Source organism: Trachypithecus francoisi, unplaced genomic scaffold (assembly GCF_009764315.1).
Source record: "Trachypithecus francoisi isolate TF-2019V2 unplaced genomic scaffold, Tfra_2.0 Lachesis_group18, whole genome shotgun sequence".
Taxonomy (NCBI): Eukaryota; Metazoa; Chordata; class Mammalia; order Primates; family Cercopithecidae; genus Trachypithecus; species Trachypithecus francoisi.
In genome coordinates, this window is record NW_022681463.1 from 43,774,461 (window position 1) to 43,918,639 (window position 144,179).

Consider the following 144,179-nt stretch of genomic DNA (forward strand, 5'->3'; position numbering starts at 1 on the left):
AACAGGGACAATTTGACTTCTTCTTTTCCTAACGGAATACCCTTGATTTATTTCTCTTGCCTGATTTCCCTAGCCAGAACTTCCAACACTATGTTGAATAGGAGTGGTGAGAGAGGGCATCCCTGTCTTGTGCCAGATTTCAAAGGAAATTTTTCCAGTTTTTGCCCATTCAGTATGATATTAGCTGTGGGTTTGTCATAAATGGCTCTTATTATTTTGAGATACGTTCCATCAATACCGAATTTATTGAGCGTTTTTAGCATGAAGGGCTGTTGAATTTTGTCAAAGGCCTTTTCTGCATCTATTGAGATAATCATGTGGTTCTTGTCTTTGGTTCTGTTTATATGCTGGATTACGTTTATTGATTTGTGAATGTTTAACCAGCCCTGCATCCCAGGGATGAAGCCCACTTCATCACGGTGGATAAGCTTTTTGATGTGCTGCTGAATCCGGTTTGCCAGTATTTTATTGAGGATTTTTGCATCGATGTTCATCAGGGATATTGGTCTAAAATTCTCTTTTTTTGTTGTATCTCTGCCAGGCTTTGGTATCAGGATGATGTTGGCCCCATAAAATGAGTTAGGGAGGATTCCCTCTTTTTCTGTTGTTTGGAATAGTTTCAGAAGGAATGGTACCAGCTCCTCCTTATACCTCTGGTAGAATTCAGCTATGAATCCATCTGGTCCTGGACTTTTTTTGGTTGGTAGGCTATTAATTATTGCCTCAATTTCAGAGCCTGCTATTGGTCTATTCAGGGATTCAACTTCTTCCTGGTTTAGTCTTGGAAGAGTGTAAGTGTCCAGGAAATTATCCATTTCTCTAGATTTTCTAGTTGATTTTGTAGAGGGTTTTATAGTATTCTCTGATGGTAGTTTGTATTTCTGTGGGGTCGGTGGTGATATCCCCTTTACCATTTTTTATTGCTACTATTTCATTCTTCTCTCTTTTCTTCTTTATTAGTCTTGCTAGTGGTCTGTCAATTTTGTTGATCTTTTCAAAAAACCAACTCCTGGATTCATAGATTTTTTGGAGGGTTTTTGTGTCTTTATTTCCTTCAGTTCTGCTCTGATCTTAGTTTTTTCTTGCCTTCTGCTAGCTTTTGAATGTATTTGCTCTTGCTTCTCTAGTTATTTTAGTTGTGATGTTAGAGTGTCCATTTTAGATCTTTCCAGCTTTCTCTTGTGGGCATTTAGTGCTATAAATTTCCTCTACACACTGCTTTAATGTGTCCAGAGATTCTGGTATGTTGTATCTTTGTTCTCATTGTTTCAAAGAACATCTTTATTTCTGCCTTCATTGTATGTACCCAGTAGTCATTCAGGAGCAGGTTGTTCCGTTTCCATGTAGTTGAGTGGTTTTGATTGAGTTTCTTAGTCCTGAGTTCTAGTTGATTGCACTGTGGTCTGAGAGACAGTTTGTTATAATTTCTGTTCTTGTACATTTGCTGAGGAGTGCTTTACTTCCAATTATGTGGTCAATTTGGATAAGTGTGATGTGGTGCTGAGAAGAATGTATATTCTGTTGATTTGGGGTGGAGAGTTTGTAGATGTCTATTAGGTCTGCTTGCCGCAGAGATGAGTTCAATTCCTGGATATCTTGTTAACTTTCTATCTCGTTGATCTGTCTAATGTTGACAGTGAGTGTTGAAGTCTCCATTATTATTTTATGGGAGTCTAAGTCTCCTTGTAAGTCTCTAAGGACTTGCTTTATGAATCTGGGTTCTCCTGTATTGGGTGCATATATATTTAGGATAGTTAGCTCTTCCTGTTGAATTGATCCCTTTACCATTATGTAATGGCCTTCTTTGTCTCTTTGATCTTTGATGGTTTAAAGTCTGTTTGATCAGAGACTAGGATGCAACCCCTGCTTTTTTTTGTTCTCCATTTGCTTGGTAGATCTTCCTCCATCCCTTTATTTTGAGCCTATGTATGTCTCTGCATGTGAGATGGGTCTCTGAATACAGCAGACTGATGGGTCTTGACTCTTTATCAAGTTGCCAGTCTGTGTCTTTTAATTGGACTTTTAGTCCATATACATTTAAGGTTAATATTGTTATGTGTGAACTTGATCCTGCCATTATGATATTAACTGGTTATTTTGCTCATTAGTTGATGCAGTTTCTTCCTAGCCTCGATGATCTTACATTTTGGCATGTTTTTGCAATGGCTGATACTGGTTGTTCCTTTCCATGTTTAGTGCTTCCTTCATGGTCTCTTGTAAGGCAGGCCTGATGGTGACAAAATCTCTAAGCATTTGCTTATCTGTAAAGGATTTTATTTCTCCTTCACTGATGAAACTTAGTTTGGCTGGATATGAAATTCTGGGTTGAAAATTCTTTTCTTTAAGAATGTTGAATATTGGCCCCCACTCTCTTCTGGCTTGGAGAGTTTCTGCTGAGAGATCTGCTGTTAGTCTGATGGCTTCCCTTGTGGGTAACCCGACCTTTCTCTCTGGCTGCCCTTAAGGTTTTTCCTTATTTCAACTTTGGTGAATCTGGCAATTATATGTCTTGGAGTTGCTCTTCTCGAGGAGTATCTTTGTGGCATTCTCTGTATTCCTGAATTTGAATGTTGGCCTGCCCTACTAGGTTGGGGAAGTTCTCCTGGATGATATCCTGAAGAGTGTTTTCCAACTTGGTTCCATTTTCCCCCTCACTTTCAGGCACCCCAATCAGACGTAGATTGGTCTTTTACATAATCCCATACTTCTTGCAGGCTTTGCTCATTTCTTTTTCTTCTTTTCTCTTTTGGTTTCTCTTCTCACTTCATTTCATTCATTTGATCCTCAATCGCTGATACTCTTTCTTCCAGTTGACCGAGTCACTTACTGAAGCTTGTGCATTTGTCACGTATTTCTCGTCTCATGGTTTTCATCTCTGTCATTTTGTTTATGACCTTCTCTGCATTAATTATTCTAGCTATCAATTCTTCCACTCTTTTTTCAAGATTTTTAGTTTCTTTGCGCTGGGTACATAATTCCTCCTTTAGCTCTGAGAAGTTTGATGGACTGAAGCCTTCTTCTCTCATCTCGTCAAAGTCATTCTCTGTCCAGCTTTGATCCTTTGCTGGCGATGAGCTGCGCTCCTTTGCAGGGGGAGATGCGCTCTTATTTTTTAAATTTCCAGCTTTTCTGCCCTGCTTTTTCCCCATCTTTGTGGTTTTATCTGTTCTTGGTCTTTGATGATGGTGATGTACTGATGGGGTTTTGGTGTAGGTGTCCTTCCTCTTGATAGTTTTCCTTCTAACAGTCAGGACCCTCAGCTGTAGGTCTGTTGGAGATTGCTTGTGGTCCACTCCCACCCTGTTTGCCTGGGTATCAGCAGCAGAGGCTGCAGAAGATAGAATATTGCTGAACAGCGAGTGTACCTGCCTGATTTTTACTTTGGAAGCTTCCTTAGGGGGTGTCTCCACTGTGTGAGGTGTGGGGTGTCAGTCTGCCCCTAGTGGGGGATGTCTCCCAGTTAGGCTACTCAGGGGTCAGGGACCACTTGAGCAGGCAGTCTGTCCCTTCTCAGATCTCAACCTCCATGTTGGGAGATCCACTGCTCTCTTCAAAGCTGTCAGACAGAGTCGTTTGCATCTGTAGAGGTTTCTGCTGCTTTTTGTTGTTGTTGTTGTTGTTGTTTAGCTGTGCCCTGTCCCCAGAGGTGGAGTCTACAGAGACAGGCAGGCTTCCTTGATCTGCTGTGAGCTCCACCCAGTTCGAGCTTCCCAGCGGCTTTGTTTACCTACTTAAGCCTCAGCAATGGTGGGCGCCCCTCCCCCAGCCTCGCTGCTGTCTTGCGGTTAGATCACACACTGCTGTGCTAGCAATGAGGGAGGCTCCGTGGGCATGGGACCCTCCTGGCCAGGTGTGGGATATAATCTACTGATGTGCCTGTTTGCTTAAAGCGCAGTATTGGGGTGGGAGTTACCCAATTTTCCAGGTGTTGTGTGTCTCAGTTCCCCTGGCTAGGAAAAGGGATTCCCTTCCCCCTTGCATTTCCCAGGTGAGGCGATGCCTTGCCCTGCTTCAGCTCTCGCTCGTCAGGCTGCAGCGGCTGACCAGCACCGATTATCTGGCACTCCCTAGTGAGATGACCCCAGTACCTCAGTTGAAAATGCAGAAATCACTGGTCTTCTGTGTCGCTCACGCTGGGAGTTGGAGACTGGAGCTGTTCCTATTTGGCCATCTTGCTCTGCCCCTTAAGGATTTTAAAAGTCTAATGCAGATAACTTAGATCTCAGATATTTTTTTCTTTGTGGTGGAGCTGTAAGTAATTTTATGTTAGTGATCAAATACCAGAGAGTGAGGGAAGTCTTCCTTCTTCCTGTCCAGGCCCCACCTTATATTTACTGTGGGGTGATTTTCAGAGGGAATGTTCATATTTGTCCATTTATCTCTCACTTTGTGTATATGCAGTTTTTTAAAATAGAGTGCTTCATTTTGTCCCTTCATTTAGAATCTATTTTAAACAAATTATATACTTTTACAGATGCATTCTGAACTTGTTTCAACTCACAGAGATGATACTTGTTTGTTTCTGTGAAACTTCAAATCACATTGTTTGTGATTTGTCATTGAACAGCTACATGTAGACATATGAAAAGGTGGGAGAAATGTATCACCAGAAAAACTGGCTTTCTCATCATTCACAACTAACCTGTGAATGAGGTGCTACAAAGTTTCAAACTTCATGCTGAAGTCAATGAAGTAGTATTAATGATAAAATTTGAGGTTATTGAATCAGTCTTGATGGCAGTGTTATATAAGGAAGACAGAGATATATGTGTTATTTTTGAAACTTTATATTACTTTGTCCTTGTCTTATGACTCAGGGACATAACAACAACAAAGATTTCTTGTCTTATCTGAGAAAATTATTCATATCAGTATTATTTTCCAGCATACATGATACTGAGCTAACTATTGGAGGAATGAAGACATAGAGCATATAAAATTCCATAACCAATCTGGAAAGACAGTTTAAATGTATTATTGGGTAATTCCTCATGATGTCGAAGATAATGTCTTCCATGAATGTATTATCTATGTGGTCATAAATACCTGATGAGACTTAGCTGGGTATGACTGACTAGGATATATCCTGGGTAGCAGATATAAGAAGTTTATTAATTTAACAGACAGGGAGCTATCTTGGCTAAATTTCCTTTTTTTGTTATTATTGACATTGGATTTCAAGGTTCTGAATTTTTTTCCCTCGATTCCCTTTTCAACAGTAGAGATATTTTAAAACAACAATGACCCTTAGTCAGTCTGGAATTTGCTACAGTTAATTTCATTTATTTAAATTGGTCTTGAGGACATCTTTGAAGATTGAACATCATGAAACATGCAAAGAATCATGAAAAATGTTGGTGGAACTTCATAGTTGAGAAGTAGCTTCCATGGTGTTTCTCCTCAGCTGATAGATTAGGAAATGAGATTTTTAAAAAGATAATATAAAGAGGTATATGTTTTTTGACTTTATTTTTGAACAGTAGCCATCAAAAGGGAGTGCTTTTTGATTATCTAAAAAATAATTCAATTCCAAAATAACCCATTAACAATGGATGTGAGGACTAAAGAAGGGACAAGCAAGTAACAAAATCTTTACTGATAAAAGTCGCAATGGAAAATCTTAGAGGTGATTTTGATGATTTTTTCTTAAAAACACCTCTCTTGGATTCCATGACTTCTGCAGTAGACTCTCACATACTTCCTGAAAGAGATCTCCCATCATAATGTCCTAATGTGATAAGTTTAATTACTCTAGATTTTTAAAATCAGCATTTCATAGAAACGTGGAGTTGAAATGGACCTTAGAGATAATATTGTCCAGAGTGCAAAATCATTTGTGTTCTTCTTTTTCCTGGCAATGATTCCAATTAACTTCATATGTATTATTTTTCAACTCTTTGAAAGTTTTGCTACCATAATTAGAAAGGAATTCAAGGTAGAATCGCCAGTGGTTCAATCCCTTACTATGTGCTACTACATGCCTTTTTTTTTTTTTTTTTTTTTTTTTTTTTGAAACGGAGTCTCTCTCTGTCCCCCAGCCTGGAGTGCAGTGGTGCGATCTCAGCTCACTGCAAGATCCGCCTCCCAGGTTTACGCCATTCTCCTGCCTCAGCCTCCCAAGTAGCTGTAGCTGGGACTACAAGCACCTGGCCATCACGCCCAGTTAATTTTTTGTATTTTTAGGAGAGACGGGATTTCACCATGTTAGCCGGGATGGTCTCCTGACCTTGTGAATCGCCCGCCTCGGCCTTCCAAAGTGCTGAGATTTATAGGCGTGAGCCACTGCACCCAGCTGTCTTTTTTTAAAGTATTATTTTATTCAATCTAGCTCATGTGTATGTTGGTAAATTCAAGAAATATAGTCTATTAAGCATTACTTTGTAGTAAGCATAATCTTGTGTTGCATAATAAGCAGCTGTTGGTTTCTGTACCAGAATAGAAGCAACAACTTGTTCTCGCTAGATTCTATGCTTTCTTCAGACCTAATTACTATCCATACACCAATTCTCTCAGCCTTACCCTGGGCTCTCCAGGCATCTTGTGATTTCTTAACCTACCAGGCAAAAATTCTGTCCAGCCAGGATACTTTGTTACACCTTTAATGCTGTGTGAGATATTTTGGAGCTTCTGTTTTAAACACTGTATTAATGATTTAGTAATTGTTAAATGACTTTTCCAATAAAATTTGAAGTCAGTGATTTAAGACTTTTATTTTTATCTTGGTGGCACTATCCAGGTCTGTTACAGGTCAGAAACCAACTGACTGTTGCAGTACTTTTGAATAAAATAAGGAAGGAAGAGTTGGTAGTGGAAGAATTTTTACTTCAAAAATATGTTTTAATGGGGAAAAAAATCACAATCTTTGTCAGCCTTGCCTTTAACATTTACCACAAATATATATTGACCATACTAATTTTAGCCTAATTCTAAGGCTAAAGAAATGATTTTTAATATTGCTATTTCCCAGAGCAAAATTTATTGAAATTAATAAACATTAGTAATGAAGGGTCAGGAATGGTGGCTCATACCTGTAATCCCAATACTTTGAGATGCCAAGGTCAGAGGATCGCTTGAGATCTTATCTTTCTAGTCTGAACACACTTGACAATTAGCTGTTCAGAGTTCTAAGTTGAGCCTGCTTTTAAATTGTGTGTGGAAGGCGTAACTGGAAAACTGAATATGTAAAAGCAAGAGCACGGTGAAACCCCGTCTCTACTAAAAAATACAAAAAACTAGCTGGGTGAGGTGGCGGGTGCCTGTAGTCCCAGCCACTTGGGAGGCTGAGGCAGGAGAATGGTGTGAACCTGGGAGGCGGAGCTTGCAGTGAGCTGAGATCCGGCCACTGCACTCCAGCCTGGGCGACAGAGCGAGACTCCGTCTCAAAAAAAAAAAAAAAAAGAAATTAAATTCAGGCTGCTCATAAGTCTAGCTTATTTTGTTCCTAAAGATGCCTTATGTGTTGTTGCAGAAGGTAACCATTGTATTGCCTTGGTTCTATTCCACATGGAAAGTATTTTGCCTAAAGGTCTTGTCTGGAAGTAACAGCTGGTATCATGCAACTGATTTTGGCACATATCAACCAATTTGATTTATGCTTCTAAGGCACATTAGTTTTCTACTGGGAAGTGACCAGGTAAGTGTTCAGCAAGAATACTTATGGAGAGCAGTATGATAGTGTGTATATATATATATATATATAATATAGCTATGCTGAAAAGAACTAACGTAACAGGCCTGTTATCCTTAGAAAGACCTGTTTACAAGGTTGGTCCTTGCTGGCACCCAGAAACTTGAATTTCGGGAGAATTTAATACAGGGGTTCACTGTACCTAAATGGTTTGTGCAAACAATATGACTTATGTTCAGGCCAGGAGCCGTGGGTCATGCCTGTAATTCTAGCACTTTGGGAGGCTGAGGCAGGCAGATTGTTTGAGGTCAGGAGTTTGAGACCAGCCTGGCCAACATGGTGAAACCCCATCTCTACTGAAAATACAAAAGAAAAACAAAATTAGCTGGGAGTGGTGGCAGGCACCTATAGTCCCAACTATTCAGGAGATTGAGGCACGAGAATTGCTTGAACCTGAGAGGCAGAGGTTGCAGTGAGGCAAGATTGCATCACTGCACTCCAGCCTGGGTGACACAGCAAGACTCCATCTCAGAAACAAAACAAAACAAAGCAAAACCCAATATGGCTTATGTTCAATACCTGCTTTCCTTCTGGAAGTCTGCAATTTTGGTACATGCTAGGCATGTGATCACCCCCCACACAGAACCCTGGACCTGAGTCTCAAATTAGCTTCCCTGGGAGGCAGTGCTTCACAAGTGTTGTCACAACTTGTCCCTGGTGGAGTTAAATAGATCCCATGCCACTGTGCTGGAAGAAGACTCTTGGAAGCTTGCGTCTGGTTTCCTCTGGTCTTTAACCAAAGTGCTCTTTCCATTACTGATTTTGCTTTGTCCTTTCAGTGTAATAAATCACAGCTGTGAGTCTGATTATATGTTGAGTCATGTTAGTCCTCCTAGTAAGATTAAATCTTGGAGGTGGCTTTGGTGACCCTCATGCACTAACGATAATTACACTGGCTAAACTGTACCACATTTACTCTGTTCTAGGCACTGTTCTAAGAACATTATATACATGAACTCATTCATTCCTCACTCCAACCTCATGATGTGGATACTATTGTTAACATACCCATTTTAATTATAAAGAAACCAAGGCACAGAGAAATACCTTGCCTATCTATGGTAAGTTACAGATCCAAAATAATAAAACTATCAGCAACTATACAAAAATCTGGAGGCAGAGAGCTCAAATCAGTAAGCCATAGGCTTTAAGTTTTGCCTAATTTAGCTCAGTATCTGGCTAATGATGGGCAGCTTAAATATAAATTTTATTTTTTTAATTAAAAGTGAGCAAATAAATAATGTGATTAGATTTATCTATGCAGTTACTACTATGAGAACTCCAGGTTGTTACTCTCGACAGTGATTTCTTTTTATCTTTCAATATTTGATGGTAAGTGGTTTTTTTTTCTACTACACAGCCCATACACCTATGGTTTTTCCCTTGTACAAAATGATAGTTTCCTTCTTAGATTGCCCTATTAGGGCAATAATAAGAGAAAAGAAAGCCTGGAAATGTAATTTAAACGATTTTGATTGATTCATCTCTTTTCTATACTATTGTCTCCATTATCTCTTTTCTATGTCATTATTTAAATTAAGAATTTTATTTAATATTTATCCCTGAATTAAAGCAATAGTTTTGTCCAAACAAAATTATTCGCATCTGCTGGATCTAAAATTCCCACCCTTATCCATGTCACTTTATTCTTGATGTAATTCCGTTTTTCTACCTGTAATTTTAAGAGGGTGGGCAAGGGAAGAAGGCAAATTTGAGTAGATTTGTATAAATGGTGAATCAACTGACAATTTATTCTTAGATCACTAAGTCCAGATGTCCAGAAACCAGCTCTCTGTTAAAATGTTCTTAGAGAATGCACATATATAGAATGAAAACTCTCCAAAAAATGAGAGTGAAAGTATTATGAGGAAAAGGATATTACAGAGTCTCCCAGTATCTCCCCTCAAGGTACTTACAAATTACACAGTGAAAAATAAGAACTTTTTAGTTGTGGGATGTGGCAGATAACCCTTTAAGTAATCATGTTAATGTCGCTAGTAGGGAGACAAAAAGACTTTATACATCTTTTGCTATGATGCTATGAACAGGACACAATATCACTTTGATGATATTCTTGCCAGAAACGCAAAACTTGAACTTCCTCGGGAGTGTGCATCAGGCAGACCCAAAGTGGGGGACACTCTACAAGATAGCAACATGCTTCAAAAATGCTAAAATATTAAAGACATGAACAACAAATAATTTCTGATAGACTGCTCTAGACCCAAAGAGACTAAATAGCTATGACGATTATATGAAGTATATGATCTTGGGCTAGACCCTAATCTGAGAAATGAAAAATAAATGCTATGTAGTTCATTAGTGGGGCAACTGGTAAAATCAGAATGAGATTGGTATATTATAAATCATATTGTATCTATATTAGCTTCATTATTTTGATAATTGTGCTGTAGTTATAGTCTTAATTTTAGGAAATAGGCACAGAAATATTTAGGGCCAAAAAGTATCTGCAACTTGCTCTGAAGTGTTGTTAAAGCTAATGTATTGCAGGGGTGCTGAGTGAGAGACAGACAGAGAGAGAACAAGGCCAACTTGTCAATATGCTAACATTTGGGAATTACGGGTGAAGGCTGTGCAGTTATTCTTCGCACTACTTTTGCAGCTTTCTGTTATTCTGAGATTAATTCAAATGTATACTTTAAATAAACAAGATCAGAGTTGGAAGGGGCTCTAGAGTTAGAGGAAAACTCTGAAGCTGAAGAAAAAAATATACAAAACATCATTTACACTCTTAAATCACTTTCTCCATCAGCCAGGCTACTCATAGTTACTGAGTGCCTGTTCTGAGCCAGGCATTCTTCTGTGTGCTTGACGTATACATGTGTGAACAGAACGACAAATATCCCAGCTCTGTTGATATGTATATTATTCCCGTGGGAGAAGATAGGCAAAAATAAAATCAAAATTTTATAGTGTATTTAAACGGGAAAATAAATATAAAGAAAAATAAAAAATAGATTAAGACAAGTGAGCTCAAGTGCGCAGGGAGAAGGCTGTGGTTATTGTTGTAATGGCTGCCCATCTGGTCAACCCTTTGACCTGCTCCTTAGGTAAACTCTCTGCATTTCAATGAGAGACTCTATTCAGTTGAGACACTGTCAATGAGACAGCGTGACAGTACCTTTGCTGTGCTGTAACCACAGCCACCCAGGCAGCAGGATGACTCACCTAGGTTTGGCTGGAGGCTTGTTCCCTTTCCACAAAAACCAATTTTTACTTTTGTGGAAAATATGACCCATAGCAACAAATACAGCATTATTTCTCTGACACTAACAAGTACTGAGATTTGGTAAAAAGTTACACAGGTGAGCAAAATTTCCAGTTATTTTCCAAGATCTTTTGAGAGAAATATCCCAGAGTTTTATACTTCGATTACTTCACTGTCCTATTCTCAAACCTTCTACTCCTGCAGCCAGTCTGTCTTACATTTGGGACAACTTGACCTTCTGAACAGGAAATGTCCACCTCCAGGTCCCGTGACTTCTTAACTTCCCAGGAAAGAAGCCCCAATTTGGTTGTTCAGCTGACCCAGCTTCAAGTCAAACTTGTTGCCTTTTTTGTTTGTTTTGTTTTGTTTTGTTTTGTTTTGTTTTGTTTTTGTTTTTGAGGCAGAGTCTCACTCTGTCGCCCGGACTGGAGTGCAGTGGCCAGATCTCAGCTCACTGCAAGCTCCGCCTCCCGGGTTTACGCCATTCTCCTGCCTCAGCCTCCCGAGTAGCTGGGACTACAGGCGCCCGCCACCTCGCCCGGCTCGTTTTTGTATTTTTAGTAGAGATGGGGTTTCACCGTGTTAGCCACACCCCAGTTTTAGTTTAGAGTGTTTGCTCTATTCTTAGACCTTGTACCAAATTTCCTCCCACCCAGCCTTACTCAAGGCAGTGGAGGCCTCTCTGTGCCTGGTGTACTCAGCAGATATTTCTCCCCTTGAAGGGCAGGTTGACTTAATAGTAGCAAGAAATGCTATTTACTACATGTTTAGTATGTGCCAGGCAGGTATTCAGTTATTTCTTCTCTGATGTGGGTGCCTGATTATCATTGTTTTGTGCATGAAAAACACAAGGAAGGGAGTCCTAGAGGGGGTGAGTTGGCCAAGCTGCTGTTGCGTTGGGCTTGAAATCCGGCAGTCTGCTCCAGAATTGGAGCATGTCCTTTGTGCTGACTTCAGCGTCCCTGGATTTCCATGTGCTACTCCTTCCAGTTTGTCTTTTTCTGTGCCCAATTGCTGCTTCACTCACCCCTTGCTAGATTTGCACAGATGTCTACCTACGATTGCTCTTCATTCTCTTTTGAAACTGCTATTTGATGGTAGAGCTTTCTCCTGGAGCCTGTTCCCTAGCACTTTATACACCCCAGATTCTCCTGGATGTCTTCAATTTAACTTCTAAAAGACAGTATAATAAAGTACATCTTCTTAGAACCAATGTCTACTCTCTACCACCTTATCTAAAGCTCTATGAACTAAGCAAGTTAGTCAATCTTTTTATTTCAAAAGTAGTAGCTGATACTCTCTCATCAAGGTGGAGTAAAACTAATAAATGTAAGATAGTATACATGATAGCTTTCATGTGGCTCCAGGATGTTGTTGAAGTTTAATCTCTGTTACATTGTATGTGGGTTTTTTTTTTTAAATCACTGCTTGCTGCTTAGAAAATTGCATTTATATATTTGTAATACTTAGGTCTGTAATGGAATTATGTTGCATATTACTCTATGGATCTTAAGGGGACACCTTTTTTCCCCTTATGCTCATAATGATTTTGTGGGCAATTTAAAAAATTTAAGATGGCTTAAAGAACCAAAGTTGCTCCCAAGCCAGCTTTCCCCACCAGCACACCAGCAGGATGCCAAGAAATTGCATCAGGAGTGACTCACTTCAGGGAAATTGTTCTCAACACCAGAAGGATACACAGTTTTCCAAGAGGGCATTTAACCATTTCTGTTGAGGTAGGGCACAGTGTGATTCCTCTGGATATTCCAGTGTACTCCTCAACTGAATGTGAGCAGATATTTCTTGCCTTGAGGGAATTTAGCAAAATCTGAATGAGAGTGGGTACAATTTGAAAAGCCCTTGAGTTACTCTGATGTCCCCCATACATCCCTGCACATACTCCAGGGATGGAGTTCACCCTGACCAGCTGAAAAATCATTGCACATTATATGTATATAGAACAGCAGTTAAATTTTTTTTTTCACTCCTACCATCTACATGATAAATGAGCATCCAAATTATGTCAGCCTAATGTTGAAAAGATTATAGGAGTTATATGTGGTTCTCTTTTAAATTCATGTCTTTGATATCTTGGTATTCTAATAATGTATTCTCTTTCCTAAAACCATTTTACAATCAACTTATAATTAATTTTCCAAAAAAGATTTCATCATTTTACAGAGTTTTTTACTTTATTACCTGTAGAGCAACCAATAAGATTATATGAAGATACCAAAATCTATATGGTCTTGTCACATAATGGAGTAACATATTTATCTTCCATTTTAAATGCCATATAAATATTCAGATTTTATGCATATATATTATATATATTAAAAACTCAACTGGCTTACATATATAACACATATATAAACGATATTTCAGTGTGTTTGAAAATACATGGCACTGTACTTGGCATGAAGTAAATATCAAATAAATATTTTTTCTTTTCTCTGTAAATGGAATTAGAGAAGGGTAATTGAGAATATTATATGTGTGGTTCTGTTCTACTGATTCAAGAAGAGAATTGAAGGGTGTGAATATCTTTATTAGGTCTTCAGAATGCTAGGTGCACAAAGGTGATGATGATGAAGGAGGAAGCAAGATGAAATAAGGCTGTGAAAAGTCAAGGAGAACCCCCAATAATGCGTGTATGGAAGAATAGTTAACTTCAGGCCACACTGACATTTCAGAATGATCTTGGCTCTCTCCTTTCACTGAAACCTAGGACAAATGAAAGAAACTCATATTTACTGAGCACCCTCTACATGCCAGCCTTTGTTAGATACTTTTCTTAGCTTATTTCTTTGAACCCCCATAAGAATCCTATGAAGACGGCATTAGTAGCCCTGTCTGGCAGAAAAGTGAGGTTGAGAGAGATTGGGAAACATTCAAACATAGTGTTGAAATTTCCTATGTGGTGTGTCTACTTTAAAAGCCCAAAGTCCCTGCTCAGTCTATTGTGCTAATGCAGGGTGGGGTTTGCGGGGGAGCTCTTGCGGGGGGAATGATTTCCAGATGAAACTGTTCCACCTCAGATCATCAGACATTAGAGTCCCATACGGATTAGCCACCTAGATCCCTCCCATGCCCAGTTCACAATAGGGATCACACTGATAAGACAGGAGGCGGAGCTCAGGCGGTCATGCTAGCTGGGCCCTGCTCACCTCCTGCTGTGCGACCCAGTTCCTAACAGGCCTTGGACCAGTCATGGTCCTCCCTGTGGGGGACTCGGGGGTTCTAATGCACCTCACTGAGCATGTGCTGCTTCAGCAGAGATGGGGCGGTAAGAGCACACCCCATTTAGCCCAAGTCTCTGACCAAATACATGGCACAGCCTGAAGGCGGAGCGCTTTACCCCCGACCTAGTTAGCTTTTTCTCCAAATTCATGATATACCCTGTAAGCAAATACATGCACAAGCATAAATATAGCAACTGTCTCCAGTTCTAGCCTTATAAGTTTTGGTAATCTTTTCTGTTGCCCAACCCCTGAGAAACCCCTGTGTGAGTCAGCAGCATCAGGTTTGGTCTATCACAAACCTCCTGCCCCCATCCCTCCTTTGATTTGACTAAAAGACCTCACCATACACAGTTCTGACCCTGTGCTCTGGAAGGCATGGTATCTGGCCAGCTGTCCACAGTGGCATTGTCCTACAACAGTTTAAGTAAAGTTCTTTCTGACTTCTCTGTTCATACTATGTTGACCTTCTTTTGCAGATGGTCATGACATTTTCTTTTTATGGCTAGGTACATGCAGAGTTGCTGACAGGCTTTCCAATTTGTCATCTATTTCTAAAGACTGTGATGATTTCTTGTTTGAAAATTTTTGGCCGGGCGCGGTGGCTCAAGCCTGTAATCCCAGCACTTTGGGAGGCTGAGACGGGCGGATCACGAGGTCAGGAGATCGAGACCATCCTGGCTAACACGGTGAAACCCCGTCTCTACTAAAAAAATACAAAAAACTAGCCGGGCGCGGTGGCGGGCGCCTGTAGTCCCAGCTACTCTGGAGGCTGAGGCAGGAGAATGGCGTGAACCCGGGAGGCGGAGCTTGCAGTGAGCTGAGATCCGGCCACTGCACTCCAGCCTGGGCGACAGAGCGAGACTCCGTCTCAAAAAAAAAAAAAAAAAAAAAAAAAAAAAAAAAAAAAAGAAAATTTTTGAAATTTACCGTTGAACCGTTCCTAAACAGGATAACTACGAATTCTATAGTTATTTGAGCATGAATGTGAAAAGGTAAGAAAACAGTAATTACTAAACAAATGACTTAAATGATTGGCAACTATGCCAGTGTGTATTGCTGTGCACAAATAACTGAAATATATGTGCATCAAGGTATTAGCTTTTTGTTGTTGTAACAAATTACCACAATTGTAGTGATTTGAAATAACACAAATTTATTATCTTACAATTCTAGACATCAGAAGTGTAAAATTAGGTTGGCAGGCTGTGTTCCTTCTAGAGGCTCTGGGGACAATTTGTTTCCTTCCTGGCCTTTTCCAGCTTCTAAAGGTTGCCAGCATTCCTTGGCTCATGGCCCTGCATGACTTCAATGTTACTTCTGTTGTCACATCACCCTCTATGACTTTGGCCTCCCTGTCCCCGTCTTATAAGGACCCTTGTGATTACATTGGACATGGCCAGGTCATCAGGTATAACTTCCTCATCTCAAGATCCTTACCTTAATCACAACTGCAAAGTCCCTTTGCCGCATAAGGTAACATATTGGCAGGTTCCAAGGATTTCAACGTGGATATCTTTGGGAAGACAGTATTCCACTGAAAACAGAGTGAAGGAAAAAAAAAGTTTGGAGTGTGAAATTAGTGTAGAGATGATTAAAGACAGAAGCTGAATGTGCAGGCTCCATGTACACCCAACAGTAATATCACTATAGGCCAGTGATAGAAATGCATTATTACTGAAATATGAATGGGAAAATATAAGATTAGATTGTGCTGGCTCAAGTTTGATTAGATAGCCTAATTAAAACTCCCATCATGAGCATCTTTGATAAATTTCATGGCAATAACTGAACTTGAAATGTCTGAGATGTGACTTATGTATCATTATTATAAGCTAAAATATGTACATACATATATCACACTCACCTATACACACATGAATATACATAAATATATATGCATATAAACATAAAATTAATGTATTTATGCATATACGTGTATGTATGCATTAGGAATACTCAAAATAGAAATGAAACTTCAAAGATTTCCTGAATTGTCTCCATCAAAAAATATAATCGGTGCTGTTTGCCCTGTGATGCAAACACTATCTCCTGCTGTTTTTGAAAAACAAAGGAGCTGCAGTGTTAGAAGTGTTCCAGCCTAGCCTGTCTACCTGCAGGTCTCACATATTCACTGCACATGATTTACCAGCAGGTTGTTTAGTGAGTGCACATGTAACCTAGTGGACAAGACAATGCAATGTCATCAGAAACACTGAGCATTTGAAAATGTTTCAGTGGTCTAGTATTTATTGTAGAAGTCACTGGACATATACGCCTGAAAACTTTCAGTTCATATTTATGTGGTTATGACTAATAAGGGAGGGAAAGGGAAAATAAGTGTGCCATTTAAAAAAGAATATAGCATATAAATACCTAAGACAAGGATTTCATAACAAAAGGGCAAGCTAACCTTACTAAATGCTGATTATCCAGTATATAATAGAAAAGGAAATAAAACGTTTTTATAAAATGTATCAAATCCTAAGAGTGCTGTTAAACTCATTAAAGAAAAAATGAAGTTAGAGAAACTGGTCTTATTTTTTTTCACTCCCAGTGGAGTTCATTTCTACTTCAACAACTAAGCCAAGGTCACATTTAACTCACTTCAATTTCACCCAGTGCACAAGCTAATGTCAATGGTACAGCTGCCATGCAGAGCTAAAGACTGATGGTTAGACAAAGCCATTTACACAAGGCTGGGTCTTTCATCTTCTCTCAGCCAGTGACATAAGAAAGCACTGAGGTTATTCTCAACTAGAGACGAAAACTGGCGTATTAGAAAGAATGTTATTCTCCTTAGCTGTCACACAAAGGATCTGAAGAAATGTAGAAATGTTTTTTTTTTCCTCCCCCCTCCCTCTGGTCATCTGGGGAGATCACAAAGTGACTCTAATAGCCTTCACTCTGAAATTTTCACATGGTTTAAGTGATTGCCAAGTCTGATATTTTCCATTTACACTTCATTGCCATCAGAAAAAGAAAAAAAAATCAATATACCTACCTACTCAACTGTGTCACAGGATGAGCTTATAAAAGAAGACATCAGTCTTTTTAGGGCATGAAAAATATACTTATTCAAATATATCTTATTTAAAATGACATAAATTGCAGTGGTTAGTCAAGATTCGATTTCCTCTAAAATATAAGATTTAAAATATTCCTTGACTTGCCAGCAATCAGAATCCTTCAAATTGTTGATATATACAGATGTACTTGTTTTCTGATGTAAGTCATTCTGACTGTATTTTATTTTAGTGCATTAGTGACTACCTTTATTAATTTCACAGGAACTAAAGCATCTCATTTTATGAGACCACACAAGGTAGTCAATTTTTTTTCCTTCTCAGGAAATAATTCTATTTTGAACCTTACTTTTCTATTGTATGGCTTTTTGCACTTTTATCTTTATGTCTTAGAAAAAATGAGGATGTTTCTTTATATTATTCTAATAATATTGTACATTAAGATTCTATTCTGTCTTAACTTGTTTTAACTATTAAACTTCTTTATGCAGAAAAGGTGTAATGAGTTCGGTGTAACATTTCAAGTGCTTTTGTTAAAATCAGAGGTAATTTTAACTGTCAAAGGAACATCCATGTCAGGTTGGTCTTTCAATTAAAAGAAGTCTTATGTCAAATTTGAGTGCAATGACTGTGTGTTATATACGTCTCTATGTTGCGGATATTTAGAAATCTTCCATTTCAGGAGCGTCTCTTTTGAAATATGGTGAAAGAGGGGGACTCTTGGTAGCTGTGCCCTAGATTTCCTGAGTGAATCACTCCTCGAGTGTCTTTCTCCCAGACACCTCACTGCGTGTGTATAGCATCACTGTAGCAGGAAACTGAGAGGGCCAATACAGTGCTTTCAAATTTAGACATACTATTCAAATTCACCTGTCAAGGAGCTCTGAAACAGTGATGGAATCTTCACCTTCCTACTGTAGTGCCAACTGATAGGTCTGCAGAGTTTTGTATTTGTTTGTCTCTGCTTTCTGGCCCCTACCTGCAAGATGAGGATAGTGCATGCCAACCAAAAAACAGAGAAAAAGGAGGAGGAGGAAGAAGAGAATAAAAAAGCAAAATTCAGTGTCTGGGGTCACTCTTGGACTCAGTTCCCCATGTGCAAGGCAACACACTAACAATTTGAGTTACTGGGCCGTCCCCCACAGTTACAAGTATTTCAAGGTCAATTTATCAATTTAACAGCTTCATCTTCTTAATCACTAAACTTCTGTCTCTTTGAGCTTGTGCTGAAAGACTGTGGCTGCTAATTAAAATGGAGCTTTACTAGCAAGTACACAAATTAGATCCTGTCAGTAAGTTTATTCTAACTATTGGTCATTTCTAAATGCCTTTTTAATCCCCTAATTTTTACATTAAAATTCAAAAGCCTAACAATCTTAATCACCCCTACATCAAATTCATCATTAAGAACAGGAAGCCAGATGGTATAATTTTGATTTACCGGACTTCAGCGTGAATTAATGTACTGAGTGCCGATAATGAATACATCAAACCTGATATTGCAGAAACCTATGAATCTGGCATGTTAAATTAATAACACACTCTGCACAATGAAAGCATGTAAGCTCATATAAAACTGAGGAGTAATGGGCCCTTTTATTTTAAATGGTCTTTATTAGTCTTCCGTTTTGACTCTTAAGAAAAAGAGGAGCATTTTGTTTAGTAGTATACTTGTTCATTGTACAACTATTTTTCCTCAATGTAATACAACATGAGCAAAATCAGGATGATTAATAACAAAGCTGGTATTGAAAAATTTGCTTGAAGATTCCTCAGAACAGCTACTAGCTCTGCATTTATTTTGGGAATTGTACATATTACAGAGAGTTGGGAAATTTCTTGAAAACATTACGTATGTAAAGTGTTATGTTACTGTTTTCTTATACTGGACCAATTGTTCATAATATATACACCTAGGAATCCCTGTTATATAGTAAGCATTTTTAAAGCAGGTATATGCTACTTTATTCCTTATTGTTTCATTATCTCTAAAGATGTACTGTTTTATACCTATAAATTAAACAGAATCCATAGCCAATTGTGCAAGTCACATGTGCAAAAGAATACTAATAATAAACCACGAAAAAGAGTTTCTCACTGTATAGAAAATGTTGACACCTGAAGTAAATTGAAGCTTTGTTTCGTGATAATGCTTATAAATGCTTCTGCTAATTTATTTACATGTTTTTGTTAAATATATTTTTATTTTTATGATTTGTAGAGAATACTAACTGTTGTTAAAAATTACCAGGATTAAAAGGTAAAATATCTTTGTCAATTAAGTGAAAAAGTCTGGAAAGTAAAATTAGGACCTAAAACATGTATATTTTTAAGCAACTTAGAGTTTGTACAAAATAGTGTCATCCAGGCAAGCGAGAAGTACGGATTATTTCCATCTGAATTTTCCAAAACGCAGGATTTATTAAATCAAATTGTGACTGTTCTTTGAGAATGCTCGGGAGTTTTTCTTTCATAGGAGCAGCAGGATTACAAACCGATACGAGCCTGAAAATGGCCCTGTGTAATATACTTTGTAAATGAAGTCTTTTAAACGCTTGAAGTGGTTTTACCTTGTATTCCTAATACATATCAATAGGAAGATCCAGGAATGTGGAGGGGAGCAATCTTTGCTTTTGACTCAACACTATCTATAATAGTATTTGAAGAAGGTGAAAATGCCTATTTTACTTTTAAAGTGGTGATAGGTGACCAAACGCTGCAGGTTAACAACATGAGCTGCCTCTCAGTTGCACAGACCTTCGTTTTTCACTGCTGGGTAGGTGTGCCAAATATTTCAGCAGTCTGCCTCTGAAATGAAAGCAGTGCCACAAATAGGATAATGTTCAAAAAAACGGTACAAACCTTACACTAAGTGCTATTTTCTAGATAACATTGCTCATTGGTTCCATCCATACTCACACTTGCAAGACAGTATAGAGGATAATTTGTATCTCTTAGAGACACAGTGCTAAGATTTATTACAGAAAAGAGAAGGGATGTATTAGGGTTTTATCTTAAGGGTAGGGAAAATAAAAGCACTTTTGGGGCTTCTGGTATTTGTTTTTGTGACTTACCCTTCAAAAATTGTGCGTTTTAATAAAGATTAGGCTTTTAAGAAGTACACCTTTAAACCTTACATCAATTTGAATGGAATAAGTTGGTTATTTCTGGCTGAAAATTTTTCTTACTCTTAAATCTCTTTAACTGAAGCTCATTTGACAAACCTATTATAAAATGAATAAATGCAGCACTGTGTGATTTGTCCACTGTCAACATGTTAACACACTTTATTTGAAGGTAGATTGATGGAGGGTGGCTGAAGGAGTTTACCCTCCTGAGTTAAAGAATAGAAAACCCTTTTTTCTTAGTTTTTTTTTCTTCGAAGTTCACAAGAGTAGATATACAATTATCCTCGACTTGCTGATGCAAAGGAACAGAGCATTTAGTTTCTTGTCACTGTCTCTGAAATTCCTAAAGGTACAATTAGCATTTCATTTGACATAATGTTGAAAGGTTCATAGATTGATCTTCCCTAAAATGCAGCAAGAATTTTTTGAAATGCAAATTTTGACATTTATTAACTTTTATTCCAGATCTGTTTATAGACTGTAAAACTGTGCATACATTTAACTCGAAGAAGCTAAAAGGACAATGTTTAGGTGGATACTCTGTGTTATAATAAAAGTCTATTTTATTGTTTCAACAATGAAATTTTTATTATCAGAGATTTATGATATCAGCACAGCAGTTTTTACTGCATGATTCACAGTGTTTTTATAGATGTATATTCAACAAAACAAGGAGAGAAATTGTACTGCAGTACTCTCTCTCAGGAGTGCATTTCCCCATTGAAATAATGTCAGCAGTTTTCCACCTTCAAAGCCCTATGTTTTCAAATCAATTAACAATTCTAATTGTGCAGGAACAGTTGTTCACTTAGCTTGGCAAATGGGACAGGAAACATTATTTCCTTTCTTTGCCTAAAATGAAGACTTTAATCTTCTGAACCATATTTAACATATAAAAAAACACACAGCTGAAAAGTTCGACAGTTTGAAACTCAGTTTGCTGGGGCCTTCTGCCTTTCTCCATGGCCTACATTAATTTTCCTCGTCTTCCTCAAACCTTGCAGGAAGCCTGGAGTCATCAACAGTTTTCCATGTGTGGGTGGACAAACTATCTTCAGATTCATTTAGACTTTTCGTTAATCAGATATTTATCTGGCCAGGCAGTTGTAAGAGTTATTACTTCTCTGAGGTAGCAAACCAAACATTGGTTCTGACCTAAGTTGCGACAGGCAGTGCAGATCCGTATCGGCAAGTTAGAAACAGCTGACGCGGCAGTGTGGGGAGCCAGGTCTGCTGTTTCACTTAAAGTTCTAATGTCATTTCCACTTAAAAAAATTTTTATTGGGATTAAAGTGCAGCTTGTATGATATTGAACAATGTGGTTCATAAAACAAGGAACACATGCAATCTTATAAGACATTATTAAATATGTGCAGTTTAACCTTTTCTTTTTTTAACCAATGTATATTTGAGTTATAGCTCATAGTGTCTGTCCATATTTATAAAATGGATAAATGCTATGATTCAAGGAGATATTTAGTACTTCAGCATTAGTGAAAAAATGTTCTTTATTCTGTTTTCAATAGCTTCTGAGATTATTCAAATACATACTTTTAGAAAGATGGCTTGTATTCTAGAATGATTAAAAGTCTCCAACAAAATCAAGACTTCTTGATTCACTTCCGCACGAATTTTAATTTACTGTAGTCGCGTGGATGAATCTTAGTGTGGAAGCCCTATGGCTCATTATTCCATTTGAATCTTGCTAATTTCAAAGTACACAGATTTCTATTTTTATCTAGTAAGGATCCCAAAATTTCTTGATCATATTTTCTTAAGCATGCCATTGCAGGTAAACATTCAGGTTATTCCATTCCCCCAGATAAAAGTTAAAATATACTCTCTTGAAGATCAAATTTGCAGGAAAATGGTGCATAAATCAGGCCACCTGTGTGTAGACTTTGTTCTCTCAATGGAACTGCTGTGGCTGATTGAAAAGTAGGGATGCATTCTCTGGCTGATCTGGTTTAACAAGGAAGTGCAAAATCACATTTTGTTCAGGTGGATTTCAAATGCTTCTGAATGTAGTTCAAGATCGTCAGTAAAAGTCTCTTGGGTCAATGAGTAGTAGCAAGTTCTGTGACAGCGTAACAGATAATATAGGACATCTCCACGCATATTTTCTCTTAAACAACAAAAATAACAGGAAAAGAAATTATGTGCAGATGTATTATCTTTCCAAAGTGATGTAAATGAAAGAAACTTGGTATTTTAAGCATGTTTATGTGTTTGAAAGGGTATATATTTTTGTGTAGTCACATACTTACATAATGTGGTCACAGCTCCAGCACCTTTAAAATCTTATTCAAACGTCACTCACTCCGTGACTGAAGATTTCCCTTATCTCTGCCAAGTGAGAATGAATGATCTCTCCTCCTATCTGTATCCACATAGCGCTTTTAACAAATCACCCTAATGGTACTTACCATTTTCAACTTCAAATTATGGCTGTTTTTTATAGTATGCCATATTCCGTGGTGAGCTTTTTGAAGGGGTCAGAATATATTTTACACAAATATGTGCTTTTCATTGCACTAGGTGTTGTGTACAGAGTGAGCTGCACAATTAAGTATTAAACGAGTGCAGAAATGGGAATACAGCGCTCGTGTACAGCAGGGTTTCTCAGCCTTAGCATTATTGACACTGGAGGTCGGATAATTCTTTGCTATGGAGGCTGTCTGTGCATTACAGGATTTTAGCAGGATCCTTGGCTTCTACAACGAGATGCCAGTGCGACACCTACTCCACGTCATATCAACAAAAAAAGTCTCTAGACATTGCCAAATATCCTCTGGGGGAAACAAAGTCATCGTTTCCTCCTTCCCACATTGAGAGCCACTGATACACACACACATACACACATACCTCCCAAATACAGAAGGAAAGGCCAATATAATGTTTCTCAAGGAAGCTATAAATTATCAACACAATGTATGAAATATTTAGTCCTATCAAATCATCTCATTGGTTGTACTCACAAATCCTCATAGCTGCATCTTTCTCTCCCTCCAGCCCACTCCACCATCTTCATAGGTTCTCACTAACACTTCTTATTAATTTGCTAAGGTCCACACTAAAATACATCCTCATTATATTTGGGTTCTGTGAGAATTATGCCTACACTAACTTCCCCACGTGTGATTTTGAGACTACCGTCTTAAGAGTAAAATAAGTTTGGCTTGGCTAGGTGTTCTATCATCACTGTTGTACCAAGGTACATACTTCAGTGAGGAATCAGAATTTGTGTAGCTTCCATGGAGTTTTATTTGCATTATCTACATGTTCGTGATTTAGACCTGAGTATGTCCATATTTGAGAGTATTTTTAATACTGAGTAGAGTGTTAAAGAAAGAGGAAATGTAATAATGTAGAGATTTCAACAAAGGAAATTTATCTGGGGAAAACAATTAAGGCAGAAAAATCAGGAGGAAGGGAGAATGAGAGAATGTCTCATCAATAAAAATTAGTCATGCTTTGTGTGGCCTCCTTTTTTCTCAGTTTCTCTCTAGCTTGAGCCAGATGCTTTAATCATTTTATCTTAGCCTACCTACCAAACCAAAATCTTTGCCTTACTTGCTTCTTTATAATTTTTAGTCCCATCATCATTGATATTATTTTACTATAATATTTTAAATTATCATACCATGCCTATAGAAAGAAATCATATATTTTGAAATAATAAAAGAAATAAAAAATGACAATTTCAGGAATAGTTGTAAGAAGAAGAAATGTAACAAAAATCTTACATAGTCATTCAAAATTATTTATTTATACATTTATTTATTATTATTCTTTAACCAGAAAAAGAGATGCAGAGATGTTAAAGCTGGCATATGTAGTCAATAACAATATAGTCAGACAAACTACATTAGCCCTAAAATAGGGACAATTTAATGGCAGAGAATGAGGCAGTAAGGTATATCTAACAGAGATTAGCAACAAAATGCACCCCAATAAACTTACTTACTGGAGATGAAGCACAAAATTGCTTCAAGCTTTCTTGTAGGTAATGTGAAGAGGAAACCATTATGTGTAAGATTCAGTGTCTTTTAGATGAAAAACCACACCATTGTTTAGGACAGGCACAATTATGTTTTATCCTGAGATCAGAGAAACACTTTTCCTTTGGGAAAATCATAGTGAACTAGTTATAACAACAAAGAACTAAACTAATTTCACACTTTTAAACAACCGAGTAAACGGGAAAACACTTTGAATTATGTATTTTAAATATTCTCCCAAAAGCAGAATACAAACTTAACTAGAAAAAAAAGATTTCCCTGTCACTAAGCTATAGGAAAGATTTGTCACATGAATGCTCCAAGAAGAGACTTTGGGTTACATGATGTGCAAACTCTTCCACTAGCTTTTTCAAAAGATATAGAATGGCTCTCCAAAAAGATGAATGACTATTCTTCAAGAATGACCTTTTGTAAAAGCTGAGGGCATAAAATTAAATCATAATTCAGTGAAGGCATTTTTCCAGAAAATAAGATAATATAATCCAGGTATATTACTTTCAGATGCCCTCACCTAGGTCAGTAACAGCATTTAGAGAACTTTGGAGGAATAGAAACTTAACATCCTTTAGATCAATGGTCCTCAAATCTTTTCTGTCCCAACCAGTGGTAAATTAGGCAAAGCATTAGGAGAAAGAGGTGAATAGAGTAGAGAAACCTGGAAAGATATTGTTTTACCTTCTGCATACATATAAATTCTGTTATTCTGAACAGTTTCATTTTTTATTTAGACTATTAAAAGTATTTTAATTTTGAACTAATGTCAGTGGAGACTGCAATATTTCCAATGTTTTGAGCATTTAATGGCCTCAGTAAACCTGAAGAATAGGATTTTCTTCTATCAGCAATGTAAGTATTGAAGACAGGATTCTCAACCTGGGAGTTAGGGCTAGTGTGATCTGGGGTGATAGAATGACAAGGGGCGAGGTTGAGAGGAATGGAGTCATCCTGAATATCCAATTTCTAGCAATCACTGTAGAATTTGCAAAAGCACTCAAGATGATTCTCCAGTGCTTTACTATGCTCCCACCCTCCCCAGCCACTTTATAGACACTGCTTTCCTCTCAAAAATCAACACTTCCACTGTGTTTTTGGTAAATGGTAATTTGACCATGACAATGGTCAAATTAAAACTGAATTCGCTCATCAGGGCCTGATGTGCCCATCTTCTGAGCTATTGATAAAATAAAGGTGCACATCTCTTACATACCAACTGTACAAGTAGCAAATTAGATAATGCTTTGAAAATTCAGGAATTTCACAGGTATCCTTGCTCAGGTAACGGGAAGTTTGCTGTAGGTGGTGTAGCAGTGTATGTCTGGAAAGGGCTCATAATTTTTCTCAAAGAACATCTTTATTCTGAAGTAGATACTTGCAATGAACTAATACCCCCAAATTCTATGCCATTAAATCACAGATACATTTTAGACACCTCAGTCACAAAAGGAACAACAGTCAGAAGTGATTTTGAGCAACACCTCATTCTAATTGATTTGCCAACATGAATCAATTGCCAAATTCACTTTTGCATGGTGAACTGGGACTCTATTGTAAGTGTCCAGAACCTAGGATTTTAAAATGCATGAACCTCGCTAGAATCTTTTTTTCAATAGGAATATAGTGTGTTCCTATTTATTGTTATTTCTTTTATCCTACACTGAATAAGCCAGGACTTTCAAATCAGAAAAAAAAAAAAAAAGCTGCCTTAGATTATATACTGTGAGAGGATGTACAGGTTTTATGATTCTTGTCACTATAAAGAAAGCCTGATTTCCCCAACACCCTTATGCATGAATTCATGTTTGCATATGTCATTGAAGATCTCCATATTGTTTTTAGGGTCTCTCGATTTGCACTCAATACTTGAAGGTCAGAATTAATGCTGAGTTTCAACAATGTTAATAGAGCTATTATCATTTCTATATTATGGCTACATTAAATTATCCCATATATTAATGAATACTAATTACTGTTAAAGAAAATATTTGACAAAAATAAAGGAATTAAATAATTTATTTTATATTCACAGTTTGTATCTTTTTTTGTTACAATGTGTATAAAAACTGGAAAGGAAAGACTGACAAAAATCTCTGTGGGGACAGGAAATAACAGAAGAAGAACTTGTGAATTCAGTTTGTTTTGAGAGAGGGTCCATATCTTCTGTTTCAGTCTCAGTTCCCTGTTTTTGCTCCATTTAGCTATGTTGCTACATTTTTCCTCTACTCTGTTTCTGGTGTTTCTTTCCCCAATTTGAGGGGAAGCCCCTGGTTTTCCAGTACCCATTCTGCTCCTGATTTTCAATAGGGTGTCTCATCTGCTTACACGTCTGAATGAGTTAACCTTGGTCTGTTCCTCCCAGATCAGTGAGAGTCCCTTAATCTCTTCTTCCTTCTATCCCTCCTTCCTTCCTTCCTTCTTTCCTTCCTTCCTTCCCTCTTTCCTTCTTCCCTTCCTTCCTTCCTTCCCTCCCTCCTTCCTTCCTTCCCTCCTTTCTTCTTTCCTTCCCTCCTTCCTTCTTTCCTTCCTTCCTTCCTTCCTTCCTTCCTTCCTTCCCTCCTTCCTTCCCTCCCTCCTTCCTTCCTTCCCTCCTTCCTTCCCTCCCTCCCTCCTTCCTTCTTTCCTTCCTTCCTTCTTCCTTCCCTCCTTCCTTCCTCCCTCCCTCCCTTCCTCCCTCCCTCCCTCCCTGCCTCCCTCCCCCCTCCCTCCCTCCCTCCTTCCTTCCTTCCTTCCTTCCTTCCTTTGTTCCTTCCCTCCTTCCTTCACTCCCTCCTTCCTTCCTTCCCTCCCTCCTTCCTTCTTCCTTCCTTCCTTCCCTCCTTCCTTCCCTCCCTCCTTCCTCCTTCCCTCCCTCCCTCCTTCTTTCCTTCCTTCCTTCCTTCCTTCCTTCCTTCCTTCTTTCCTCCCCTCCCTCCCTCCCTCCCCCCTCCCTCCCTCCTTCCTTCCTTCCTTCCTTCTTTCCTTCCTTCTTTTTTCAGGGTCTTACTCTGTTGCCCAGGCTAGATTGCAGTGACATGATGAGGCTAATTGTAGCCTCAACCTCCTGGACTCAAGCGATCCTCCCACCTCAGCCCTCGGAATAGCAGGGACTGTAGGTGCATGCCTCCAAACCCAGCTAATTTTCATATCATTTTTTTGTAGAGATGGGGTTTCAGCATGTTGGCCAGGCTGGTCTTGAACTCCTGAGTTCAAGCTATCTACCCACCTTGGCTACATCATGATATTTGCATATTTAACAACAAGGCATTTATAGTATTTATTTATTTATTTTTGTCTTATGTTTTTGACACTGTCTTCAACTGCCACCCCTTCAGGTCCAAGATTGCATTATTTTAAATATCACATAATACTAGGATTACAGAAGGCAGATAGCACTTACTGAATAGTTGCCACATAACAGATACTGTGCTATGAAATTTTCTCTTCAGACTGAGTTGAGACAAACTGGGAGTGAGAGCATAGACTTTGGCAAAATGCATGAGCTCATGACCCTCCTATGTATATCTGTATGCAACTAAGTACACAAGGACAAGGGGACTTTTATATTTTGGCTGAAGACAGAAGGACAGAGTTAGTAGAAAGATGGGAAGCGAGAAGGAGGAAATGGATAATGTGTGAGGAAGGTCTGGCATCTGTCCTGTGCTAGCTGGCGAAACTGGTTTTGTGGGTCAGAGAAGAGATGGTTTAGAACCAGTAAGTGAAGAAGTCATGTTTATGGGAGAAGTTTCGATCTTGGCAAGGAACAAAAGCCTGTTTCAGAGGCACACATAACAAAGTATGGGCCCAAACTGGGAAGAAAACAGTTTACTTCCCGACTCTTTCACAAACCATAGTGCAGCTTGGAAGATCAGTGAAGCCTTTAGCTGAGGAGGGTCGAGTCTGGGAGTCCTCTCAGGGAGAGAAGGAGGAGGAAGTGACGACATGGCTCCATGGCAAAAACATGACATGAGACAGACGTGGGGTTGGCCCTCAGAAAATAAGCTGAGAGGAAAGTGAGGGGAGACCAGCCCAGGCAGGTGGGCTCCAGTGGCCATAAACATATCATATTACCTCTTTTATTTCAGGAAGGAATAGGATCAGGAGACATATGCATTACATCATCCAATTATTTAACAAGAATTTTAAGAATAGGGCTATTATCCTCATTTTCAGAGAAGAAAGTAAGTGTTTAGGCAGATTAAGCACTTATTTTAACTGCGTGACATTTCTCAAAGTCACGCAGTTAACCAACAGTGGTCCTGGGATTCGAACCCAGCCTTGGTGGCTCCCCATACAGTCATTCCTTGTGACCGCCCCACATTGCTACCTGACTGCTTGGTACTAGTTTTATGATTGGTTGTATGTTCCAGGTGGGAGTTAACCAGAATGAAACATTTCTAACAGCTCGGGTTATCATTTATTTATTTATTTACTGAAAGGCATGAAATTGTGGGAAGTCAGGCACACCTGAGCTCAAATCCCAGCTTTGAATGGGCTTTGAAGTCAGACGTACCTGAGCTCAGATCCCAGCATTTTTACTGATGAACTCTCAGCCCTTGGGAAGGTTGCTTTTCCTTCCTGACCCTTGGTTTCCTTTTCCGTACAGAGGAATGTTAACATGTTTTTTGGATATCACTGTAAGGCTTAAATGAGTTAACGAATACACATCTCATATTACAAATGCCTGGTACCTAGTAGATTCTAAATGACAACTGTTTTTGTTATTGGCGGTTCCTACAGTTTTGACTGAACTCCTTGCATCCAGAAGAGAAACCATGTGGAACGTGTCAGTACAGAATACCAACAGACACGTGTTTAATGCTATCAGTTCACACATCATCATGCATCTTCCCTATCACGTCTTTTTCTCTTTTTTGTTCATTTCCATATAGAAAATAACATATGGGAATTGTTTTGGCTCCTACTGGTAGGAACCAAATCGTATCTTCTTTTTCTGTAAAAGGAAAGGCATGGTATTGACATATATCTTTTATCTTTGGCAAGCATCCACACTACATGTTTATCAACTTTTAAGAGTTCTTTCTTAAAGCATCTCACTCTCTGCCTAGAAAGTGTGTTTCTTTCACTTGAAAGAACATCAAAGAGGCGTTCCTGTATACAATTTACTGAGCTTTTTCTTAACTATGGATTGTCATGAGACCATATGGCCGTAAATGATGTAGTTTTTCATGAAAAAATGGTTTTAAATCAAAAATGAAACCTGCTAAAAAGAATTTGCATACGTGATGAAAAATAAAGGCAATAAAATGTTTAATCTGGCTGTGAGAAATGTACTGGGATTTCATAAGCAGCCCTTATATAATAAGGAAATGCATTTTCATGATGACTGTTGCTTTACCAGTGTTATGGAAAGTTGGCCTCTTTAGATAGTAATACAGAAAACTGGGGCATAAATGGTGTTCACCTTAAGATTCAAACCAATCTGGCATATCTGAAATATTGGTGAAATTAATATTATCTCATTTGTTTCAACAAGGAATAGGGTCAGGTGACATATAGATTACATCATTTAATTCTTTCAAAATCATTTTGAGAATGGAGTTTTTAAAAATTATGTTGATAGATTTGGTGATACAGGTGCAGTTCTGTTACATGGATATATTATATATTGTATAGTGGTAAAGTCTGGGTCCTTAGTGTACTCATCACCCAAATAGTGTACATGGGGTCCAATGGATAATTTCTCATCCCTCATCTCCTACCATTCTCCCACCTTTTGGAAATAAGGTTATTATCCTCATTTGCAGGTAAGTAAATAAATGCTTAAACAGAGTTCATGTAAATGAGGGACATACTTGGAAAATACTTAGACCAAGCTTATCCAACCCACAGATTGCAGGCTGCATTTGACCCAGGACGGCTTTGAATGTGGCCCAAAACAAATTCATAAACTTTCATAAAACACTATGAGATTTTTTTGCATTTTTTTTTTTAGCTCATCAGTTATTGTTAGTGTTAGTGTATTTTACAGGTGACCCAAGACAATTCATTTTCTTCCAGTATGGCCCAGGGAAGCCAAAGATTGGACCTAGACTAAAGGAAGAAATGGGGCAGTGGAATCAGGTTAGGAAAGGAGAAAGGAGAAAGTCTGATTACAACACTGTACACTTCATGAAAGACTAGGAAGCTACATCTGAAATCTAAGAGCAAGTAAACACCTAAGGAAGAGTTTGAGTAAAATCTTTCTGAGAAATTAAAAGTGAAAGTACCCAGCAAGATCTAAGGCCATCTTGATCCAGATGTAACAGATAGTCTTGCTACCAGCATGAGCAACATAGGGGTGCTTTGAGAAAGCATCAGCTGAGAAAGGAGATGTCACCCACTAGAAAGAAGAGGAAGAGGAAAACGACCACCACTATCTAATAGTGGGAAGTAAAAATCACATTAAACATTCCCTAAGGACTCAGAAGTATTTGGGAAGAGGTTGAAGAAGTCCCTAAGGAATTGATGTGGTAGAGAAAGAAAGAAATCATGATGACTTTAGTTTTACCACAAATGAGTATCACAAGTTACACACTGAATTTCATCCTACTTAAATAAGCTAATGAGTCATGCCACAAGATGCAATTCATAGTTGTGCATTTTCTTTAATGGGTGCAAGCAGATTAACACATATCTAAAGTTAATTTTGCCATTGTTCATTTTGAATTAGTATTGAGAGGCAACACTGAGACACTATGAAAAGGAAAAGGTAGAATACAATGTGGGAACATAGCAATAGGCACGGACAAAGATTTCATGATGAAAACGCCAAAAGCAATAACAACAAAAGCAAAAACTGACAAATGGGATCTAATTAAACTAAAGAACTTCTGTACAGTAAAAGAAAGAATCTTTAGAGTGGACAGACAGCTTACAGAATGGGAGAAAATTTTTGCAATCTATCCATCTGACAAAGGCCTAATATCCAGAGTTTACAAGGAACTTAAACAAATTTACAAGAATAAAACAACCCCATTAAAAAGTGGGCAAATGACATGAATAGACACTTCTCAAAAGAAGACATTCATGTGGCCAAGAAACATGAAAAAAGGTCACTATCACTGATCATTAGAGAAATGCAAGTCAAAACCACAGTGAGATACCATCTCATGCCAGTCAGAATGGCGATTATTAAAACATCAAGAAGCAACAGATGCTGGCAAGGTTGCAGAGTGTAAATTAGTTCACCCATTATGGAAGACAGTGTGGTGATTCCTCAAACAGAAACGGAAACATCATTTGACCCAGCAATCTTATTACTGGATATATACCCAAAGGAATATAAATCATTCTACTATAAAGATACATGCATGCATACATTCGTTGCAGCACTGTTCACAATACCCAAGACATGGAATGAACCCAAATGCCTGTCAGTGATAGGCTGGATAAATATGGTACATATACACTATGAAGTACAATGCAGCTATAAAAGGGAACAAGATCATATCCTTTGTAGGGACATGGATGGAACTGGAAGCTGTTATCCTCAGCAAAGTACAGCAGGAACAGGAAACCAAATGTCACATGTTCTCACTTATAAGTAGGAGCTGAACTATGAGAACACATGGACACCTGGTGGTAACAACACACACTGGGGCCCACGGCAGGTAATAGCAGTAGGAAGAGCATCAGGAAGAATAGCTAATGGATGCTGAGCTTAATACCTGGGTGATGGGTTGATCTGTGTAGCAAACCACCATGGCACATATTTACCTATGTAACAAGCCTACACATCCTGTACATGTACCCTAGAACTTAAAATCAAAGAGGAAGAATACAAAAATGTGGCAATTGTTACCTAAGTTGGAAAGAAGCTTATTTTTTCACATTACTGAATTAATTGGATAACATTTGCTCCTTGCAGTGAGATTCATTCTGTGTCATTCAAGAGGCCATTCAATAGATGCCACCAGGATTGTACGTAATTCCATCAAAACATGCACACTGGGCTGGCTCCATGCTGGAAAATTCTTCAGAATGCAGCCATCCTGGAATAGATTCGAGGCACGTGGGTCAACCACACAGAATCTCAAAGAAGATGAATTATTCCTGAGTCAGTTTCCTAAGCTTCACGGTCCGCATTTAAAAGAAATGGTTAGAATACTGCATCCTTCCCCTACATCTTGAAAACAATAGTTTATTTGTGCCAAATGTTTATTTCCTTAAATTTGTTATCGTTTTGTAGCCCTCTAGATTTAAGACATATCAAGACATGAAAAATTACATAAAGCAATCCTCTGCCTCAGTCTCTCGAGTACCTGGGAATTCAGGCACGTACCACTGAGCTCCTCTTTTTTTGGTTGTAATAACATTATTACTTTAGAATAATTTTATATTTACAGAACAGTTGCAAAAATAGTACAGAGCATTCCCATATATCCTCACCCAATTTCTCCTAATATTAACATCTTTCATGATCATAGTGCTCTTGTCAAAACCAAGGAGCCAACATTGTTGTGTTACTATTAACTAAACCTGACTTTTTATTAGAATTTCACTAGTTTTTTTCCTAATCTCCTTTTTTGTCTGTTCCAGGATTCCATGTAGAATACCACCTGACATTTAATCACTATATCTACTTAGCTTCCTCTTAACTGTACAATTTCTTGGACTTTTCTTGTCAATAACCCTGAAGTTGTATTGTAACCCGCTAGTTTGACGTGAGGTTCAATAATATTCCAGCAAGAGAACAATATTAGATTATAATCTTTGTTATATTTTTCTGAACTATGGTGAGTCCTGACAGAGTCAGTCCTTGTCTCACTCCCAGGCTTCCTGAACCAATCAACTCTTTGGCCCACCCTCAGTGACTTTGTAACAATGGCCCCCAGAAATCTAGCATCATGAGCTCCCTATGACTTCAGCATCAGTAACAGCCTTTTATTCAAAAACACAAGAAAGAACACAACCTGTGAGTCAAAGCAGAATTGTTGAGGATACTTATGGAGACAAATTACGTCTTTCAAAGACTGCTCAAATCCTGCACATGTTAAGCTTTAAAAGATTTGTTTACCACCAGAGTAATGAAGTAGAAAGCACTAGGTTTGGTATTCAGAAACTCTCAGTGCATTTTCCACTTACAATCTGTATGGTTTAAATCCCAGCACTTAACCTCAATAATTCCATGTATACCAATCTGTTATTATAACTCTCTAATGTGATGATATATGTAAAGAATTTTTGTGACATCTGTAGCCTGATATACAAGTTATTTTTGTTGGTCATCATTACTCCTATCGTGGTTTAAAGCACTTATGAACTCAAAAGATTTCATGCATGTAGTAATTTTCTACTTCAAATTTATTTTCTTAGTTAAGTCCTATTTTAGAATAGCTGTGAAAAGTATTTTGGTCTTCATAATAAAATATTGACAGCCTACTGCTGCTATTCAGTGCTTACAACATACCAAGTACTTATTTCACATTTGCAGCAACCCTATGACATGGTTAATGACATGATTTCCATTTTAAATAAAGAGAAACTGAGATCCAGAAAGGTTTATAAAACTTACTCAAGGTTACACAGCAAGTAAGTAGAGGAACCAAGAAATGAACTCAGCCTGGCATTAAACTACCCATGTGGGCAGAACCCTTGTAGCCTAATCATCTCTTAAAGGCCCCACCTCCCAATGCTATTACATTAGCAATTAAATTTCAACATGAGTTTTGGAGGGAACACTATTAAAACATAGGAGGGGATTATGATTAACACAACCTATTTCATTTGGTTACTGTGAAGATTAAATGAGATACAATGTGTGGTGTGGGGCAGGAACTGAAGCTTTAGCATTACTCTGTGTAGTACCTAATACAGTTAGGAAGCCAGGTTGCCTGGGATTGTCTCCTGGCTTTGTTGTTACTGTTGTGTGACCTGGGGCAAGTTTCTTAACTCTCTGTACCTGTCTCCTCATCAGTAAAATGGACATCATTTTACTATAAAAATTGAATAAGCTAATATTTGTACAGTGCTGACAATAGTGCCTGACACATAGGTTTGTTACGAGCCGATTACACGAGTCAGTGAACACAAGAAGCACTCACAAAGTGTTAGCCACTGTTGTTATTGCCTAGAACTGGAGCCTAATGCTTCTGGCATTGCTTGAGCAAGAAATGAACAATGAACCTTGAGGCTGGTCCTAGACCTATCAGGAAACCAGGTTTTTGCCTCAGGCCTGCCAGCAGAGGTCATCGACCAGAGAGATTAGTTATTACCTCCGGGTGTTGTTGACCCTTGTTCAAAATAAGAAAGAATGTATTCAAAGAAAGAGGAAGCAATTTACCACAAACCTCCAAAAGCTTCATTTTAATTTTAAGAGAGCTTTCCTGAGCTTGGGAAAGAAGTCTGACTACTTCTGCCACAGATCTTTATTCACCTGTTTGCATTACTTTATATCCGTTCCGTTGCCATAACAAGAGGAGCCACTCATTATTAAAGTATAATTACATTACCCAGTCACAAATACTGCAGTTTTACATAGGTACAAAAATTGCATTTATTTACAACTGGGGCTTGAATAAATCAGACAAAAGTGAGATAACTTTTTTCCCAACATATTCACATATAATTACCAACTAAAGAAGCCCTTTCAATCTATTTCCTCTATTTTTACCTAGCATGTAGAGTAATTATTGTCTGGGATATTGTGATGTACTGAACCATATAAAAATAATTCTTCAAAGAAAACCTCCACAAACCATTGAGCAAAATGAACAGGACTCTTGCCACAAACAGAGACTGACAAGCCAATCTTCGGCATTTTCACACAATGTTGAAAATCAGTCTGAACTGGCAGCTGTAAAGTTCCTAGATTCACACTTGACAGAATAATTCAGTTCTGATACTTGTGACTGATAATAGGCAAAAGATGTGCAACAGACAATAGCTCTACAGAAGAGAATAAAGTTTTGTTCAAGATCTGATAAAATATAAATATTTTATGTAAAGTTTCTCAACAGGTTAATGCACATAGAATTCCATTACCATAATGGAATGCCTTTTCTTTTTTTTTTTCTTTTTTTTTTTCTTTTTTTTTTTGAGATGGAGTCTGGCTCTGTTGCCACGCTGGAGTGCAGTGGTGCAATCTTGGCTCACTGCAACCTCCGTGTCCCAGGTTCAAGTGATTCTCCTGCCTCAACCTTCCAAGTAGTTGGGACTATAGGTGTGTGCCACCATGCCCAGATAATTTTTGTATTTTTAGTAGAGATGAGGTTTCACCATGTTGGCCAGGATGGTCTTGATCTCTTGACCTCATGATCTGCCCACCTCGGCCTCCCAAAGTGCTGGGATTACAGGTGTGAGCCACAGTGCCTGGCCCAGCACCAGCATTTTACTTCCCTTTGAATGGATAAGGGAACTCTCTGCTCCAAATTGGTAGGTGCCATGTTACAGCTCTATCCTATACCCAGATACCACAAAGACTGGCACACTAATATTTTCATTTAGGAAAATGTTTAATTTTGCAGGAGTAAATGAAGACATGAAGTTGTGAATAGTTAGCATTGATTCAATTATAAATAAAATTACTTATAAAATTATTCACAGAAAACAAGTCTTTCAAACTAGGACATGTTATTGGAAGGAGGAAACATTTCGCCACTACATGTCTTAAATATTAGGTAGACTCTCTGGGCTGTCTAAGGTTACCCGGTATATGCCATTTGGCTTTATTGCTCCTCAGTGATTCCAAGGTGACCAGCTCATCAGGAGCTCACAAAAGAGAGCTGGGGGCTCCCCACATCTACCAGGGTTCTGATGGGGACCCCAGAGTTCCACTGTGATCACTCCTTGATGTGACATTCTTTGGGCAATTACTTGCTCAAACTCTTTATTTGTTTGTGCTTGTTAATGTATTCAACTCAATCCAGCAAACATTTATTGAGCATTATTATCAGGCTCTGGGGGACATAAAGATAAATAAGCCTTGATTTTTATATTCACGGAGCAGATAATCGTGCGGATTATTTTATAAACGCTATTCTGTTGAAATGTGTGCTTTTGTTGTTTTGTCTTGTTTTCCTCACCAACTAGGGTGTAGCCTCCTTGAAAGCGAAGGTCTTTCCTTAATTATTCTTGTGTTCAATACTTGTGGAGTTTCTAGGCAGGAAGTTATCATGACTACAGGAGAAAAATCCAGTTTGCTGCAAGCAAGTATGCTTTCTGTCATGACCATAGTCTACCCCCATGTCTACCTACTGACAGGAAATCAGGGCATCCCCAGCCCAAGGTGGGGAAGAAAAAGGAAGAAAGAGCCTTGAGAAAAAGAAAAAAAAGCATCGTATTCCCTAATGTCCAGCAAAGGTACCTTGAATTAACTTTTTATCTTCTTTGTTTTTTTTTTTTTTTTTTTTTTGAGGCAGAGTCTCGCTCTGTCGCCCAGACTGGAGTGCAGTGGCGCAATCTCGGCTCACTGCATGCAAGCTCCGCCTCCCGGGTTCACGCCATTCTCCTGCCTCAGCCTCCCGAGTAGCTGGGACTACAGGCGCCCGCCATCTCGCCCGGCTAGTTTTTTGTATTTTTAGTAGAGACGGGGTTTCACCATGTTAGCCAGGATGGTCTCGATCTCCTGACCTCGTGATCCGCCCGTCTCGGCCTCCCAAAGTGCTGGGATTACAGGCTTGAGCCACCGCGCCCGGCCTATCTTCTTTGTTAAAATAAAAGGCATGAGTGTTTAAAGTTTTCTATTCCTATTTTTGTTTTTGCAACAGTTTGTCTCATGGGACATGCCATGAGTACCAGTTGACAGCAACAACAACAACAGTACTTATATGCTGGGTACTATTCTAAGAACCCTACAAATATTAACGTGTTTAATCCAAATAGATCTATGACATAAGTTCTTATTTAGGAACTGAGCGAACTGAGGCACACAGAGATTAAGTTATTTGCCCAAAGTCACACAGTCTTCTGAGGAAGAGTATCGTCAGGACTTGGGACTTCATCCTCTGGCAGTAAACTTATCACAACCGAGAAAGATAAAAAGAAATGTAAAGCAAAGTCAATTTCAATGCATGCAAACGTCTTCTGCAAACCCTCCCTCCAGGTCTTTCTTACAGGAATACACACTTGAATAACTCGATTCCACTTTCAATATCAAGTGCACTTTCTCAAGACATAGGTCCCCAGAGAACTGTAAGTTTCCCCTGTGTAGCCTCTGACACTACAATAACTCTGTTTGTCGGTGTGATTTTGGGATTAATACACATTAGCATGCTGGGTGGTAAACTTCATGAAGACAAGGCCTGTGTGTCACTCATGCTACCACAGTGCCTGGGCCACAGGAGAGGCTCCATGATCTTTTTGTTGAACAAAAACAAATGAATCCTCATTTAGAAATGTGTGAACTGAGGCCTAGAGATGTGAAAAATAACTCGCTCAAGCTTAGACAACTCCAACAAGATAGACTAAAGAAGGCTTTGTACTTTGCTTTTCGCAATTTTGAAACCCACTTTCCATTCCATACCACATTTTACACTATCCATCCATTAATGAGAATATTTATTTCCTGAATGGAGTCACTGCAGTATTTACAGAATGCAAATGATATATATGTGAGATACTGGGACATAAGTTGAAGGATCTTTTGCCTTATTGAAGTTTGCAGAAACATTTGTATTTAGTAAATAGCCTTTTTTTTTTTTTTTTTTTTTTTACCATACCACATTGCAGTTCCAGGAGTTTTGAAAATGCTCCCAGTCAAATACCTCAGGCTGCAGATTTATTTAAATGCGGTGGAGTTCTCTTATTCTTTTTAACATTTTTTTTTTTTTTTTTAGTTTATAACAGTATCTTTCACCTAGTAGGGATGTAATACAGTTTTGAGAAATGAAATTGAAAAGACTACCTTTGAAGCAAAGACTTCTTTAGGTTTAAGATATTGTTGATGAAAAAAATTGTAATACTGACACTTGAGGTTGATTGCTCAGTCTACTTTTTCATTTTATGGGAACCATTTTTATATCTGAAAATGATATTCCTAATAAGGACATAGCAAAAAACAGCACCAGGCTTTCTATTAATGGCTTAGGAATAATTTAAATAGAAGTCAGCACAGTATTACATTGTTAAGCTTTATTCAAGAATTATAGGAAATATGTTATTAGGTTCACTTAAAGTCTAAGCTGAAGAATTCTCCCCTGGAAGACACTTCTTGATTAGACCTGAATTGTTTTTCTATGTCACCACAAAGACAATGCAAATGCTGATTAAAGCAATTAAAACTTTCCTTTGTTTGCAGAAAGAGATGTACCCAGATATGGCTTTTTGTTTGTAGACATCTTAATAAGCACTAGCAGACTGAAATGAAATCTGTCATCAGTTATATTTTTCTCTTAGACAAACTGTCTACTTCACATACATATTAAGCAAGATTTGTTACCAAAGCTTCCTTATACTTCTATTTGTTGTTGTAAAATGGTAAATGTAGAAATAACACTAGATCTATCAATTTGATAATATAATGCAATACATCTGGCAGCTGAACAGGAAAAAAATGTAATGACATATTTGGCATAGTGAATGGTTTTTATTATGGGATTTTTTTCTTTCTTTCTTTTTAGCACAATTGTGCCATTTGTTGTAGACTAATGTCAAAGAATCAAAAGTATTATTGGGGATGGGGAATTTAGCTTTTGTACAACATAAATTGACTGCCATGTAAATACAAACAGTCTTATTGCTTGTTAAATATTTATTTACTGAAATGATTTGAACAGGAAAGCTTGCTGAAGGGAACCATGTCTGTTTTTAACTATATATTGCTGAATTCTTTTATGAACTTGGCTTTTCTTCTGCCTCGTATTTACAGTTTTACATTAATTCTACTGCAGAATATTATAAAATGTAAGAGCAAAATTTCTAGAATGTGTGGAAATCAATTCCAAAAAGCTAGGGTAACTAAAATTTTATTTGCTTTAATGGGAATGTAAAGCCACTATTTTAATGAAATTAACATTTTAGTAGCACAAAGGGACATCATTGATTCATTCATTCCCTCGTATGTTCATCAGACTTTTCCTGACCACTGTGTGTCAGGCATTGGGCTTGCTTCTGGGGGCATAAATGTGAATGAGCCACAAGAAGCCCAGCCTTGCTAGAGAGACAGATACATATTAGGTGTTGGGTATTATACTAGAGAAGCTTGCTGTGTGTGCCCATAATGCAAAATCAAAGCAAATCAAGGTAAGGCACTAGAAAAAACTGTCACTAACTTTAATTCCATTTATTGGAAATAAATAAAAGATAATTAGTATGAAGTAATCTATTACAATACTAGAGCTCTTATGGCCTTTAGAATGTTAAATTGTGTTATTCAGAAAGTATCATAGGGCTGCTTGCAAGGAGATAAGTTTGAGATTTGAACTGCAAACAGGAAAGAGTCTTCCTTGCAAATAGGCTTTGAATCACCCACTCCAGTTTTCCCTAGGCCTGGGAGCATGCTGGTGGAGTAGAAAGAATCCAGCTACCAATAGAGAGATGGCAAACACTGAGTACAGAAAGGCATAGAAAGCAACATATTGCACAATCATTAGCAGAATGAAAAGGCAAAGATTAAGAACTATGTGACTGCAAGTTAGGCTGTAATGCTAGAAGTGGACATCTCAGTGCAGACAAACCTGGGAGGGAGTAGAATCAGTGGGGACCAAGAAGACAATCCAGTCACTGCATTGAACAATTCCCTTAGACATACCAAAAAGGGCTATCATTTCCCTTCATGAGAAGAAATCAAAGGTGATTATCAGGGCTCAACATGTATCTTTCTTAGTCTGATGAATATAATAAGGTAGAACAATGATATGATAATTTCAGAATATGGGTGGATTTGTTTGGTGTCTTCCTAAAATCACAAAGAACATAAACCATGAAATCCCAGACACCTGGAGATTAGTTGATCTCCATGTTGTTTTGGAGGCCAGATTTATGTGCCAGTTGTGAGAAATATCAGAGAAATGATCAGTACAGAATTCTGTAAAGGACTTATTTCTGTTAGTGTGCCATATGATTCATGTTTCATAGCAGAAAATGAATGAGGATATAAAATGTATCTGATTTATTTAATCCATATAAGTACTCATTCTGGAAAACTCTATTTCCTACACAAATTTTATGATTTTAAACGAACATAAACACACCATGGTTTTTTGGGTGCCCCATGTAGACTCAGCCCAAGTTTCACTTCTCCTAATGGTGCAATGGTTGAGCAGAAAGAGAACAAGATGGAACAAGAGGTTTGCATCACACCTGTCCCATGGTTGCTGATTTGTGGAGAAGGTACTTGGTATCCCTCAACCTCAGGGTTATCATCTGCAAATTAAAGCAAATAAAACTAATATTTACCTCAAAGTTTGTAGTCAGTAGTCAATAAAAATAACACTATTATTAGTTTTTGTATACATTTTTAAGATAACTGGTTAAATAATATAAAATCAGCCGAAAAAACACTTTGAAAGCTGAAATGTGCCTTGTAACACACTCTGAGTTGCTACTAGTAAATGTTAATTCTACAGAAAAATTAGGTAACTACACTGAATTTCACAGTGTACACACAGTGTAAAGCTAGGGATAATAGAGTTATACATTAGATGAAATTATACATGCAAACATCTAGGAGAGTCTCTGAACTTATAGATCCTCTGAAATGTAAATGAATCTAAATTGAATATAAAATTTATTGAATAGTTAATAAAAACATATCTCATGTCTAAACTCACCTCACCCTTTGAGCATCCAGGTTATTGTGCATTGACAAATATCTTTTGGTTTTCTATTGAAATAAAAACAGAAAAAGAAAACTTTTAGGAAAAACAAACTCAATATGCATTAGAGAAACAGCTGTATGTAACTTATGATCAATATAATTAAAATACCAAACAAATACTGAAAATTATAATGAATATGTGATAAATGTCTAAATGGACCAAAGCAAGTTACAAAATTGTATGTATTAACTGAGCTCAGTTTCGGGAGGGTCTGTTAACAAGTATATGTGTGTTTATGTGTTAAAAAACATGAAAGGATATACATCAGTATATTAATAGAGGTTATTTCTGAGAGATTAATTTTTTTCAACTATTTATGTTATCTAAAACTTTTACAATAACTTGTCCTAGATTAATAATTTTTAAAAGGCTTTTTGTATTTTTAGAAAAATTTTTGTGATAAACTGTCTAAACAGTTTTCTGAAAACAAATTGTTAATGTAAACATTCTTATCTGATTACCATCAATAGTTATATAAGCAACTAATGAAATTATAATTTGAAACTGTAGAATAAATCCTTTGGTTTAATTTTAAGTAACTTGTTTCAAAGATGTTTTTGAAATAAATGGTTTTAAGTGTTTTAATTGTCAAGTCCGCCAATATCCACAGATTCTAGAAAGGTTTAGCATATTTAAAGATTAACTGCTTAGCCTTGCTAGACAAATAGCATTCAGAATTGAAGTGTATTATTTTTTCCCTGATTTGATCACAGACCTAATTTGGTAAGGAGGTCAGTACTTGGCACATTTGAGCAAATATCAAAATGGTATTGGATATTTATAGAACTAAATTAGATGTTAAACAAATGGAAATTATAATTTAGAGAAAGATAAAGACAGGATATTTATAGCTCATTGAGTACAATAAGAATCTTTTACTTTTTACTGGAAAGTGATTTTTTTAAAATAGTCATTTGAAAAATAAACCACTTAAAATATCTAATAAATTATTTTTACCCGAATTGTGGAGATTTTAAGTTAACTTTGTGAATATTACTGAAATACTATTCTGAGTTTTCTTCACCATAGGGAAAATTTGATCAGAATGTCATTGAAGTGATGTTGAGTCAGTGAACACTGAGGTTGAATTGCTCTGGCGCAACTTCTGACCCTAGAGCTTCATGCAACCTTCCAAAGAAAGTTCTTAGATTTGCCATAGTTTCCATTGTATCCTGCTGTAGTCTCCAAAGGAATCTAAACCTCTAAGCAGGAGTACCCGCCACTAACTTATTCTCTAGAATCAGGATAGATCCCACATTGTAAGGACATTGATCTTGAACAATTTCAATTCTCTGTGCTTTCATTTCAACATGGCGCCCAAATGTTAGCCAACTGACTCACTTGGTGTCCAGCAGTGTTCCAGAGCTAGATAATGATAGACACACTACAAAATGTATAATATTCTCTTTTTTGGAAAACTTAGGAGATTTCAAAATTAATTTAGACTACAGACAATATTTATTGTGTGTGGTGATTTTGGATCTCAGTCTCTGAGTAAGATGTGACTCTGCTAATAGAGCAAACTCTTCAAAGCTCTGAGTTTCTCTTAAGCAAATTCTGTTGAACCCAGCAAATTTGCTCAACAATGAGTATTTTATCTCCAGTATATGAAACTTTTGAGTTTCTTCTATTGATAATAGAGAGACATGGAAGAGTCTCTCTATTAATAATAGAGAGTACTAGGAAGAGTAAAAGAAGAACAGTAAGTCCCACTGCAAAGTAGATGGTTAAAGATTTTGCATTAGGACATATAAAGAAAACTAAAGGAACCTAAAATACTGGGCCTTTTAATATTTTCCGGCAGGCCGGGCGCGGTGGCTCAAGCCTGTAATCCCAGCACTTTGGGAGGCCGAGACGGGCGGATCACAAGGTCAGGAGATCGAGACCATCCTGGCCAACACAGTGAAACCCCATCTCTACTAAAAATACAAAAAACTAGCCGGGCGAGATGGCGGGCGCCTGTAGTCCCAGCTACTCGGGAGGCTGAGGCAGGAGAATGGCGTGAACCCAGGAGGCGGAGCTTGCAATGAGCTGAGATCCGGCCACTGCACTCCAGCCTGGGCGACAGAGCAAGACTCCGCCTCAAAAAAAAAAAAAAAAAAATTTTCCTGCAGCTGAACTGTTTGCGAAAGGGGCTTGAGCTGTTAGGGGAGTCTCTTTAGAGCGAGAATTTGAGAAATATCTTTCAGCATGTCAGGAAAGTTAAACAGAGATTACCCAAAGCTTTGTTAAATCTCAAGCATCCAAATTACTTTGCATTTCTGGGATTTGGAGGCTGCAGTCAACACTTCTGAATCTTAAAACTAGGAATGCATTAATGTTTGGTTTGGAGACCAGAGTAGAAAAAAAAAAAAAAATCTGTGAGAATGCAACTTCATGAAATAAAGCAAAATAATTTATAAGCATTTTATTTAAACTTCTGGGAAGGCAGAAGCTAGACTATTTCTCAGGAGCAAGAGATGAAATATATAGTAGTCTCTAATGTTATTTTATTTGTATAAACATTTTAGTGTTTGTGCAAACATTTACAAAGACTTTCATAGAGTCACTCTCAGTCACAGTGCAATAACATTTTCTTGATCCCAGAAGTATTGGAATCACAAATGATCCTACCCTAAGGGTTTTCAGAAACAAACCTGGGTGTTAGACAGTGTCTCCTGCATCTAACGCAGGAAGCAGGACTTTTCGTATGTGAATAAAGGAAGAGAGTAATAGTTAATGAGTCATAAGGAATGATCAGACGCTTATGCTGGCTCACCATTGCAGCTATGGAAATGTCAAGTCAAGGTCATTTGGGTTTTCAGGGTTTTTCTTCAGGTCTACCAAACTTGTCCTCATAGCTATTGAAGCCTCTCATTGTGTTTATTCTTGAACTTCCAAAGCTTTGTAACCTAGCTGCTCTCTACTGGTCCTATGCTGGAACTGAACTTCTTGCTGTTCTCAAACTAGTTAGTGTCTTTGAACTTCACTGAAGTCTCTTTTATAGACTGGTAACTGTAAGATTCTCCCCAGGGCCTGAAAGCTTAAGGGGATGAGTAACTCCTCCCTTCTCAGGCCCAGCCCCAAGGCACAAGGCCGCTTTCCTCAGCAGTGTACGCTAGCAAGATAGCAGAAGCGGGAAGAGAGCTGACTGGAAGACACGTACCCATAAGATCCAGAAAGAGGCCATCCGGGTACAACGTAGCAGTTACATCAGACCAGGACACTTCCTGTTTACAGGAGACTATAAAATCTTTGCCCCATCCTCACTTGCTGCTGACGCCGTTTTAGGCCTCAGCCGGCCTACACCCAGGTGCTCATTAAAACAGCATGTTGGTGTTGTCTGTTGGCGCGCGCTCGGGGTTCGAACCAATACAAGAACCTTACAGTAACATCCCCTAGAACAAATCAACAATCTTTCTGGCACCCAGCATTCATTTCTGTTTGCTCTGATTTGCCATTGGTGGTTCAGAGTGTCATGGTTGTTTGTAAACTGCTTCCTCCATCTCTTCCAACTTCGAACCTCATATTCTAGGAAAACGTCCAGAGCAGCTAGAGTCCTAGCACAATATCTTTTGCTAAAAAAAAAAAAAAAAAAAAAAAAATACAATGCAAATCCTCCTCCTGGTGGAACTGGCTTCTGAGAATGACAAATTTAACTTTTCTATAGCACATGGTTTCCAAGAATAATAATCATAATAACCTCTTAAAAAAGTTTTATAATATACCTTTCCCCACACATGACTATTATAGGCAGAAATTTTACATAATTTAAAAATTTCCCTGATTCAATATTCACTTTTTTTCTTTTGTATGAAAGTCTTGGAGGACATTGAATTTAACAGGAAAATGAAAAAAGAAAACCAACAAATGTATTGATGTTATTATTTAGCTTCTCCCATCGATTTTTTTTTCATTTTTTTCCACAGTAGTTCTTTTTCTTTCGATTGTGAACGTTAATTGAATAAATGGTCCATTAGACTTGAAGTCAGACAATTTTGTAACATACCTACCTCTTATATAATATTGAGACTGTGACACAAACACCAAATTGACTGAGAAAGGAAGACAGAATCATCGTATTTCATATAGTAGTTGGTGTTACCAATTAATAGAGATAATCCAAAGAGTCAAGATTTGAAGAAAAAAGACTTTAAAATTACATTAAAACAAATCCTTAGTTAGAATTGTTAGAAATACCATTTTTCCCCTGGGCCAATCCTCCAGGTTCAATTCAATGCTGGAACTATCCTTAATTGGCTGGAGTTTGTTCCAAAATCTGAACGATAATTATTATTCTTTCTCCTGAGAAAGAATATGACAAACAGTAAGCTATCTCTACCCTCCCAAAGATATCAGGTGGATAGTAGTGGTCAAATCACTTGTTCCTACAGGGTGACACGTGGTGGAATGATAGGTGTTGCTGAACTGAACTTGGGTTCACCCACCTGGCACAGCAAAACCAAACACTGACATCAGGATTGCAGCAAGAGAAAGTGAAGCATTTATTGTGGGGCACCAAGCAAAGAAAATCAGACAGCTAATACTTAGGACCTGAACTCTCTCATGGCTTACAGGTAGGGGTTTTGAAAGGCCAGGAGGCAGAGGTTGCAGTCAAAGTCATAAATCAATACCTACAGACTATCCATTGGTTTGACCTAAAAAGGCAAGACATCTCAGAGTAGGAGTCCACAGGTCATAGATGAGTTCAAAGATTTTCTTATTTGCAATTGGTTAAGGAGGGAAAGTTTTGTCTAAAAATTTGGGGTCAGATGAAAAGCACCTTAGCTCTGGCTCATGGGTGTGACCTCCTCCAGGCCCCTCAGGAAGAAATTTAGAACAAAGAATAGTGGTCAGAGTTCAGTCCTTAGTTTTCCCTTGTTAATGCAAACTAAATATGGCCTGAGAAGTACTCCATACATCTATATATAAGTACGGAGAAGGACTCCTTACTTCTATATTTGAGTCCTTGTGAATCAACTGCAACCTAGCTTAACAGGCAGACAAGATTGAAAACTTAGTAATGTGAGCCTGTAACAAGTGCTGAGACTTGGGCCAATCCTGGCGGCCTCATTTCAACCACTCATGTACTGCTGAGTGTTCAAACTGTGTTCAAATAAGGCAAAGGCTGAGCTATAACCAGTCCAGCTGTTCTGTACCTCACTTCTCATTTCTGTAGGTCATTTCCCTGTTTTTGTCTATAAATCTTCTTCCACCACGTGGCCGCACTGGAGTCTCTGTAAATCTGCTGTGATTCTAGGGGCTGCCCAATTCGCAAATCATCCATTGCTCAATTAAACTCCTTTAAATTTAATTTGGCTGAAGTTTTTCTTTTATCCCCCTTATCTGAGGTCCACATGCCAGCAGGTCCGTTAGTTGGGGACATGGGTTTCTGAAAAACAACTCAGGGACATATGCTAAGATGTTATCTTTAGTTTCTATAGCGAAACTAAACTTCCCATGATTCTAACTTCCTTGGCCATTGTTTCATGCTACCATTACCTTCTTGCTTATCAAGTAACTAATTTACTTTTCAGAGCTAGCTAGGTGCCTGGAATTTCCCTTGAAAGGATTCAATATTTTCCTTTATTTTCATGCTTGAGGGGTGGGGCTTAGGATCTCCTAGGGAGCTCCGAGCAATGCAGCATTCTGAGCTGGGCTCTCCTCTTTTGGCTCACTGTTAGCCATATGTCTTGGAGTTGATGGCATCCAATAGGGCTCTCACTAGCGACTCTCAGCATTGGCTGCAGTCTGTGTTTTTCTGGTCAACCATCTCAGGAAAATGGTATTTGGATCATTTCTGATAACCTTCTGTTCTGCCATATATCTGGTCACACCCTTTGCAGCTGGACATCATAACTCATCCAGGACGGTGCAAGATGGTTCATAAAATCTGTGCACTAAAATGTCTTGATGATGTAATGTTATTCTGTTCTTTCAAGGAATGACTCTTTCAAGGATTTTATTCAGATCCCCTAGAGCTGTGTTAGGGAAGCAAACGCTGTAAGAGCACATACATCACCTTCCTAGCCAGTCCTCTTTGCCTGTTCTGGGGCAGGTCTGAAATCTCCTGTACCTCTCCTTTCATTTAGGCTCCATTTTCAGTCCTTAGGTGCATCTTCTGGGGAGCTACTGCCATCTCATATTACTTCAGTCTAGCAGTTTCCAATCACAGGTGTTTAGGCTCCTTGGCAACTTCTACCAGTACCACTTAATTTGTCCTCCTATAGAGCCTGGAAGTACCTAGGCAAATCAAGTCTCTAGAATAGCTGAGGCTATTTCAGCCTCCTCCAAGGTAAATGTGTCAAGCTAAGCTGACTAAAGATCCTGCCTTTCCTAATCTAGATAACAGCAAACACATGGTGATGGTAAGAAGCAAGTTCTGAAGAAAATAAAGTTGCTTTTGGTTGCTATTTTTGTGTAAAGAAAGATAAAGACACCTGTGCCTTAGAGGTCTGAGCCAAGCTTTCCCAGCACAAGTGTAGACAAGATAGAGCAAGAAGGAATGGAGCTTTACCGTATAACCTCCCTCCCTCCCACTGCTGCACTCCCAGTGTGATAGGCAGGTTTATCTTCAGTTCGAACATTGGCATTTGTGAATCTCTCAATTAGATTCCTCTCTTATTAATGCTTGATTGAGGGACTGCTGCATGCATAGGAGAAGGAACATAGTATCTTAAAGTGGAGGAAGAGGGGATGAAGAATGAATATTGCTTTTCTATTTATGAATTTCTTTATTTGCAGGTAGGCAGACTTTGCTGTGAATGAAGAGAAGAATTATGTCTGTGCTTTGGCTCCTTTACTAAAAGTGACGTTTTCCTATTTTTTAATAGTTTTCCTAATTTTCAGATAAAGTATTTTATATTTTTACAGTCTTGACACTGTATCATGTTGAGCTTCAATGAAGGGCACCACTGCCTGGGAAAAACCAAATCCAAATTATAGTACTGTTTCCTCTTTTGAAAAGTGGGAGCATGATAATCACATATCAAAAGGTCACTGTAAGGGATAAATGAAATGACATACATGACAACAGTCAATGTAATGCTGGGCACACAGTGACAGTAAAAATTAGAACTTCCTCTGAATGTTGTTTCTTTAGTCTGCTACCTTCTAAAAGGCAAAGGTTTACATTTTTCTTATAGCACTGATGTAGTATGCAAAGAGCATGTGCTAAAATGTTTACAAGCCTGAAAGATGGACAGCACATCTGTACACACATTATACTAAAGCATGAAAGGATGAAGGGCTAGTTTCATTATATCTCCTCTAAATAATCCAAAATTCTTTCTTTTTTTTTCCGAGTGTGTGTAAGAATTCCCACTATTATTATCTTTCTCTTTGCTTTTCATTTTCCTGTCTCTTCCCCAGGGCAAGTGACTCAGCTAGAACTCTCACACAAGTTAAAAATACACTGACTCAGAACTATTGGTGACAACATTTCTACCTCATATAGCTAGATACTACTCAGGGAATCCCTAAACCCCAAGGAAATTTCTTGATTAAGGAGTAAACGTGAGAGATGTGTACAAACAATTACTCCAAGTCAATATGTTTATGGTGGGTAGGAGTCTGGATACTTTGTGCTGAGTCACAGACCTCAGGGAATGAAAGAGAAAATGAAAAACAAGGTGACAAGATTATGATCATGGTAATTCTTGTAAACTGAATTTTTAAAATATTTGCAGACAGTTTAGAATCAGCTAACAGGAAATCTATCTAGGTCGTCCTTTATCTTCTTTCATTGTAGTGGCCAATATACAATGTGGCAAAACCAATAAATTTATGTATGACCATGCATATCTGGACATAGCGTGTACATGTGGAAAAATTGAACAGTTTCTGTCAGGTCGCTAGCCACTCCAGTATAGTTTTAACCTTTTCAAAAAGGGTAAAGGAAATGTGGTACATATACACCATGGAATATTATGCAACCATAAAAAAGAATGAGATCATGTCCTTTGCAGAGACATGGATGGAGCTGGAGGCCATTATTCTTTGCAAACTAACACAGGAACGGAAAACCAAATACATGTCCTCACTTATAAGCGGAGCTTAGAGAGAGAACATATGGACACGTAGAAAGGAACAACGGACACACTGGATGTCTATTGTCGGGTAGAGGGTGGGAGGAGGAGAGGACCAGGAAAAATAACTAAGGGGTACTAGGATTAATACCTGGGTAATGAAATAATCTGTACAACAAACCCCCGTGACACAAGTTTACCTATGTAACAAACCTACACGTGTAACTCTGAACTGAAAAGTAAAAAAGATAGGGAGCTTAGGTGTTCAGAAATATACAAACATATCACCACAGTAGACTTTTAGTATGTGTAAAAACTAAGGCATTGATTCCAATGTATGTTCTCTGTGCCTGAACCTGATAGAAGATTTGTTGCACAATCTCTGTCAAGAGTTTCATGAGGTCTTTTCAACAGATGGCCAAGCGCTTTGTCCTCTTTTCTAAATGTATACCATTCTTGTGAATTTATTTAACTATTACTAAGTTGGGCTATAGGGACATTTTGGGGTAAATCTGGCCCTAGCACTGTATTTGATAAAAGATCAACTTTGTAATGTTGTAGTTATTTTCTAGCATGAATTTTCTCTGAGGTGTTTTTCATGGTTTGTTCAACCTGAGCAGCTAACCTCAGGGAGCAGGACCCATCATGGATAATAACTACTGCAATTTAGCTTCAAACAACTGCTGTGATAAAATCATAACACTAATTGGCTAAGGAATTTAGACTCCAATGTAAAAGTGTGGTTGGGATTTTGTGGGTATACATCACACTGAAAGACAGAAGAGATCCATTCTGGCTGGGAACTTAATAAAGAAATAGGTGACCAATACAGGACCCAGCCCAGCTGTTGTTATTCTTTTGATTTCTTAATTCAGCTGCTGGCAGATACTCCAGTGAGCCACTATTGTTTGTATTTAGGTAGGATTATTATAACTGGCTTTCTTTCCATGAAGGAGAAATAATTCTCCTCTCATAGACCCAGCAAGCACCACTGGCCTTGGTCCCATCTCTCCTTTTGTCTCTCCCTTTGAGAAACAGGTCTAGACCTGGTTTTTTAAAAACAGTTCACTTACAAATGAAACAAATGTGGCAGGTTTATTAGATAAGACCAAATATCATGTCTCCGTGAAGGGAAATATTTTAGATGGCTATCACCTTACTAGATGAAGTGTTGCAGTCCAGTTTTAGGATGGTGACCTGGCAGATAAAAGGAGCATCTCTTTTATTGACTATTTCTTTCTACAGTAGTATACGTTTTCAACTTTGAATTTTACATTAATCATATTTTCCTTTTATTACATTCCTCCCTAGCCTTAGAGTAATTCGTATTTATTTAAATCATAAAAATCTTGTGGTTAGTAAAATATAAAGAGCAAGTTATAATTGAAATTCCTTTTATTCTTATTGGTGAGTATACTGAATAGCAAACTCTAAAATGTGTGGTTTGTGAATAAGAGTATCGGTTTCTCTTAGGAACAAGTTATTGAATACTGATACATCCTCCTTGGCTCAATACTGCCTCCAAAACATAAAGGCATAAAATGCAACATCAGGGAGAAATAAAAGAAAAAGATGAAGATAAATTTTACATATATATATATATATATATATATACACACAGAGAGAAGTTACATATGTGTGTGTGTGAGTGTGTGTTTGTGTGTGCGCACAGCAATATTCTTTAAGGTTTCTAGAAGTCTGACCTCTGATTTGTGAATCAAAGAATTAGGTTGAATATCTGAGATAAATTTAAATGCTGCATGTCAGTGCTACAAAACCCTTTAGTAAATGTATAACAGATCAACAGCTTCTAAATCTGCTGTTGAGAGAGGAAGTTCAAATTTGTTGAACCCTCGTTATTATAGGCTTGAAAGGCTTCTCGTGCAGAAGCAAGATCTGCATGATTATGCTGCCAAGCACGAGTTGAGTTGGGCTGACTGCTGTTCCCTGGAAGCCTAATTGACAATTTTGTTGCCCTTCTCTGACTATTTAAGAAGAGTTGTGAGGTCAGTGGCAATGATACTTCTCTGAGTCATAAATGCCATCCAGCAGGACATTTTTTTTTTTAACCTGTTCGTTTAGAAGGCTCCAGTGTCAAATATTTAAAAATAAAATGTTTTACAGGAGAAGAGGCATCTGACAACACAGCTGACCCACATTTCAGAAGGAAAATGAGAAATACAAGGGTCAGATCCCAGCCAGTGGGAACACAATGCTCATTTACGCTGTAAATGAAGTAGTGAAATCGCCCACTGGAACAAGCAATTTTCATAACCAGTATACTTCAGTAAAATGAATTTTATCCTACCCTGTGACCTCCTCAAGTTCCCAAACCAAAAGTTTTCAGGGTGCATGAGACTGGCAAAAAAAACAAAACAAAACAAAAAAAACACACACCCAGTCACCTCTGTAAGTTGCAAATTAAGTATCCAAATACCAATTCTCCAAAAATTAACCCAAATAATATACTGTCATTAGTACTCAGGAGAATTTATTTGTTCATTGATCATTTATTTTCATAATTTTCTTTTTCCATAAGTTTGGACATCCTCACATCAAAGTTTCTAAACAGAAGTATTAAAGCTAGCAGATTAAACACAAACATCGGCATCAAGGTTAAAAGCATAATAACCTATCAGTTGCTGGATATATTTCAGACATTTGTTTTTGTTTTCTGATATATAAGAAAGTGTAATTCATTTTTTGTTTCACTTGACAGTTAAGGATTTGGATAATATTGAGACGATGAGAGGAGTTTTGATACTTCCTTGTGAAGTGTAAAGAAATAGCTATTTGAAAAGCTATTGTTTTCCATAAGTCTTGTGATTTTTTCTTCAGTTTTTGTGGGTACATAGTAGGATTTTTCCATTTGAGGAATGTCTTATCCAAAATATAGAGCTCACAACATTTTTATTAATCTCTCACCTTTTTCTAATTCTAAAAATGAGAGAAAATAGATATATTTATATAAACAAAAATAGTTTTCCTTAAGTTGTTTGCATGTATCTTAAAGCAAATATATCCTGAAAAATATGTTTTGAAATTATATAGTTATGAATCACATAAGATCCCTGTGAAAGCCTGATGCAGATAATGAAGTTTGATTGTAATTTCAATTCTAAATAAAAATAAAAACCATCTTAAATCTTGTAATTCATAAATTTAATTAAAGAGGACATAAAATTGACTAGACCTAGCCCAAGTTTTCTGGATCCCTGTGACGAATGTAGCTTACTTAAAACATAACACCTTTCATAAATGGCATGAGCTACGACTAGATCATTTAGAACAATACAGGATGGATATCATCACATTACAGAAGATATACTTTTTTTCCAGTATAATACAGATTCACTGTTATGCCACAGCTTAATCTCAATGACATATTTTCTAGGATTATCTTTGTAAAGGCCTTATTTTGTACTTCAACAGTGGTGGATCAAATTCTTTAAATGATAATAAAACTGAGAGTCATAAAAGGGATGGTCAATAAGTTACAGTTTTTTCTTTCATCTCCCAATTCTGGTTTTTCATTCTGACAGCATTTCCCCAAGTATACTTCTGTGAGTACTAAAAGAAAATGTAGTTGATATGCGATCTTAATTTTTCAGAGGTAGTTTGTGGCTGTATTTTTGTTTCTCTATAAGCACGTGAATGCTACATGATTAACAAGAGTAAATAATAAGTTTATTTTTAATTTATTTTTTATAGTCTCATAAGAACCTCAACTTATTTCAGAATTTATACCTACGGCACGTATTAGCTAAAACTAAAAAATATATAGTCTATACACATTATTTTATTGTTTAAATGGTCCTCATTCATGTTTCATTTCAATAATATTTCCCCAGCTTGTAAAGCTTATGTTACATTGAGCTCCTCTTTAAATTCACAATGCATAAAACTGCCAGGTGGCCTAATAACAGAGTGCATTAACAGATTGAACTATAAATCAGATGGTTGTGTTCACGTACTGTTAAAAATACCACCAATTTCTTTCAGATTATAGTTTGTACACTTATTCCACAGAGTGATCACAAATGCGTTGGGAAATTTAAAATGAAGAAAGAGATCGTATATCCCAATCTAAAAAATAATATTTTCCTCATTTTCACTTTATCAGCATTTTTATCAACCTTGTATCATTGTTGTGAAATAAAATAAAATAATAAATAAAATCCCCATGAAACACTGCCTAGCCAAAAACCATTACTATTATTACTACTAGTATTTAAACCTATTAAATCTATATTAAAATCATTATTTTTGATTAATGATTTAATATTATGGTAAATAGTTATTCATCTCAACATTTATTGAAAACATACAGAGTCATGACTGTCATATAAAGTAGTGAAAATTGGGCATATTTATAGAAATTGCATATCTCCAGGATGCTTAAATAATTTGAAAAATGAGATAATCTATATTTTTTTCCAAGAGGGTGGGATTTTTGTAAAGCATTTAAATTTAAGCACAAATGTTTCTAGCAACCTGGACTTTTCATACCTGGAAAAAAGAACAAAAACCAACTATAGCACAATGCAGTACACGAGTAAGGAAACTGCAAACCGAGAACTCAACTTACTTATTGTTGGTTGTGCAGTTCAGTGGCAACAGAAATAGAGCAAGAGCCTTGTCAGCACATTAATAATAACTCCCCTTTGCATAGTGCATAAGAGTTTACAGAGTGCATGTATAGACTTCATCTACCTTATAGCAATAAGTGGGAAGAGTTACACAGAGACCCAGTTTTCTACATTTTGGTACAAAGCTCTATGTGCTGTCTCACTCCCCCAGTCTAGTGCTCGTTCTATTATTTTATGGTATTTCCATGTCTCATGAGTGTTTTCATGTTAACAGAATATATTATATGAACCAACAGAAGCAAACAGAATTAATTTCATGTAGCAAGTTGAAATACATTTAGCACAATTAAAAACATATATAAACTACATGTAGATTGGTAAAATCAATAATATTACAACCCTATGTGCAAGTCATAAACTAAAAATTCAAAAGCAGAATGAAGACTGATTAAGAAAGCTTTCATGATTTGTTGACTTTTTAAAACAAGTGTTGATTTATCAGCAAAATAAATCTAAGGAGGCTGAGCGTAGTGGCTCACGCCTGTAATCCTAACACTTTGGGAGGCCGAGGCAGGTGGATTGTGAGGTCAAGAGATCGAGACCTTTCTGGCCAACATGGTGAAACCTGTCTCTATTAAAAATACAAAAATTAGCTGAGCATGGTGGTGCACGCCTGTAATCCCAGTTACTCAGGAGGCTGAGGCAGGAGAATTGCTTGAACCCAGGAGGTGGAGGTTGCAGTGAGACGAGATCATGCTACAGCACTCCAACCTGGTGACAAAGTTAGACTCAGTCTTAAAAAATAAAAATAAACATAAAAAATAAAAAAATAAAAATCCAAGGAACAGCTTCATGTGAAGGAATGGTAGGTCAACACAAAGAAGTATACAAGCTGCAATGATAATGTTTAAGTCATTAGAGAAATCATGATGAGATAAGTTAGCATTTTAGCAGTGAGCAGAGTCTAACATGAGACTTTTGAAAGTATTCATATGCCTATGATGCTGAAGACCAGCACACATATACAATTTTGGTGAAGCAACAAACTGTTGCTCACGTTACATATCTTCCCCATATTTGTGGAGCACCTAATATGGATGCAGTCTGATACTAGTAGCAGGAAGAAGAAGGAGTCAGAGGGTCTCCCACCAGCAGTTAAATGCTCTCACTCAAAAATGACTCAAGTCACCTCTACCTATAACGTAATGGCTGGAAGTAACAAGTCATACTCAACCACAAAGGGAATGGGGAATTATAATGCCCCCATAAGCCTGAAAAGGAGGAAACCAGGGGCAAACATTAGAAGATTCAACTATGGACATTATTAAAATGTAATTTACCTCTTCTAATAATACCGTCTGTTGACTCTTTTAGACAGTTTTCAGGGCTGATCATTACCAAATATTGAATATATTACTGTCTGCAGAGCATTATGTTTGACACTCTGAGGGAAGGGAAGGTGGGAAAAAGATTCTTACTCTAGCATTCGTACTCTATAGTAGGGCTTCTCAACCTTGACATTATTGACATTTGAGGCTGGGTAAGTCTTGTTTGTGGGGTCTGCTCTAAGTGTTGAAGGATATTTTATAGCATCCCCCTTTCTATTCACTATATGCCAGCAGCAGTCCTGATTTGCCTCCCTGCAAATTTTGACAATCAACAATTTCTTCAGACATTGCTAATGTCTGAAGGGAAAAGTTGTTGTTGCATGCTTTATAGAGATGTGAATTCAAAGTGCTCCAGGGAAAACATTAGATGTTCAAAAAATCACACTCTGGTAATTTGAAAGGGGAGGGATTAATTTTTATTGGGAGAACCCGAGGGAGCCTTTTGGAGAGGGTGAATTTGGCTGAAGACGTAAGAAAGAATATGTTTTCTGACATGATGAAAGGAAGTAGGCCTAGATGGTAAAAGAGTTGGAGCAAAATCTCAGAAGTGCAATAAAGTAGAATGAGTTCAGAGAGTAATCAGAGATGTAATGGAGAGAGTTAGTCTGAAATTGCCTTTGGTTATAGATAGGTCAAGAAATGAAAAATGTACACAGAGATAATACACATAATTATATCTGGCTTTTTCTTACATTTCTTAAAGAACCAACTTAAATTTTAATTTCTATTTATGGATAGAGTAGGGAGCAATTGGAGATGGTTCAAAGAAGATACCCACACAACGATTAAAAAGCTAGAAAATAAAATCTGCAAGTTTATGTTTTGAGGAAGGGAGGTATCATAAGAAACAAATAGTATGGAAAATTTTGAGATATGTCTTCCATTGATGTGTCTCCCCCATACCTCTCTGTGTGTCAGAGACAATGGAACTCACCAAACCTTCCATCTATTCCCCTATGTGTTACCCCTAGCAGCTTAGAGGGGTATGTCTTCTGAACAATAGGTTGTGGGGAAGTGATGGACCAAAGCATAAGGAGCCAGTCTGTGACCCCACAGCTAGATCTTCCCATGCTTAAGCAACCTAGAAAACCAAATGCTCCAGATAGTGTAGTGAATGATAAGGTTGCCTCAGTTATCCTGGATCTCTGAGTAATCGCGTAGAGCAGAGTCTCCAGGCAGCTCACATTGTACATTTATTATCCTTTGAATGATAAATCTATTTTCAGTGTATGTAGCCTTTGACACTTGGGACATCGTCTTTTTGCCACAGCATTAATTAGCTCCTTTTGACTAATATGAAATATTGTATAGAGTTCTGTCCAGCACTGAGATGAAAATAAGTACAAATAGAAGATAAACTATAAAGTGGGAGAGCTAATAAAATCACCAATTATATAAAAATCATAAATTCAGTTTTTCAAAGTATGATCTTGGGCAAGAGTGAAGTATTAGAAAAGATAATCCTTGAGATCCTCTTTTGCACTAAGATTCTGAGAATGGCTCTAATTTTTCTTTCTAAGTTTTTTTTTTCTATGACTCACCCATATGAACTACCTTCTCCAACCAAATAACTTTTCAGAGTTCCCCTACCTCTAAATCTATTCATACCTTCTTTCACTCTAAAAATCTCTACTCTTTATTTCTACTTTTCCAATTTCTATCTACCTCTCAAGGCTTAGTTAAACCCAACCACTCTCACATGAGATCTTGTAGACCCTGACTTGATGTCTGAATTTATTAGTCTTAGAATAATCTTTTAGTGTTTATAAGAATCTTTTATTTCTGGCTTAGTCTATATTTATTTTCATTTCCATGTCATCTCAAGAAATGCATTAAAAAATTCCTGAGAGCTGAATGTCCATTTTCTTACATTCCTACTGCTCACAACAGTGGACAACATGTTTTGCACATAGTAAATACTTAATAAAGATGTGACGATCGTTACCCGCCCTATGGGTTTAACCTTTAGCTGTCCAATTTACATTTTACTATTTAAATTAAGTGTATTCATTTTCATTTGTAACTACATAGCTAACGTCATATCTAACGTTATATCTAACATCAAAGGGCAGGTCAGAAAGATCTTCAATAGAAAACTTTCCATGTCACCACTTAGATGCAGAGAGAGTTGAAACACATGTAATGTTGACAATGTATCTGTAAGATATTTGTTTTCTCTTTATGTCAGAACTCACCCTCTTCAAAGAAATTTATTATTTATTTATTTGAGACGGAGTCTCGCTCTCTCACCCAGGCTGGAGTGCAGTGGCGCGATCTCGGTTCACTGCAAGCTCCGCCTCCCGGGTTCACGCCATTCTCCTGCCTCAGCCTCCTGAGTAGCTGCGACTACAGGCACCCGCCACCACACCCAGCTAATTTTTTTTTTATTTTTAGTAGAGACGGGGTTTCACCATGTTAGCTAGGATGGTCTCCATCTCCTGACCTCGTAATCCACCCGCCTCGGCCTCCCAAAGTGCTGGGATTACAGGGGTGAGCCACCGTGCCCAGCCTTTATTTTTATTTTTAATACGTGTGTGACCACCCTTATATTCTTTGTAGTCACTGTTAGAATGTATTAAGAAAAACGTTAACAAGAAAAAGACACACAAAGGGCAGATCAAAGATTCATAGAGAAGCTGAAACATCCAGTTCTAAGCAAAAACTAGGGTAGACAAGAAAGGACCCCAGAGGAAGAACAATGTAGTTACTGTGTGATCAATATATCTTGTGATGTATCACAGAATAATTAAAACTCTGTGCCAACCAACAAAACAATTATACCAGGCCAAACCACTGTTCTCTCTGCTTCCAAACAAAGGAGTTTTCAGAAGCTAAAAGATATTTGCCCACCCACCCCTGGCAGCCTAGGTAACAGGGAGAGAAAAGTCAGAACATGTTAAAAGAAGAAATATATTTACAATGTATTTGCTCTAACTCTGCAAGTGTCTATCAGGTTTAGTTAGGTTAATTTTTACCACACAGTCTTTATTTGTACTGACTTTACTGACACATATGTGAGTACATTCCTACCAGTAAAGTCTAGGTCTCACTAAACACAACAGTATAGGCATATTCATCCTTCAGTTGCTTTTTGTCTAAAAATGCAAATCAGTGAACAGAAACATTTTTCATGAATATTTTTATTAGTTTTTTTCAAGTTCAGTTAATGTTAATCTTGAGGCAACACATTTTTAGATTTTTTTATTAGTGTCAGAAGTTGTTACATATCTGAGTCTGTCTAACTGTGGGCATCTGAGTCTGTATTCTATTTCTCGTATCCACCAAAAAGATAAAAAGATAGCAGCATATAGAGTACTATGAAAATGACATACCACTCTAACTTAATAGTTTTAACAAGTCAGGTGTTCACAAATGCCACTGTATAGATGATCTAGAAATAAATTATCTTCCAATAAAATAGATTTTTTAAAATGTAGTAATAGTTCAAATTTTTTCATATGAATTACTCCTTTATCTGAATCTACTTCTGAGGGTAAGTAGAATATGAGAGAAAGAATCACTGGAGAAAAATATATTATTTCAAACTTTTGAAATCTCATAGAAACTGTATTTTCAAGCATGAAATTAAATGTGAGGTTCTTACTGCATTGAAAGTCCAGATTTTATGTTTATTTTCTGGGAAATAAGGTCAAATCCACCATTAAAACTATGTCAAAGTATGATATAGTGGCAAGCTCTTTGAATTTAAAAAGTAGAACAAGAGAATTCTTGTCCTGTATGTGCTACTTCATGGCTATGGATAATTTCTTTGAATGTAGTTTCTCAGCTTTCTTGTCTTTGTGACTTTTCTTGAAAGCATAAAGGTTAAATAAAATTCAAAACAAAACAAAAATAAGATACCAGTCTTCATTACTGGATTTTAAATAATAGTGGCATGAAAACAGTACTGTTCCCATTGCCTCTGGGTAATAACCCCAAAACAGTAAGGACAATGAGAAACAGAAAGGAAAAAAAAAAAAAAAAAAAACAACCCTCAATATTTAGCACAAGTAGACCTTTGTAACCTGAGCCACCGTGTATATGGAATGGCTGCCCAGTAAAGAAAGGGTCAAACAGAAGTGCAGCCACATGCTAAGAAATGATGCCCATGGCTGCAGATCTTGGACAAATACAACAGGCACAGTTCTTCAAAATAGCAGCCTGTTCTGAGAGGGAAAAATGACATTGTGTTATTTGGAAAAATAGGAAATGGGTCTTGAGCTGGTCCTACTTGCTTCCCAAGACTCAGTCTGGTATTAAGGTTAAACAAAGGGATGGATCTAATAGAAGAACCACACAGAGTTATCCTTTGTTGGTAGGAAGCTGTCTGAGACAGGCCAGAGTCAAGAGGCTTGATATTGTAGTTAACAGTATAGCTATTGAACTTGATTGGTTAGGAGAAGAAAAAGCAAAAGGAACTTGTTCACATGCACAATCCTATGTCATTAGGAGAAGTGCTGAAGTATTTGGAGCATGGCCCTGACTACCCTCAATCTCCAACACAAACTTCATTTGACATAATGTGTTGAGAAAAAACACATCTCACTCAAAGCTGAATGATGTTGTAAGGAAATAATACAAAATCTAATCAATGATCGGGGGAAAAGATGAAAAGGAATGGGGGAAAAAAGGCAGTTAAAGAACACCCTTCAGAAATACTTGCCATGGAACATAGAAAAATTATGATTAAACTATATGACACACAGCCAACAAGAATATGAAAAATGCTCCACATCACTAATCATCAGAGAAATGCAAATCAAAATCAGACTGAAATGCCATCTTATACTAGTCAAAATCGCTATTGTTAAAAAGCCAAAAAATAACAGATTCTGGTGAGGTTGCGAAGAAAAGGGATCACTTATCACTGTGGATGAGAATATAAATTAGTTCTGCCATTGTGGAAAGCAGTTGGGAGGTTTCTCAAAAAACTTAGAACTACCGTTCAACCCAGCAGTCCCATGACTGAGTATATACCCAAAGAAGTATAGATCGTCCTACCATCACAGCACTAATCATGTTGGCAAAAACATGGGATCGACCTAAAGGGCCATCAGTGGTGGACTGAATAAGAAAAATGTGATATACATATACACCATGGAATACAGGCAGCCATAAAAAAGAATGAAATTATGTCTTTTGCAGCAACACTGGTGGAGCTCAAGGCTCTTTCCTTTATAAATTACCCAGTTTTGGGAAGTTCTTTAGAGAAGTGTGAAAAAGGACAAATACAGGGCCATTGAGGATTTTTCTAGAAAACCAAATTCTCTTCACCACAATGTTTTGAAAGGAAAAGCAACATTGATTCCTCACCAGTGCCTCTTTGTGACAGGACGCACACATGAGTTGAGAGTTCTCTCTGTACCTGTATCTGTTTTTGGTTTAGTAGTCAAGTTTTGTGAGCTCAACACCAGAGACCAAAGTTTTAGGTCTGGTACTGCCATTGACTTTAAACAAGTTGCATTATTTTTCAGAATCTTGATTATCCTTTTCCTAAAATGGGGATGCTAATGGAGCTATCAATTTTGTAAGATTAAGAAATTTGTCAAATGTAAAAGTGTTTCAAATTCTTCATATTTACATTAAGATTTATTTTTTTTCAATTCTGAGAGGGCATTTTACAATTGTTTGAAATTTTCTGAATTGTCTTATCTGAGGAATTAAGAAAATTTTCCTGTCAAAACTTGGTTAATTTCATATAATTTTTGCTTTTGTTTTACCATAAGTTGGTGGGGCTATAATACAGGAAAGTTCCAAATTGTAAGCAGGACGTGCAAAGGGCCGTGCTTTCCTGCATTTGTCCAAATGAGAAGTAGTTTTCACAGTCTGAGCACAACTTTATCTTTTTTAAAGCAAATGTAATCAAATGTATCATTAACAGTATGAAGTTACTGAGGCTTTTGGAATATTGAGGTAATGCTGAACAGCTAGAGAAAACACAGAATCTATGAAATTTAAGGTAAGATGAGGTTAACAAATCAGGAACTTGAAAAGTCACCTTGATAAACATTATGTTTATGGCTGCAGGATGTTGATTTATGGTAATCACTATTCTAATCAGTCTATGCTCTTAAACAGAATTGCCAAAAAAGAAAAAAAAAGAAAAAAGAAAAAACTACATTGCAGTTTCCCTGAGATGACTTTAATTGCAAAATTGTACCTATTTTCTACTATTTCATGAAATGTGGATTTCGTTGAGAAATTTTTTAAGTATAATTTAAAATATTAGAAACAATGGAAGATAGGCAAAACCCTTAAATATAAAAGTAGAAAGAAATCTATTCAAATTAAATAGCAGAGAAGAAACAAATCTGGCTTTGGGCTGAGTTTATATTTCAATTTGAAGCCATGAACCACAAAAAATAGCAATGTTTCATATGATGGCCTTTTGATCTGTGTGTTTTTTTTTTTTTTTTTTGGTTACTTTTCACCTAATATAGTTTTGATGTTTAGCCCTCAGTATGGGTATTTATTCAGCTTCATTTAATTTCTTATTATGTCTAGCTTTCTTGTCAATAGTGCATTTGGAGAGCAGATTTTTCAGGATTGTGTGCAATAGCCTCCCTATTGCTGATGTCTGGGCAGAAGTTGGGATATTTGTGTCAGATTGTCCCTATTGATCCATGTTTGTTTCTTTTCTGAACTAAGCATCAGAGGCATCTATGCTTTTATTTATTAACTCTCTCTCCTCAGTCATGATGGCATGGGGTGGTAAGTCAAATGACAGAATTAATCTTGAGCTCCTAAAATCTGATAACCAATAATAAGCCTTCTATTATCAGGTGAGATACAACCAGAAGATGATTTTAAAATCTCTGTTGCAGTGGAGCTAAACTCCCAAGAGTTCTAGCTATACTTTTGTAACCTTCAGTAGTTTCTGTGTTTTTGACCTTACTGAACAGCTGTTAAATGAATTATTCCTTCATGCTTGGCAGTTTTGTTTTGTGACTATCTTAAAATTCCCCGTAAACAGAGATATAGTGATCTGCATGAGCCTATTTCGGGAGAGTGAAGTCTGACTTTTTATTGCAGACATAGTATTTTATTGTATTGTCCTAGCTTCTGTTATCATCCACCTTTCTAAAAAGATTGTAAATGGAATGCTATGCTGCTGTCTGTCATAAAATTATAACTTTCTATACTTCCAAAAATATGCAGGTGTCTATGCATAGATTTTGCTCTTGTAATGGAATAATGTTTATTTCAACTCAAGTATTAGACTATATATTTATCATCCTCAGTTTTGAGCACTAAAGACGGAGATGGTTCAGTACAATAGTACCTTATCAGATTGTAGAGAGATAAGTGGAATAGAGACGAACTGAGGAATATAGGAATAGAAATAATTTTAAAATTATTATATATGAGAAAGAGCTCTAAACTGGTAATATGATAGAAGCTTCTGGAATTCTGGTTGTAGCTATTACCAGTAACGATCAGGATGTGCTACTATTTCAAGAAAGTGTAAGATGTAAGAATAAAGTCTTGGTCAATAATTTATTTGCCCTTGGTGTCCCCTCAAATGGAAGACCTTTTAAGAACCCGGAAAACTACTGAATTTAAATTCTTAGAAGTCATTTATTTTACCCCAGTGTTCATGCAGACAGTACATGACACCTCACTGATAGATAATGTCTAGTCTTCTGGGTCTCCGAAGAAGAGGTTTCTTCAGCCAAATACCTGGTGTCAACACAAAACAACCCTCCCTGCCAGGGTTCCTTTTTTTACCCAGACCTCATGGCTCAAACTTACCTGAATTTGGACACCATTGCTTTACACATAAAACATTCCATATACTTGAAGATTGTTAAATTATCTCTGACTTCTCATTTAGAAGAGAAATAATTCTTGTTCTTTTAGCTTTCCCTCAAAGGTATTAGCCTTCAAATCTTTTATCACTTTCATTGCTCTGCTTTGGAACCTGTCCAAGTATTTCACAGGCCTCTGAAGTTTTGGAAGTTAGGACTAGAAGCTATGTTCTGACAAGTGAGAGGATGACCTCAAGTATAGCATAATATACATTTTACACATTCCTGGAGCATTGCGTTTGCCCTTGTAAACTACAAGTGATGCAAAGCAAATCATCTGTTATTCCATATGACCCTTCGTTCATCCCTAATTTTCCCAAAATGTAGCAGACAGGCATTTCCTGTCTTAGAGCTATGTGTCATATTTAATCTTCCCTCCAAAAATGTGGGAGTAGACAGCAAAACATCCACAGTTACCAAGAGAGGAGTAGCTGTAGTCTATTCATAGATACATGGCAAAGATGGTCAAATGAGAAACAAATATAAAGCAAGCCAGGTAAAGTCTGCTTGTAGTATGAATTGAAAGAAGGATGAGACAAAAGCATGACATCAAAGTGGTTTTCATTATTGCTGTTAGTAATAATGTCAGCATAATTTTTAAGGGTCTGATGCAATGATCCATTGCATGCTGTGAGATGGTGTCATAAGTGTCCAGCATGGAGTGCTGTGGTGAGTTCTGAACTGGGGAGGCTGACAGACTCCATTCTGTCTACTAAAAGTAAATTTGTTGAAAATGTGGCTTGGGAAGTATAGGTTGGATCTAAATAAAAGTTAACTTATTTGCGCTAAAGGACAAGGGTGCGTCACAACATTTTTGTTCATTTGTTTCAGTGATTTTTGACTAATCTGTGTTTTCTACGTTGCTGAAGAGGCAAGTTCTTCTCCACTTCTCCAGGCATCTCTCAGCATCCTTACTCACATCCATTATTGCTAGCCATTATGAATCCCTTTATTTCCTTGGATGCAACATGTGTGTTTCCCTCTGTTCCATCTGGAATGCCAGTCCCTCTGTTTGGGCCATTCTTCCCCTTTCTTCCTCATTTAGCTTCCACTCACATTTCAGTATTAGGTCAGTGTCAGTTCTCAGATACCTTCTCTGAACCTCCTACCTTTGTCCAAGGACCCCTCTTATGTGCTCCAATATCACCTATACCTTCATCCAAAAACATACCGTGATGTATATTAGAGTAGCTTGTGGAAATATTCCTCAATAGGTTGTAAGAGACTTGTGAAGGCAAGATCACCTTTTTCATTTTGTTTTTTGCAGCATGTCCACGACTTAGCATAGTTCTTGGTACAAAGGAAAGTTCAATACCTTTGTCAAATAAATAACTGCTGGCATCAGCATCCTCTCATTAAACTACAAATATAATTGGGTTATCTTTTATCTTAAAAACTTTGATTATTCTTCATTGACTACAGGATGAAGCACAACATTTTTACAAAGCATTCTTTTGTCCTTCATGATGTATCCACAACCTAACTTTTAAGATTTTTCTCTGTAAGTGTTGTGCCCCAGTGTTCTCTCTATACTACAATATGCACTTCTGTTACATCAGCCAACTTGATTCTTACCTTATATATCAACACATATTCTACTCAGCCTCACATACTTTTGATCTAACATTTTACTCCAGCCTTTATTGAAGCAACCATTTGTGCTAAGATGTACTCTGATATCAAACCTCCACTGCACAGTATGTTTCTTATCTCCCACCCAGGGCTTCTCTGCCAACAGCACTTGAAATACTGGCAGGAATCTGCTCAGCCATTCTACACCTGCTAGAACCTTCAAGCACAAATGAATTAACACATCTGGGGAAATCTTTGACCCCCTGGAAGCAGAGCCAGAAAATAGACTCCTGTTCCATGTCCTGAGCAGATGACTCTAAAATACAGTTGACATGCTCCTCTGAGGGTTTCTCAGGAGATTAAGTCCCAGTTTCACAGTGGCAACTAGCTCAGGGAGATATCTTTGTTTCATTTTTAAATCTGTATAGATTTATGGGGTATAAACACAGTTTTGTTACATGCATAGATTGCATAGTGGTAAAGTTGAGGCTTTTACGGTATCCATCACCCAAACAGTGTACATCGTACCCATTAAGTTCTTTCTCATCATCTAAGGAATATAACTTTGGATTGGTGTTTCCTGTTTCCTGCTGTTACACTTCATTGTCTTCCCCTCCTGTTCCATGTGATTCCCTTGCAAATAAACTATCTGCAGGCAAATCCTTAACTAATCTGGGGAAAACCCAGAGTTAAACCATCTTAATATGCCATGTCTACCTTTACACTTATTGTTCCCTCTACCTGGAATTCTTAGCCAGCCCACCGGGAGCCCTCCTCTTTCGATGATCTATTCATCATTCAAACTCTAACATAAATGGCATTTCCTACAGGTCCAGATTTAACTACTCAATCTTCTGGATTCTGATTGCATTTTGTATGCATTTCTTTTATATCCATCATTGTAATCAAACATTACAAAGCTATAAGGATATGAAAAGTGCATATATTCAGCCATTTAACTTATTTATACAATATTTCATGACAAATGCTTACATGCAGAGACATTTGAAAAGGATCTAAGTAAGTGAAATTTTCTATTATTGATATTCAGGATTATATTCTATATTTAATAAACTCTATTTGTAAATTTCCTTTGATCAGGTTGAATTTATATGGAGTACCCATTCTACATTGATCAATTATTCTACATTGATTATTCGGTAGGTAGTTTCTTTTAGGGTTCATTTTGTACTTGGTAGTATATAAGCTTTTTTATTCCCTTGGGCTGAAGGAAGTATGGGATTCCAGAGGCGTTTGTGGGACCTCAGTAGCCTTAAGGGAGAGTTGGGACAAGGATTGACAGAGTCAGTGACAGAGAAAGCAGGGCCCCAAGTGCTGGTTTCTGCCCACTAGTTATAGGTTAAGGGGTTATCTTCATGTCACTTGGCAACAGTCAGGTCATATTGTACAGGTTTCCCAAGTGACCGTGTGTGACGGAGAGTCACAAGGAAGATACCTATATTCTCACCTATTCTGCAACTCTCTGGCACTCTGATGAAACAGGACAGAATGAAAACATAAACCACAAGGTCTGGCAGAAGAAAAGCAATGTTTGACAATCTGGAGCCTTCTCCAAGTTCTCAAGGGCTGCTCTGTATGGGTAGAGGAAACACTTCAATTTCCATAATGACTCTTTTTGGGACACTACCAATGCCCAGTTTGGAAAGGTCCAGAGAAGCTCTGGGTACATAGTTAATGGACCCAGAGGCCCTAACATGGTGGCAGGAGAAGGAGAAATTAAAAGTATGTTTTTCACAAATTTCCTAACTATATAACAATTTATAAAGATCATGTGTTGTTTTCTAAACTGAATATGAAAACTTTGTTTTGGCTTAGAACTACAAGTGTTACTTTTAACCTTAAAATGTTAATGTATGATGATTCCTTCCAGGCATATATTATGAGAATATGGATGTGTCGGTCTTTTACTGCCTCTGTTAATTGGTGCTTTTTAACTTCTCATGTAAAACCACTTGTGAGGCTACATTTAATGTAGAAAACCTGCATGACTCCTTAAATTATGAAAATCTTATTCCTCAAAAGTCAATAATCTCAGGGTCCTATGAATTTATTATAAATATTAAGCTTTGAATCATGTAAGTGGATCCTAACTGATGGGATTTGTATCCAGTCTCCCTCTCACAACATATTAGAACTACCAGTGATCCTCTGGGATAAGCCTCAGTGGATGAAAGGGGCTTCCTGGAGATGTCTTCCTTGTGGGTCGATGCCCCAGTGGAGTGTGAGTATTCTCCAGCTAGTCAGCCTCTTCTACTAAAATGGCACTCCTAGTTTAATAGAGGATCTCTTAATCACTCATCAGTATCTTTGTTAACCAGGTGTTTTTGTGAACCATATTACTTTAGATTAGAAACATGGGTCTTAGAGATAATATAATATTATATTAATTATCTGGGATTGTCAGTTACTCACTATTTCTACTATAAATTACATTTTTGGTAAGATAATTTGAGATCTGTGAATATTTAAATTACTTAAAATGAGAAAGAATACTTTAACAATTTTTTCATTTAATTGGCATTTTTTTAAGATGACAAGATGTTGATGTTGATTTTTACAGAATGATAATATATTGGAAATTCCAGGTTGGGAGTAAATGTATATCTTAAGTTTTTTTTTATGTAAGAGCTATAAAATGATTCTTTCCATAGTCCCAACACTTACTGAAATATAGTATCCAGCTCCAACTTAAAAGGCATCTGGGCCTAGGAGGGGAAAAATCGTTTCATGGGCCATACTAAGGGCCCCTCTACTGTATGCAGCCTCTTGGTGCTCTTCATCCCAGTCACTCTAGCTGTGGCTTAAAGAGGCCAAGGTACAGCTTGGGCCATTGCTTCAGAGAGTGCAAGTCCCAAGCCTTGGCAGCTTCCATGTGGTGTTCGTCCTGTGAGTGTGCAGAAGACAAGAACTGAGGTTTGGAAACTTCTGCCTAGATTTCAGAGGATGTATGGGAATGCCTGGATGTCCAGGCAGAGGTGTGCTGCAGGAGTGGAGCCCTCATGGAGAACTTCTGCTAGGGCAGTGCAGAAGGGAAATGTGGGGTTGGAGCCCCCACATAGAGTCCCCCACTGGGACACTGTGTAGTGGAGCTGTGAGAAGAGGACCACCATTCTCCAGACCCCAGAACGATAGATCCACTGACTGCCTGCACTGTGTGTGTGCCTGGAATAGCTGCAGACACTCAACACCAGCATTGAAAGCAGCCAGGGCGGGGGGGCTGTACTCTGCAAAGCCACAGGGGTAGAGCTGCTCAAGACCGTGGAAGCCCACTTCTTGCAACAGTATCACCTGGATGTGAGACATGAAGTCAAAGGAGATCATTTTGGAGCTTTAAGATTTAATGACTGCCCTGTTGGATTTTGGATTTGCATGGGGCTTGTAGCCCCTGTTTTGGCCAATTTCTCCCATTTGAAATGGGAACATTTATCCAACGCCTGTATCCATATTGTATCTTGGAAGGAACTAACTTGCTTTTGATTTTACAGGCTCATAGGCAGAAGGGAATTGCATTGTCTCAGATGAGCCTGGACTTTGGACTTTTGGGTTAATACTGAAATGAATTAAGGCTTTGGGGGCACTGTTGGAAAGGCATGATTATGTTTTGAAATGTGGGGACATGAAATTTGGGAGAGGCCAGAGACAGAATGATATGGTTTGGCTCTGTGTCTCTACCTGAATCTCATTTTGAATTGTAATCCCCACATGTCTAGGGAGAGGACATGAAATTTGGGAGAGGCCGGGGCAGAATGATATGGTTTGGCTCTGTGTCCCTACCCAAATCTCATTTTGAATTGTAATCCCCATGTGTCTAGGGAGAGACCTGGAGAGAGGTGATTGGATCGTGGGGGTGGTTTCCCCCATGCTGTTCTCATGATAGTGAGTGAGTTCTCACAAGATCTGACGGTTTTATAAGGGACTCCTTCCTCTTCACTCCTCACTCTTTTCTCTCCTGCCACTATGTGAAGAAGGTCCTTGCTTCCCCTTAACCTTCTGCCATGTTTGTAAGTTTCCTGAGGCGTCCCAAGACATATGGAACTGTGAGTCAATTAAACCTCTTTCCTTTATAATTTTTTTTTTCTTATAAAAGGCATCTGTGGACATTAGGGTTCTTAATGAAGTGTCAGTAATTGAATGAAGCAGTGTAAGTTAAAATAGTTGATACAAGTTTGCCTACATAAATAAAAAATCAGAGACAGCGAGGCTGATTGACTTTTTACTACAGAGAAGAGAATTATCTGCTGCAGACTGTTAAAGGTATGGCCACATCTCTTTGCAGTCTAGTCTCCAAAAAGGATGTGGTGAAAAGACAGGCTGACAGCCTTGGAATTCCTCAGAAGTCCTTATCCAGGAATGAGCATTAGAAGTGTCAATGAACTTTTTCAAGGCAATGCTACATTGGGAACCAATTCTGACCTACTTCATTGGGATTGCTATGTGTGGCAGGAGAGCTGATGGATATCTTTAGAATGCTCTTGACTCACTTGGATGAGACCACTTGGTTAAGAATCATTACCCTAAGGCTGTGCTTCTCAAACTTTACTAGGCAAAAGATTTATCTGGAAAGTTTCTTTGAAGTGTGTCTCCTCTAAATTGACATTGAGCATCCCTAATCCGAAAATCCAAAATCCTAAATTCTCCAGAAACTGAAACTTTTTAGCACCTACATAATTTAATTTCAGATATTCAGATTAGGGATGCTTAATATCAGCAAGTATTTCCAACTCTGAAAAAAAAATCTACAATCCAAAACACTGCTGGTCTCAAAAATGTGGGATAAAGAATACTCAACCAAACTGCATTCTGATTCATAAAAATGATATTGATCCCAGGAAGCTAAATATTAATAAACACTTGAGTAGATTCTAAGATAAGTGCTCTAAGGACACACTTAGAGGAACAAGGTTTTCCCCCTCTCTGGGGAGCGATTTAAAATGGCGTCCTGTGAGCATATTACCTACCACATTCATCTTTAAAAGTCCTCTGTGCCTTAACTGCAACCTAATGATTGCACCGAAAAGTTACTTGTTTTCAATTCGGTGGACAGTTTTTTTTATTTTGTATTTTTGTTGATATAGTTATACTTGTTTTGGGGGGCACATGTAATATTTGATACATGTATATTATGTGTGATGATCAATTCAGAGTAATTGTGATATTCATCACCTCAAACATTTATCTTTTCTTTGTGTTGGGAGCATTCCAATTCTTCTAGCTATTTTGAAATATACAATAAGTTATTTTACACTACAATTTCCTTACCCTATTATTGAAAAACAGAATTTATTCCTTCCTAGATACATTTTTATACCTATTAAGTAACTATATGTATACCTATTAACTAACTACATAACTCACTATATTTTTATACCTATTAAGTGACTTCTCAACAGACATTAAAAAAATTTCTTTCTCTACCTTTTTTAAAACAATTTTTATCAAGGAACTTAAGGATCCAAAGAATTCTACAATATTTGTTAGAGAGAGAGACAAAGCACCTATTCCCCCATCTCCATTTTCTTCACCTCAAAGGCAACAATTTTCATTGTTTTTAGCTGGTTATTTTGCATCCACAACAGTGTCACTAAATAATATTTTTCATTTCTGTTAGCTTTCAGTTTTAGTCATTGACTTTCTTTTATCTTTCACTTTCTCTTCGCATGTATAACGTTCCAACCCTCTCTCCCCCCATTCTCCCAATACCGTCATGTCATGATTTAGATTAGATAAATATTCTTGCATAGTTTTTTCTCTGGATCTGTTACTTATTTTTAGTTTGCTTCATTCTGTATGTATTCATCATTAATTTCACCAAACTCTTTACCTGCTGCCTGAATTTTTCTCAATTCTTCAGATGCCTCTGGTACATTATCTACTTTTTCTTGTTGGAGACATCTCTGCAGGACATCTATGATCTGCTCTGGTCTGGATGAACTGGTCACTATATTGCCAGGCCATTGTCATCCTAGGATCCCCGTCCCCCGCTTGTCTCTTTACCTCTGTCCAGTGTTGACGTTCTTGCATCCTGAATGTCTTCCTCCCTTCTTATTTTACTCTCCCATTTTTGACAGATATATCACAGCTTCCTGCATAAAAGCTACAAAGAAGGTTGATATTTTGGGAATATGAATGTCTGAAAACGCCTTTATTCTACCCTAAAAGTACTCCTTCACTGTCGGTTATGGAGCTATCAGACATATCTCATCCATGAGTCTTTTGATATTTCGTGGTACAAATTGAGTTTTGTTTTGTGTGTTTGGTGTTGGTTTTTCTCAACAGCATTGGACACTGCTTTCCGTATTTGCCTCCCTAAAATATTCTCTTCGTTCTGTTTCCAGGACAGCAGTCTTCCTCAGTTTTTCTTTTTTTCTGGCAGCTCATTTTCAGTCATCCTTAAAAGCTCATCATTCTCTACTTACAACTCCGGCAGGGTCCATTTTGGGCCTTCTTTTATTATTCTTTAAGTTCTTCCATGTCAACATTCTACTGTCCCTTTTGTTCAAGTACTACTACTCATTGACCATTTCTAAAGGTATCCATTAGTTCTGTCCTCTGAGCATCTGTGTAACTCTCAAGTTGCTCTCACCCCATAGATATTGCAAATGTTCCAGAATTTCTGAATTTTTCAAGCCTGGGTCGTAAAACTTTTCCTTTTCTTAGTTTTCAATTGCTTTTTATCTGAATAAATAGCATAGTACACTGTTTACACAATTGCTTAAGGCAGGACAGAAGTGGGAGTCATTGTTAGCACCTCCCTCTTCCTGAAGGTACCCCTCCATGCTGCATCTATCACTAATTCCTACTGGTTTTCCACCAAAATCTCTCTCACATTGTCCATTCTTTCCATCTGCATTACCCACTCCTGATCATCTCTCTCACAGACGGAGATATCAGCTGACCAAATTGTCCTCTCACTTCCATTTGTGTGCCTACACTCAAAGAATACTTAACATCATATTCATGAATATCTGCATGTGATTTACTCCACTGTCCTCCGAATTCTTGAGAACAATGAGTAAAAATGGTTCAATAGTCTTTCTGGTGTTATACAAAGAAATTATGTTCCCAGGTGACTTGCAGGCTCCTCAAGCCAGAACTATATGAATAGAATCCCTTGGCTAAAAGAGAATAATAATTAGGCCAAGTGCAGTGGCTCACACCTGTAATCCCAGCACTTTGAGAGGTCAAGATGGGAGTGTAACTTGAGCCCAGGCATTCAAGATCAACCTGGGCAACATAGTAAGACCCCATCTCATTAAAAAAATAAAAAGGAAAATAATAATTAAAACTCTGTCTTAAGGAAATCATAAATGATTGAGAGGAAGGATACCCCAATTACCCTAATTTGATCATTGCACATTGTATACCTGTATCAAAACATCACACGTAAGCCACTGATATATGCGTTATGTACCCATAATAATGAAAAATAAATAAAATTATTTTAAACATTAATAGAAACTATTATAACAAGATGTCACAAACTGGCCAGCGTAAAGCAACAGCAATTCATTCTGACACAACTCTGAAGGCCGGGCTTCTGCCATCAGTGTGCCAACAGGACCACACTCCTTTTGGAGGCTCCGGGGGGAAACACATCCTTGTGTTTCCAGCTTCTGGTGGCTATGGCATGGTTGTGTCTGCATCATTCCAATCTCTGCTGCATCTTCTTATGACCTTCTCCTCTGTGTCTGGGTCTTCTCCTTTTCAGTCTCTTATAAGGATATTTGTTATTGGATTTATGTCCCACCCAGACAATACAGAATGATTCCATCTTGAAATTCTTAACTTAGTGATATCTACAAAGACTCTTTTTCTAAATAAGGAAAAGAGACACATTTGCTGGTTCTGGTGGACATGTCTTTTGGGGGCCATCCTTCAACTCGCCACACAAGTCAAGAGGATGTTGCCTGAGTGATGAGATTCTAAACCCTTAGTTCTCAACGGGGGGTGCTCTGAGAGATAATGAATGCTGGGAAAAGTCTGTTGTCCATCAGAATCTGTTGAAGGATGGGTGCGAGAAGGGAGAGAAGAGGTGAGCGTGTGTGTTTTTGGATTAGGATCCTTAAGTAATTCTGTCTTACTTCCTCCGGAATGAGAACCTTTGCCTTGCATAATGAGCCCCTAAAATATCTTATTTTCATTCATTTGTACAATTTGCTACAAACGACTTGCTTCTGAGGGATCCTGGAAGCAGAGCTCACTTTCAAAAGTTTTTAAGGTAATTCTTACACATAGAAAAAAATGTCTAATGTGAAAGAAGCTTGTCCACTTTTTCTACGCACTGTAGAACTCTAAACCTCAAAAGGACTACAAATTACACAAAGGTTGTTATCATAGAATACAAAGGTAGTTACATTAAAGAATACAAAGCTATTGTGTGAAAGCCAGGGAAAATAGCCATAAGTTGTTTGGGGAAGATTCAGTTGAACTGTAAGAAAGAAGTTAGTTCTCAGTAAATGTTTGTTGAATTTGAATTGAATTGTTAGTGAAAGAGGTTCAATCTATAAATGATTTCCTTTAAATCAAGGTGGGCTTTCATCTGGCCAGTGTGGCAAAATTGTGATCTTGCCTAAAAGCTAATAAGGAAAGAGACTAATGCTGGGCTAAGTCCATTGACAGATGGCATCAACTTCACATCACTTAGATGATTAATAGAAGTTCAGAACTCGGGTCTCAACTGCAGAACCACTGAATCAGAATCTGCATTTTAAAAAGATCCCCCAGGTATTTCATATATCCGTTAAAGTTTGAGATGCACCGGACTAAGCTAATTTCATTACTTCTGCTTTTGTGAATAAGTGGAGCAGGTTTTAAATGGGCCACTTCTGTAGGTCGTATGGATGCCTGGCTTGTTGAAAGCATGCTCCTTGATTAGGGGCGTTAACATTAATTAATTCTCCAGGTTGGCCCAAGATGGTCCTTCCAGGTTTTTGCACTGTCAACAGCTGCTAGAAGGAATGTTGCACCAGGCAATGAGAGACTTTCAAAAGGGAGGAGTGACGTTTTCTCCTTGGTGGAGAGTTTCATCAATTAGGAAACAGGATCCCATTCTTCCTCAGAAATGGTAATATTGGTGCCTTAGTGAAATTCCTTTTCATCTCTTGTGAGCTGTAATACAATTCTAAGTAACTTGGCCCCCATCCCAGTGTCTCTACAGTTTTTCTGAGTGCAGGCTGCCAGATACTATGACCTACAAAACCACATCACCTCTTCCTTTTAAAAATGGTTTTAGAATATAACAAAAGCCCACTCTTCCTCAGAAGGATGGCAGTGGTAGAAAGTTGTAGGATTCAGTATAGAATGACTGCTCAAACCAGCCTGGCTGAACTTGTTTTGCTTAAGAGCTAATCAAATCTGTATCATCGTACAAACTTTTATGCTTGCTTGGCCTTGTTTTAGAAACAATACCTTCTAGCTGTTGGGACTACATCCAATATTACACAACACAGAGGTGAACCTTTTAGAAAATATTGCTCAGTATGAACATGAACAGTAGAATTAGGCTTCCAACACTAAGCATTTTCATCCTGAAGAATTGCTCAATAATTTTTCTCTAGTAGTCATACTTTTAATTAAAACATTTTAATCAGTGTATGCTTAGAGACAGAGGTAAAGAGCAATTCTAAACAAATCCATAGCAGTGAAGAGGTGACAGAGGGATTCAAGGATGTTGCTTCATTGTTGCTGAGATAGAAAACCCTGCAGAAGTGAAAAGTTTGCAAAGAAAAGTTTGAAATTTTCTCTGAAGGCTTTACTTAGTAAGAAAATAGGAATAGAGTTTTGCATTGCCATTTACTTTTTTTGATGTTTCTGAAAGGAAATAACTTTTTAGAAAATGAGTAAGCATTACTGAGGAACTAGTAATTTTATTTTATGCCATTTCTAGAAATACTAGAAATAAATTATGCTCACAAAACATATTTTAGCCCTCTGGTTATCTGATTATTAAATTACAAAAAGGATGTATTTTAAAAATAATTTTATTACTATATATTTTATCTTTAAACATATCTACATATATTAAAATGGAGCCCAGAATCCGGGCTTAGAGGAAACAAATTGATTAAGAGCTCAGACTTCATTTTCAGATAAATATGGTTTGCATTCTCACTGAACTATTTTATAGCTGTGTTACCTTGGACACATTACCTAACCACTCTGTGCTTCACTGATCTCATTTAAAAGACAGAGAGAGAAAGAAATGCTTTCTTATGCTTACTTAATGGGGCTATTTTATACATGAAATGACAAAAATGTATAGAATGTGCTTGGTAGAGCAGCACTTACTAAGTGACCAATATTACCTAATTACTACTATTTTCATCACCCACAATACTTAAATGATATAAAATACTTAAATGATATACAGCCTTTTAAGTATACAAAGGAGTTAATTAACAATTATATTTTAATAAGTGCTATATTCTAGTTTCAGATGAAGAAGCTATATAATAAAATAATTTAGTAATTTCTTTCAAACCTATGCAAAAAATATTTTCCATTAAGAAAAAAACAGAAATGCTACATTAAAAATTAAACAAAAGAGACTTTAAGCCAAAATAAAACTCAGTAATTTATATTCTTTGTGTTTATATTTAACTTAACTCAAGAATTTTATTTTAAAAATGAGATACTCCATAAATTAACACAAAATACAATTATTATATTTTGAACACTTTCTATGTGCCAGACACAGAACAGATTGGCTCATTTAGTCTTCACAGTGACCCTATGAAATAAGTACTCATTTTACAGATAAGGAGACTGAGGCATAAGAAAATTATATAATCTACCTAAGGTCTCACAGCTAATAGGGAATGGGATAGTTTTCCAAGCCAAGCAACCTGTCCCTAGAGTCTGTCCTTAACCACCAGGCTGTGTCACTTGACTAACACCTAAAGATTAACAAGCAAAAATTCTTATTGGTCAATCAGTGAATATCACAATTGACTAAACCCAAATATGTATTTCCTGACACTCAATGATCTAAGGTTGATGTATTTGCTAAAATTAAATAAAATATGCCTATTCCTAGTTAACACATGTGAAGTTTTCTTACCCCTTCCCCCTCTTTATCTGACTTGAGTTTTGGTTATAGTACTCACCTCTCCCCCCAGCAATCCTACTTTCAGCATCCTACTGCTTTAGTAGCATTTGTCAGTTCCAAACTTTGGGTGTTAGTTGGTGATGCTCCATTATTCAGGAACTACGGCATGGGTTGACACCCACTCTCCGCCCAACACTCTGCCCTGGCTCCCCAGTCCAGCTTTTGAGTTGCCTCCTAAGATGTTGTGAGTTGAATTATGTCCCCCAAAAAGACATGCTGAAGTCCTAGCCCCAGCACCTCAGAATATGACCTTATGTGAAAATAGTGTTGTTGGAGATGTAATTAGTTAAGATGAGGACATAATGGAGAAGACTGGGCCCCTACTCCAATATGACTAGTGTCTTTATACGAAGAGGGGAACTTGGATGCAGACACAGAGATACGCAGGAAGAATGCTATGTGATAACAGAGGCAGAGATTGCAGTGAATCAGCTGCAAGACAAGGAATGCCACAGATTAACAGCCACTACCAGAAGCTAGGAACGGACAAGGGAGGATTCTGCTCAGAGTCTCTGAAGGAGTATGCCCTGCTGACAACTTGATTTTGGACTTCTAGTCTTCAGAACTGTGAGAGAATACATTACTGTTGGTCTAGGCCACCCAGTGTGTGGTACTTTGTTAGGACAGCCCAAGGAAATTAATATAAATGCCCACCAAGCTTTTGATGCTTTCACCTTTGTAGCCCTCCCACGCCAAACCCCAATATCTCATTCCTTTGAATCTGGGATCTCAGAATTTCCCAAACTGAAAATCAGCTAATTTGAGACTGAACATGAGAAGGATAAAAGGCAATCTAAACATGATACTTGCTATCTTGCCAGGTAATGTAGCTTCTTTTGAACAACTCCTTTTGGTGAGAAAGTTTATTCATGTGTCGCTTTATTTAATGAATCAACTCTGTTGTCAAGAACTTCGGACTGTTAGGAGAGAGGGCAGTGGCAGAGGGAGGCAAGGAAGGAAGTGTCTGAAAGCTGATAGGGTTGCTGCTAGTTCTTGATCATGATTCCTCTAGCATTATCCCTGAAAGTTCACATGATCTCTTCACAGTGTTCTTTCCTGGCCCTCATTGTGACTAAGTACAAGGATCTTGGTATGAGTCTGCAATGTCTTATATAGTTGTAGGGCCTGGTTCACAGTCTTTCTCTCCACTTCTTCCTCCAACAGCATCTTCTCTATAGACAAAATATTCAACATCTGGGCCTCGCTTTCCCTTCATCTCATTAACTTGAGCCCCCTCACTTCTACTCCATAGTAGGAGTTGCTGGCCAGACCCATAGTCTTGACTTCATCATAATTCACAATCATTTCAAAGATATTAAATTTCAAAATAGCCTCTCCTCTGAATTCTCCAAATACTTTATTTATTTTTTAAAATGCTATGCTTTCCTGACTGCTAGTCTTCCACCTATGTCCTAGAATCTTGGAGATCATCCTCCTCCTCTGCATCCTTGCTTTCCTTCCCATTACTGACTCGTGCCCAGTCCTCCCAAGAAGCTTCCATCTTTATCCATGGGGCCCTTGCGCAGCCCTTGCTCCCTTAACTTTATACTGGCCCCTGCCTGTTTGACAACACTATTTTTCTGCCCCAGCTTTCAGGCAGTTGATTGTTTCTGCAGAAATTTAATCTATTATTTTCTACATAAACTTATGATTGTTCAACTAAAACTGGGTCTTCACACCCAGCGTTCCTTTATATCATGACTTGATTCCCAGTCATGCTCCCTATAGTAACCAAACAAAAATTTCTAGGATTGTGCTTGAAACCACAAAAGACAAGAGCACTTTGCCCCATATATGGCCTTGTATACCTGATGATTTGATTTGAGCATCCTCAGTTTCCATATTTTTTAATGTTAAACACTTGTTTTCTATTATATACTTGTGCCTTAAATACATGCTGATTTGCTCACAGAGTGAAATGGGCTCTGCAAAAGTATGGATCCTTGTATTTTAATCCAGAGTTGTTTTGATAAACCCAGAAACAATGACACTGAAATAAAGATGGCTCAATGAATAGTACTAAGAAATTAATTTTAAACATAATTTTTACCAAATTGCTCTTAAAAGTCTTGAGGGAAAATAAGGAAGAGAAAGAAAGGGCAAGGTAATCCTGCATTATGGTTCTTCAGATTCTCCTGATGCAGTTATACCCAGGACAGTTTGAACATCTTCTGGCAGGAACCCACCACATAGGCGGACACAGATTAAGAAATTAAAATTTGGGTTGCATAGGCACTCATATGTGACTTGGCACATCTTTTCTAAAACCCGCCTCCTTGGTAATTAAAAGAGCAGTGTTTATTTATCTTCTATTTATTTGTCTTAATACAATACTGTTTTACAGAACTGGCAGCCAAAGACAGCACCTGGAATCTTACCTCATTTTCCCTGGGATCCCAGCCTCCACAGCTGTTCTAAAATTTTTCTTAAAGTAAAAAGCATTGGATAGTTCTCCCAGTGCTTTTTAAAAATCACTAAATTCTCTCTCTTTCTCTCTCTCTTTTTCCACACACACACACACACACACACACACACAAACACACACCCACCCACCCACACACCCCAGGCTGAGAATGCTGAGAGTTGGTATGCTGATGAGAAAACAAAACACTGGTTTTCTTTTTTTGTATTTCAAATATTTTGAAAACAGGAAGTAAAAATTATATAATGTCCAAAGTAACAGAACAGGACCAATGGGGAAAGAAGAGAAAATTTGAGAAAGAGCCAATTATTAATTATAGAATAAAGTATATCATCACTAAAATTAAAAACTCATAAAATTTCAACAGCACATAAATTGTGAGACATTTTGTATACTGGTGAAAAATACACCTAATTTTATTGGCCATGAAAATTATTTCTTCCAAGAATAGTTACTTAGAAAATGTTTCTGTCTTTTTAAAATGCCTCGCCTGGTATAAAACTACTTTCTTAATTCTTAATCTAGGCATTTCAGAAGGATATTTTGTCATTATGAGGCCAGGCGTGAAAAATCCTAAGTCTGTTTAAGCCATTTTATAAAGCCAAATATATACCTTAAGCCTAAACATCTTTTGCTTTTAAGATATATTTTTACATTGATTTTGTTATTATCTACTTCATGTATGAATTGAATATTTGTTGGATTGTTAAATAATAGTAGTTATCACTGATTAAGTATTTACTTATACCAGGCTCTCTGTGAAGTATATTACATGCATTGATCATCTAATACCCCAAGACTTTGAGGAAGTGTAATTAGCTTCTCCTTTAGCAGATGAAGAAACTGAGCCCCAGGCTAAATTTCCAAAAGTACGTAGCCAGCAAGTTCTGAGATTTGAACCAATGTAGTTTATATTTAGATCCATACTCTCAATGGTAACATGCTCCATGTGTACAAACAGAGAATCAAACAATGAGTTTGGATTCAATAACAAATTCTCAGCATTGTCTACATGAGAGCAAGCAACTGATTTAACTAGGATTTTTCCGCAGTTGAATTGGTAGCTTTTTTTTTTTTTTTTTTAACTAACAGGATCTTATATCAGCAATAGTTTCTCTATTTCTAAATAATCTCTCTTTTTGTTTTCTTTTTTAAAATGCTGTTTTAGAACAATCACCAACTTAATTTTTAAATTCTTTCCAGAATTCTTTGACATGCTTTGAGTTCTAAAATATATATATATACACATACGCACACACACACACACACACACACACACACACACATATGTCTAAAGGTTAAACCAACGTCTGACTTGGGCTAGAACTTGAAGATGTAGAATTGCAGTTTTGAGCCTCTTAGCTCTGTAAATAATTGTTTTTTTGACCTGCTTTTATTAGTCTACTGGTTTTGACAGTATACTGCTGAGAGGGCAGAATCTGAGAGAAACTTAGCTCTGAATCATCAATGAAGATCTTTGATTGCTATCGGATTCCCCTAGTGCAGGTAGGTCTATCTTCAGGTTAATTTTAAGTCTTTACCTTCGTGCTGACTTTTCAAAATGGTCTACAATTTACATGTCTTTTGTGTTTATGTGAATGCTTCCAGAGTACAGTCATCAGCATCCTGAACTTCCTAAATGCCTGTTGCAAGAAATTTTATGACTCCTACAACCTCTTAGGTGAAAAAGTTTTTGGAAAGATAAAAAATTCAGCCAAATTCAGCTTCCAGGTTTCCCATTTCACCTGAAGTTTGTCTTTCTTTGGAAGTGGTTTGAATAATAGTTTATCTTACACTGTGGACTAAGGCTTAGATAACTAGTACAAAATCTACCTTATACCTGTTAGAGGATGATTGTCAACAGGCCAGTATGTACTGGCTAAATAAATTAATATAGGAAAACCCTGATGCTTGACAATATAGTGTGGCAAATATACATAGTATATATATATACACACACACAGACTATATATATAGTATATATACAAATACAATATAGTATATATAGTATATATACTATATGATATATTATATATAGTATATCCATATACTATATGGATATACTATATATTATATGGGATTATACTATATATAGTATATCTATATACTATTGTTAGATCATAACCAAAGTTATAATCTAACAATACTTCTCCTTATGATCAAGCATCTGTTATGTACAATCATTTTCTGTGAAACAGAAGAATTCACATGTCATGTTTGCTGAAACTTGATGTATACAGGAAAAAGGAAGAAGACAGAGAACCTTTACTTATAAAAATAGATATACAAAATTTATATATACTATATAGATTTTATGTATACTATATAAATTTATATATATACTATATAAATATATACAAATTTATATATGCTATATATAGTATATATATAAATATAGGATATATAGTATATATATTTTACTAAGGTCTGATAGTCACTAAAAACTGAATTATGTTTTAATAGAGCTATAATATAGTAGTATTTGGTGACTTATTTTAAAATAATGTAACTAAAAATTATCTTTAGTCTTTACAATATAATAATGATACTTCAAGACAAATGCTTTAATTTTTCTACAAATGTAAAGTAATACTCGCCTGGATGTTTGCTATTTTTGGCTGACGTAATATTTCTCATTTATCAATAAAATATTTTCCCATAAAATGTCATCATCTATGTCACATATACCCTTATGCTTAGAAAGAGTAATTAGTAGTTAAATGAAAACAAGTGACTCATAAGAAAGAAGATTAAGATTAAGAAAAAATTCCCTCAGAGAGAGTTTTAGGAAACATGGAAAGATTTTTAAGTCTAACATATTAATGTACTTGCCTTAGTTTAGGCTTAACCGTACCATACATTTTTGATAATGAGACATCCTTGCTGCAACATAGAAAGAAGAGAGTGAGGCTGGGTGGAGAGAAGAAGATGGAAGAGAAATAATTTACGTACAAAATGTAGAGAAATTTCATAGTAGAATTGGTTGTGTCCCAAAAATAACACCATTTGGAAAATTACATAAAAGGAAGCATAGCTTTTTCTAAGACATCTATTATGACAGTAACAAAGAACTGGCTTTCTTATGTTTAAATAATTTTATTTTTTTCTCTAGTATATATTTGTATCATTTTCTTGGGCTGTCATATCAAAGTACCACAGAAATTAATTTCAACAACAGAAATTAATTTTCCCACAATTCTGGAGGCTAGAAGCCTGACATAGATAAAGGGTTGGCAGGGCTGGTTTCTCCTGAGACCTCTCTTCTAGGCTGGACAAGGCTATCTTTGGCCTATGCTTCCCTCTGTGTCCTGATCTCCTCCTCTTACAGGGACACCAGCCATATCAGATTAGGGCCCACCTTAATTACTCCTATTTAACTGTAATTACTACTTTAAAGACCTTATCTTCAAATACAGTCACATTCAGAAGTACTGGAGTTACAACTTCATCATATAAATTTTGGGGATCATGGTTCAGTCCGTATTTAGATGTTTACATTAATTTTGTATGTCTATTTTTATATGTAAAGGTTCTCTGTCTTCCTCCTTTTTCCTGTATATCTCAAGTTTCAGCAAATATGACATGTGAATTCTTCTGTTTCACAGAAAATGATCATACATAACAGATGCTTGATCATAAGGATAAATATTTGTTAGATTTTAACTTCGGTTATATATTGGCTATCAAACATATTCTCCCTGATTTATTTTAAATATTTAATTTTTTTATGTGTTTAAACCAAATGTTCTACTCATTAAGGCCAGCCAGTCACCTGTATTTCAGGATGTTGGTAGTAGCTAGGTTTTGTGTCCTAAAACAAGGTGCTTAATAAATTCCTACTGAGTCATTTAAATAAAATTATAACAAATACCTTCCAATTGTAAAAACAACTTCAATATATTAAAAAATTAAGTAAAATGGTTATTTATTTGACGTGTGTGTGTGTGCATGTATGTGTATCTTTGTGTGACTATGAGAAGGTGTTTGGATTGTTAGATTCTCAGTGAAAAGTTAATTAGCATCTTTTTATATTATTTTAAAATTAATTTTATGTGTATTTTTTAAATATTGATTTTTGAACAAGTTTATTTTTCATATATTAAGAATGAAATTATGACATATGATAGAAAACTTTTTAAACCGTATATAATAATTTAGAAAAAAAAAACTTCAGTGCCATTCTTCTAAACATTTGCTGTTTTCTCTAATGTAACATTCGAACATTTTACTCAATGCTACATTCAAACAACTTAAACTCCAAAAAATAATTTAAAAGCTATGTTGACCCCATTGCACATTTTACACATTCTAAAGAGATAGCCTATTGCTTCCAGAAAACCCTAAGAAATTTCTGCACAAATCTTGCTATCCAAAATACCTCTTCTTTTCTGATTAATTTTAGCGCTTCCATTAGAAAAAGTGTTTATAAAACATTAATGGGCAATTTAACTTCAGTTTCCAGTGAGAGATTTCTGCTGCATCAGATCTTATATTTGCAACTATACAGTATTCCCTCTCTCAATACTTGCACTTATTTCCCAGTAGGTCTCACCATCTGCTATTGATGCCTGTCTAAAGTAGGCAATTCTTCCTCAAGCAATTCTTGTTCAAATATTACTCTTCAATACTACCACTTTCCCAGGTTACAAATTGTTCTCGTATATTTGTACCCCAAAGTGAAATTTGCAGATAACTATCTTCAAGGGTGTTTAATGACCAAGTGCCTTTTAATCTATTGAACCCAAAAGCAAAAAGGAAGAGTATCAGAAGTTTCAAAACTCAAAAGAAGAAAGCTGCCCAGCATTTTACATATCGTACTCAGGTTTTTCCTAAACAACTCCCCGCCATATTTTTTTTTCATAAAATCCTTAAGGAATTTGTATTGTTTCTATGCAAATGTATGCAATTAGATTTTTGTTAGTAACAGTGCTATATTGAATTGAAAAATATCTGATTTTCATTTACCCTTAAATTATACTATATATTTTGAAGTTCCCAATATGGAATATGTAGCTCATATATATTTCTCATTTTAATAACATGGGATTTTTCAGGTGATCTTTATTTTTGTAGATGCAGAAAAGGAACACCTACCATTTCACGGACCACAAGAAAGGCTATAAGAAGTTTAACTGATAACCTGTGGATATTTACACAGACAATGTGACAGATACCCAACTATATAAAGAAAAATATAATTCTGTTTCATTATATGTAGAAAGCAAGTATGCATACACAGATGTGTATTTGCAGGCATAGTGTGAGAATCCATATAAATGTACATTATTATTTTCAGGATAAAAACTTGAACAAATGTATCAAACTTCGCCAATTGATATAACCAAATACATACTTCATAAAGGATAAATTTTCCCTACTTAGTTCTATTTGTGTTTTTATAAAAACACACAGGTAAACATTAATACAAGTGTTAGAAAAGTATACCTTTCATTACTTAGAGAAAATAAAGAAAACAGTACATATTGTCTAAGAAATATTAAAATAGTATAGAAACACAGAATAAAGCATTACATATTATAAAAAATATAAAATGATATATTAATTATGATAAGTAAAAATTTGCAAAATTGTTTTATTAAAAGGAATCATTGGACTTCTGTTTCTGGGAAGATGAAGTCAATGTGCTTTTCCTATTCCTCTTCTAAGCACAACTAAAAACTCTGGAAATTATATGTAGAATAATTTTTTTAAATTTTTTATTATTTACTTATGTATTTATTTGTCTTTTGAGATGGAATCTCATTCTGTCACCCAGGCTGGAGTGCAGTGGTGCAATCTCAGCTCACTGCAGCCTTCACTTCCCGGGTTCAAGTGATTCTCTTGTCTTAGACTCCCAAGTATTTGGGACTACAGGCACACACCACCACATCCAGCTAATTTTTGTATTTTTAGTAGAGATGGGGTTTCACCATGTTGGTCAGGTTGTTCTCGAACTCCTGACCTCAAGTGAGTCACTGCCTTGACCTCCCAAAGTGTTGGGATTATAGGTGTGAGCCACTGTACCCGGTTTGTAGAACAAGTTTAAAGAGACTCTGAAATACAGTAAGAAGGCGGAATGGCTAGGAATAACATAGTGATTAGATTTCTGGGTTTTGTTTCTGCTCATATAATCCAAGTTTGGAGAAGACCACTAATCCAGGAAAAAAGGTGAATGTAGATCTTTTTTTGGAAACAAACAAACACAGTAAAACCCAGTTAATGTCTGCTTTTCCTAGCTAAAGTATAAGGCAAGGGGCAGTCTAGAAAGAAAACATTTTATTGGTAACTTCTCTGCCAGCTAAACACCATAGAGAAAACTGTGGCCAACTCACACCAATACCAGCAAAGGTCAAGTGAAAAGTCTAGACTTTCACACTCAGGAGGTAGTAATGAGGCACTCTGATACCTGAGCCAGAGTAGTATAGGAGAAGACCAAGTCAGCTTTCGGGAACTTCATTTCTGCCAACTGGGAATGAGGCCCCAGTGATGGTGTTCGTAGAGACTACATGTGGATCTTGAAGAGCCATCCCCATGTAACAGTAACCAGAGAGCCCTCTCCTCCCTGGGTGTCATATAGGAGGATGCCTACTGGAGAGTAAGAACTCTCATTGTCATCCAGTGGTATGAAGTCATATCCACTAATGTCAGTAAAGATCACATGGAAGCTGTAACTCACACATAAAACAATAATGAGGGGGCTTCCCACTTGGATGTCAGTGGAGGGTGAGAAACCTATACCTCTACTTCCACCTGGCTGTAAAAATGTAGCACCTTATCCTTTCCTTGCCAGAGGAGTAACAGAAAGTCAAGATAAGATCCAGAGACTCATAATATAGTATCAAAATGCTCAGGTTTCAGGAGAAGATCATGTATCATACAAAGAAACCAGGAAGTCTCAAACTGAGTAAAAAGACAATAGATGCCAATAACGAGATGATAGAAATTTCGAGTTATCTGACAAAGATTTTTACATAGCCAAGGTAAATATGAATCAACAATCAACTGCAAGCATTTGAAAAAATATAAAGCTTGAACAAAGAAATAGAAAGTCTATGCTAAGAGAGAGATCCAAACGGTTTAATGGATGGCCTTAAGAGCAGAATGAAGGTAACAGTGAAAAGAAATTGGTGAACTGGAAGGTTAATCAGTAGATATCACCCAATCTTAACAAGAGAGAAAAAAAAATAGACTGAAAAAAAATTGAACAGTGACTCAGAAATCTGTGGGACTCTAATAAAAGATATGACCTTTATATCTTTAGAATTTCATAGGAGAAAAAAAGCACAGGACTGAAAAAAATACTCAAAAGAAAAAAAATAGTGGCTAAAAACTTCCCAAATTTGACAAAAGCCATAAAGCTACATATTTAAGATACTGAATGAACCCAAAACAAGATAAACTTAAAGAAATTCACATCAAGAAACAGCTTAATGAAACTTTTGAAAAACCCAAAATAAAGAAAAACATCTCAAAAGCACCAGGAGAAAAGAGATACTTTATCTAAGGAAGAAAAACAATTGGAATGACAGCAAATTTCTCATTCAAACCCATGGAGGCCAGAAGAAAGTGGCACAACATTTTTAAACTACTGAAACAAAACAAAACAAGAAAAACCTGTGACCCAGAATCCTATATCAAGTAAAATATATCCTTCAGGAATGAAGGCGAAATCAAGACACTCATAAATGAATGATAGTAAAATAAGTTGACATCCCAAAACATACCCTAAAAAATGGCGAAAGGAAATTTTCTAAGCAAAAGAAAACAATAAAGGATGGAATCTTGGAACTTTAGGAAGGAAAAGAAAAATACGAGTAAATGCAATAGACTTCCTTCTCTTGAGTTTCTAAATTATATTTAACAGCTGAAACAAAAATTATAACAAGGCAGGGATGTCCACTTTCACTGCTCTTATTCAATGTGTTGCTAGATGATCTAGACACTGCAGTAAAGCAAGATAAGGGGGAGAAAATGGATTCAGATTAAAAAGGAAGAGATGAAACTGTTCCTACTTGCACATGACATCTAGAAATTCCCAAGACATCTCCAAAAATATCTGAGACCTAATAAGTGAGTTAAGTAACCAGTAAAGTAAATATACAAAACTCGGTTGCATTTATATATACTAGCAACAAATACATGGACACTGAAATAAGAATATAATGCCATTTACAACAACTCAAAGAAAGAGATAAATACTTAAGAGCCATAAACCATTAAATGGAACATAGAAGGTACATACTTAAATGCTGAAGAGTTTAGTATAGTCATAAATATAAATATATCTAATAGATATAAAATGACATCACATAAATTTCGTTTAAGTAACACTAATTCCAAAAGATTGTCACAAAAGAGGGCATGTGCTGCCAAAATGTAAAGACCATCGAGGCTAGGAAGAAACTGCATCAACTAATGAGCAAAATAACCAGTTAATATCATAATGACAGGATCAAGTTCACACATAACAATATTAACCTTAAATGTAATGGACTAAATGCTCCAATGAAAAGACACAGACTGGCAAACTGGATAAAGAGTCAAGACCCATCAGTCTGCTGTATTCAGGAGACCCATCTCACATGCAGAGACATACATAGGCTCAAAATAAAGGGATGGAGAAAGATCTACCAAGCAAATGGAGAACAAAAAAAAGCAGGGGTTGCAATCCTAGTCTCTGATAAAACAGACTTTAAACCATCAAATCAAAAGAGACAAAGAAGGCCATTACATAATGGTAAAGGGATCAATTCAACAGGAAGAGCTAACTCTCCTAAATATATATGCACCCAATACAGGAGCACCCAGATTCATAAAGCAAGTCCTTAGAGACCTACAAAGAGACTTAGACTCCCATACAATAATAATGGGAGATTTCAACACTCCACTGTCAACATTAGACAGATCAACGAGACAGAAAGTTAACAAGGATATCCAGGAATTGAACTCAGCTCTACACCAAGTGGACCTAATAGACATCTATAGAACTCTCCACCCCAAATCAACAGAATATATATTCTTCTTAGCACCACATCGCACTTATTCCAAAATTGACCACATAATTGGAAGTAAAGCACTCCTCAGCAAATGTACAAGAACAGAAATTATAACAAACTGTCTCTCAGACCACAGTGCAATCAAACTAGAACTCAGGACTAAGAACTCAATCAAAACCGCTCAACTACATGGAAACTGAATAACCTGCTCCTGAATGACTACTGGGTACATAACGAAATGAAAGCAGAAATAAAGATGTTCTTTGAAACCAATGAGAACAAAGATACAACATACCAGAATCTCTGGGACACATTTAAAGCAGTGTGTAGAGGGAAATTTACAGCACTAAATGCCCACAAGAGAAAGCAGGAAAGATCTAAAATTGACACTTTAACATCACAATTAAAAGAACTAGAGAGGCAAGAGCAAACACATTCAAAAGCTAGCAGAAGGCAAGAAATAACTAAGATCAGAGCAGAACTGAAGGAGATAGAGTCACAAAAAACCCTCCAAAAAATCAATGAATCCAGGAGTTGGTTTTTTGAAAAGATCAACAAAATTGACAGACCGCTAGCAAGACTAATAAAGAAGAAAAGAGAGAGGAATCAAATAGACGCAATAAAAAATGATAAAGGGGATATCACCACCAACCCCACAGAAATACAAACAACTATCAGAGAATACTATAAATGCCTCTACGCAAATCGACTAGAAAATCTAGAAGAAATGGATAATTTCCTGGACAATTACATGCTCCCAAGACTGAACCAGGAAGAAGTTGAATCCCTGAATAGACCAATAACAGGCTCTGAAATTGAGGCAACAATTAATAGCCTACCCACGAAAAAAAGTCCAGGACCAGATGGATTCACAGCTGAATTCTACCAGAGGTACAAGGAGGAGCTGGTACCATTCCTTCTGAAACTATTCCAATCAATAGAAAAAGAGGGAATCCTCCCTAACTCATTTTATGAGGCCAACATCATCCTGATACCAAAGCCTGGCAGAGACACAACAAAAAAAGAGAATTTAGACCATATCCCTGATGAACATCGATGCAAAAATTCTCAATAAAATACTGGCAAACCGGATTCAGCAGCACATCAAAAGCTTATCCACCATGATCAAGTGGGCTTCATCCCTGGGATGCAAGGCTGGTTCAACATTCGCAAATCAATAAACGTAATCCAGCATATAAACAGAACCAAAGACAAGAACCACATGATTATCTCAATAGATGCAGAAAAGGCTTTTGACAAAATTCAACAGCCCTTTATGCTAAAAACGCTCATAAATTCGGTATTGATGGAACGTACCTCAAAATAATAAGAGCTATTTACGACAAACCCACAGCTAATATCATACTGAATGGGCAAAAACTGGAAAAATTCCCTTTGAAAACTGGCACAAGACAGGGATGCCCTCTCTCACCACTCCTATTCAACATAGTGTTGGAAGTTCTGGCTAGGGCAATCAGGCAAGAGAAAGAAATCAAGGGTATCCAGTTAGGAAAAGAAGAAGTCAAATTGTCCCTATTTGCAGATGACATGATTGTATATTTAGAAAACCCCATCGTCTCAGCCCAAAATCTCCTTAAGCTGATAAGCAACTTCAGCAAAGTCTCAGGATACAAAATTAATGTGCAAAAATCACAAGCATTCTTATACACCAGTAACAGACAAGCAGAGAGCCAAATCAGGAATGAACTTCCATTCACAATTGCTTCAAAGAGAATAAAATACCTAGGAATCCAGCTTACAAGGGATGTAAAGGACCTCTTCAAGGAGAACTACAAACCACTGCTCAGTGAAATCAAAGAGGACACAAACAAATGGAAGAACATACCATGCTCATGGATAGGAATCAATATCGTGAAAATGGCCATACTGCCCAAGGTTATTTATAGATACAATGCCATCCCCATCAAGCTACCAATGAGTTTCTTCACAGAATTGGAAAAAACTGCTTTAAAGTTCATATGGAACCAAAAAAGAGCCCGCATTGCCAAGACAATCCTAGGTCAAAAAGACAAAGCTGGAGGCGTCACGCTACCTGACTTCAAACTATACTACAAGGCTACAGTAACCAAAACAGCATGGTACTGGTACCACAACAGAGAAATAGACCAGTGGAACAGAACAGAGTCCTCAGAAATAATACCACACATCTACAGCCATCTGATCTTTGACAAACCTGACAAAAACAAGAAATGGGGAAAGGGTTCCCTATTTAATAAATGGTGCTGGGAGAATTGGCTAGCCATAAGTAGAAAGCTGAAACTGGATCCTTTCCTTACCCCTTATACGAAATTAATTCAAGATGGATTAGAGACTTAAATGTTAGACCTAATACCATAAAAACCCTAGAAGAAAATCTAGGTAGTACCATTCAGGACATAGGCATGGGCAAGGACTTCATGTCTAAAACACCAAAAGCAACGGCAGCAAAAGCCAAAATTGACAAATGGGATCTCATTAAACTAAAGAGCTTTTGCACAGCAAAAGAAACTACCATCAGAGTGAACAGGCAACCTACAGAATGGGAGAAAATTTTTGCAACCTACTCATCTGACAAAGGGCTAATATCCAGAATCTACAAAGAACTCAAACAAATATACAAGAAAAAAACAAACAACCCCATCAAAAAGTGGGGAAAGGATATGAACAGACATTTCTCAAAAGAAGACATCCATACAGCCAACAGACACATGAAAAATGCTCGTCATCACTCGCCATCAGAGAAATGCAAATCAAAACCACAATGAGATACCATCTCACACCAGTTAGAATGGCAATCATTAAGAAGTCAGGAAACAATAGATGTTGGAGAGGATGTGGAGAAATAGGAACACTTTTACACTGTTGGCGGGATTGTAAACTAGTTCAACCATTATGGAAAACAGTATGGCGATTCCTCAAGGATCTAGAACTAGATGTACCATATGACCCAGCCATCCCACTACTGGGTATATACCCAAAGGATTATAATTACTCTACTACAAAGACACATGCACACGTATGTTTATTGCGGCACTATTCACAATAGCAAAGACTTGGAATCAACCCAAATGTCCATCTGTGACAGACTGGATTAAGAAAATGTGGCACATATACACCATGGAATACTATGCAGCCATCAAAAAGGATGAGTTTGCGTCCTTTGTAGGGACATGGATGCAGCTGGAAACCATCATTCTTAGCAAACTATCACAAGAAGAGAAAACCAAACACCGCATGTTCTCACTCATAGGTGGGAACTGAACAATGAGATCACTTGGGCTCGGGAAGCGGAACATCACACACTGGGGCCTATCATGGGGAGGGGGAGGAGGGAGGGATTGCTTTGGGGAGTTATACATGATATAAACGTTATGCACATGTACCCTAGAACTTAAAGTATAATAATAAAAAAAAAATAAATAAATAAAAATAAAAAAAAAAAAGAGGGCATGTGCTAGGTAAACATCCAAGATAAGTTGGGAAACTCTCAATATTATACTTCCCTCTTTTAAAATTGGTCCTCATATGAGCAAATCAGAGCTTTACAAAATTCTGTAGTAAAATCCCACTTTAATACATTCTAGCATTTTTGACCGCAGAAGTTTTTTCCAATTAATTCTGAGAGCCCAGGTTAAACTGTCCAAGACTGATCTGTTGAGGGCTGGCCATTGAAAGAAGAATGTGTAGCAGAGTTATTGTGATAATCCAACTCACCAAAGGCAAGGCTTAGAATCTAGCCCTCTGTCTCCATCATGCCAGGCAGTGATTGCTGCCAACAATCATGAACAAATATGTGATTCTTGTCAATAGCTTGCCTCTCCCCACAGCTGTGAACACATGGTTAGAATCCCAGGCATCTGATCAAGCCAGAGGAAAGGCTAGCCTCTCCCCCAAACCCAAATGCTGAGCTGGCAGGATGGGATCCAGGTAAGGTTCCTGCATGGCTTGTTTCCATATACCAGCTCTTGATCATGCAAGGAGCAGGGCAAAACTTCCTTAATCAAATAATATAAGGGCCCTATTGCCTAAGGTTGGCTCTGACCCATACATATTTCTGGTGCTGACCTACAGTACATTGGGCAAGGGGGGTCTAAATGCTGCTTCTCCTTTGTCTCCCTGCATTTCTTCCAAGAAACTCTGCTCCAGTAGGTCTGGCCACTTGCTCTGATTTGTGCTTTTAAAATTTCAGCTCAGATTTACAGATGGGCAAGTTCTTTAAATTTTTCAAGACAAATTTTTGTGTATAACCATTTTTGTAGAATAGAAAAAAATATGTAAACCTTCTTAATTCATTTTACAAAATAAGAGTTTTTGTTTATCATCCCCAACAGACATTCACCCCCACTATCCCCAATCTAGGAATTCACTTAGCAAACTCCTCCACTTCATTCTTATGAATCACTTACTCATTTCCTAAGTTACTTTCCTAAGGAAATTTTCCAATCTCTGGTAGAGGTTTTTATTTTATTTTCCTCTCCATATGATTTATTCCTTTTGTACCCTACTCTCTTTCAACTGATGATTCATTGCTATTCTTGGACCTAGCCTTTCCTGACTAAATATTAGTTTAATAAATGAATGTGTAAATGCACAAGGTTAACTTTATCAATACTCTCTTAGATCCAAGACATCACAGCTTCCAAATATACCTAATGTATCAAGAAATTAAACCTACATATAAGGAAGTTTGAATTCAGGGAAAATGACAATAATTAATCAAAACCAAACAAAATGCAAAAGTGATCATTTATTTTAAAATGTATATTTACAAAACATTTGAAATATAAGTGCTTTTTAAAAAGATTATTTTCAAGTTGTCAGCAAGTTCTAGGAATCATTTTCTTAAACTCTAAGGCCAGCTTCCTGGTGACCATGATAGTCACTTGGAATCCAAAGTACGCTCTGTCTTTAGTCTGACTGGGATTTATTTTTATGTGCCTATGGCAAATGATGAAGTATATGTTCTTTGAGTCACTTAAACTCCCTTAGGAAAGGTTTAACCCAAACAAACCCTTTCAGCAAAAGAAATTCCAATACTTTTTTAAAACAATTGTTTAACTCGATATTCAAAAAGTTGTTTAAACCCTACCCTAAATCCTTTCCCCTATTACTGCTGTCATTCTATCAGTGTAAAGAAAGGCACACGGTGAGTTGGCATAACCAGACTGTAAAAATTCTAGGACATATTATAAAACTAAGTAACAGAGAGGGGCCAAGGGCAAATGCTATCACTAAAGAACCTATCCATTTCTTCACAGTCATCATCAGTGAAAAGTGATGCAAGTAGGTTGACTTTGGAAGAACTTAAATTCTTGGGGCAATCACCCATCAAAGCTTTCTGCTCAACAAGTGATACAATCAAAACATATTACATGAGACAAAACTTGCCCTGTTTCCTAAGTGTGGGGGTAAGTTTTTCAGCCCAAGAGAAGAATGTATCAATTGATCTCCCAGTTGCCAGAGTACTGCCTGGAAGTCTCTATGCCCAGAGGCTGCCTTGAGAAGTTCCACATCTACCCTGAGTCAACCCAATTACTTAATCTGCTCTGTGTTCCTTCTTCAAGGAAGGAACAATCCCAGCCATTTCAGAGCTGCTATACGGGTGGCCCACCATGATAACAGGACTAGGGTATTCTTTTTGTGTCACTTGCTTCCCCAAAACACATATGTGAAGTGTACATACTATTGGCAACATATTTTCAAAAAAAGTCATAAAACAACAGCTTTTATTTTATGACCTGGAAAAGTATTAATAAGGTCGAATATAACCACGTAGTAGATGAAAAATAAATCAATGAAACACACACTTTAGAGGTTTATACATAAATGTTTTAATTTTCCATAATAAGGAAGCAGATTTAGCAAAAACGTCCTGCGAAGAAATACTTTGACCTTATACTCAAAATTATAGATTGTGAAAGTTTTTTTTTTTTCCCATCATAAGTAGTATAGTAGAGCTAGACATTAAGGAGACCTCTGGATGTGCCCCTGAAAGGGCTTGGATGACAAACATGAATATTAAAACTGACTCCATGTATAACAAGTTTCTCAGAAGTAACTGACCACTGTAGTCAAATCAAGCCAGTTTTAGAGATATTCTAAGTTTTCCTTCACTTAGAAATGGTGGGATTTTTTTCCACAAAAATGTACATGTTAACTTGGAAATACAGCAAAATGATTTTAATCTGATGAATTATGCCTTTCTTGAAAGTAGCATTAGAACTTTGAAAAATTATTTACTCTTTTGAACCTAAAATTTGAAAGTTGTTTGCTCTTACTTTAAAAAGATTGTCATTTAAAATTTAGGTCATTTACAGAGAAAAGATGGTTTTTTTATTCTCTTTTATTATTTTAATAGACTATTCAAATAGTCTTATTTACTTTTAAAAATATTTATTTCTAATAGTTGTACATTCAAGCTCACTTTTGAAAGAGGGTTCTGGGAATTTGGGGCTGGCTATATGTAAACAGTTGCTTAGGTGCATACAAAATAATTATGCATCTAATAAGGTTTTAGTTTTAGTGATTTGACACATATTCAATGTAGTTAAGGTAAAGATGTACATGTTCTCCTAAGTAACTAAATGAACCTTCAGTGCATGCTCCAAAGTAAATTAGTAACATGAATTTAATACTTCTAGCCCCCACTGAATGCATTTAGAAATTTATGCTTATGAATGACATCTACATGATATATCAATATAGATTGTATCAATACATTATATAGATATAAGATAAATGTAGATATACATATGTATATGTACACATATGTATACCTATTTAAATCCTCACTTAACATTTCAGTAGGTTCTTAGAAACTGTGACTTGAAGCAAAATGATGTTGATGTTGATTAGAAACCAGAGTTTTTTCTCATCAATGTTATAACAAAATGACATGCATGAAAACATTATTCAAGTGCCTGATGTATATCATTTTGTTTAAAGTTGCTGTTTCCAAGAATCTGTTAATGACATTAAGTGAAGACTTGCTGTATGTATATGTACATATGTATATGTGTGTGTGTGTGTGTGTGTGTGTGTGTGTGTGTAGAGAGAGAGAGAGAGACAAACACAGACAGAGAGAGACTGAGAATGAGTTTCCAGTTATCTACTGCTGCATAACAAACTATACCAAAACTTAGGGGCATAAAACTACACCTATCTTATCATGCTCATGATTTTGTGAGTCAGGAATTGGGGCAAGCACCACAGGAGTGATTTATTCCTACTTCTAGATGAGTGAGGTCTCAGATGGAGAGAAACATATATATATAGTTGGGTTGGTTGTGTCAAAGAAAAAAAATCACACCACACAGAGTTAAAAATGGCAAGAAAGACTGTTCAAGATTATTGCAATAGGGGAGAGAGATTTAACTCAACTCCGTGGGAACAATAAAGCCAGAGAGTTTAAGTGCTTGGATAAGCTAGTGGAAAAGTATTGGAGGACATTAGACTGGAGGTTGGTCAATCTGATTAGGCCATCTGTATTTGCTAAGTTAGGCTCCTGCCCTGTGATAGAAAGTAGAATATGGGAGCTATCTTTCTTGATGATTCAATTTTTTAAAAATGGCTTCTGACAGGCCTTGAGAAAGGCATTCCTGGGTTGTAAAACAGGCAAGAGGCCAGGAGATTTACATCTCAAAAGGGCAATCAACAACTGCAAGGAATTTAAAGTAAATGTTCTAAGAAAGGAGCCCACAGTGGCTCTATAGTTAGGAAGAAAGCTGTCTAAAGTTTTGTCAAGCTGAGGGGATCTGTAAGGGAATCTGGTCAGTTGTCATGGTTTGGCTAGATTATATGTCTTGGGTCTTCAGGATGTCAGTTACTTTCCTTAGTGGTCCTCCACATCATGCCTGCTGTCCTGGCATGTCCAAGATGACTTCTTTGCTTACTTTTCTGTTTCCTGGCCTGGGATAGCTGAACAATAGAGATGTTTGGGTTTCTCTATCTCCTCACAGCTGTTCCATGTGGATGACTTCAGCTTCCTTATAACAGGGTAATCTAAAAATGTTAGCCTTGCACAGATCAAGCATTCCAAGAATCATGGGCAAAAATTGCAAGGCTTAATATGACAGCATCTGAAATTCCAAAGTGTCACTTCCGCCACATTTTACTGCTCAAGTCATTAAATGTCTTAGTGTTCCTATAAAGGAATACCTGAGGCTGGATAATTTATAAGAAAAATAAATTAATTTGGCTTAGAGTTCTACAAACTGTACAAGAAGCAAGGCACCAGCATGGGCTTCAGACTGCATATACTCATGACAGAAGTAGAAGGGCTATTAAAACTGTGCAGAAATCACCTGGTAGGAAAGGAAGCAAGAGAGAGATGGGGGAGGTAGGTGCCAGGCTCTTTTAAACAACCTGCTGTCATGGAAACTAATAGAACAAGAACTCTCTTATTACTATGAGGACCAGCACCAAGCCATTCATGAGGGATCCTATCCCATGACACACCTTCCATTAGGCCACACCTCCAAAACCAGGGATCATATTTCAACATGAGGTTTGTGAGGGACAAACATTCATATTGTTCCCAGACCAAACTGAGGATTGGGCTGCTATTTCTTGTGGCCCAATAACAAGATGCAGATGAACTGGGGAAGAAGAGAGTTTTAATTTCTAGAACCAGTAACAGGGAGAAGGCCTGGAAATTATCACCAGACAACTCAAAATTACAAAGTTTTCCAGAGCCTATATATCTTCTAAGTTATATGTCTGCTTGCAAGTATGCATTCATCTAAAGACATTGGTGATTAACTTCTTTTAATCTATAACTAAGGCCTGAGTCCCGAAGATTTTCTGCTGGAGCCTCAGTAAATTTATTTCATTTAAATGGGTCTAGGTGCTGGGGTGATTACCCTGACCTTGTCTCCTGCTAAATTATAAAGGTTTGGGAGTTTCTTTACACCCCAATAAACTTATTTGTGTAGGCCTGGGGTGTTTCTTCAGACCCCCAGTAAAACTTGTTTAATCCTAAATGGGTTCTGTTAAGAATTCCTTCATTGTCATGCTTCAAGCATATTGTTATGCTTCAAGGCCCAAGAAAAGCCTAGACAAAACTCTCTGTGGGCTCTTCCTTACATTCCAGCCATTGTATAGGGCACTGTTTCGATCAGCTTTTAATGTTTAACCTAGCTACTCAGTCAGTGCTGGGACAGTTGTAATGGAGGCCTGCATTAGTGAGACCTGGCCTGCCACAATACTATAGCACTAAGTTAGTCTACATTCAAGGGGAGGAGTACTATACTCCACTTCTCGATAGGAGGAATAACAAAGAATCCATGGCCATATTTAATACAATACCACTATGTATGCAGACCAACACAGCTATACTTGTATAGTTTGTTTTTTGTTGTAGGTTATACGATGTAAGTACAGAACTTGAGCATTCCATACAAGCATAGAATCAGGTAAAAAGCATAACTAAAAAGGAAATACACTTCAGAGGTGACAAATGCAATGCATGTTGAATGGGGAATTAATGGACCCAGATCCTAGTCGGGGTTAGTTACAATTAGCTGTCTGATCTTAGGTAAATCACTTAATCTTGAAGACTACTTCCTAGTCTAAAATTCAGTTACTTCAATTACCTCTATTGCCTTGATTTGTCTGATTAAGCATGCACTGAAAATACATATAAAAGGCCAAGTAACCATCCTCATTAATTCACCGTTAAACTTTTGATCATGGTAATGTAAGTACTTTGAAACCTTAGGAAGAAAAACAATATATCAAGGATAAACGTGGCTAGGGTAAATCGTAGTAGAAAATACATTTCTTCTTAATGAATCTGTTCCAGATTAGTTTCTTCTGTATGGTCCTGCTCCTCTGCATGATGCAGAGGTTTCTGTTTAGTTTTGACTTGATCAGACTCTCAGGTAGAGCATTCTCACCTTTGCAGAAGTAGGAGTCATCTCATTGATTGTCTTGAGTAAAAGGAAATGGCTCATGCATCTTTTCTACATTATAACAAATGTCCTTTTGCATTATAATTGAATGGTGATTGTTGTGTTCAATCAATGGGAAAGGTTAAAGGAGCTCCTCTGCCAGCATTTTTAATGGAGAAGTCGATTAAGATTCAGTTTAATCATTCTGGCTGCCTCAGAATTAAAGCAACAAAGACCATCAATGGCACTATAATTACTAGTCTTTCTGTAAGTTTACACTGCTATTTATGCAACTATAAATTTTATTATAATGCACAATGCATCTAGGTTAACTTGCTTTATTTGCAATGTAAAATATTTGCTTTAATTGTATGAAGAAAAGAAATTGTTCTGATAAAGTATATGTAATTCAACTGAATAATTTTTTTAAAAGTCTGAGAGTCTAAGTGAATCAGTATGATACTCTGTGTTAAATAGTTTAAAGTCATGGCCTTAACCTTGGGACACTTGAGACATATTTCAGTTTATTGAACATGGAGACTAACATCTCTCCCAGGTGACTTTAAAGGGTCAAATGTATTATTCTAATCCCTGTTCCAAACAGAGAAAAGGTCATTATACAGTACCTACTGCATGTTGTAAAGAATGAAAAATTCACACTGGGGGCGTGGGTGCAAATCTATTTTAGACTTGGCCTTTAAAATGTTTTTTAAATTGAATGATTAAGTGGTGATGAACCAGAAAAAATACCTTGAAATTGATCCCATTTATTAATTAGTTTGCACATGTAAAGGTCTTTCTATAAATAGTCAGAAGACTAGAGAAAATTGTTCTTCTTGAATGGAGAAATGACTTTCAAATTAACCTTTTTTCACTATAGAAATAATGCTTATAAATGCACTTATTACCATCCAATAGTCTGCTTCTTCCAATATACATATAGAGTTCTATAAAGGGGTTTGTGTCTAAAAAGTTTACACTTGGTCTACGTTAACAAGCCAACGGTAGGGAACAACTCCATAGAGAGGAATGGATTGAAGAAGCATACGGAATGTGTACCATTGTCTTGAAAATAGAGCTTTGCAGTGATCATTGTAGAATTATTTGGAAAAGCAATGCTTTCGAGAATTTGAGATATCGGGAATTCAACTAAAGAGTCTGAAGAGCAAACAGGAGGAAATTTGTGAGGTGAGATGGAGCATTGTTTATGATTTAGTTCGTATTGGAGTAAAATCCTATTGAAAGAGAAAGCGTAAAAAGAAAAATATGAGGCTACCATTCTCTAAGAAAAAAAAAGAATCAAACTTTTCCAGTACCCACACCTTCCAGAATTTTCTTATAACAAAAAGGAAAAATAAAACTTTTAGTGCTAGAAGGGGATCCTCATTCTCAACACTTTCATTTTATCATTTTATAGTTTTAAAAGCTGAGAGCCCGTGAAATGCACTCATTTTCTCAGTCACAAATCTAACTGGTAGAAATGTAGATCTGGAAACCACGTTTCTGTCACTCTAGCTTCTCTGCATTTTCACACTTGGGGATAAACTACATTCTAGAGTTTCTGTTTGACTTCCATATGCACCAAATTCTAAATGTACATTTATTTTACCTGGGTATATGATCAATCATTAGTGCCTTTACAAGATAAATATCTTATGCCTTTAATTTCTTTAGACAAAACCAAAGGCAGGAAATTAACACTTTTTGTTCTATAAGCTAATGAATGTATGAGGTATTTTAGACACGTTGGAGACTTTAATGTTCTTTGTAGCCTTATTGAGTAGGGATGATGCACTCAGTTTTTAATACAGAAACAAGCTTAGAGGGGTAAATACCTTGCCCAAGTTCATACATTCTGTAGTTGCAAGGCCAGGGTTTTTCTGACTTGAAACCCATGCTGTTTCCACGACAACGTGGTGCGTCCTTGGAAACAGTGGTTGCAACATCTTCAGGTTTAGACAATAAAGTATTCATACTACACCTTTGATTGTCAGAGAAATCTATATCAATTGATTTTTTAAAATTATGCATGCATTTTTATAAGTTCTTTCTCTCATTTGTAAACTTATAATGCATTTCAATTTTACTAATAAAGTGCTATATTTTTTTCAGTTGAAATTATGAAAATTGGATTTTATTGTATAGTGTATTAGGAAAGAGATAATTAGAATCTTGGGAAAGCTTTTATAATAACAGATTCTTTGGAGACATATAAAAATTTTCTATTACATATAAATAGTTTATTTTTGATACCTAAGTGATATTACAAATTACCAAAATTCTACTAAAATGCTTTAGAAATTGTGCATAATATATTATAAATAGTCTTCACCATGTAGTGGATTTTAACTTTGTTTAAAAATGAGTCTAAAAGGGCTAATATCCAGAACCTATAAAGAACTCAATCAAATTTACAAGAAAAAAACAACCCCATCAAAAAGTGGGCAAAGGATATGAACAGACACTTCTCAAAAGAAGACATTTATGCAGCCAACAGACACATGAAAAAATGCTCATCATCACTCGCCATCAGAGAAATACAAATCAAAACCACAATGAGATACCATCTCACACCAGTTAGAATGGCAATCATTAAAAAAAATCAGGAAACAACAGGTGCTGGAGAGGATGTGGCGAAATAGGAACACTTTTACATTGTTGGTAGGACTGTAAACTAGTTCAACCATTGTGGAAAACAGTGTGGCAATTCCTCAAGGATCTAGAACTAGAAATACCATTTGACCTAGCCATCCCATTACTGGGGATATACCCAAAGGATTATAAGTCATGCTGCTATAAAGACACATGCACACATATGTTTATTGTGGCACTATTCACAATAGCAAAGACTTGGAATCAACACAAATGTCCATCAGTGACAGACGGGATTAAGAAAATGTGGCACATATACACCATGGAATACTATGCAGCCATTAAAAAGGATGCATTCGTGTCTTTTGTAGGGACATGGATGCAGCTGGAAACCATCATTCTCAGCAAACTATCGCAAGAACAGAAAACCAAAGACCTCATGTTCTCACTCATAGGTGGGAGTTGAACAATGAGATCACTTGGACACAGGAAGGGGAACATCACACACTGGGTCCTATTGTGGGGAGGGGAGCAGGGAGGGATAGCATTAGGAGATATACCTAATGTAAATGACGAGTTAATGGGTGCAGCACACCAACATGGCTCATGTGTACGTATGTAACAAACCTGCACATTGTGCACATGTGCCCTAAAACTTAAAGTATAATAATAAAAAAAATTACACACACACACACACAAATGAGTCTATAAATGCAATACTCATGAAAACCAAAAATATAGAAAAGTAAAAATATTTGGCTCATAAAAACCAAAAACAATGTATCATTAAACCTATGCTAATTCAAATTTCCATTTGATGCAAAATTCAGAATTCATTTTAAAATTGTGAAGCAGGCCTGTTACTTGGTTAAAACTCAATGCATTTACTTGTAGCTAAATAAAATGTAAGCTATCAAATAGTGAGAATTTAATAGACCCTCTCTCAATTAGGGCATCCTAGTGTGTAGGTACAGAATTAAGCTTAATAAAACAAAAGAAGTATTCCTTCTTTTGTATAATATTTTACAATGGCTTATTTACTATCTGTAGGTAGAAGGGAATAGAATTCCAATAGGGATAAATTTCCTATTATTATTTGTTGATCGATAGGCCTTTTTACTGTTCTGGATCAAATAGTATAGGACCCCTACGGAACACCTTCAGTCCCAATGTGAGTCTTGGGCACATTCCATGAAAGTATTGAGGGCCGAATAGTCATATTGCCCTTTGGCACCATGTATCATTTATAGTATGTTAGATGCTGTAGCAAATCCCACTGGAGTGACTTAACACAATAGATGTTTATTCTTTGCTCATATGAGCATCATTCCATAACAACACTCAAAGATGTGTGGTGACATCAGCCTGAGCCAGGGTACCTTAGGGCCAATTCAGGACATTTGTTAGTTGGAAACAATCTAGATCAACAAATATTTGAAGCATCCAATCCATCCAGTCAAAATGTAAATGCCACCAATATTCTCTATAGTTAGCATATTGGCAAGAACAATTACAAAATAACCAGTGTTTAGTAAACTTTGTCCACCACGTCCACGTGTTGGATTTTCTTCTACAGGAAAAAGAGAAGTACCAAGTTTTAGGGAATCACAAAACCAGATCTGTATTTAAAGAGACAATTCCAGTGGCATTGTAAAGATTAGTTTATTAAAAGGAGTTACCCAAATCAGGGAGAAAATTTTTGAAGTTATTGTCAGAGCAAGGTGAGAATTGGAAAGCAACAGAGTTGGAAAAGAGGAAGACAGTGGGGAAGTAGGTGAATGTGTATAGAAAGAAGCTGGCTGGCCATTAACCAATTGGATAATAGGGGTGAGGGAGACAGATATGACACTAAGCATTCTAACTTGGAGAAATGAGTGAAATAGTACTATAACTTCAGTGAATAGTGAGGGTTTACTATATTGTTCATCCTTTGTTCCTAACGTTATTTGAACATATTAGCTGTATTCAAACAAATTCTCCATTTCCTTGTTTTGTTTTGTTTTTTGAGACAGGGTCCTGCTCTGTCACCTAGGCTGGAGTACAGTGGCACACATTCTCAGCTCGCTGCAACCTCTGCCTCCTGGGCTTAAGCAATTCTCCTGTCTCATCCTCCTGAGTAGCTGGAACTACAGGCATGCACCACCAAATTCTCCATTTTCTTGAAATGTCAATGAAAGCCATTATCTCTTGTCACCTAGATTTAGGAAAATGGTAACCAAGTTAATTAGAAAGAATTATCTGGTAAAGCTTATACTTTTAGGCTTATACAATAGACTACTTATGCTTTGACCTTTAACTTCAAATTCAATCTACAAGACTCCAATTAATGACAACCATACTGAAGAGCTTAGGGTGATGTATCCTGACATCTGCAACATATCTGAAATGGATAAAAAACAAAATGGATTGACAGACATGTGGTAAAGCAAACATGGCAAAATAATATATATTTATTGAATTTAGGAAGTAGATATATGAGTGCTTAATACAACTTTTTAAAAAAATTCATGATATTTTATTGGGGGAAAAATCACTCTATCAAGCTTTTATCTGCCTTGCTCTGTTTCTAGCCTCACCACTTTCTGGGAATTGATGTATTTCCCTCCAAACACAAGGGAGGATATGCTCCCTTGGCTAAGTCAGTCATGATACCCCATCTACCTGGCCAGAGTTATTGGTCTTTGAGTATTTACGTGATCTACCATAAGCCAATGATAGTCCGTTTGAAACATGTCTCTTCTGGAGGTTCTGGGGGGAAATCTGTAACCTCACAGAGAAGGTTCAAAGTTATGAACCTTCAAGCAGGATATTCCCAGGTTTCAGGGAGACGCTTAAGAGGGTAAATCCAACAGACAAAGCCAGCACAGGAGGAAACTGAATCTCCTGATGCATCAAGACATCATGTCTCCTGAGATACGGTGACTCCTCATTCAGGTTCCCAAAGTCATTAATGCTACCCTGATACCTGCAGCCCATTCTTGGATTCTGTGAGCAATCCCAGAAAACTTCCACTGAATCTTCGCTTTTGAAATGTTACTTTGCTTAACCTAGTTCAAGTTGAGTTTCTGTGTCTTGTAACAAAAAGAATATTTGACTAACACAAGAGCTAACACATATATTGAGATACAGAGAACTCTAAGATGATGCCAGTGGCCTACGCCCTTGTATAATCCACTCCTCTTGAATATGGAACTACAAGCCCTAGAACTTGCTTCTAATCTATTGAATGTGCCAAAGGCGATGAGAGAGTCATTCTCTTGATTACCTCACATTATATATGACTCTCTCCCTCTGCCATCCTTGAGGAAGTAAGCTGCTGTGATGAGAGAGGACCTGTGAAAGGGCCACTTGTCAAAGAACTGTGGATGGCTCCTAGTAGCTGAGTGGCCCGCACTGACAGTCGTCAAAAAAAAAATGGGGGCTTCAATTTTACAATGCAAGGAACTGAAATCTGCCAACAACTGAGTGAGCTTGGAGGAGGATCTTGAGCTCCAGGAAGGAGTGCAGTCTGGCTGACAGCTTGAACAGAGGTCTTGTGCAGCTGGACCTGTACTTCTTGTGTAAAAACACAGTAAGATTTTTTTTTTAAGTGTGTTGTTGGTTAACTGCTAAATTAGTGGTAATTTGTTATCCAACAACAGAAAACAAATACACATTTTCAACACATACCACATGCTAACCAGCTGCTATGTTCCAAGTTTTAGTTCATTATCTCATGTAATCTTTATAACAATTTTGAATCTTATGTCCTATCATTACAACCATTTGACAGGTGAAAAACTTGATAAAACAGGAAATTCAAGAGGTTTAATCATAACATCAACACAGCTATATGGTGTGAAGCCTTGACTCAAGCTGGCCTTGAAACCTATGGGCCACTCTGTTGCCTCATTACACCTTCCCCAAACCCTTTCCTTGTTAATATGTCAATATTATACCATTTTAGCACAGGCCAGGACTATTGTAAAAGCCTAGCAATTGCTTTTGCATCATGCTCTTCACTATCCTCCTTTCTGCCAAATCTTTCACCAAATCAGGTTTCCTCATTATCTAGAAACTCTTTGATGGCTTCAAAATGCCTGTGGAGGAAAGGTCAAACTAGTCAGAGTGTTCAAGGCTTTCTGTAGTTCAATTACTTAGGTTTAGCAAAAAGTTTAGATGTAAAATTGAATGTTTCATGTATTCACTTGGGCTGGGTGGGAGAATGTAAGGAAAAATTGTCTCACGTAATTGCTTCTTCAGGTTTAGTGGAAGCAGCTAAGCTGTGGCTGTTGTGTTCAATCTAAGAATAAGATTGAGTAATACATCTAAATGCTAACTGACTTGTAAGTACTAAGGAGATGAGTGTGCCAGAATGGGAATCATATGGGCCGGGAATTCCCCTTCTGTTGACCACAGAAGGTATAGGCATAATCTATCAGGAACAGAATGCATGCCATACTTTGTTCATTAGCATTTAAAGAGGATGTTTGGCATCAGACAACAAATATAATACTTGCAAGATCTTGGCAGCAGAATATTTGTCAGTTACTGACAATCCACAACTTTTAAGAAAAAGACTAATGCCCAATGTTATGTTGAAATTGTTTCATTTTTGCTAACTAAAATAAAACAAAATTAAATTTAAACCATTGCTTTTCCAAATACAACAGTTCCACCACGGTAATCAAACAGGAAAAAAAATTAATATTCTCTAAACAGCAGGGAGAAAATATGCTTCAGAAACTCTAAAGAACCATCAAATCATAATAACTTATCAAAACAGACTTGAAAAAAACAAAATGACCAAACACAGGTAAATATGTTATAGAAGCAGAAGTAAGGGCAGTTGTACTTTAGAGTTCACTGCATGGCCTAGAGAGAAGCAAGAAAGAAACAGGTATCAGGTCCATTGGATTACAGTATATAACGCAATTGTATTTTGGCTTTATCTAGTTTGTTAGTAATAATGTTCGTATTTGTACATATCAGGAATTCAACAATATTCTTTATAGTATGATTTATACTAACACACACACACACACACACACACACACACACACACACACATACTGTTATGGTTTGCCTGTGTCCCCACCCAAATATCACCTTGAATTGTAATAATCCCCACATGTCAAGGGCGGGGCCAGGCAGGGATAATTGAATCATGGGAGTAGTTTCCCCTATAATGTTCTCCTGGCAGTGAATAAGTCTCACGAGATCTGATGGTTTCATACATGGAAATTCCCCTGTACAAACTCTTTTGCCTAACATTATGCGAGATGTGACTTTGCTCTTCCTTTGCCTTCTCCATGATTGTGAGACCTCCCAGCCATGTGGAACTGTGAGTCAATTAAACCTCTTTCTTTTATAAATTATTTAGTCTCAGTTATGCCTTTATTAGCAGTGTGAGAACAGACTAATACACATGCACATCTATGATTTGATTGTGCTCAGTAATGCCACCTTCAAACTTGATATGATTTGTAAAAAAAAATTAGTTTGTAAGATTTGGTGGCTCAAAAATGCAGTCTAAAATGAAATTTTAAGTGACACATTGGTGTTTCTTACCTTATATGAATATGTGATTAAATAATACATAAATGTTATGTGCATTACATTTTAATTAAATTAACATGCATATGTGTAAAGAAAAACATCTTGCATATTTATTTAAATATGTAAAACTCAGTGTTGCCCAGGATGAGGCAAAATTGAAGCTCATGCATTGCTGGACATATAAATTTATACAGACTTTTTGAATAACCATTCTGTCATGGATAATATTTATGCATTTTAATCCAGTAATTCCTCATGTACTGGTAGTAAAATGTAAACTTTCACACAGAAATATATCCTGCCAATGTTATTTATAATAATAATTTTATATAATACCAGTATTCCAACAATAATGAATAATAATTTACTTATGTTACACCCATGTGATAGAATATCATCAAGCTATTAATATAGTATTTACAAAGAGATATTTATCTTGTGATTAAAACAATTAAGATTATTTATTCATGTATTCAACTAATCTAATAACATTTTAATATGAACCAGACACTGGTCTATGTATTTGTATTGAAACTGCTTCCAATATATAAAAGAAAGACATACACGTATACTAGTAGGTTAACTAAATTATTACATATTTTTTGATAGAAGAATGTACTGAGAACAATTGAAAGACAACATATAGCCATGCTACCTGGGGTGGAGGTGGGGAGACACTAAGGAAAACTTTATAAAGAGGGTAAGGCTTGGAGTAAATCTTGAACAGTGGTTCTGTAATATTCAATGGAAAAGTAAACAAAAACTATATATAAAATTAAAATAATGACAGCGGTATTTAGGTATATCTGTGTCATGGAATTGTGAGGGACAGCTGTTTTCTTATGTTTTTTTGTATTTTGTATTATTTTCACAATGAATAGGCATCATTTTTTCCAGCTTCATTGAGGTATGATTGACAAATGAAAATTGCATATATTTAGGGTGCACAATATGTTGTGATACATGTATACATTGTGAAATAATTACCACAATCAAGCTGATTAATGTATCTATCACCTTACATCGTTAACATTTTTGTGTATGTGTGGTGAGAACATTTGAGATTTACTCTTTCAGCAAATTTCAAGTATGTAAGACAAGATTATTAACTGCAGTCATCATGCTGTACATTAGGGCTCCAGTACTTATTCATCTTATAATTGAGGGTTTACATCCTTTGACCAATATCTTCCCTTTTCCTACAACACCCAGCGTCTGGTAACCACTATACTACTCTTTGTTATTGAGTTCAACTTGTTTTTCAGATTTCCTATATAAGTGAGATCATGCAGTATTTGTCTTTCTGCATGAGACATGACATTCATGCTTTCTGGCTTATTTCACTTGGCATAATGTCCTCCATGTTCATCTATGTTGTTGCAAATGGCAGAATTTCCTTCTTTTGTAAGGGTGAATAATATTATTTTGTGTATATATGTGTATATATATATACACACAAATCACATTTTAAATCTATGTTGCCACTGACATTTGAATGGATAAAGAAAATGTGGTATGTATATATATAATAGGATATATATATATAATGTATGTGTGTACATATATGTATAAAAAAAGGATAGCTTGTTTCCATATCTTGGCTATTGTGACTAATGTTGCAATGAACATGAAGAGATATCTTCAGTGATTTTATTTCCCTTGGATATAAACCCAGAAGTGGTATTGCTGGATCATACAATTCTTCTACTTTTAATTTTTTGAGGATTCTCCATACTGTTTTTCATAATGGCTGTACTAAGCATCATCTTTTAACTAATAAATATAAAAATGTTTGGAGGTAATGTTTATGCCAAGGGTGCTGGCTCCTGGTACTCTCAATGCAGCAAACACAGGATGTGCCAAAAAGGTGCTTCACTTCCAGAGGCCCCTGCTGCCCACACCCCGCTGTGTGGCATCCCAGGTGCAAAGCAGCTTGTATGTTGCCCTTGTGTCTCCCATAGATCCATATAAAAACATTTTCTTCTGCCAAAGATTTTTCTCTCCAGAAGATGACAGTTTAATCCCTAGGTTTGTAAGTACAAAAATATTCAATCCCACGTTATGATTTCCTCTACAGGAAATTTTCTTTAGATGAGTAATTTTCCTTAGATGAGTAACAAAACTACTTTTTATTCTTATTTAGTAGACACATAAGCAACAAAGGTACTTCTGAAGAGCCCAGATATATTTACATTTCAGTTCAGGTTCAGGCTAGGAATCCTATTTTTCAGGTTGAAATGTGGAAAGATGAAGCCAAGAATGAGATAAATGACACAGGAATGAAAAAAAAAAAAAAGAAGAAGAAGAAGAAGAAAAAAGACAATCAGTAAAAATTAATGAAGGTGTTAAGAAACAAAAACATTCAATAGGAAAAACTAGGATCTTTTTCAGATCTCATATTAATTATGACAATGTTCATAATACACATTGTGGCTTACATATTTATTGCTTCTTGATTGAATATGATTAGGGTTTGATTTTGAGGAACAAGTGGAGACGTAGACATGCACAGTGAGATCGAGTTTGGAAACCTAGAATCTTTTCTTGTGTTTTCTTGCTTACAGAAAAGGGCAACTAGAGGAATAAATAGCCAGGAACAGCAAGAGTGAATGTAGCAAGGAAGAAGTGAAAGGTGAAACACATTTTAACATGTCCCAGCAGGAACAGGAAAACCTCTCTGGGTCTCTTGGCACAGGAGGGCTGAAGCGAGATGACACTCTTCGTTATAATACAGTAACTGCTGACCTTATCAGTCTTGAAAATTAAATAATCATTCAAGGGATGAGCAAGGAAATAGTGAACTTTTACTTTTAACTCATGAACTCTCAGGTGATCCTGGGTATCTTTGTATTATTCAGATGGTATCTATTGAGATTGAGAAGCTAGGATGAACCAGACATCACACCCAGGGGCTAGACACACAAATATGAATGAGAGATAGTCTCTCTTTAGACCAGGGATACAAACATGCAGGAAAATAATTACACTACAATGTGATGAATGCTATTGGTGATAACATTATTTATATAATGAGGATCAGAGGAAAAAGAAACCTCCTGGGGGAAGGCAGAAAAGACTTCATACAAGAGAGGACATGTAACCTGTGTCTCACAAGATAATTTGAAACTTAACAAAGGAAAGAAGACAGCAACGGGCCTGCCGGGTAGAGAGAAGATCATGAACAAGTCACAGAGGCATGAAAAAAGACGACGTTTTTCACAAAAGGATTTCAAGCCATCGGATCATACGTTGAGCACAGCACAGGGCATGACTGGATAGGAGCTGATTTTATGAGACAAATGTAGCTGTATTAACTCAAACTAGCACAAGAAAAAAGAAAATCTGCAGAGTAATCTCACCTAGGAACATAAAATGAAACAACCTGAAAGAAATACCAACACATCGAACTCAGGAGGATTTCAAAATTACAAAAAGGCTAATAGACCCTCTGTGGAAAAGACTTTAGAGCTGAGAAAACTGGTTCACAAGTTCTTTTAAATAGTATAATTATACCTTTTATATTTTCCTAATGATTATAGAATGCTAGATATTATTGTCAGATTTCAAACATAACAAAATTATCTAAAAAATAGGAAAAAATTATCATGCAACTTCACCTTCCAGAGATAACCAGAGGCAAGGTTTTTCTTCCTATGTACCATAAAAAAATCCCTATATTGAGCTACATATTATTGCCTGTATTTTATCCCCATATACAAAATGAGATAAGCATAGCTTATTTTTTACCTTAATAAAAATATGGCAAACTTTTAAAAAATTATATATTTATAGAATTGTACAAATATTTTAATAGGAAAAATTCCTAAGAGTAGATTTTCTAGATCAAAAGAACATTTGGTAGCCCATAAAAAATTGACCTTGCAAATTAATATTTTACATCCTCCACACCTTGTTAACACAGAATATTACCAATCTTTAAAATTTTTGCCACAGTCCTATAAAATACCTTTCATCAACTTAGCTTACATTTTTGAATAATTAAGATAACCATATTTTCATGCCTTTATTGAATGTCCTTTTCATGGTGTTGTTCATTTTGTGGGACTGGGGAGGTTGGTTGTTCTTATTGATTTATAGGAGCACTTTATATATTGTTCATTCATGTTTATAAAGAGTCTAATATGTGTTAAGTACTCTTCTAGGCATTGGGGATAGGACAGTGAAGAAAACCGATGGTCTTGCCTTCGGGGAACTTACATTCTATTATGTGCATTGTTGGAGGACAGTAAAGAAATCACTAAGGGTGAGGAGAAATGCTATTTTAAATGGGGGAGCAGGAAAGATCCTTCTGATGAAAAGAAATCTGAGCAGACTGAGACATAAGAGGATGGACTGTGTGGATACACTTAGCAGGAGTATTCCAAGCAGAGGAAATAGTACATGCAGAAGAATGGCTTAGTAATTTATTTGAACTCATATTTACCTATTAATATTATATATTAAATAACCAGGTCTTCCCTTCCCTTAGGAGAAGAATTTTGTACACTTACATTCCTCTTGCATTACACTGACCTATATTAAAACTTTGGAAGCAGATTTGTGCTACATTTTCTTCCATTATGTATTTCTATTTCAAAATTCTTTCCATATCTATACATTATACCTTCTAGAAAGTATCAAATATTTTTTGCAGAGTTTAAAGAAATTGAGGTATACACATATGATGGAATACTACTCAGTCATAAAAAGGAATGAATTAATGGCATTTGCAGCAACCTGGATGGGACTGGAGACTATTATTCTAAGTGAAGTAACTCAGGAATGGAAAACTAAACATCTTACGTTCTCACTCATAACTGGGAGCTAAGCTATGAGGATGAAAGGCGTAAGAATGATAGAATGGAATTTGAGGACTCATGGGAAAGGGTGGGAGCGGGGTGAGTGATAAAAGACTATGTACAAATTAGGTTCAGTGCATGTTGCTTGGGTGATGGATGCATTAAATTCTCAAAAATCATCACTAAAGAAATTACTCCTGTAACTAAACACCATTTGTTCCCTCAAAACCTATAGAAGTTAAACGTTAACTAAATAAATAAAATATTTCATTAACCCATAGTCTTCCTAATTAGTTTTCTTCTGTCTTAAAATTTTTATCACAATAAAGTTTCATTTGGCTGGAATGCTTCCTTAAAGATTTTTAAAAATATGATTTTTAACAATATTATTGCCTAGCGTTACTGAGCCTTTTATTGCAAAAGTCCCACATGGTCTTTCAGTGCAGAAAATAACTCTCTGCTCAAACCTTCTTTCTTTCTTAAGTCTCATGTATCTATTGTCTGTGTCTTATCTTTCATCTCATAATTTGCAATTCAATACTCTTTTACTCCACACTCAAGTATAATTTCTGAAGTTGGATTTAAGATCAGTAATTCTGATTGAAGCCATACCCATTCCATTATTTCCTCATCCTTCTCAGGGATTTATTTTTGTGTTTTCAATTCTGCAAAGTCCTTTATTTCTATTTCTTGGTTTTCTTTTGTGAGTCAACCTGGATTCAATCAATAAAATTTTTAATGCCATTATCTTTCAATTACCACTGAGATTTAACAATAGACATTTCAAGTTATCTTCTCCCTCCTCCATTACAATGTCAGTGGGAGATACTTGATCTATCTGTGCCAATCAATCCCCTCTTGCAATTTCTGACTTCTGTTACATATCCAGTGAGTCTTCATTGTATGATCATAGTAATAAATATAGGCAAGCAATTTCCAGCAGAAAGATTGTACAGCCTATAATCCCAGCACTCTGGGAGACTGAGGGACGGATCACCTAAGGTCAGGAGTTTGAGACCAGCCTGGTCAACATGGAGAAACCTCATTTCTACTAAAAATACAAAAATTAGCTGGGCATGGTGGAGGGCACCTGTAATCACAGCTACTGAGGAGGCTGAGGCAAGAGAATCACTTGAACTCCAGAGGCTTGTTCCAAAAAAAAAAAAGAAAAGAAAAAAATAAAAGATTGTATAGCCCATTTGGTAAGTCTGCCTGGGTTTAAATTCCAGCTCTTTACTCCCTACCTGGATAGTGTACTTCTGTTTCCTTAGCCATAAAATCAAGATAATAACAGTAAAGTCATGGAGTCACTGTGATAATTAACTATATGGAACACTTAGCCAATGCTCGATACATAGTGCCGAAATAGTGATAACTCTAATAATGGCCCACAATGCTGTTAGCAGTCGAGCATCTTTAATTCCCTGTGTAGTATAGATCTGCTGTAGGGTTTTCTGACCATTGGTCACTATCAGGTAGCTCACAAAAAAGGACAATTTTCTCTCCAAGGATATCGGAGATGAATAGATTGGAAGGCTGGATTCCCTACACTGAAGTAGATGGTTGCCGAGGAAGTGGCCTGGGAGAGCTTCCAGATCCAATATAGGGGGTGAAATCAGCTCAGCAGTTTGAGTCCCGCAACTGAGGAGAGTCCAGTCATTTGCCAGTTGTTCCCAGGGCATGCAGGATATGGGGGCTAGGTATTCTACTAACTGCCCTGATTTGGATCCGTTCAGCTCAGTAGGCTGTCTCTCCTTGAGCAAGACTGACTGCTAAATGTTACTGGTCCTAGCCGTTGGCTCAAAAAATAGTAACTTGTGTATAGGTATCTTACTCAGTGTACATGATGATGAAGGAGTCTGTTTTCCTCCTCTGATGTCCTGAGCAGGGATGGGGCAGCAGGCAAGGGACCACTGTGGTCTACCTAGATCACCTCCACTGACTCAATAAAAATGCCAAACTAAAAGCAATTAGCTAAAACCCCACACTGGGTTCCAGTTGTAAAACTAACTTTTCCTTTTCTGTGTGAACTTAGTAACCTCAGCAGACAACTGGGACAGAAAAAAATATGTTGAAGCACATGCTTAGCTTATTACTTTCCATAGGAAGTGTTTTAATAAGGAAAGCTATGTGAGCAGAACTGTGGGTTTTAGAAAAATGACTCTGGCAGCTTTGTGGAAATTAGACTGGTTTGCTTTCTCCATTCTTCACCAGTCACAATCCAATTTCTACATAGCTTCCAGGACTACTTTTCTGAAACCACAAATCTGTTCATATAATTTCCCTTTTTAAAATACTTCTGATGGAAGAAAAATAAAAATACTGACCGTGAAAATAATCCTGAAGCTAGCTGGTGATGTTCTAATCTATAGTAGTGGTGGTTGGCATGGTGAGAAACCAAAAATGTTGAGAAATACTTGGCCTGAGAAATAACAGAACTTGGTGAGGAGTTCATTTTTAAAAGTATGAGTCATTGATATACATAATTAAAGTTATTAAACACCTACTATTTAGAATTTGGTCTTAAAGACAGGTCATCAGATTAGCTGCCTTCAAGAAACTCAAGCTATAATGGAAGAGACATGGAATCAAATAATTACAGTACTAAGTGGTGAGCTCAATATGGGGATGCACACGTATTATTATGGAAGCACAGCATTGAGTAATAATTAAATCTCCGTCAAGGATCCCAGAGGAAGCTTAATAAAAAAAATCATTTTGGGAATGTGCTTGAAGATTAGGTAGGAATAATCTGAAACAGGTGAAGAGAAAAATGGCATTCCCTTCAATAAGTAGAGAATGTGCCCATGGAAGAAAGGACATAGAGTATTCAGCGAGTTGTTTACATGAATGGAGTACAAAGGTACACATTAGGAAATGTTGGAAGGTCTGCTGGTAAAAGCAGCAAACAACATGTTATGAAAATTATTTGACTTGAACCTTATAGACGAAAGAGAAATAATTGAAAGTGTTTACATATGGAACTGACATGTTCTGGTAGCAGAGGGCAATCTGGGTTTGAGAAGGTTAAGAAGAGAAGCATAAAGATCAATTAAGAGACTTTTCTAAAAACTCAGATGTGTAACAACCAGCACCTGAAGCAAAGCAATAGGAAAAGGAGACATTCCGGCAAATGACTGTGATACAAGTTGTAAAATTATTCAAAAAATGTAGACACACAGAATACATACATCTCAGCCTTTGAGGAGCATAGCTAAATTCTGAAAATCCTAGGTCAGGGATTTGCCCCACCAAAAGGCTATGCCAAAATACCCATGAATTTATAATACCAAAAACAATGGATCAAGTTCCTTTGCCTGTGAAATAAGTGAACTTCAGAGCACTTCTAAATGTCCCCCAGTTATTACTGGGAACCTCCAAAGGTACATTTCCTACATGCTAACAAGTCAGTCTGTCAGCCTCACTCATATTCATCTGTTCTTTGATTCTGGTTCTTGTATGTTTTTAGTTGCCTGAAGCAAGACCCCCCTTCTGCCCCCGTTGGTGGTGCCAACAGTGAGAAGGTCAATGTTTACGCCAGAGAGGCTGCCTCTAGACACTCCCCAAACTACCAACTTTGAGTGCCAAGAGGTATATGATTTTGCAAAGGTGCCAAGAACAGCCTCTTCTCTAACTCTGTCCACAATCCGTCATCACTTGGCCCAGAAGTAGCTCCGTTGATGTCCACAATTTGACAAAGTTTCTCATGCAATGTTACTGTTTCCGATGGTCTTTTCTTATGATCTTACCAAGTTTCACATAAAAACTTCTGTTTTTATCCCTCTACCCATACAAGCACAAACTAAGTCTTCTAAAAAATCTGATCAGGGCATCACATTTCTTTTATTGTATTTTCTCCTAATTCCCAAAGCATCTTTATAAGAGTGAATTACTTTACCTGTGATACCACTCTGTCTTTCCAAAACTTGATTTTTTTTAGTTACGTAAAACTAAATAGCTCTATAATGGTGAGAGTTTTGAGAGGTATCAGTAGGGGTAAGTCATTTACAATTAACAAAAAACTCAAATAGCTATAAATGATGAGTTATTTTCTGTCCAAAAACAAGAAGGCTGGAGATTGGTAGTTTAATGCAGGTAGAGTGACTTACTGATCATCTGGAACTCAGGATCTCTCCATGAATGTGTAGACCTTTGTCCTTATGCTTGTCACCTGGTGATTGCATGAGGAACGCTGCACTTACTGTCATTGCTTTTTTTTAAAAACATTTTATTTATTTATTTAGTTTTAAAACAGAGTCTCACACTGTTGCCCAGGCTAGAGTACAGTGGCACAATCTCAGCTCAGTTTTTGGATAACAGGCAATAAAAGGGTAGAAAGGACAAAAAATGCTTTTTCCTTAGAACAGCTATCTTTCTATTTCAGAGAGGGATCTGCCTAGAAGACTTCTGATTAAGACTCATTGACAGTCTTTGAGCCCTTTGGCTACTCCTGAAAAACGGTGTCCAAGAAAAGTGAGTGCTTACCTTTCCAGACTCTAAAAGTGAGAAAGTCAAGAGAAAAAATGGTTGGAAGTGAGTGCTGAGTGAGCCCAACTACTGCATTTCCAATACCATGAAAATTCCTCTGTGGGAGGACTTGAATTTAAAGAAAATACTACTATCTAATGAGACTGGGTTTGCTAGATAGACATACAGAACACACAGTTAAATTTAAATTTCAGATAAACAATTAATAGTTTTTAGGCTGTAAGTATAAACCATGTGATATTTTAGACATAATTATACTAAAATTATTTTTTATCTGCAATTCAAATATGCCTGGGTATTCTATATTTTCTCTGCTAAATCTGGCAAAGGGAGAAGTGAGGTCTTCTCCCTTTGGTTATCAAATTGTCTGACAAATTAGCTAAAATGTATAAGCCCTCGGTTATCAAAGGAATACTGCAATTTAGTTACAGTGCACTAGTTTCAATTTTGTTTCAGTGACACGCAGGTAACCATCTAAAATCCCTTCTGGACCTCTCCCTAAGACAGCCTGACATATTAGAATATACACTCTGATCTTTGTCTTTACTGATATGCCTGGAGGATCTTTCTTTACTTCCCACTCCAGATAACCAGACCCAGTGCCTAACTGTAGCCTCACAGCAAACACACACATACACACAAGCACATGTATCCCTCTCCGTCCTCCCCCTAGGCCTAAGGGTGGCAGGAGATAGCAATAAAACCTGAATTCGCTTAATTGGTAGAAATTAAGTACATCTGCGCTTTCAGTTTAAGCGCATTCTTGAACTAGAAAATCCAGTCATCATTTCTTCAAATGCTTTTTATTTTGAGTCACCCAAGTGTTTCCCCTCAACAAAGGAAAAATTCACACCAAATGTGAATTCAAGTCTCTGACTATTAGAACAATAAAACACTTCTCAAAGCTTTGAGACCACAATTCTTCAGGCTCCTACACTCCTGCACAGGGTGTGGGACACCCTCAGCAGCAGCCTCTACCCAGACGCACTTCCCCCTATGTGTGCAGGGATTGGGTTGTTCAGCCCGGAAATGATGGCTGCGCTGCAGATCTCTACTTCCTGTTCCTTTTCCCTGTTACATATGTAACCTGTTCATGTAGTTCCCTAGGGGGAGAAAGTGCCAATCATTGCATAACAGGAAATCAGTGAGGATCTGAGTCAAAGAGAAACAGGATAGACTGGTGCCTGCAGGATGTGGCCCACTGACAGAATCTAAAAAAGAAGGAGTACGAGGAGCCACAGAGTTCTTAGGCGTTACGGTAAGAAGCACCCACTGCTCTCCTTAACACTTAGTGGGTAGGAGCAGGTTCCCTCAATGAACCATCTATGTGCAGCCTAGCAGCAGGTATTAAATGGTTTACCACAGGGTCATGTGCAGCTACAACCTGGGAGCCACACGACAGAGACATCCCCTAATTTCCTCTACCCTGAACACCTCTGCCCTGCTGGAAGAGCTGGCATTGCCACGGTTGTATCTTAATTACAGCTGATGAGTATGACTCCAAGCCAGGCTGAGTGTCCAGTGTTCAACAATGGTACATGGGGTGGAGAAGGAATTGATGACAGCCAACTATAGGGGATTCGCCTGGAAACTGAGCAGGTCCTCCAATCCTCTCTCCGAGAGGCAATCATATAGAAACAGGACTGGCACTTTAGGACTGAAGGAGCTCTTTCTTGTTCTTGGCCTGTTTACAGATAGATGGGATTGGAGGCCCCAGGAGAGACTAAGCATTGTGAATATTTTGTGCAAATAGGGAACCAAGAAGTTTTAACATGAAAAACAAAAGATGAAGTGAGATTCTTTTTATGCCTAAGGAGTGATGCTGTTCGTACTATTTAGGTATGCGATTATTGTGTGCCTATACTGTGAAGACAAGAACTATGTTTTCATCCGAATATCCCTGGGATATAAATGAGTATCCAGACACTCTGTAGGTGTCTTTTTAAAATAAATGTATCTTTTTTAAATAAATAGCTTAATTTCTGACTAATTCCTTCCTATCCTTCCTGGAAAGAGGAGGAAATGTCATCTTCTCACTGGTGTGGAAGTTTGATTGACAACATTGGGAAATATTTTTACTAGTTACAACTGAGGAATGAAGAAGTAAAACTACATTTATAGAACTTACATGAAAATTTCCAGATGTCCCAGAAATAATTTTAAACACCATAATTTTTGCCACCTGGAGGTTAGGAAATAAATGCTTAATGAGCAAAGAATTTTTAAGATAACATCTTAAAAAAAAAATTCAGCCTGGGCAATATAGTGGGACTTTGTTTCGGGGGGGCGGAGGAGGTTTTTAATTAGCCAGGCATGGTGGCACATGCACCAACTACTCAGGAGGCTGAGGTGGGAGGATCACTTGAACCCAGGAGGTCAAGGCTGCAGTGAGCTGTGATGATTCTACTGCACTCCAGCCTGGGTGACAGAGTGAGACTGTCTCAAAAAATAAATAAAAATTAGAATAAAATTTTTAACAAAATTCATATATATGACACTCCCTATATATCTCAATGATATTTTCCCCGTTACTCTATTTATTTAATTAATTAAATTTTTGTATTTCCACAGGTTATTGGGGAACAGGTGGTGTTTGGTTACATGACTAAGTTCTTCGGTGGTGATTTATGAGATTTTGGTGCACCATCACCTGAGCAGTATACACTGCATCCAATTTGTAGTCTTTATGTATTTCAGTTTTAAAAGTAGGAACTGGTAGGACGCAGTGGCTCATGCCCCTAATCCTAGCACTTTGGGAAGCCAAAGTGGGTGGAACCCTGTCTTTACATGGTGAAACCCTGTCTCTACTAAAAATACAAAAATTAGCTGAGTGTGGTGGCAGGTACCTGTAATCCCAGCTACCTGGGGGACTGAGGCAGAAGAACTTCTTGAACCCAGGAGGCGGAGGTTGCAGTGAGCCAAGATTGCACCATTGCATTCCAGCCTAGGCGACAAGAACAAGATTCTGTCTCAAAAATAAATAAATAAAATAAATACATAAATAAAATTAGGAACCCAAATTTAATTTTTTAATCTGTTCATTGTGCTGTTTTTCTCACAATGTTGTAGAAACATAATAGGCTTCCAAAAATGAGGTCCTGTCTATATTTGTGAGGGTATAAAATTGCTAAAAGTGTTTCAATGGACAGATTGTACATGCAGTTTATGCATATAGGTCAATATTTTTCTGTTGCATAGATCTCTAAAGTTTGTTATATCAAAATGTATAAACATTTAAAAATTTCTATCTGTTGTGCCAATAATGTATGAGAGGGCCTATTTTCCCATGTCCTCACCCAAACTGAGTATCATTTATATTTGTAAATTTTTGCTAGTCTGAGGCTGGGCATGATGGCTTATGCCCATAATCCCAGCAGTCTGGGAGGCCGAGGTGGGTGGATCACATGAGGTCAGGAGTTCAAGACCAGTCTGGCCAACATGGAGAAACCTCATCTCTACTAAAAATAGAAAGATTAGCCTGGCATGGTGGCACATGCCTGTAGTCCCAGCTACTGCAGAGGTTGAGGCAAGAGAATCACTTGAACCCTGGAGGTGGAGATTGTAGTGAGCCAAGATCACACCATTGTACTCCAGAGCAAGACTCTGTCTCCAATATATATATATATATATACACATATATATTGCTAGTCTGATGAATCAAAAACTGTTGTTTTAATATTTTACTTTTGATTTTTCAGACCACTAGTGACATTGAGCATCTTTTCTATATTTATTATGAATTGAAATATTTCCTGTGAATCATCTGTTTTCATCCCTTGCCCATTTTTTCATTAGATTGTCATTTGGGTCCACCTCCAGAAGCCATCTGTTTTATGGCTGTCCACTGTTATTTTTTAAAAAAATAGTTCTGGGAGATGTTGCATTTAAGCTATTTAACATGCATCCATGAATTTTATAGATGTAACGATGCTGACTGTGGCACCCCCTCAATAGTGATGGTGATCAGAATGAGAGAATGCTCTAGTAGTTGGGAATGCTATTGCTCAGGATGAGCACTCTCTCATCCTAGTCGCTATGATTGCCTCTCCCCTCTGCTGCCCACGTTCATAAAAGGGAAGAGGAAATGTAGGTAAAAGAACACCGAATGAGAAGATAAAATTGTAGGCCTTGGATATATGGGTAAGATGGCAGTCCACTGCTGATCCATAGGCCTTGGATATATGGGTAAGATGGCAGTCCATTGCTGATCCATAGCACGACTCAGCCCTCTTTCATATGAACCAAACACTAAATTTAATCATCTGATGCACTTTATGAAAAGTAAACATATTAAAATATTTTATTAGATAAATTGGGAGAAGTTATTTATATTGTACCAACTGTATAAAATTTATGCACAGCAAGTTACACTGATTGAATGTACTAACACTTTATCAGTAAGTGTACACCTATTGTATAAGGAGATATGGAACTAAAACATCAACTTAAAAAAAAGAAAAACCTAGGGTATATTTTTACCACCAAAAAGTTAAATAGGAATGGATATATTTTTTGTTTTCCTTTGAACAATACTTCTAAACATCTTGCTAAATCCTGTATGCCTATTGTGTGTAAATGTCTAGACTCGACAGAAAAAACTTGTTTTGTTGGTTTCTCTAAAATACTCATGCAGACACTCTGTTGAGTTTTGGTGCACTCTAAAGTTTGTCATTTATATTTTTAATGCCACATAGCCTGACCCTGATATTCAGATTCCATAATGATGTCATGATCTTTTGAATGATTCTCAATACTGTATCAATATCACCAGACTCACTCACCACCACTACCCAGTCAAAAGCATGGACTCGCACAATTTAAAGGAAATGTTTCAGTTTGAAAATATACATGTCTCCTATGCATAGGGAGATTTCCAGATGATATGTTTAAATATGACTCACATGGGTCAGTCTCCCACCAACCATGACTGTACCATCAGGCATGTATGGAATTGTCCTGGAACACTGTGTGTGTCAATTAGACAGCCAGGTCCACCAGGTTTCTTTGCTTTCATAGGGAGTCAAAGAGAAAACATTAGGATTGTGATTGCAAAATGAATTTTAATAAAGAAATGGAAAATATCAGGATAATAATAGTAACCAATGATTGACCCTAGAGGGTAGGTATTATTACAGAGATAACAATTGTTAAGATGAAGATGCTTCCAGGAATAATTTGCTAAAAGCCTTAGAATTCAGAGGTTTCAGAGTCAGGATTCAAATCACTGCTTCTCATGAATTGGTATACTCTCTTGGTCTTCAAGAGAGTTTGGGAAGATAAAACATTCATCTCATTCCTGATCCTCACTTGAAATGAACATGTTGCAAATTTTAGGGGAAGGAACCACTAAAATAATCTGTATGCCAAGCTCTAAAAGATCCAGATGTGCTAAAATCTCAAATTACAAAACAGATTAATTAGGGATATATTTTATATGTTAATAACAGTGCCAGGGAACCAGAGAAAACCTGGGGATGAAAGGTTTGAGCAGTGAGTCGGCACACCTGGATCAGTGTCTCCTCTGTGAATCAGGCTTTCTTGGGAAAATAGATTTACAGAGATGAGGTTCTTGTAAGCTCCTCTCTACATCTGCTAATTTCTGTCTTTCAGAAATAATCGTATTCTCCCATCTATGTAAAAAGACCTAATTAGAATGGTGTACTTACTATCATCCAGTCATTTACTCTTTCAATGGATATTTATTGAGCAACTACTGTATGTGAGACACTATTCAAATATACATCAAAGAATTAACAGGATCTTCTCAGGATGTTTATTTATTTTTTCTCCTATCATACTGAAGACTGAATCAATTCACTTCATAATTAATGTAGGAAAATATGGGGAAGAAAAAATATACCTACTCCCATTTTTCTAATTTAGAAAATGTAATAAAAACCAAGATGATCCTTTTTTCTTCCATTCTTACCAACCCACTTACAATATGGAGTTTTGTGACTTTTAGAATGAGAAAGAAACAGATAGGAAATGAGACAGTGAAAACGAGGGGGGGAATCCAAATGAGTCTGTAAACTAGTTTTCACCTGTTTAGATGATTCTGAAGAGATTTTGTTATGAAAACCCAAAATAATGAGTGATCACTATTTTCTTTTCTTCCTCTGTCTTCAAGACCACCAATGTCTTGTCCAGCCCAACAGAGAATGTGATCCAAAATAACAGATGTACCCTGTTGAGTCCAGTGTCTAAAAACACATAGACTACATAGTATTCCGTGGTGTATATGTGCCACATTTTTTTTTTTTTTTAATCCAGGGTGAAGCTGGAAACCGTGATTCTCAGCAAACTAACACAAGAACAGAAAACCAAACACCACATGTTCTCACTCATAAGTGGGAGATGAACAATGAGAACACATGGACACAGGGAGGGGAACATCATACACCAGGGCCTGTCCAGGGGTTGGGGGCTAGGGGAGGGATAACATTAGGAGAAATACCTAATGTAGATGATGGGTTGATGGGTGCAGCAAAACACCACGGCACATGTAGACCTGTATAACAAACCTGCACATTCTGCACATGTACCCCAGAACCTAAGTGTAATTGAAAAAAGTTAATTCCAATGTTAGTTATGCATGATTTCATTCATTTAAAAAAACACAGAGACCTAGGCTGAAATAAGGCGTAAGCAAATTGTCTCCTTTTGTATTTCACATTTTAAAAAATCCTCAGAACAAAGTTGGAAAGAGGCATCTCAGAGTTTTTCAGTGGACTTATCTGTTCATGGTGCTATACTAATTTAAAGCTCAGTAAGGGTGAAGAAATTGGACTGGAAACCTGATTCTGAAACTATCATACATCCAGAAAAGAAATGAAGTAATAAAACCCAGCTGGCCATACACAAATTTTTAAATCTCTACTGACTAAAAGAAAATGGAGAAATATTAGTTGGTAAAAGCAATGTTTTCAGCAGTCCAAAATCTTCTACTCAGGGAACAAAGGAGAAGCAGCCATTTAAAATAGTACTTTGTGTCAGTAAGTTTATTAAATAGGAAGACTGGCAAGCCTGGTTAAAAGTAGACTGTCCATCCAATTAAATTACAGAATATTAAAAAGGTCAAAGCAATATAGAAGTCCTCTAATTCATACAAAACACTAAAATTCTGATTTCTCATACTCCTGACAAAGATTGTAATTGAGATTTGAAAAGGGTAAAATATTTATCTAGTCCTTTGACAAAGATTGAAATGAGAATGTGGCTGGTCACAAATGTAACCTCGCAAATGTAATGTGAAAACTAATTTTTATAAAGGCTGAACCAAAACTACTATATATTTTGTCCTTGCAAGGAGGATCACAAAATGATTATAACAAAATCATTTCTTTTAAAATCTTTTAATATATATTTACATGTTATCTCCTTATGTATAAAATTATATGACTTATCTAAAGTCTCTATGAGCTTCTATGTCACATAAGCATTGTCTTCATTTATTCTATAGATCATTTTGTGGTTTTCTGTTAAGATCTAGTTTACTTCATATATTGTTAAAGATATTCAAGAATAAGAGCCCTGTAGGTACATCAAATCCTTGGAAAAGATACGCGATGTAAATTGCAATGTGTACACAATAATGGTGTGACTTTGTTTGTAATAAACATTTAAAATGACCGACTTTCTCATAAATACACTAAGTAGGATGATCTATGAGATTTCTAATTTATTCTTGTTTAAAATTTAACCATGCTTTTTTAAAGCATATCAATTTTGTTAATACCATGTAATTAAAACATGTCAGTGCACAGCAAGTTTTAGTCTAAATTAATGACTATGAGAATTATTTTAATTAAATAACCAATTATAGAAAAATCGCAAGCATGAGAGCTGACATTTAAATGAATTTCATTTAAATTGCTTCTTAACATTGTCCCATCTAGGACACTAATGCAAAATGAACTATTGTATCAACTTAGATTATCACTATTTTTGTATGCACATAATGTATTCATATTCAATCACTGGAACTGAGTAGGATATTTGGTATTGATCTAAAACTTCTATTAATAAAACACAACAGAATAAGCTAAAGTAAAACAAACCATCTTTCTTTTTTATAATATGGACTTCTAAATGCTATTACAGTTCTCACAGGGAAAATATGTTTATGCATTTGGGAATTATACCTAATTAAATCAGGAGACTTTGAGCTCCACTTTTAACTGGATGTACATACACAGCTTCAGTGCTTTGCACTTAGTGGGTCTCTATGAATGCTGGTTATCAGTGGTAATATGTGTATTTTTCTGTCTTTTTTTTTTTTTTTTTTCCAAGTGTGCTGCTGAGGTATATGGCTTTCCCTTGGGAACTGAAAAATTCAAGATTCTTATCAGATAAGAAGATTACCTGTTCTATGAGAATTCAGCTGGATATATGTTTACATGTTTGTTTTTATACAGCTCAAACACTACAATGTCATTTTCTTTTGAATAAACTTTCGTTACTACTTTTAGAATATTATTTACATTTTTGCTATCCATTTCATAGTCATCCTCCCACAAATATTTTTTTAAAAAGTGAAACAATATAATAACTTTCCCCACTAAAAACCTTTAACTACATAATACTGCTTCTGGGAGAAGGGAAGAATACAAGAACAAAAGGCAATTTATAGAAATTGTGCTGTCTGATTGATTGCAACATGCAAGTGTGGAAGGCACTATAGAAAAAGTTTTGTTTTTATAGGAAATGAGGTTTAACACATTTTGATTCATTGCCAAACCATCGGTAAGATTTTAAAGGAAATGTTTTATCTATGTATACCAATTACTCCTTTGTTTGCTGTCATGTCACCCAGTTTGATACAGAAATTATGATTCTAAATGGACTATTAATGCCTTTTAGTTGATTTTTTTCAAAGATGGGTTTTATACATCCCTTTGGGGAAAAATCTTATTTATTTAGTGTTTGCAACCTATCATAAAAGGAGCATTCTCCATGTTTTACTGGAAAAGAGAAAGCAACCGTATTTAGATTTGACTAGCTAATTGTTCTTCTTCATTGGAATGCATTAGGGCATGCAGTTTAATTATTATGTTCATACTTCCACATTTCACTTTTTTATCAAAAATTATTTAATATCAGAAAAATGATAATGCTTTTCTACATATTTCATCTTGCTATCACTTTAAAAATAAAGAGGAAAGGAAAAGACTACTGCATTTGTTGTTCATTGATTAACCAGTAATGTTATGTATAAATAATGTATCTGACAGTATGGCAGCCCACTTGGGACATTATGCCATTTACTACAAAATAGGATGCAACATACAACTGAGCAGTGAGAACAAATTAAACATCTTTCCTTGGTAACTTTAGCATTTTTATTAGGTGATAAACATCACAGTGAGAGCAAAGCAGATGTAGTTATTTCAGTAATATTAACCTTAATCGAAAGCTAACTTGACATATAGCATAATACTTTTTCTTTATAAATTATTTTCAATAACAATGGAAACAAAATTTTCCAAAATTATGAGATATCTGTAAAAAATTAATGATTATCTTGTGTAGAATTTCATCTATACATAGTGAATTATACTATTAATATTGATGAAAATATTTAGACATAAATCTGGTGTCATATGAGCATGAAAAATGCCCAAGCATTTTCCATGTTGTATTTCTTTTGTCTTAACAAACGTGTCCTACAGTGTTATTTGGCTATGTGTGAATTTTATTTTTTCAAGACTGTGTTAATATAATCCTCAAACTATTTTAGAAGCAACTAAATAGTGAATAAAATGAAGAGTAGAAATGTAATTAGCAATCAACATCCATTTCCCCTTCATTCTTGTTTTAGTCCATCATTTATTCATGGAGACAGAGGTGAAAAACTCAGTCCTTAAAGGAATTAACAATTGTGTGGTTGACAACAGATGTTAAAGTCCATGTAATATACCAGATGTATTGTTGTAACAGATCCATCCTTAGTATATAGCAGTGAACAAAACAGATTCTCCCCCATATCATTTTTATATTCTAACAGAAGGGAATAGTCCATAAACAATAAGCATAAGGAATACATGAGTTATATCGCATGTTATAAGGGGAAAAGTGCAGCGATAAAAAGGAAAATAAAGTAGCTGAAGGTAAAGTGGATGGGGGAAGATGGCTGTGAAAGTGGTTGGTGGAGTAGACTTCATTGAGAAAGGGATACTGGAGGAATGATTGAAGCAGGTGACAAGCTAGCCCTACCTGGGACGGAAGTGAACCAGCCAGAGGGAACAGTAAGTATAATGTTCCTGTTGGGATTCTGCTTGGCATGTCTGAGGAACTCTAAGGAAACTAATGTGGCTAGAACAGACTAAGCAAAGTCAGAGAAGAACTATGAGAGGAGCTGGGATGCCAGATCATAGAGGGCCTGATGGGCTGTTGTAAGGAATCTGGACTTCGTAAGAAATGGGGAGGCGAGGCAGGGTTGTGAACACAAGATTGACATGATCTGACTTACGTTTACAGGATCAGCCTTCCTTCTGTACTGGCAATTCACTGGAGGAGATCAAAGGTGTGTTAGTCTGCTAGAGCTGTCAAAACAGAATACCACAGACTGGGTGTCTTAAAGAACAGACATTTATTTTTTCAAAGTTCTTGAGGCTAGAAGTCCAAGAACAAGATACCAACAGAGTCAGTGTCTGGTGAGGCCTCTCTCCTTTACGGACAGTCACATTCTTTCTGTGTCTTCTCATGGCCTTCTTCATGTGTGTTCACTTCTGGTGTCTCTTCTTCTTCATATAGAGAAACCAGTCCTACCGGATTATGGCCCTTGCCTTATGACCTCGTTTAACTTCAGTCACCTCCTTAAAGGTCCTATCTTGAAGACAGTCACCTTGGGGAGTTAGGGCTTCAACACATGAATTCATTGGGGACACACTTCAGTCTATAACAAAGAATAAAAGAAAGAGACTATTACAGCAAATCAGGTGAGAAATGATGTCCACTCAAATCATGATGGCGATAGTGGAGGTGCTGAAAAGTGATTACATTCTAGAAATATTTTGAAGAGAGACTGAAAAGGATTTCCTGATTTATTGGAAGTAAGGCGTAAGTGAGAAAATTAAGATAAAGATAACTGTAAGGTTTTTGCCATGAACCATTAGAAGAATGGAGTTACCATCCCCTAAGACTGATTAGGTTGCTGAAGGAATAGATTTGGGGCAGGAGGCAATCAAGAGTTCAGAATTGGATGTGTGGTGTGAGAGAAGTCTTTATTATGTGAAGTAGTGGAAATGTGAAGGAGGCAGTTGGACTTATCAGTTTGGAAAGAGTTGGAAAGATGGGTAGAATGAAAACAGAAAAGTGGAAGTCTGTGACATATCGATGTTATTTAAAGCCATGAGACTGGAGATAGCAAGAATGTGCGTAGATGAAAAGGAGATGAGTCCAAATACCTGTCGTCCACAGTTAAGTCTGGGGAAGGAAATGAACCAGGAAAAAGGGTGAGAAGGCAAGAGATCAGAAGAGTGGAATGAAAGCCAGTTGAGTATAAAACGCCAATAGAAGAAAGTAAATCAAGGAAGAGGGATCAATTGTTCCAAAGGCTGCTAACAGTTGAGTGAGATGAGGGGTTGAGGAATGGCCACTGGGTTTAGCAACAAAGACTTTCACCAGATTAGTTTCACTTGGAGTAAGTTTAAGAGCGAATGGAAGGAGAGAGCTCAGACAAAATAAAAACAGACAACATTTTCCAAATAATTTTGCCTAAAAGGGAAGCAGAAAAATGGGCTGTCTGGGGGGTAGGGATGATCAAGTAAAGGGTGTAATTTTAGAATAAGAGAAATTACATCAGGATGTTTATTTACTGATCAGAATAACCCAAGTACAGAATGAAACACTGATGGTAAAGAAGAGAGACAGAGGATAGAGAGTGTTGTTCTAGACAGTGTGAGAAGAGGTGGGACGTAGGCAGAAATGATGGGGCTGTACATGGAAACATAGATAGTTCTGTTTGTGGTATCAAGCGGGAAGGCAGACAACTTGGGTGCAGATGCTAGTGTATGGTTAATGTGGTAAAACCTAAAGAAGTTTTCCTCTTATTGCTTCAATTTTCTCAGCAAAGTAGGAAACAATGGACATAAATTCTAGCTCTAATTAAGGATGGTTTTCAAAGCACTTGACCTCAGGGTTTGGAAAGGTCTACAGCTGTTGGTCAAGTGAACAAAGGATGACAGACTAGTTGGAGGTGTTCACAGGTAGAGGCGAGTGCATCTGGGGAATGATAGTAACTTAGATTTACGTGGCTCTTTACTATTCACAAAATATATTTTATCATGATTCCTCACAACAGACTTTCGAAAAAGGTATTAGTGATCCTATTACACAGAAGAGAAAAGTGAGTCTCTGTGTTAGTCTATTCTCAATAAAGACACACACAAGACTGGGTAATTTACTTAAAAAAGAGGTTTAATTGACTTATAGTTCCACATGGCTGGGGAGGCCTCACAATCATGGCAGAAGGCGAGTGAGAAGCAAAGTCATGTCTTACATGGCAGCAGGTAAGAGAGCTTGTGTAGGGGAACTCCCCTTTATAAAACCATCAGATCTCGTGAGACTTATTCACTATCACTAGAACAGCATGGGAAAGACCTGCCCCCATGATTCAATTACCTCCCACCAGGTCCCTCCCATGACATGTGGGAATTATGGAAGCTACAATTCAAAATGAGATTTTGGTGAGGACACAGCCAAACTATATCAGCCTCAGAAAAGGCCATTTGCCAATAAATAAGCAGCAGGAATCTGAACTTCTAGAAGGAATTCTTCCTTGAAAATATCTTAAATATTAAACTTTTTAAAGATGTTGATCAGATATAACATTGTTTATTAGAGAAGAAAATTCACCATTATGATCAAAACAGAAAATATGTTACACAAATGGGAGGCCACTTTTTCCCTTTTTTATCAAAGGAACACAAATGGGAGGCCACTTTATTCCTTTTTTCATCAAAGGAAAAAGGAAAAAAGGGCCAAGAGAACACATTTTAGAGGGTTCTCCAGGAGATGCAAGCTGAGCTGTTGAATTCAAAACTACTTGGCTCTGAGACCTGAGAAAGAGCTAATGAAGAACCAAGAAAAACTAAAGAAATAAAGGCCAATAAAATACAGCTGTGTTTCTTCTGCCCCTATTGGATTCAGTCATGATGATAAAACAGATTATTTTTGCGTTGTTTTTTTCTTCATGTTTTGGTCATTGTCCCATTGTAGAAGGTCTTATTTTAGGAAGAAAGTTATAGCCACAGCAATCTAGGGTATGAACATTTGATGACATAATCCTCACAAATAGCTTGACAGGAAACAGTTCAGTCAGTTTGATTCAGGACTTGAAGCCATTTTCCCCATTGGCAATAACTGCCCCCCCTTCCTCTCTTCCTTACACTCAGTTGGGATTTTTTTCCATAATTAATCCCCAAATACTGAGCATTCCGATTTGTGTAATGCTCTACAGGTTGTAAAGTGCGTTCACATCCATTATCTCATTTCTTTCTCACCACAGCAGAGCAGGCAACAGTTTGTCCAGACCCCTAACAGTTAGGGTATTTGCGTGAGAGAAGGGACCACACCTGTTATGTTCATCAGTGCACTGCCAGCATGCAGCCTGATGTAGAATGGAAGTTCATCTAATATTGAGTAGGGCTGTAGAAATCAGACAATCATCATTCCCATTTCACAGATAAAACTGAAGCTCCAAATTACAGTTAGATGTCAATTCATAGAGGCAGAGAGTAAAACGGTGGTTACAAGGGTGTGGGGCATGGGGAGCTGTTGGTGAAAGGGTACAAAAATTTCAGTTGTGCAAGATAAATCAGTTCTGGAGATCTAATGTATAGTACAGAAACTATAGGTAACAATATTGTGTTTTATACCTGAAATTTGCAAAAAGGGTAGACCCTAAGTCTTACCACACACACACACACACGTATCCTGTAAGGTGATGGACATGTTTATTAGCTTGATTGTGGTGATCATTTCACAGTGTACACATATATCAAAGCATCAAACTGTATACCTTAAATATGTACAATAAACAATTAAAAAATAAAAGGGAATTGTATTTAGAAATAAGGTTAAGTGACCGTCTATAGTATCATATTATATACTAAATGACTGTACTCCCTATTAAACTTCTTGAAATGTCATTAGATTGACCTTCTACCAGCAAAATAGGAACTTACATATTTATGGAGACAGATTAGATAATGTATTATCTTCACAACCAGATGCATGGGTAGGATGCTTTGAGAAATTGGTCTTGTTATACAATTGACATAACCTAAAGTAATCTTTCAAAACTTTCAGTTTTTAACCTCACAGAATAGACAGATATTTCTTTTTTAGCTTAAAGTACAGCATGATTCTGTACTAACTCTTCTTTGGATTCTTTTTTAAACATATATTTATCATTTATAAGTTATCTAAGGATACAAAATTGACTAGTATCTAAAGGAAAAGAGTTATCAGAAAATTTGCATTATACTTACGCTTGCACTTCTATTCACAAAGGTAAGTCCTTGTTCATGTTTTCTATTGCAATTACAGCTTTTGGAAAATTAAAATCCTGATTGAGACTGATGACCAGCTAAGATATACTAGACCCATGAAATGCAAGTGAAATCACACAAATCTTTATGTAAAACATCCTTTTAAGAAAAGAAGTGTTGACACATAGTGCAATCGTGTTTTTTTATTCTAACAACCAAAATTTGGTATTTTGTCACCATTCTTTCAGCATTCTAGATTGTATTCCATTCATCATCTATTGATAATTGACAACACCTAACAGACTCTATGTGTGGGTGTCATACACATGTCCAATGTGACTTCTCGTGTCATGTTGTAGTTTTGGATCCTACCACTTGATGGCAGATATGGTAAAAGTCAGTTTAAAAAGGGGGAAGGGGAGCCCACATGCACAGAAACCTTGTTGGAAATGCAGAGTTCCCATATCTGTGGATCTCCACATGGTTCTCTTCAGGGATTCAGAATTGAGATGCCACCCAGAACAGTACCGGGCTGATGGGATGAAGGTGCGTGGCAATTGGGAAGCAAGATAATGTCGGGAGGACAGAGAGAGAACAAGAGAGAGAAGGAGGAAGTCATGGGAAGGAATTCACTACAGGTCATGACATGACACTCCTAGTGAAATAATCTCATGATTATTAGGTATCCTTCTTCTTAGTTTTATGATGGAGCATCTGCAATAGACGGGAGAAAGAATCTAGCCTTCAAATATCTATATACACGTGTATCTTGAATTCAGCTACAAGTCATGGTATGACATTAATATTGAAGTAATCAGCATTGGAAATTCTGTTAGTTTTATAAGGGAGCATCTACATAGAGGAGGGAGAACCAATTTAGCCTTCAAATATTCATCTATGCCTCTCTGTCTGTATCTATATAGACACAGGTACAGCTATACTATACGGTACCATACTTTTATCCAAAAAAGAAATACCTACTTTGTGAGGTTAAAATAAAGACAATTTTATTAACTGAAAGTCTTTAAAGATTCCTTAAGTTATAGCAATAGAATAGTAAGTCTGATTTCTCAAAACATCATACCTAAGCATGTGGAAATGGATATTTTGATATACTAATGATCAGGACCAGCTAAATAATTTTTCAGACCTAGCACAAAGTGATAATGTGGGTACCTGGGTCAGAAGGTGGAAAAAAGTGATGTTAAGGATGCTAAAATGTTATGCTGTTTTGTTTATTCCAATCTCTCTCTTGTCTTATCATGATGGTTTTTATTTGCTACTTAATGTCATTCTATATAATGACAAATTAAAATTCCAAATTATTAGCATAAATTCTACCATTCATCTTTGTTTTGTGCAATGACAGTTTTAAATACAAATGTAGAAACATTTGACTTATATTCTGGGTCACCACAATTATGTATTTTGTGTTTTGTAGCTCACTAAGACATACATATTTTATTCTTACCAATATAATGAAGAAGTTCCATAGAACTAACTCAAGTATTTTTTGTTTCACTGTTTTGTTTTGATATGTACATATTTTCTACCTTTAGCTTACTGATGAGTAAGGAAGGATTGAAAGGAAAGGGAACTATGGGTTGCTCTATGCTTCTCTTTCTTTCAAAGTCATCATTTTCAGCATATGTAGTTGACCAATACATAAAAGAAACATGAATAACAAAGAATATAGAGTTCTTAGTCATTTGTGTTTGTTAGAAAGTCATTTGTCCATTCTTTCTACTTTTGAAGCATGTTCAGATTTAAATGGAAAATGTGGTCTCCTAGAAATGTCAGTACTCCCATTTATTCAATTGTACATGTAACACACTTACCTTGGACGTGTTTGAGTCTTGCTCCATGAGAATTTGGCACTGATGGAGTACTGCATGAAAATGTATGAAATATCTAAAAATGGGTTGACAAGGAATGGGACTTCCATATCAAACACATCTGTCCTGTGCTCATTCACATGCTCTACTGTCCTATCTGACTTCTCTTTCTTTTTTTTTTTTTTGTACATTTTTTTTTTTTTATTTTTTTTATTTTTTATTTTTTATTTTTTATTATACTTTAAGTTCTAGGGTACATGTGCATAACGTTTATATCATGTATAACTCCCCAATGCAATCCCTCCCTCCTCCCCCCTCCCCATGATAGGCCCCAGTGTGTGATGTTCCCCTTCCCGAGTCCAAGTGATCTCATTGTTCAGTTCCCACCTATGAGTGAGAACATGCGGTGTTTGGTTTTCTCTTCTTGTGATAGTTTGCTAAGAATGATGGTTTCCAGCTGCATCCATGTCCCTACAAAGGACGCAAACTCATCCTTTTTGATGGCTGCATAGTATTCCATGGTGTATATGTGCCACATTTTCTTAATCCAGTCTGTCACAGATGGACATTTGGGTTGATTCCAAGTCTTTGCTATTGTGAATAGTGCCGCAATAAACATACGTGTGCATGTGTCTTTGTAGTAGAGTAATTTATAATCCTTTGGGTATATACCCAGTAGTGGGATGGCTGGGTCATATGGTACATCTAGTTCTAGATCCTTGAGGAATCGCCATACTGTTTTCCATAATGGTTGAACTAGTTTACAATCCCACCAACAGTGTAAAAGTGTTCCTATTTCTCCACATCCTCTCCAACATCTATTGTTTCCTGACTTCTTAATGATTGCCATTCTAACTGGTGTGAGATGGTATCTCATTGTGGTTTTGATTTGCATTTCTCTGATGGCGAGTGATGACGAGCATTTTTTCATGTGTCTGTTGGCTGTATGGATGTCTTCTTTTGAGAAATGTCTGTTCATATCCTTTCCCCACTTTTTGATGGGGTTGTTTGTTTTTTTCTTGTATATTTGTTTGAGTTCTTTGTAGATTCTGGATATTAGCCCTTTGTCAGATGAGTAGGTTGCAAAAATTTTCTCCCATTCTGTAGGTTGCCTGTTCACTCTGATGGTAGTTTCTTTTGCTGTGCAAAAGCTCTTTAGTTTAATGAGATCCCATTGTCAATTTTGGCTTTTGCTGCCGTTGCTTTTGGTGTTTTAGACATGAAGTCCTTGCCCATGCCTATGTCCTGAATGGTACTACCTAGATTTTCTTCTAGGGTTTTTATGGTATTAGGTCTAACATTTAAGTCTCTAATCCATCTTGAATTAATTTTCGTATAAGGGGTAAGGAAAGGATCCAGTTTCAGCTTTCTACTTGTGGCTAGCCAATTTTCCCAGCACCATTTATTAAATAGGGAATCCTTTCCCCATTTCTTGTTTTTGTCAGGTTTGTCAAAGATCAGATGGCTGTAGATGTGTGGTATTATTTCTGAGGACTCTGTTCTGTTCCACTGGTCTATTCTCTGTTGTGGTACCAGTACCATGCTGTTTTGGTTACTGTAGCCTTGTAGTATAGTTTGAAGTCAGGTAGCGTGACGCCTCCAGCTTTGTCCTTTTGACCTAGGATTGTCTTGGCAATGCGGGCTCTTTTTTGGTTCCATATGAACTTTAAAGCAGTTTTTTCCAATTCTGTGAAGAACTCATTGGTAGCTTGATGGGGATGGCATTGAATCTATAAATAACCTTGGGCAGTATGGCCATTTTCACGATATTGATTCTTCCTATCCATGAGCATGGTATGTTCTTCCATTTGTTTGTGTCCTCTTTGATTTCACTGAGCAGTGGTTTGTAGTTCTCCTTGAAGAGGTCCTTTACATCCCTTGTAAGCTGGATTCCTAGGTATTTTATTCTCTTTGAAGCAATTGTGAATGGAAGTTCATTCCTGACTTGGCTCTCTGCTTGTCTGTTACTGGTGTATAAGAATGCTTGTGATTTTTGCACATTAATTTTGTATCCTGAGACTTTGCTGAAGTTGCTTATCAGCTTAAGGAGATTTTGGGCTGAGACGATGGGTTTTTCTAAATATACAATCATGTCATCTGCAAACAGGGACAATTTGACTTCTTCTTTTCCTAACTGGATACCCTTGATTTCTTTCTCTTGCCTGATTGCCCTAGCCAGAACTTCCAACACTATGTTGAATAGGAGTGGTGAGAGAGGGCATCCCTGTCTTGTGCCAGTTTTCAAAGGGAATTTTTCCAGTTTTTGCCCATTCAGTATGATATTAGCTGTGGGTTTGTCATAAATAGCTCTTATTATTTTGAGGTACGTTCCATCAATACCGAATTTATTGAGCGTTTTTAGCATAAAGGGCTGTTGAATTTTGTCAAAAGCCTTTTCTGCATCTATTGAGATAATCATGTGGTTCTTGTCTTTGGTTCTGTTTATATGCTGGATTACGTTTATTGATTTGCGAATGTTGAACCAGCCTTGCATCCCAGGGATGAAGCCCACTTGATCATGGTGGATAAGCTTTTTGATGTGCTGCTGAATCCGGTTTGCCAGTATTTTATTGAGATTTTTGCATCGATGTTCATCAGGGATATTGGTCTAAAATTCTCTTTTTTTGTTGTGTCTCTGCCAGGCTTTGGTATCAGGATGATGTTGGCCTCATAAAATGAGTTAGGGAGGATTCCCTCTTTTTCTATTGATTGGAATAGTTTCAGAAGGAATGGTACCAGCTCCTCCTTGTACCTCTGGTAGAATTCAGCTGTGAATCCATCTGGTCCTGGACTTTTTTTCGTGGGTAGGCTATTAATTGTTGCCTCAATTTCAGAGCCTGTTATTGGTCTATTCAGGGATTCAACTTCTTCCTGGTTCAGTCTTGGGAGAGTGTAAGTGTCCAGGAATTATCCATTTCTTCTAGATTTTCTAGTCGATTTGCGTAGAGGCATTTATAGTATTCTCTGATGGTTGTTTGTATTTCTGTGGGGTCGGTGGTGATATCCCCTTTATCATTTTTTATTGCGTCTATTTGATTCCTCTCTCTTTTCTTCTTTATTAGTCTTGCTAGCGGTCTGTCAATTTTGTTGATCTTTTCAAAAAACCAACTCCTGGATTCATTGATTTTTTGGAGGGTTTTTTGTGACTCTATCTCCTTCAGTTCTGCTCTGATCTTAGTTATTTCTTGCCTTCTGCTAGCTTTTGAATGTGTTTGCTCTTGCCTCTCTAGTTCTTTTAATTGTGATGTTAAAGTGTCAATTTTAGATCTTTCCTGCTTTCTCTTGTGGGCATTTAGTGCTATAAATTTCCCTCTACACACTGCTTTAAATGTGTCCCAGAGATTCTGGTATGTTGTATCTTTGTTCTCATTGGTTTCAAAGAACATCTTTATTTCTGCTTTCATTTCGTTATGTACCCAGTAGTCATTCAGGAGCAGGTTATTCAGTTTCCATGTAGTTGAGCGTTTTGATTGAGTTTCTTAGTCCTGAGTTCTAGTTTGATTGCACTGTGGTCTGAGAGACAGTTTGTTATAATTTCTGTTCTTGTACATTTGCTGAGGAGTGCTTTACTTCCAATTATGTGGTCAATTTTGGAATAAGTGCGATGTGGTGCTGAGAAGAATGTATATTCTGTTGATTTGGGGTGGAGAGTTCTATAGATGTCTATTAGGTCCGCTTGGTGCAGAGATGAGTTCAATTCCTGGATATCCTTGTTAACTTTCTGTCTCGTTGATCTGTCTAATGTTGACAGTGGAGTGTTGAAGTCTCCCATTATTATTGTATGGGAGTCTAAGTCTCTTTGTAGGTCTCTAAGGACTTGCTTTATGAATCTGGGTGCTCCTGTATTGGGTGCATATATATTTAGGAGAGTTAGCTCTTCCTGTTGAATTGATCCCTTTACCATTATGTAATGGCCTTCTTTGTCTCTTTTGATCTTTGATGGTTTAAAGTCTGTTTTATCAGAGACTAGGATTGCAACCCCTGCTTTTTTTTGTTCTCCATTTGCTTGGTAGATCTTTCTCCATCCCTTTATTTTGAGCCTATGTATGTCTCTGCATGTGAGATGGGTCTCCTGAATACAGCAGACTGATGGGTCTTGACTCTTTATCCAGTTTGCCAGTCTGTGTCTTTTAATTGGAGCATTTAGTCCATTTACATTTAAGGTTAATATTGTTATGTGTGAACTTGATCCTGTCATTATGATATTAACTGGTTATTTTGCTCATTAGTTGATGCAGTTTCTTCCTAGCCTCGATGGTCTTTACATTTTGGCATGTTTTTGCAATGGCTGGTACCGTTTGTTCCTTTCCATGTTTAGGGCTTCCTTCAGGGTCTCTTGTAAGGCAGGCCTGGTGGTGACAAAATCTCTAAGCATTTGCTTATCTGTAAAGGATTTTATTTCTCCTTCACTGATGAAACTTAGTTTGGCTGGATATGAAATTCTGGGTTGAAAATTCTTTTCTTTAAGAACGTTGGATATTGGCCCCCACTCTCTTCTGGCTTGTAGAGTTTCTGCCGAGAGGTCTGCTGTTAGTCTGATGGGCTTCCCTTTGTGGGTAACCCGACCTTTCTCTCTGGCTGCCCTTAAGATTTTTTCCTTCATTTCAACTTTGGTGAATCTGGCAATTATGTGTCTTGGAGTTGCTCTTCTGGAGGAGTATCTTTGTGGCGTTCTCTGTATTTCCTGAATTTGAATGTTGGCCTGCCCTACTAGGTTGGGGAAGTTCTCCTGGATGATATCCTGAAGAGTGTTTTCCAACTTGGTTCCATTTTCCCCCTCACTTTCAGGCACCCCAATCAGACGTAGATTTGGTCTTTTTACATAATCCCATACTTCTTGCAGGCTTTGTTCATTTCTTTTTCTTCTTTTTTCTTTTGGTTTCTCTTCTCGCTTCATTTCATTCATTTGATCCTCAATCGCTGATACTCTTTCTTCCAGTTGATCGAGTCGGTTACTGAAGCTTGTGCATTTGTCACGTATTTCTCGTGTCATGGTTTTCATCTCTGTCATTTCGTTTATGATCTTCTCTGCATTAATTAGTCTAGCTGTCAATTCTTCCACTTTTTTTCAAGATTTTTAGTTTCTTTGCGCTGGGTACGTAATTCCTCCTTTAGCTCTGAGAAGTTTGATGGACTGAAGCCTTCTTCTCTCATCTCGTCAAAGTCATTCTCTGACCAGCTTTGATCCGTTGCTGGCGATGGGCTGCGCTCCTTTGCAGGGGGAGATGCGCTCTTATTTTTTGAATTTCCAGCTTTTCTGCCCTGCTTTTTCCCCATCTTTGTGGTTTTATCTGTCTCTGGTCTTTGATGATGGTGACGTACTGATGGGGTTTTGGTATAGGTGTCCTTCCTGTTTGATAGTTTTCCGTCTGACAGTCAGAAGGACTGTCTGTTGGTCTGTTGGAGATTGCTTGAGGTCCACTCCAGACCCTGTTTGCCTGGGTATCAGCAGCAGAGGTTGCCAAGATAGAATATTGCTGACAGCGAGTGTACCTGTCTGATTCTTCCTTTGAAGTTTCCTCTCAGGGATGACTCCACCCTGTGAGGTGTGGGGTGTCAGACTGCCCCTAGTGGGGGATGTCTCCCAGCTAGGCTACTCAGGGGTCAGGGACCCACCTGAGCAGGCAGTCTGTCCGTTCTCGGATCTCAACCTCCGCGTTGGGAGATCCACGGCTCTCCCCAAAGCTGTCAGACAGAGTCGTTCGCCTCTGCACCGCCCCCGCTGCTTTCCCTATTGGACCTCAGCTGTGGGCTGTCCCCAGAGGTGGAGTCTACAGAGACAGGCAGGTTTCCTTGAGCTGCTGTGAGCTCCACCCAGTTCGAGCTTCCCAGCGGCTTTGTTTACCTACTTAAGCCTCAGCAATGGCGGGCGCCCCTCCCCCAGCCTCGCTGCTGCCTTGCGGATAGATCGCCGCAGACGGCTGTGTTAGCAGTGAGGGAGGCTCCGTGGGCGTGGGACCCTCCCGGCCAGGTGTGGGATATATTCTCCTGGTGTGCCTGTTTCCTTAAAGCGCAGTATTGGGGTGGGAGTTACGCGATTTTCCAGGTGTTATGTGTCTCAGTTCCCCTGGCTAGGAAAACGGATTTCCTTCCCCCTTGCGCTTCCAGGTGAGGCGATGCCTCGCCCTGCTTCAGCTCACGCTGGTCAGGCTGCAGCAGCTGACCAGCACCGATTGTCCGGCACTCCCTAGAGAGATGACCCCAGTACCTCAGTTGAAAATGCAGAAATCACCGGTCTTCTGTGTTACTCGCGCTGGGAGTTGGAGACTGGAGCTGTTCCTATTCGGCCATCTTGCTCCGCCCCCTCCCTGACTTCTCTTTCAAAACACAAGTTTGAAGAGAAAATTATTAAAACTCACAAGACATTAATGCAGAGCATTAAACCAAGCATGGGGTCCTTCTGAACACAGGGCACTGTGCAACTGTATAGATTTTACATCTTGGAAGCTGGCCTTGACAATGTTACTCATTTTTTTTTTGAAATATGAAAAAATAATCACACAGTGGCTGCCATCGATAAATGTTTTGAATGATTTTTTAATTGTCTATTTCACAAAATTCTCCTTCAATGTTGTTCAAAGCCAAGAATAGGAATTTACCTGTCTTTGAAAGACTTCACCTTAACATTCATTAAAGTCATTTCTATGCATGTAACAAATACTCGCATTTACCCCATAAATATGTAAAATAATTTATATCAATTTTTTGAAAGGCTATTTTATTTCTGGAAGCGCATGCAGATTCATTGTTTCCAATTGTCCGTTTGCTTGCCTCCCTGGAGGGTTTTGCACCTGGGGACAGTGCACCTTAGTAAGAAACAAGACCAGTGAGAGTATGCCTGCTTTTGTGAAGCTAGCTAAAAGGCACGATGAAAGGGGAGATGGAAACAAGAAACTTGCCCTTCTTTATGGGCTTATTTGCAGGCAAATCAATTGGAGAAAAAATTATATATGGAAGTTGATGATCTGGAAATTGACTCCTTAAAGCTATGTGCACCTGGGTACCCTTTAGAAAGTCTTCACATGATTCCAGTATAATGTAGTTCCTCAGTTAGAAGGTTGGTTAGGGAAGTAAAAACAAATCCATAATTTACATATATATAAAATCAATAAAAATCTTAACAAAATTTAAGTTGTACAAAGAAACTTCTGATTTTATCCCCAAAACTTGAGTACAATACGTCCTTGTTAGAGGAATTGGAAGAATTACATTTGGCCATTTAGGTGAGGAATGGCACAGTTTCTGGGGTTTCATTGCTCATAACTCCAGAGAATGTGGCTGAGGAAGTTAATTCTATTGAATTCTCAGAAATGAAATCTCTAGTGTTCTTGGCATAATAATACATGTGTTTCCTTTGTCTTTTAGACTTAGGTGTTTTTTTTTGTTTTTGTTTTTTTTTTTAATTGAGCACATTGTTTACATAGGACACCTAATGTGAAAATCCAAGTTTAAAAAGTTTCTTGGTAAAGTCCTGTCTTTAGAATTTTTTAAGACACATACTCACTGATGAGTTCTCATCCTTAACACTTTATCTACTTATTTTTACTCTGTGGGTAATATCTTATGTAGATGAGCCTAATGTATATATAATCTTGCCTATATTTTAAAGGACTATCATATACTATTCTTCTGAAACTAAAAAAGGCTTGCATGACATTTATTTAAATTTTGTTCTAGTATTCTCTCTGATAAGTTACAATTTTGTTTTCGAGATAATATTCTGCACAAGAATAAATGAACTTCAGGTTCTGTAATCCACAATTTATCACAGAGCCCTTTTTTATGCAGCACAGAAAGACTGAGCACCTAATATGTGTCAGAGGCACTGTATGCTATGAGTGCACACAGTGGTAACATAGAGTGGTAATAACACAGAGAGTTTTTGTAGCCTTGGCTGTAGACATCTGGGATGACCTAGGAATGTTTGCAGCTTTTATGGACCTTTCCTTAGCCTTTAAGTCAGTGAACTCACTAAGCTGCAGAAGCTCATAGTATAGAAACTGTTTATTGTTGTTCATACAACATTTCATCCTAATACCATTCAAGTGACAATGTTTATAGGTATAGTCTCTTGAAAGATAAGAAAAATGATTTTGGCTTATAATACCAGCAATTTGGGAGGCCCAGGTGGATGGATCACTTGTGGTCAGGAGTTTAAAGACCAACCTGGCCAACATGGTGAAACCCCGTCTCTACTAAAAATACAAACATTAGCTGGGCATGGTGGCGCATGCCTGTAATTCCAGCTATTTGGGTGACTGAGGAGGCATGAGAATTGCTTGAATGTAGGAGGCGGAGGTTGCAGTGAGCCAAGATTATGCCATTGCACTCCAGCCTAGGTGACAGAGCAAGACTCTGTCTCAAAAAAAAAAAAAAAGAAAAATAAAAAAGAAAAATGATTTCGAATGAAATAAATACGACAATGTCTTTTAGATCCCATTCTTTTAAAAAAAATAGATTTAAGGGTACAAGTGCAATTATATTACATGGATATAGTGCATAGTAGTGAACTCTGGCCTTTTCATGTACCCATCATTTGAATAGCGTATATGGTACCCAATAGGTAGTATTTCATCCCTTAACTGCCTCTCAGTCTCCTACCTCCAGGAGTCTCCAATGTCTATTATTTCACTCTGTATGTCTCTGTGTACCTGTTGTTTAGCTCCCACTTATAAGTAGAAGATGTGGTTTTTGACTTTCTGTTTCTGAGTCATTTTATTTAGGATAATGGCATGCAGTCCCATCATGTTGCTGCAAAAGTTCATTTTATTCTTTCTTATAGCTGAGTAGTATTCCATTATATATATTTTAAGTTTTATATATATATATATATACACACACACACACACACATACATATGATGGACACTTATGTTGATTCTGTGACTTTGCTGTTGTGAATAATGCTGTGATAAACATACAAACCTGCTGTCTTTTTGATATCTGCATTTTGTGGTACATACCTTGTAGTGGGATTGCTGGATGGATTGGTAGTTCTAATTTTAGTTCTTTAAGGAATCTCCATACTGTTTTCCATAGAGGTTGTATTAATTTACATTTCCACTAACGTTGTATAATCGTTCCCTTTTCTGCACATTTTTGCCAACATCTGTTCTTTATATTTTAATCATTTGAAGCTGGGTTTTTGGATGAGATATCTACATACCACCCTAATATTGAAAATAGGAGAAAAAAGTATTTTTTTCTTTGTTGATGAAATGGCTTGATTGTCATGTACTAGAAATGACCTCAACATATAATTGATCCTGTCTTTTAATTATTGTCAGAAATAGTGGCATAAGATCAACTATTCAAAACTCAAATCATAAGTTTGGGCAGATGTCCTCTAGCTGTAATTGGCTTCTATCCAATACTTCCACGTAACAGGTCAAATCATTCAATCATCTATGAATACATTTGGCCAATTAATCTATATTGAAGAGTCACCACGAGTTACATTGCTTAAGATGAGATATGTTTTATAGATATTTTTGTGAGATATTTTATGTCTATGGTGTGGAGTAGAATGGGCATTGGTAACCACTACCTTGAAATTAATCTGGGCTATATGTCTAATTTTTGAAGCAGAGACAGAGTTATTTTTTGAGAAAAATCTCAACCCTTCTCTCAGTCATTGCTTTGGCCCACTTCCAAGCAAAGGTGACGTGGCCAGTTTTCAAAAATGTATTTTATGCCTATCCTGTGTTCATCAAGTGTCAGGCATATAACTCCACTTTAAAATTGCAATGTTGAATTTTACTCTTTTTGTCAAACAATTTTAACCTTGAACTCTCTGGTGTCTAATCTTCCCAAGGATTCATTTCAAGAAACAATATTTATGAAAGAGATATGATCCACACATGATTCTAGGTATTCTTCATTTCATTCTGGGGTCAGACCAGCTGCATATTTATAACATATTGTTTTGTGATAACAAAGATTGCTTTTACCACATTTTTTTTCAGGAGAATGGCATTGACATCATTAGGGGACATAATAAAAAACATAATAAGAAACAGCAATCATTAGCAGGGCTATCCCTAGGGATAATTGAGGGCATTTTCACTTTTATCACATATAAAGGAGATCACATAACACTGTTTTCCTTACAAAAATTGTCTCTACCTTACAGGAACTGTGATCCAATTTCTTTTTTTGGGAAACAGCTTACAACTCTTAACTAGAATTTTTGGTATACATGCTTGTATACTAACCTTACTTCTGGCTTTAATTTTTCTTTTTTTTCTTTCTTTCTTTTTTTTTTTTTTTTTTTTTTTTGAGACAGAGTTTTGCTCTTGTTGCCCAGGCTGGAGTGCAATGGCGTGATCTCGGCTCACCGCAACTTCTGCCTCCTAGGTTCAAGTGATTCTCCTGCCTCAGCCTCCCAAGTAGTTGGGATTACAGGCATGCGCCACCATGCCCAGCTAATTTTGCATTTTTAGTAGAGATGGGGTTTCTCCATGTTGGTCAGGCTGGTCTCAAACTCCTGACCTCAGATGATCCCCCAACCTCGGCCTCCCAAAATGCTGGGATTACAGGTGTGAGCCACCATGCCCGGCCTCATTTACTTTTTTATTCAATTTCCTCATCTCTTTTTTTATCCTATTCCATGCCATGTGTTATAGTAATGTGATAATATATTAGTAATATAAATTTTAAATAAAATATTTTCATAACTATATATGAAATAAACAGAAACGTTCAGGATTTCAGAAATAGAGCCATTTCTCCTGTCGTTAGACTGTGAAAGGTGATTATAGAATTTGGTTAGTAGCAAAGAGTGGAGCTGAAGTTCTTTAGAGGGTCAAGTGACACAAGCTACTGCATTAGTTTTATTATATGGGAATCTAGAAGCTGCTTAAGATGATAACAGCAGATAGAGTAGAAAGGAGCACACTCGGTTAACTGTCTCAGTGTTTGAAGATCATGATTGGGTGCCTGGAAGCCCATATGAGAAAAATGAGAGAGTTGTAACACTCACAGTTAATGGCCTGGGCAAATTTGATGTAAAAAGGCAAAACTATTTTGAGAAAAGATTTTTAGAACATAGCGGATTTCCATAGGAAACAGTGAAAGATTGGTGTAGGTATGGGTGAGGAAGAGCATGTCAGAGTGAGAAAGGGAGTCGGAAAGGTTAGTGCTTGTGTGTGGCAGAGGCATCCCACATTTATGCACACTTTAGTTGATAAAGAGAGAAGGTCTGGTTAGAACTAACTGGTCTCAGTTCAAATGATATCAGGACCTGGTTCCTGTAGCCATCACCTTGAGTCTTGACTGGCTGCAAAGACATTGAAATAGGCATATCCAACATTTCATTTCCTACTTAATATGTGCTTGCAGGTATGCAGGTATATGGACATATCTGTTACCTTCATCAATTCTCTTAAACTTCTCATTGTCTCCCAGAAATTTACACATCTAGAATCCAAAACAAGAAAGAAGAATTCAAATTGTGCTGATTGAAAAATTTACAAACGCAAAATAATGATGATATCCCTTGTATATGCATCTATCCAGTACCTTTTACTCAGCTAGACCCCACCTGTAGATAGGACCAGTAAGAGAAATCTCTGTGCATCATCCCAGCTTGGTTTCAGCCCAAGTTCTATGTCTTCTTGCCCTGTTCTTGCCCCATTCCTTACCTCTAACTCCACTCCTGAGTTTGTCTAGCTCCTGACCTTTTAGATTTCATCTTCTACTCCAGACCCTAAATTTATTCCTTAGAGCTGATGACAGATTTATTGTCCTAGTATGGTCTTTTTTGCTTCCATCTCAAATACAATTTTATGCTGATCTTTGTCTATATTCACTTCTGGACATACATACACCAGGTAGCTACCCTCCCGATCAAAACTGCTACTGGACACTCACCTAGCCACAGTGGTCAGAGTTAAACACTTCACCATGTTATGGGCCTAATAAACAAATCCCCTCTGTCCCTAATCTCATTCTTCATTTTCAACATCATATTCACTCAACCCTCTGCTCTTGTCTAAGTGATCTGATAATGCAATCTATCCAAATGTGGCACTAGTTCACGTGCTAATGTCTCCTAAGGGTTAAATATATTTTAAAATTTGATCTTCTCTGGATTTTGTCATAAAAGTGTTCAAATTTCGATTAAGTGACAGTAGGAAAAGTAATTTGGTGGTAAACAGGGCCTTTGGGGCTATTAAACCTTTCAGGATAGAGAGCCACCCACTCCACATTCACAGTGAGTCCTTTGTTTCACCTGTTTTTGCCCCCTTCATATTAGAGTTCTGAGGTAACCACAGGCAGGGAAGCAGAAGGGTGTTTTGAAATAATAAAATAAGATATATGACTAGAAATGAACACTATTATTTGCTTGGTGGTATATTCTTGTAAACGTTATGTAGCTAAGTCTGAAAGTTGGGGAGTATTTTGAGTAATAACAATTAAATTATTAATATGTCTGGAATATATTATACAATTAACTAATCAATTAGTATTCATATGCAAAAGTTACAGTGAAAAAAAACTGAAAAAGTTTAAATAAACTGCTTACATCACACTGTCTACTACAAAGAATAGCTTTCATTTATTCTGCATTTGTCATTCCAAGACTTTGCTGCATTCACTCATTTCATTGTGACAACATTTCTATGAGGTGCTTACTTAAATATCTCCATTCACCTGTGAGTAAATCGGGGAACAGAGAAGTTAAGTAACTTGCCCAGCACACCCAGGTAATAAATAATAAGGCAGGGCTCAAATTCAGGAAGTCTCGCTCAGAGGTTACATTGTAATCCCTCTAGTAGGCTGCCCAGGTAAGAGACTGTGAGATTGAGATGTCTTCCATCTCCATCCTCCTGCTCTTTCTAGCAAGCAGAAGACCTAATCACAGTACATCTGTTCCTCTTTCTCCCTGGGCGAAGCGCTTTATGAATTGGGAAGGGAAAGGTGTTTTGTTGGTACTCAGACAAAATAAAGACAAAAATGAATAATGACTATTAACAAAACTTAATCCCAGGAAATGCCACTTGCCTGCTGTAAGTGTGTATCACTCCTCAGTATCATTGAAAGATAAACACACAGCCCTCACAGGAAGCTATTTGGTTTGGGTAGCAATGATTTTTGACCCTCAGGAAACTCGCAGTGCGTACAGAAACATAAAGAGTTTCTCACTGTACTTCTTGGTGGTGATAAAATGTTCCATAAATAAACATTTCACTTTGTTTCCTTCTGAGTAAAATTATCTTTGCTGCTTTGATAGATTTTTCTTGTATTTAGGGTAACCTGTCCTAACCTCTGTTGGAACAAAATGAGAAATACTCCCTATATACAAGATAAGACAAATCTAATAGTTGTGTTTGAAAACATCAAATAGTAGTGGGCTCAAGAAGTGTGATATAAAGCTATCAATTAATTTTGTTGTAACTGTATGCACCTGTGAACAACTGCTTAATTAAAGAGGCAAACAGAAATCTCTCACAATAATACCTCACATTACTTGCACTTATGTGACTGTCAATTAGCTAGAGTGGATAAACACAATTGGAAGCATGCCATGTGGACGTCTGGTAAAGAAAAGAAAAAAAAGAGAAAGATA